The sequence below is a fragment of the Prionailurus bengalensis genome, chromosome B1 (assembly GCF_016509475.1).
Source record: "Prionailurus bengalensis isolate Pbe53 chromosome B1, Fcat_Pben_1.1_paternal_pri, whole genome shotgun sequence".
In the NCBI taxonomy this organism is placed as follows: Eukaryota; Metazoa; Chordata; class Mammalia; order Carnivora; family Felidae; genus Prionailurus; species Prionailurus bengalensis.
In genome coordinates this window covers 5591400-5735578 of record NC_057344.1, presented here as the reverse complement: position 1 = coordinate 5735578, position 144179 = coordinate 5591400, and positions in this window count along the sequence as shown.

The following is a 144179-nucleotide window of genomic DNA, read 5'->3' as shown; positions in this document are numbered from 1 at the left end:
TTCCTTAATAATTGGTAAATCAAACAGATAACACTTATAAGTATAAAGAATATTTGAATGATTAAAACCACTTGATTTCGTGGATTTGTCTTATAACATGTAACACTTGTATAACAGCGATTATATGCTAGGCATTGAACTGATGTGCTGATTGAGGCACAGGGAGATTAAGTGACTCATCCAAGATCCCACAGCTCATAAATGGGAGTTAGAGTTCAGGGTGTGTGTCTTAACTAGTTTGCTGTATTAGTCTTGAAACCCTAGATCTCTGCACCCGGATATTACCGTATGAACAATTACTTCCCAATGCAAGGCACATTTACAATGATTGATTATCTACAAAGCCAAAATGAGGACCCCCCCACCCCAATAAACTCTAAGAATCAATATTAAAAGACCATGTTCTGGAACCAAAATGAATTATAGAAACAATTTACAAATAGCCACAGAATCTCTTACAACTTTGGGAGCACACGTAAATAAAATGTCCGTATTTCTCGTTTCCTTATGGGGAAAAACGGTTCCCTATGTGAAACTGGAAAATGTTCATGACCGAATGATATTGAAAGCTGTCCTCATGAAACTTTGTAAGGTGCTGCTAAATTGGCATTGGCTTAGACATGGACATTTTTAAATATTCATCATAGGAAAGGTGTCTGAGAAAGCCGAGGAGGATTCTGTGTTGCAGTTTTTATAAACAGAACTAGTAACACTCAGAATGAAGCACTAGAAAGGAAGGCATACCTCGGAGGATGCAGAGGACATCCATGCTGGCCGCCATGTGTAAAACTATACATACTGAAAGAAGAGGGGAGAACGTTCCCTTGACTAGATAGCTCTTATCATTGGGTTCATCAGGAGCACTCAGAGGACAGAAAAGCATCCAGTGTCAGGAGAAACACAGGCCCCGGACTATGTGTCAAAGCCAGTTTTGAATGAGTGGAAAGAAGTGTAGGGGAGAGCATGGGATTTCCCCTAAGGCTGTGGATCCCGTGCTGTGGAGACCTGGTTGACCCCCTGATGGTTGGCTTGGCCTCTGCACAAGGAACCTGACAGTGAACATGGCAAAGACCATCAGCTAATTTCTGATTGCCCTGATACAGGTAATATTTCCAGAATAAGTCAAACAAAAATCTGAAGGACATCGGGGAGCAGGTAGTATTTTCTTGTAGATTTCCAAAGGCAGGTTGGGACTTCGGAGGAAGAACAGGGCATTAGAATTGATTTTTATATATTTAATATGGCCAGAGTTAATGGCTTATAGATTTTTGTAACATTAGGTTCAGTTAGAGGTGTTGGCTTTGAGCCACAGTTTCAAAAGACTTGGGAAGAAAGCTGTTTTGTTTTGTTTTGTTTTGTTTTCAAGTCAGACTGACAAATCTCTTTGTAGGTTATTTTGGTTTTACATGTATACCTCTGAAATCTCCAAGAACATGAATTTCCGATAGTTGTCATAAATCTATTGTATTTTTAGACAAGTTACAATGGTGTGCTTGGGCTATTGGTGGTAGAGATATCAGAGAAATATTCCATGCTTGCCCTGGAAAAGTTCCTGTTCTCTAATGCATCAGATGCAGTATCTATTTAATGGGGTATATTTCCACGTAAGAGGTTGATTTGTGTTTACGTCAGTCTTTTTAATTCCAGGTCATTTGTGTAACCATGTGGAGTTTTTCATGTTTTGGGATTTGGTTACTTCCGTCTGGTGCCTCAAAGTACAGATCCTCGTGTTCTGACTCCTTCCCATCTAAACTCTAGGAAATGATGAAAATCAAGATTTTATTTTCTGAGGCAGGGTGTAGGTGGGATCTTGGAATACTCAGTGTAAGCTTTGGAGAACTGTAAAGAGTATGTATGAGGAGAGATGCATGTCTAATCCTAAAGCTTTAAAACTGAAAATAGAGGGTGAATGACATATGACTCAAACCGTGAGCCAAATGGTATGGAAAACACTGAGTAGGATACTGAAAAAGAATACCTCAAACAAAAGAAATGCTAACAATGAAAGTCATACCGCATTCATTCACAGGAACTGTTAGTTTAGACAGGAATTGTGTTTGGTACCTAAGACTTTTGAAGGGTTCAAGCTTGAGTCTAGAGTGTGAAATAGACAAATAGAACTGAATGTTCTAGAAGTATGTTAATGGAGGTGGTACTTTGTTTCTTAACATTATATATTAATGTTTCATGAAACATATGGAAATATTAGGGGTGTAGCTCTGTGAATTTACACACGCACACACATGCGCTCACGTAAGCACCATCCAGATCAAGAGAGGGAGCATGTTCATCACTCTAGAAGGCTCCTGATGTCTCCTCTCATTCATTATTTAGACTTCTCACTCTGTTAATCGCTGTCCTGATTTCTGTCACCACAGAATAGCTTTCCCTGTTCTGAACTTGCAGAACACATAAATGAATTCTAGAGATGTGTTGCTGCATGACCTTGTACCTGTAGTTAACAATCGTGTATCATGCACTTACAACTGGTTAACAGGGTAGATCTTATGTTACGTGTTCTTACCACAATATAAACAAGGAAATAGAAAATATCCTGAGTGAATGAGTTTGGTACAGTTTAACACACGAAGATTGATCCAAATATCTGTCTTACCCTTTATTGCCAAGAACACTTACTTTAAGATCATTGTAATGCTTTGAACTCAGAATGTTCTAAGGAAACTGAAATTTACGGGACACATAAACTAAGTACCTACAAGTTTTCTCCAAGAAAAAATGTACCTAGTCAATAGGATTTAAGCACTCTGAAATCTATCAAGATAAACTGGCAAAATTATATTGAGCGTCCAAATAATTAAAATATATATAAGTATTTTTGAAACTAGGCAGCACTGTGTCCTCGTAAGATGTTTCCATAAAGAGTTATTAGATGACCATCACCTATGAGAAATTTGTGAAAGATGATTTCTTTCTTTCAGAAGAAAAGATTGAGTTTAAATCCTTGTTATATTTTTGGTCAGAAGACATGTCCACCCAGGGGGATATCAAATTTTATTTTATTTTTTGATTGAATGAATTGAGCCCTACTGACGTATAGGACACTCTCTGATACGGATTATAGTGTTTGCCACTACATAAAGCTGTTCTTTGAAAACACAGTGAGACAGGTATTTTTGGGAGCTTGAACTGCGTGGCCTTTTCTCTTGAAAACAAACAGAAACGTGTCATTAACAAATAGAAAACTATCTCACGATATACATATGAGAGCTTGAAAGCCTTGATCATGACAAATTAGATCTATAAAAACTAAAATTTATATCCACTACCAGAAAGAATATTAAGTGACTGCACAGTGGAATCTTTGAAAGTTGATGGCTTCTTACTGAATTACTTCATGACTATTACCAAATCCTTAAAATTTACTGAGTAATATGCATCAATATTACCCTCTATAACATATAGTACAGAATGGACGTACAAGGAAACTCAATTCCTACACTCACGTAGTTCGTAGTTTTGGAGAGGCAGATACAAAACTTTATCCAATAAAATAAAATGGAAAATGGTCAGTGTGAGGTGAAGGCTTCAAATTCAATTCAAATTGAAAAGGGCAAAAGGTAACTTATTTTATCAAGCATGTTTTTTTTTTAATCCCTCATCTTATTCTTCCCTTAAAAAAAAACAACAACACTTCGCAGTTGTGAGGATGGCTATGATTCAAATGAATAAATAAAAGACAACAAATGTTGGCGGGGACATGGAAAAATGAGAAGCCTTGATCGCTGTTGGTGAGAACGTTACATGGTCCTGGGTCTGTGGTAACTAGTGTGGAGATTCCTCAAAGAGTTAAATACAGAACTGCCATATGATCTCCGTTTTGCATATTTACCCAAAAGGGTTTAAATCAGGATCAGAAAGACGTTAACACTTCCCTGTTCATTGCAGCACTATTCATAATACCCAAGGTGTAGAAACGACATAGATGTACATTGATGAATGAGTAGATTTGGGAAAGAAAAAAAAGGTGGTGCATACATACAATGGAAAATTATTCAGCCTTTACAAAGGAGGGGCGCCTGGGTGGCTCAGTTGGTTAAGCGTCCGACTTCGGTTCAGGTCATGATCTCACTACTTGTGAGTTCGAGCCCCACGTCGGGCTCTGTGCTGACAGCTCAGAGCCTGGAGCCTGCTTTGGATTCTGTGTCTCCCTCTCTCTTTGCCCCTCTCCCTCTCCTCTCTCTCTCTCTGTCTCTCAAAAATAAACATTAAAACATTTTTAAAAATGAATAGGGTAATAATAAAAATTAAATAAGTATTGAAAGTTAAAAAAAAAAATCTCATGGGAGGGGCGCCTGGGTGGCTCAGTCGGTTAAGTGTCTGACTTCGGCTCAGGTCGTGATCTCGTGGTTTGTGGGTTCAAGTCCTGTGTCGGGATCTGTGCTGACAGCTCGGAGCCTGGAGCCTGCTTCGGATTCTATGTCTTCCCCTGTCTCTGCTCCTTGCCCGCTCACACTCTGTCTCTTTCTTTTAGAAATGAATAAACATTAAAAAATTAATAAACAAACAAAAATTGAAATACATCTCCCGGGAAAGATTATCACTACTATTTTGGAGCTTAAAACCATGTCAGGTAAGTTAACCAAATCACACAGCTATTAAAGGACCAAACCAGGTTTAATTTAACTCCCAAACCAGTATTTTCCCTCTATACAAAGTTGTATAAGCAAGAAATTTTCTGTGGCTCAGAAAAGAAAACCAGTGACCTGGCTGGTGGACAGGATTCATACACACAGACGAGGGTAAGGAGGATATTTTAGGTGTGTGTGTGTGGGGGGGGTGGGCATTACACTATTATATCAGAATTGCATTATTATATAAGAAATTACAGAAGAATAGACACACTACCTTGACCCGAGCAGAGCAGACATTTTGCATAGAGGAATGCAGCTAAGCAACACTAGACTGACAATGGAAAGCAAATCACAGTACGCCTGAACCAACATGAGAGGTTCTCTCTTTTCTGCAGACGAGGACGAAGCATGTAATGCTTTGGGAAGTGGAAATATGGAAAAGGCAGTGTACGCTGTCTGGAAGGTCATGCGTTTTCCGACAGAATAGGAAGGAGTGGAAGTGTAGAAAGTTATGTGTGCCAGGAACGAGACAATAAAGGAATGTGAATAGGGACTGAAAAAACGAAGAGATTGTACAATAGAAAAATCACAACGCCTTTGTGACCTTTCAGAATCAAGTTGATACTAAGATTTGAAAAAGCCAGAGTTTGTTTCTGTTATAACCGTACAAAAAAAGAACTCAGACGGCCTTGCAAAAAGAAGTGAAAAATCGAATTAACCCATTAAGAATATCAATAATATTGCTCTGGGACCGCACGGTTTTCCAATGGACCCTTTTGTGTTAACCCAGTCCACACCTGGGAAATAATCCACTGCTTCTACCCCTGTCAAGCGGCACAACCGGATTTGCTGAAACACAGAGAAAATGAGGCCAGTCCAAATCATGCGGGATTGTCTATTGGTTCGACCAGAGAACAAAAATATAAGGAATTCATAAAAATCAATATTGATAGAAGAAAACTTCGTGAGAAGCACATGCTTTCAAAATAAGATGTCAAGAGTCTATGATGAATTTAAGAGTTAGTAAATTATTTGTAATACCCTTGATATTCATTTTGAAATATTTCTTCCGGCACTGAATTATCTGTCTGGAAGAAATAAGCAAGTCTATCCAAAACAAAGAGTCTAGCTCTTAAATTGTTGCCACGGAACTGAGCGTGATAATCCCTCCCTTTTAAGATCCCGTCACCTCAGGAAAATAATTCTGCTCTGATGGGCAGAGAGGCCTGTCAGCTAGTGTTAAAAACTTAAACAGCAGATAATTGGTGTCTGAATGACGCCGAGTGAAGTGTCCTGAGATGGCGAGTCATGGGACAGTTTAACCCTTGACAATTCAGGGGAAGAAGTTGTTGAAAGACAAATTGGTTGCACAACTTTGTTAATGCCACAGACCTATCCACCTGAAAATGGTCAAAATGATAAATTTTACATTACGTGTGTTACACCACAATAAAAAATACTAAAAAAGAACATTATAAGCAACTATAACAGATTGCTCTCTTAAGCTAGTAGTCTTTCCATTTATTAGAAGTAATGTTTAAAAAGTGCAATACTGATTTGGATAAAAACATTTTCATTTCTCAATTTACCCTCCTTTCTCCTTCTTAATTATACCTTGAAAATCTGTTAAGGGAAGAAACTAAGGAGAAATATTTTTAAATGTCTATCTTGAACGTATATATATTTTTGAAAGAAGCGCTCTACATTAATATAATATATAATCATATAATTACTTATAAAAATAATATAGATTATATATAATTATATAATATAATATAATTCATGATATATAGGGTATTTTATACAAATTATGCACCATGTACATTTTATATATAGTATAATATATATTTGTATGTAAATATATTAAGTAAATAAGCTCCAAATATTTTTGAAACAAAACTAGAGGCAAGAAAACAAAGCAGAAAATGTGACTTAAACATTTTCCAAAATTCAGCTTTGGCACTTAATTAGTTTTTGACAAAATAGGGGATGCTGAGCAGGTGCTATAGTTCAAGCTGACCACCTAGTATAGTAGGTCAAATGGTAGGTCACTTGTTACTTAGCAGATCCCAGACAGTACTAATCATTTCTTTGAGCTAGTTTATACAAAAGAAAAAAAAAGGAAAAAAAAAGAGGAAGAGGAAGGAGGAGGAGGAGGAGGGGGGGGGGAGAAGGGTCAGGGGGAGGAGGGGGAGGTGGGTCAGGGGGAGGAGGGGGAGGAGAAAAAGAGAGATTCCATTGAGAATCTCCATTGAGAGAAAAAGACAGATTCCATTGAGAATAGTGGAGTAGTAAGAATCTCCAAAAATCACCTTCTTCCTAAAAGCAATGCAAACACCAGCAAAATTATTGGGGACACCTGGATGGCTCAGTTGGTTGAGCATCCAACTTTGGCTTAGGGCATGATCTCACGGTTTGTAAGATCGAGCCCTGCGTCAGGCTCTGCACTAAGCATCGAGTCTGCTTGGGATTCTCTCTCTCTCTGTCTCTCAAAGATAAATAAATAAACTTTTAAAAAAGAAAAATAAATAAAAGAAACATGATTACTCTTCTATTGTAGCATATATTCTAGTCTACTCTAATCTTATGTTTTAATAGAAAACACACAATGAGAAAACACCAGTTATCAAACACTGCATCTGAAAGTTATTGCTTTATTCTGACTTGTGAGTTTTATGAAAAAAATTAGTATATAATACACACACACACACATACACACACACACACACATAGCTCTACAAATTTTAACATGTTATTCTCTCACCTGAAAAAAATTTCCCTTTTAATATGGTATTTTCTTAATATTCTTACCTCCCCACATCCCTTCATGCCTCATTTTAACAAAAGAAAATTCCCCCAACTAAGAAATTTTCTGCTACTTTTTTTAAAGTGGTCATTGCCTTTTGAAATAACCACGCTGGCCTCAAACGTTGTCTCCTTGAGAGTTATAACCATCAATCACTTTTACTGCTTAAGGCAAAGCGGTGTTTATCAAGTGCTTTCAGCACGAAGAAGAGTCTTTATCCCCATCACTGTAGACTTAGGGAGAAAATGAACACCCATTTAGCAATGATTCACGACTAACACTGGCCTTCCTTAGGGTGAAGTTCAGGACAGCAGTTCGCACTATTTTGTGAATCGAAGTACAGAGAGAGAACACAAGAGTGAGTACAGATTCCTTTATTACAGGTGGGCTTATACGATGAACTGATTTTCCTTGCTCTCTTTCCCACTTCCAAGCCCAGTTGAGCTGACTTCCCAGAAGCCCCACCTCCACGCCCCACAGTGGCCCTTGCTGCATTTGATGAACACACTCCGTCACCCTTTGGACATCTTCCCACCTCTGTCAATACCCAGGTCCCCCTCATTCTGTTGGGGAGGCAAGTTTTATTCTCAATCCAGGTATGGAACTGCATTTATTGCTGTAAGATGTCATCTTGTTAAATCTGACTCACTGTTCTTGCTTGTATATACAGCTGGGATTCTAAATCTATCAATATCTCTCCCTCATGGTTTCATGTCTCCAAGGAAACCCAATAGGTATAGCTTCTTATAACTATAGCATCTACTAGGCACAGGAATCCTTGAGGACGGAAATTATTATTTATGTGGCTCTGATCACCAAAGATGTGAGATCTGGGCTCCCACTGTTTCAGTCAGCTGTCATTGCGATATTATTTTATTAGCTGCAAGTTGTATGCACGACCTTTCCTCATGGTTGTTCCTGTTCCAGGGACAGATGTCTACATCTAGTAGATGAGGCACAGCTACATTTTAAAATAATTTGTAATTATTAAATACTTAAAATATACCTAAAATATACAGTAATAAAACTCATATACTCCTACCCTACCTTTAACAAAATGTCCTATTTGCTTAGAAGGTTTTAAAGTAATAAAATATAATAAATAGCATGGATATCCTCTTTCTTGGATTTCCCTGATCCCATTCTCTTGGAAAAGTCGGAGTAACCTGCAGTTAGCATTTATTACATACATGAATTTCCTTATAGTTTTATGGCATGTTATGTGCCTAGCACATAGACACGTATCTATATCCCTAATGATTTATAGAATCACATATACCCTTATAGGACACAGCCCTTTGCAACTAATGCTTTCCACATAACTTTCTATTTGCTAGAAAGTACTCCTTTTTATACATGTAGCTCCAGACTGAAATAATACCCAGATATTATTAGTTCATATCCAATAAGAATATGCAATCTATGTAGAATCTTTCATTAGAATCTTTCAGCTCTAATAGGGGAGAGAGCAAAACCCACCATGATCCTTTCTCTGCAACATTTCTGGTCTTTACCCCTGTTCTTCTGTGGATAACAATTGTAGGGAAAATATCACACCAAGATAAGAAAAAGCTACATAGCACACAAGCACAATCGAGTGTGAAATCATAACTAAAAACAAAGTCATTCTGGCTTCCAGTTTCACTCATGACAGTTTAGCTGGTATCAGACATCCTCCTACCATAAACACCCGTGAAGCATATAAGACAGATGACAATTATTTCCAGGAATTGGACAACAGTCAAGGAGGGCTGTTGCAACCCTCGAAGAGTAGGGGGCACTTGAGGCATGCCCACATTCACCCAAACTTTCCCTGTGAACAACTTTTCTAGGCCTCTTGAGCTATATAAGTTTGGGATAACACAACAGAAAAACTATCAATGAACGGTTTTTCAGGAGGCCAGTAAATGAACAGGGACCAAGGAATCTGAACAAAGCTGGAGAGATACTGAAGTCTGGGTCAGGTGAAATCATGATGATATGGTATGCTGGTCAATACAATAATTTAAGGAAAATTTAAGAATTTCTTGAAACACACAACACAGAATACAAAATAGAAAATTTCAATAGTTCCATACCTGTTAAATACATGGAATAGACATTTGAAAATTCTAATCGCAAAGAAAATTCAAAGACCCAAAAGCTTTAGTGGGGAATTTTAGAAAACACTCCATAAAGAAATAACAGAGATGCACAAATAATAAAGACACACAAAATTTCAGGAAATAGACAAAAAATGAGACTATTTTTACAATCATTTCATGGTCAAGAATAACTGTCATATAAAAATCAGCCACTCTGGAAAACAGTATGGAGGTTCCTCAAAAAACTAAAACTAGAACTACCCTACGACCCAGCAATTGCACTACGAGGCATTAATCCATGGGATATAGGTGTGCTGTTTCGAAGGGACACATGCACCCCCATGTTTATAGCAGCGCTATCAACAATAGCCAAAGTATGGAAAGAGCCTGAACGTCCATCGATGGATGAATGGATAAGGAAGATGTGGTAGATACATACAATGGAGTATTACTCAGCAATCAAAAAGAATGAAATCTTGCCATTTGCAACTATGTGGATGGAATTGGAGGGTATTATGCTAAGTGAAATTAGTCAGAGAAAGACAAAAATCATATTACTTCACTCATATGAGGACTTTAAGAGACAAAACAGATGAACATAAGGGAAGGGAAACAAAAATAATATAAAAACAGGGAGGGGGACAAAACAGAAGAGACTCCTAAATATAGAGAACAAACTGAGGGTTCCTGGAGGGGTTGTGGGAGGGGGGATGGGCCAAGTGGGTAAGGGGAACTAAGGAATCTACTCCTGAAATCATTGTTGCACTAAATGCTAACTAATTTGGATGTAAATTTTAAAAAATAAAAAATAAAATTAAAAAAAATCTGACAAGACCACTACAAGAAAGAAAAATTATGTGAATACTCATTTCAAAAATATAGCAAAAACAATCTAGCAACACACACACACACACACACACACACACACACAATCCCACATATAGCCAAGTGAGATTTATCCCAAGGCAAGTTCTGTATTACCTTTCAAAATCAAATCAATGTAATTGACCACATTAACAGAATATAGGAAAAAAATGATGCCATTACCTCAACAGAAGCAGACAACAATTATTTGAAAAAATTCAACATTTATTTATAATAAACACATCAGCAAAGAGATGTAGAAGGAACTCCCCTAATCTGATAAAATTATCTTCAAAAAGAAAAACTAATGATAATACCTTAATGATGTAATAATGAACTGTTTTCCTCTCTGATTGGGCACAAAACCAGAATGCTGTGTTTACCATCCCTACATAACATAGTAATAGTAATCTCAACCAGTGTAATAAGGTAAGAAAAAAAATAAAAGCACAAAAATTAGAAATAAATAGGGGTAAAATTGTCTTTTCACAAATAGCACGATTGTGTACATATATTATATGCCAATATCTTAATGGGTATAAACTCAACAAAACCTAAAAAAAAATAGTAAATATAATCTAGCAATAGATTTAATGAGACAGCACATCATGACCACATGAAATTTCTTCAAAATGGCAAAATAAAAAAGAATCCACAAAAGTTATTGGAATTTACAAGCAAATTTAGGAAAATCTCTAGATACAAAGTCCATACAGAAATATCAAATGGATTTTTCTGCATTAGATAGCAACAGACACTACACAATGAAATTTTAAAAGTGATACCTCCTATAATAACATCTCAAATGTCTAATAGCTAGGAGGAAAAAAAAAAGGCAAGACGTAAAAGACTCTATACAAAAAGTATGGTACATTGCTGAGAATAAAGAACATTTAACAAATAGAGAGTAGAGTCCTCGTTCATGGATTAAAACCATAATGGTATTAAGATGTAAAATCTTCCTAAATTGCCCAATAAACACAATTCCTATCAGATTTCATAAGGGTTTTCATAGTCATTAACCAAGTGATTCTGCAAAACTATATGAAAATGCAAACGATCCAGAAGAACCATGAACATCTTGAAGTATCAGGAAATATACACCCTAGTTTTCATGATTTACTAGAAAACTATCTTAGAAACAGTGTGGGGGTGCCCGGGGGTGGGGGTGCTCAGGGAGTTGAGCATCCAACTTTTGATTTCAGCTCAGGTCATGATTCCAGGGTCATGGGATTGAGCCCTGTGTCAGGTGCTGTGCTAAGAGTGGTGCCTGCTTAAGATTCTCTCTCTCTCTCTCTCTCTCTCTCTCTCTCTCTTTCTCTCTCCATTTCCTTTGTCCCTCCTCTGCTCATGCTTGCTCTCTCTCTCTCTCTCTCAAATCAAAACCAAAACAAAACAAAAAACAACAGCAGTGTGACATTGGTACAAAGGGTAAATAGACCAATGGAACACAACAGTGTATAGAAAAAAACATATTTATACACTGATTTATAACAAAGGCACAATGTAACTCAGTGGGAACAGGATGGCCTATTTAATACACTGTGCTTAAGAAATTGGATAATCTTTGAAAAAATGAGAACAAACCTCTATCCCTACTTCACACATATGCAAAAATTAATTTGCAGTGAATCATTAATTCAAACGTTAGGTTAAAATGTTCAGGCTTCTAGAAGAAAGCTTTGGAGGATATCTTCATGAACTTGAGGTAGCTTAACTTAAAGGATAAATAAATGTATTACTATAGAGGAAAAAATGATAAACCAGAGTTCAATAAAATAAAGAATTTCTGGTCATCTAAAGGTACCATGATGATCACTGATATGCAAAGTATTGGAGAAATTCACAATTCTTATATTTGAGAAAGAACACATCCAGAATACATAAATACCACCTTCCCATCAATAAGAAAAAGAAAATCCAATTTTCAAAATTGCCAAAAGACTTGAATAGGTGCTACACTAAAGAATATATCCAAATAACGAATTCTGAGTTCAAAGCATTACAATGATCTTAAAGTGAGTGTTTTCGGCAATAAAGGGTAAGACAGGTATTTGGATCAATCTTTGTGTGTTAAACTGTACCAAACTCCTTCACTCAGGATATTTTCTATTTCTTTGTTTATATTGTGGTTTATCTACCCTGTTAACCAGTTGTAAGTGCATGATACACGATTGTTAACTACAGGTACAATGTCATGCAGCACAGCACATCTCTAGAATTCATTTATGTTGTATAACTGAAACTTTCTGTCCCTTCAACAGCTGCTCTCCATAGCTCGCCTCCCCCAGCCACTGGTAGCTTCTGTTCTATTCTATTCTCTATGAGTTTAACCATTTCAGGTAACTCACATGAATCGAATGAGCAGTATTTGTCTTTCTGTGATTGGCTAATTGCACTTAGCATGATGTCCTCAAGGTTCATCCGTGTTGTATCTGAAAGAATTGGAATTAGGGTCTTAGGGCACCTGGGTGGCTCATCCGGTTAAGCGTCCGACTTCAGCTCACGTCACGATCTTATAGCTCGTGGGTTTGAGCCCCACGTCGGGCTCTGTGCTGACAGCTCGGAGCCTGGAGCCTGCTTCCGATTCTGTGCCTCCCTCTCTCTCTGCCTTAACCCACTAGCATTCTATCTCTGTCTCTCTCAAAAATAAATAAACATTAAAAAAAAGAATTGGAATTAGGGTCTTGAAGAGATATTAGCATTCCCATGTACATTGCAATATTATTCACAATAGCCAAGATATGCAAGTAACATAAACATCCATCAACAGATGAATATGTATGAAAAGGTGGTATAAACATCCAAGAGAATATTGTTTAGTCTTAAAAAAACATGAAACACTCAGGGTATCTTCTAAAATTCATGGATTTACTTTGTCAGTCTTTTCTGACTTGTGTTGTACCATATGTATTATATAAACTATCCGAAAATATTTTTTTGGAATGAGGCTGTATCTGTCTGTATCTATCTATCTATCTATCTATCTGTCTGTCTATTTGTAACTGTATATAGTGAGTCTCCAAAGTTGATGTTAGATTGAGAGTGGTTGTTTTTTTTAAAAGGACAAAACTTCTAAACAGTAGAAGGTAACGTACAAAGAGTAAAGAAAAGAGCTCAGGACAAGAAAAAAGTACTTATGTGTGCATGATATTGACATCCTATTTCTCAATGGTGCCTTTGCTCTAATAATATGATAATGCTAACAGTATCAACAATTACCTACTTCAAAATTTTCTCCCTGGAAAATTATTGTCACCAATCGGACTTACCTTCTGCTACCTGAAACACTTGTAGTTAAAAATATATATACATATATACATATATATAATTGGTAAGTTACAATGAAGGTGCAAAAATGAATACAAAGTACTTTTCTACCTACTTCTATTCCTAGTGCAACTGACATTGTAAGTTATCCGTTTCTTCTTATCTTGTTATCCTTGCTGTTTACCTTTAGAGATAGCCTGTGCAAATAAAGGCATATAGGTATTCTTCCCCCTCTTTCCCTTTTTCTGTTATCAATGTAGCTTTAAGATCATTCTAGAATTGCTTTTAGAGGCTGCACGGCATTCCATTTTTTTAAAAGATATACATCTCTATTTATTTGTTTTATTTTTTTACACCTATTTTTTCCAGGTTTAGAAAAAATTTTTTAAGATTATTTATTTACTTTGAGAGAGACAGAGAGAGCGTAAGCAGGGAAGGAACAGAGAAAGGAAGACAGACAGAATCCCGAGCATGCTCTTTGCCGGCAGGACCCAAACTCACGAAACTGTGAGCTCGTGATCTGAGCCAAAACCAACAGTCAGATACTCCACTGACTGAGCCCCCCAGGTGCCCCTTTCCTCAGTTTTAGTAAGATTTAATTGACATGGATTATACCTATTTTTAAAATTTTAATTCCAATACAGTTAACACAGTGTTAAATTAGCTTCGGGTACACGATATAGTAATTCAACAATTCTGTACATTACTCGGCGCTCATCACGATAAGGGTACTCTTAATCCCCTCATGCTTCACCCACCGTCCCACCTACTCCTTTCTGGCAGCTCTCTGTTTGTTCTCTATACTTAAGAGTCTGTTTTTTTGGTTTGTCTATCTTTTTTTCTTCGTTCATTTGCTTTGTTTCTTAAATTCCACATGTGAGCGAAATCATAGGGTATTTCTCTCTCTCTGGCTGACTTACCTCACTTAGCATTCTGCTCTTAAGATCCACCCATGTTGTGGCAAATGGCAAGATTTCATTCTTTAGATGGCTGAGTAATATTCCGTTGTGTATATATAGCACATCTTCTTTATGCATTCATCCATAGGTGGACCCTCGGCTGCTTCCATAATGTGGCTATTGGAAATAATGCTGCAATAAACATAAGGGTGCATGTATCCTTTCAATTTCATATTTTCATATTTTGGGGGGTAAATACCTCGTCGTGCGATTGCTGGATCATGTGGTAGTACTATTTGTTTTGTTTTGTTCTACGGAACCTCCGTGCTGTTTTCCACAGTGGCTGCATCGGTATGTATTCTCACCAACAGGTTTATGGAAAACCCACAACTTTTCGAGTTCACTCCCTAACTGAACTACACCGAAATACTTTCTAATCTCTTCATATGACAAGCAACGCCGTAACAAAGCCATTTACACGCCGCATTCCACGTGCTGCGAAATTGTCAAATTGGAGATGACATGGGTCACTCCTGCTGACAATTATCCGACTGCCTGTTTCTATCCACCTCTGCTACACATTCCCCCCACCCAGTTTTATTGAGATACCACGGACAGATAAAAATAGCACATATTTCGGGCATACCTTGGGATGTTTTGAAATACACGTATGTTGTGAAATGATTGCCACAGTCAAGCGAATGACTGCATCCGTCCCCTCACAAATCAACAGATTTGTATTTTAAGCAACTAGATGGGTGATGCTGCTATTTATTGAGATGGGCAGAGACGGGCAGGCAACCGTTTGTGAGGACCAGCAAGCATTTTGCTTACTCTCTCCCAAATGTTAGGGCTTGAACTCAACCGTAAGCCTTTGTGGCTCTGATGGAAAATAGGGCTTTAAGCACGCTGGGGCATGCCTGCACCCAGCCCTGGATGCAAGAGTGATGTGTTCCCCCTGCCAGAGTCTGCCAGACCCCTGGAATTTTGGGCGGCCCTGCTTTCCATCGTGCACGAAGCGAGACGTTGCTGCTGGCTTCCACTGTGGCGCTAGTTTACTTCAGCTATTTCCAGGAAAGCAATTTTTCCTATAGTCTTCTCTCCCTGTGAAATCGAAGTCTTCTCCCGAGAGCTATTTCAGGCAAGTTCTTTGACCCCAGCCGGAGGAGACCAGCTGGAAAAGCAGGGAATCAAAAGGCACTCTGGAAGTCTGAGCCACGTGGTGGAGCGTGGGAGACTTCGGCAAGAACACACGGGAAAGGGGAGCGCCTTAATGAGGTTGCCGGTTGGCCGGCCCTGCTCTAAACCCTTATCCCCGAACCTGCGAGTAAGAAACAAATCTGTTTTCCTACCAGTCCACAGCACAGAGTTATTATAGCTCCAGATTGTATCTTTGTCTCTTTGCAGCTGGAATCTTAATTGGCCGAGCTATTTCTGTAACAGCTGCTGGAAATTCTGCCCCTTTCTCAAGCTGCTCTGCTATTTTCACCTCGCAGCGCATCAGGTGCATTGTGTCCCTGGCACAAATCTGTTGATGGGTGTGTGGCTCATCGAGGATGAAACCTGCCTACAGGGGGCACTCAGGGGACCAGGGGAAAAGGAACTGTCAGAGACCAGGCGGCTCTCAATCCAGGTTGCACCAAAGGGCGCTGAGCCTGGGAGGGTCCTGATAGGGAGTGTTGGAGGCTGGGCTCTGCCTCGTGGGGTACAGGCTTTACAGGAGCTAGTTATTAGGAGAGAGTGAGGAGGCTCAATACAGGTGATCTGTGAGATCAGGTGAGCTACCTCTGCAGTTGCCTGGGAGGGGAAGACCAATGAGGAAGCCAAGTGGCTTTAATTGCCTCCTTAAGTGGCTTCTCCTGGGTCTGGGCGTGGGGCTCATTTTCTGACATCAAACCTACTTAAAGCCCTAGCTGGTGCGGCTCTGGTAGGGTTAGCATGGGGTTGCGGCTCTAGAGTGCTGGCTGAGATCTCTTAGTCTGCTCCGCTCTCGTTTTTGTGAAGTGGCTGGAAATTCTTCGAATCCAGAGTTAGAAGCTGTGTGTTTGTGTTCTGAGTTTGTCCCCAAGCTGGCCTTTGGTAGGTCGTTACCCCCACTCGGGGCCCCGGTGGTCTCTGATGGGATGGTGTGGGGTGAGATTTTCTTCAAGGGTCCTTCCAGCCATCACGTTCTCAGCTCCCTTGACTTCCCGGAATGTTCCCCCACCAACACCGAGAGTCTGTACACCTTCAGAGTTCCCTTTGGAGGAGACCTCTGTGTGCAGGTGAGTGGGCCAACCCATTTCTCTGTTTCTGGTTTCGAAGGTGAGAGTTGTGTGTTTCCCTCTCCTGTGTGACTAGTGCAGAGGACCTACTGTGTCTTAGGTGCCGGGAAAGCTTGAGAATTGTGGTGTTTTGTAGCCAGCGTGTTTTCAACAACCCTTGTCCATTCAATCCGTGCTCTTCAAGTTGACTCTAAAAAAAATGACCCTTTCACTGAGTTCTCCCTTAAAGGTCAATCGAATGCTTACTAACACTTGAGCGTGTCCTAAAAGTTTAAATGATTGTCAGGTCCTTGGTAGTTTATTTACCTTTATCGAAATGTTCTTACTTTTCTTTTTTATTCCCTGTGACTTGGGTTTTCCCTGGTATATTTTAAGACAGACTTTCTCCATCTTTAAAAAAGATCATCTATAATATTTAATCTATAACTGAATCACCAAAAAATCTAGGGCTTATTAAAAAATGCAGACTAACTTTGGTATTTTTAGGAACCGTTTTATTCGTAAGGAGCCGTCCAGCCATTTTTGTATCTGACTGTGTACAATACTCGCAGGGTCTAAGACATGAAATATGGAGAAAAGAGGACTAAGCCATGAGCTTGGTGGAGAATTTGATGGGATGATTCTAGTAAAGTGCTTAGGATGCACCCTGTGCTGATGACCAGGCAACAGATTCTGGTGTGTACGGACTTTTCAGATCTGGCTTATTTTACTTTATTTAAAGCAAACTCAAAAACTATTAGTGTCCCAGTGCGTGAAAGGAAGTGTTGGCTGAAATGTTGGAGAAAAGTAATAACCAAAAGTCCTGAGCGACAGAAAGGGGGAGGGGAAACTCCGTAGTGCGGCAAAGAGCCCTCTCCCCTCAGTACAAACCCCAGCTTGCCTCACCAGTGGCTGTGCTGTTAGGGGAGAGTTCTTTGCCCTCTCTGTGCCGTGGTGTTCTCGTCTGTAAAGGGGGGAAATAATCATGGTGCTTTTATTGTGGGCCTGTTGTGAAGGTTAAATCTGTTCTTAGCAAAAGTACCCGAAACAGTGCCTGGTGTATAAGGAACATCCAGTGGGCTGTGGCTAAGTTTGGGCAGAATGGATGGTACATACTTTCTAGGTTAACAAAACCTTAGATGCTAAGACGGAATTTTAGGCCAGTGAGTTCATTTTTCTACCTGATTAGCAACAACCCTTAAGAAATCCTGGCAGTTGGGGCACCTGGGTGGCTCTGTTGGTTGAGCCTCTGACTGTGGAGCTCGGCTCAGGTCGTGATCCCAGGGTCATGGGATGGGGCCCCATTGCTGGTCTCCACGCTGAGTGTGGAGTCCGTTTGGGATTCTCTGTCTCTCTCCCTGCCCCCCTCCCCTGCTAGCGTGTGTGTTCACTCTCTCTCTAAAAAAATATTAAAAAAGCATTCCTGGTAACATGTCAATTACTCAGAAGTTAGACTTCCATCCATTTTGTATTTATAAAATATGGTCCGGATGCCCATGACAAAGTCTCTGAGGTCCTGGAAAGTACCGCTCCACAGTCCACACACTCCTCTCCTGGGGGAGTCCTGGGGCAATGCAGTGAGCCACTCCCCTGCCGTGTGTCTGTCTCTGGCTGGGCATCTACTTGGAGCGGAGAGGTGGGTGTTCAGACGTGAAGATCTGGTCTCTATCCTCAGGAAACTTACAGTCTAATGCGAGTGGGAGCAGGACAGAAGGGAAACCATCTCCTAGGACATGTTCATTTCATAAGATGGCTGCACAGGGGATACCCTAGGACTATCCACCTAGGAGGTGCGCCCAGCCTTGTTGGAGGCGGCCAGGAGGCATCCCGAGTAGAGAGGGCGCTGTGGGCTGAGGGAGGATCCAGAGAGGGCAGGCGGAGCCCTGGCCAGATCAGATCAGGTGGCCAGAGGTGGCTCATGTTCCCCTGAACTGGGCTGAGGGCACGAGCCACGATGGGCAGCGGTGAAGGGGCATAGAGCAGCCTGCCCCTGATGTCCCTGTAAATCATTTTAAAAAAGCCTGAACCTCAGCACTGGTATAACGAAGAGTCACGGACAGGCTTTAACCTGGAAAATGCCACTGTGAAACTAAAGTTTTGGGAAGATTCTTCTGCCAGTGGCGAGTAGGGGGGAAGGGAATGGACTCCCAGGGAGACAGGATTCGGTGATGAATTGAGGGGTGGAGCTCTTAAGGGATGTAGGTAGGATGCGTTTCTAGTTTGGGCAACTGCCATCCCCAAGAAAGAGGGAGCAAGTTTTGGTGGGAAGAAAAATGTGTGTAGTCTTAAAAAAATAATTTGTGAGCGAGTGTGAGTAGGGGAGAGGCAGAGAGAGATGGGGACAGAGGATCCCAAGTGGGCTCTGTGCTGACAGCAGAGAGCCCCATGTGGGGCTCGAACTCCACAACTGTGAGATCATGACTTGAGCTAAAGTTGGACGCTCAACCGACTGAGCCACCCAGATGTCCCTGTGTTTAGTCTTCATATGAGTTTGAGATGCATTCCCCAAGTGTAAGTGGGAAAGCTTATCATGGCAGGGACGCATGAATGAGAGCGTGGGGCAGAGACTGGGGCTGGACGGGAGTTGGCACAAGTGGTGTTGGATGGCACAGGAGGGATGAAGTGGCTCCGAGAGCCCTCCCTGAAGCCAGCATGGCCCGAGACCTAATTTGGGTGGGGAGGAAAAGAATCTCATTCAAAGCAACCGGAGGGGGCAAAACTGAGTCGAACCTAGAGAAAGGGGAATGTGGAAAGAAAGCGTTAGCTCACATATTGAGGGAGTGTTGGCCAGAGAGAGATGTGTTTGCTGCAGGTTAGAAAGATCTGTAACCCAAAATGGATGAACAGTACTCCCACTGGGAAGAGCAAGGTGTAGGCCCAGGAGAAGACTCCATATGTGAAAGACTTTGCTTCAGTGTTCCTTAGCTACGCCTTAATTAAGGATGAAAGAAGGAGAATGAGGAACATGTTTATTATTACTATAGCAAATGAATCACATCTAACAAGTTCAGTTGGGTTCTTACACCTTCCATGCTGGGAACTCCATGGGATGGTTTCCGTAAAGAAAAACATAAGGTACGCCTACCTTCTGTTTCCCTAAATAAAACACAAGCGTCAGCCTAATGCAGCTACTCACTGTTGCCCAGGTTTCGCACCATTTCCCGAGGCTGAAAAGTAACCTCTCTTCCAGGCAGCCTTTTAAGATTGCCTTAAAGTGGGTGTTTGGTCTTTTGTTCTCAGAGTTTTGGAGCGTTCTCATGTGTTTCTCTGGGATACTCACGTGTTCTTTGTGTTGGTGGTTTGTGAACCTGCCATCACGTTTACGAGATGACCATCCCTTAATGGTCAGGGATTTTGGTTTTCTGAGATGTGGATGACAGCCTAGTCTCAGAATATCTCCTTGGAAGAAAGGAACCATTTCTTCAGTATGTGTCACACTAAACTGATGTGTATGTCCAGCATGAAATCAAGGACAGGATTAAGATTAGACATATGGGAAGAAAAATCATTGGTGATTTGGATTTAAAAAGCTGATGTATGAGTTCCTGGGTGGCTCAGTCTGACTCTTGATTTTGGCTTGGGTCATGATCTCACAGCCTATGAGTTCGAGTCCCACGTCGAGCTCTGAGCTGGTATCACAGAGTCTGCTTGGGATTCTGTCTCCCCTTATCTGCCCCTCTCCTGCTTGTTTTCTGCCCCTCTCAAGATAAACATAAATAGTTATATAAAAAATTGTATACATAAAAACTAATGCACTCAAGAAAAAATAGAAAGTGGAAGAACAGACCGTCTCTGCATAATCCAGCAACATCAGGTAATCCATTATTTCGGAATTTGGCTGTGCCCAGTATAGCAATCTTCTGAACTGCCAGGGGGTACCTGCACAGTGGAGCAGGGAGGCGGGGCCTTTGGCCTCTGTCCCCTGAGCCACTTTGGGTACCGCTTCCGTACTGAGCCACGAAGATGCCTCAGGAGGTCCTTGGCAAAGACAGAAAAGGAATTCTACTAAAACTTGAAGGTCTCCAACCATCCGGTCTGGTGAGAGCCAACAAATGTAGATACAAAGGAAAGAAAAATGATAACTTGTAAACCGCTGAGTTTGGGGCAAGCATTTTCGCGAAGGCTGGTAGAAGTGAATGAAGAATCTTGAGTTCTTGCAAATGAAACAGGGCTGGGCATTCTAAAATAGGAGCTGATTCAGAGAAGTCTGGTATACAAAAAAGGGCTTTGAACTTGTCCTGTTTTTGCGAGGGTTTTGAATTCCATTGCTCTGCCTCTTATTTTCCTTCTTGGCTAGAAGTCCTGGATCACTTTGAGAATCTGCTGAAAGAGATGGGATTCTCCCTAGGAAAATGCATGTACATGCGTGTGCGTGCACACACACGCACTCACAACTATAGTCAGAAAAATAACGTATATATTGTCCAACCTCTGTGTGCATACACCTTTGCATATATGTATATATACTTCTGACTTGCACAATTCAAGGTTTCCTCTTCAGGCACCCTTTCGTGGACCTTCAAGGCCCCCCGGTCCCCTGAACAACAGCTCCTGGCTCTCCCGTGGCTGCTAAGCTGTCCCTCTGTACAAGCTGGCCCCTTGGATGCCATTCTGGGCACCATTCCAAGAGTCTGTGGTGTTCCCTGGCCTCTGGCCAGAGGCATTCACACTGCTCTGCACATTTTCTTATCTAAAAAGGCAGCAAACAAATGCTGAAAGGCTTAAGCAGAACTAAGTTCCTCTTTATTTTCTTTTCACACAATTTTTCAGTGTCATCAGTAAGCAAAGCTCCATCTCTGTGAATTGTTTGAGAGCCTTGGCTGGGGATTATATGGGAACCAATCAGGACTTTGGCATTTTGCGCCTCTGACTTGCCATCTTGAGTCCATTTGGACAGAGAGCAAAGGGTTCTCTTGCTAGCCAAGCTGTGGATTAGTTTATTTATTAATGAGGCAGCACCGACAATTTATTTCCAAGAGCCAGCATGCTGGGCAAAGCAATTTAATACTAAGGCATTCCATGAGATTCTGAGGAAGAAGGCCACATCAGGATCCCCACAATATAATGAGAAGGAGGGCCGGAAAATCAGACACTAGGGAGGTGTGAAAATGAACACTAACTAGGCACCAACTGCATTTTGTTCCTGTAAACGGGTTGATGGCAGGTCCCTTGGCAGCTTCATGAAGTAGAAATGGCCATCCCCATTTTCAGAATGAGAATGTAGTTGAATAGGAGGTAAGCAGCCTTAGAAGGCACTAGGTTGCCATTTATGTTGCTTGGTAGGGTTGGAATTGAGTCTGGGATGTGATTTGGGAATGGGGACGGGGTGGTTGGGAAATCCACTCCTGTGGCTCTGGCCAGACTCCTGTTACTGTGTAGATATTCTACAGTTGCTTTGTTGCACCACAGCTGTAACACAGACCACATTTTAGGGCTTCTTGTACCTTATTGCTTATGAGGACCTGTCCTGTAGCTAGTAATGCGTAAATACTCCATCCAGTGATTGTGTAAAAACTGGTCTGTTAGAGCAAATGGAGTCTTACTAACCATAGTTATTCATATTTCATTCCTGCATGTCTTGGGTTCATTTGGGCCATCCGCCTCTGTGTGTTGTAGTCCTCGAGGATTTCCAAGAGGACCTGGGGCTGTATATGTGGTGTTAGTTTCTTTGAGCTTCCCTTTCTCTCTAGCATTGTAGCAGAAGCCATTCTAGATGATGAAATTAATGATCTCTGTTGATGTGGGCTCTATTAGAAGGAAGAATTGGCATGGAGCGTCCCGGCTCCTGGCTCCTGCTCTCCATCAACCCAGGATGAACATGTAACTGGATTGAGAAACTTTGTTGTTGAAGTGACTGACATTCAGGGGTGCTTGTTAGTGCGTCATAACCAAGCTGGTACTGACTGTGACATCCTCCAACGCTGGTTTTCAGTGAATACTCAGTTTGCAATTTACTTGTCATTTGCATTGATGCTATTTTCTGTGTCATCCCATTTTGATAAATCCCTGCCTCCTTCCTGACGCCCCTTCCCATCCTGCCATTTGAATTGATTTTCTTCTGCTATTGTTCCACGGTGCGAGGGGTTCGCTTCTTGGAGGTATACAAGCACAGATCCCCTTTGGCTCTTAATTTCTAGAGGATCAAGGTTGCTAGTGTAGGAGGTAAAACAGAGTTTGTTTTACTTGTATAGCCTTTCTTCCCAAACACGTGGACTCTACTGGGCGCTCATGGATGGGTTGAGGTAACGCAGCTGTGCTACCTGAGGGTTGCCTATTTTCCTCAGGTCGGTTGCTCAGTGGATTTATCACCGTTCCTTACCTTAGGAGGAATTTGCTTTCAGAAGCCTGGCTGCTGCCCTTTGATACTTGCCCTCTGATACCTCCCATAACTACTACAGGATGTTTGCCTCCTAGACACATGGAGGCTTAAAATTATTTTCTCGGGGGACTCCTCTACTCCTATATAAATTGGATGAGGCAAAGAGTAGGATGTCACCGAGGTGTGGCTCACTATCATGTGCCAGCTTCTGATGGCTCTGAAAATGCCACTTGACTTTCGGAAACTCATTAGCATGAGCATGAGCAGTTGGCGCCAAACAATGGGTTAATGTGCATTGGCATCCAAGGCTAATGGCCATTAATAATCAGGAAATGAACACATTCTGCCCTCTCGAGGGAAAGATGGGCTTTACATGTATGCAGAGTGTGTCTCTGCAAGTCCGGAGGACTGCAAATTGCTATTTTCATACTTACTTGGGTTATCTTATTTGGGGCAGAGTACACATCTGGATCAACAGCTTGAGGCTCTAAGGATCGAAAAGGAAAAATGTGGATTTTAGGGAACCCTGGTCGTTAACATGGGCTCCGCTGAGCTCTCATTGGTTTCTCCCCATCTCCTTCAGCATCACTAGCCCTCCAGTCAAAGGCTTCATCTTGAATGGCCTCTTGGCAAGGTGAGGAGTAAAATCAAGCTATTAATTGCTGTAAATAAAACATAATTTAAAAAATAGGGGAGATAAATAAAAATAATGCAGCAGCTACTCCTTGGTAAACCTGTAAATTATGCCAGACATTTCTGACATATGTAATCCTTAATAATTGAAACCGTGGAATAGAAGTGATTAGAAACCTCACTTTGTAAATAAGGTAATAGCAGGTCAAAGTTTAACTTGGCAAAGACCACACACAGTGGGTGTCTGAATTTACCCAGGTAAATTCTCTTGTGTCTGATTTTTCTCTCCTCAAAATATTGATGCACACTTTTCTCCAAATAATAATTTCATGATTTTTTTTGTTCAATAGATGCCAAAATTTTATTTTGGTTTGCTGCAGTTACATTGGTTACTCTTAATACTGAATTATCTGGAACTCCTTACACTCGTTTGCAAGGTTCTTGTATGATAGGATCTCACCCTTACTAAAAATAATTTTATTGCATTAAGTTCCTCAACAAATAGAGCTGCAGTTTACCGGGGTTTATATCAGCCAGGAACCAGAAGCAGTGGCCTGGTCCTCATTAAACCTTTTCTTCCTTTCTCACTTTTACCACCCAGAAACCTTCTGCACCCAACCCTCCATTTCCATAGAGGTCATGGTTTGCAGGAGGTAACCACAGCCTTCCAACCCAATTGTGTTGCTCTTTTGTAAAGAGACTGTGTGGATTTGTTTGAACAACCAAGGGCTCTAACTTCGTGAACTTTAAGCTTGGAGGTAAATTAAGTCTCTGCGGTGACAATGTCATGGGTTCTCATTCTTGCCTTTTACTTCTGGGCTCCTCGCACATTCTCCCCATCTTTGTATTTCCTTCTGATTCCTACCTGCTGCTCTCACCATGATCTAGGCCTTGCAACTTGTCCAATCCCCTGCTCTTTGTAAATCCTCCCCACCCCCACCCCCCACCTGATGAGCAGCATGGCCACACTTGGCACCTGTTTAGTGTGTGGCTTGCCAAGCTTTTCAGGTGATCTGGATGCATGTTAAAGCTTGAACACCACAATTCTAGAGCGTTCACCATTACTGAATAGGCATTCCTTCTCGAAAAAGCTCTTTTGTTGATACTTTAAAATGTACATGTCTTGATAGCTATCAAGGAATCCATTTGTATTCTCTAATAATTTTCATGTGTTTATGTTAGGGTTTTCTCCTGCCTCTCTGACATCCTTCCCCCCGACCCCCTGTCTTTTAGAAGGGCCTCAGTCTTCTTTTGGTCTCTGTGAATTTCCCCTTCTGAGCTTCTGCCCTTGTTCTTATTCTTGTGCTATTATCTCTTACTCTCAAATATTTTTAATAACCTCATCCATGCTGTGATTCACACTTCAGCATCATGGATTTGAACCTCTCAGAGTTAGTTACATCTTTCCAAAGGTCTAAAAGTTGTTTCTCCCTGTATTTTCTTAACCTGTATTTCAAAGAATAAAACCTTACTCTGTAGTAGGAAGGGTTGTCAACTTCAGAACAAAATTAAGAGGAGTTTCTGGAAAATAGATACATGTTTTATATTAAAAAGGTGGGATTGATAGGTTCAACAATAAATATGGCTCAAAACACAAGTTTAACAGTTACTATAACCCAGGAGTAAATCTAGAGAAATACTTAGGGAGAAAACAAGAACAGGAGGTTGTTCCAAAATGATGATTAGGGTAATTGATTAAATACATGAATATGGGACAGTGGGGCCAAAGTTCAGCCTTTTGTCGCTCCCTGTCAACACATGTGGATGCCACACATCTAGTCCTGGCATTTGTGCACAGACCAAGCAAAGTAAACCACCTGCTTCATGTTGAGTATACTGGCTTCAGCGAACTGAGATCAGACGTGGAGATAACTCTAGAGCTTTGCAGAATATTCTGTAAAGGTAAAAAAGAATGTTCTGTGTGTCATTTCTACCAAGAAGAAAAATTGATTGCAATTCCCAAATTCTAGAGTAAAGATTGTGTTGTGGTGGCCATTTGTAGTCCCAAATGGGACTGAATTCCCACCTTTGTCCAGTGGTCTATCCATTGGCAGCCAGCATTCCAATTCCAGGAAGATCTCAGCTAGAGAAACAGGTGTTTACAACCCTGGAAAGAACCCATAAAACTGCCTGCATAAGTGATTTTAGGCCATTATATTTAAAGGGGGAATACAGAGCAAGGATTACCAAATTAGTGAGGAAAATCAAGCGTCTTTTTTTTTCTCAATTGAGCGATTAACTACATTGAGGTATACAACATAATAAATTGACATTTGTATACATTGTGAAATGATTACCCCAATAAGTTAACAATCATCCCCATATATAGTTAAAACAATTTTTATTTCTTGTGATGAGGTCTTTTAAGTTTTACTTTCTTAGCAAATTCAAAATATGCAATAGTGTTACTATCCATAGTCACCATGATGTACATTACATGTGCACTATGCTTTACACGAGTCTTAGTAGGATCAAAGTGCAGCAAAAGAAATCAAAGGCTGATTCTAGAAACAACAGAATTCAGGGTACAGGAGAGAAGTAAAAAGTATTTCAAAGAGAACTTTTAAAGATACTTGAGAGGATTGTGCTTTTATAAAATAAAAATAACATTAAAAAGAAGTAATCAGGGGGACCTGGGTGGCTCAGTCAATTAAGCATCTGACTTTGGGTCAGGTCATGATCTCATGGTTTGTGGGTTCAAGTCCCACATTGGGTTTTGTGCTGATAGCTCAGAACCTGGATCCTGCTTCCGATTTTGTATCTCCCTCTCTCCCTGCCCTTCCTGTACTAGTGTTCTGTCTCTCAAAAATGAAGAAAAACGTTACAAAGCAAAGTAATCAGAACAAGAATTAGTCTTGCAAATTATGCTACTTATTTAAAAAAATAGCAAAATAGCTATAACTGAAGACAAAAATAGTAATCTGGAAAATACTGACAAGTGGCCTCAGGCTATGGGACAAAAAGAAACAAAAATGAGTTAAAAAAAAAAAAAAAGGATTAAAGATCTTACTGATGAGTGTACAAGGCTGACCATATATTTTCTACTAGAGATTTTAGGTGGAGAGAAAAGAGGTTGAAGAACCCAGTTCATAATGACAGCCAAATAAATGTAAATGAGTTAAATTCCATAGTAAAAGAGATGGGTTTACAAACTTAGATGGAGTGTAAGAAATAAAGTTATAATAAATGTTGGAGAGCCTCTGCAAATAAAGAAATGAGACTGAAAAAGAATACCAATGCAAACAAAAGGGAAAAGTATGACAGTATAAAAAAAATTAGGAAGCCTCAAACCCTGTAACTGGGTAAAAGATATTTCATGATGGTAAAATATTTACTCCAAAAATTGTAACTAAGCCTTTATTAAACTCTCAATATAGCTTTAAAATACACAGGAGTGGGGCGCCTGGGTGGCGCAGTCGGTTAAGCGTCCGACTTCAGCCATGTCACGATCTCGCGGTCTGTGAGTTCGAGCCCCGCGTCAGGCTCTGGGCTGATGGCTCAGAGCCTGGAGCCTGTTTCCGATTCTGTGTCTCCCTCTCTCTCTGCCCCTCCCCCGTTCATGCTCTGTCTCTCTCTGTCCCAAAAAAATAAATAAACGTTGAAAAAAAAAATTTTTTTAAATACACAGGAGTAATTAACACACAAATAAAAATGACAGAATGGAAGGCAAATCTTCACTCACAACAACAGGGCAAGCAATACAGCAAGTAATGATGTGAATACTTCAACAGAACAATTAGTGTGATGTGTTTGTACCCCACACATAATATGTAGTCATTTTAAACACAATTCAATATCTACCAAAAATGATATGGTATTATTCAAGAAAGGGAAGCTCAGGTTTTTAAAAGGGAAAATTCCTATATAGAATATTTACTTAAAACAACACCACACACTTGGCAATTATAGCAAAGACCGGCAAGAACAAACACCAAATGCTATTATTATGCCCAAACTCTTTATGGAGTTAACAAACAACAACAAACCAAAACCCTTAAAAAGAAATGTGAAAGAAGAAGAAAATTTTTTTCAAGTTCGTAACAAAGATGGAATTTCCCCTAAAAATCGGGGGGGGGGGGTCCAGCAATAAGATCACATTGAGGCAGAGGCAGAATGTTGAACTGGCGAAGCACACAGACTCCGAAACCAAACCACCTGCTTCTTATTCCTGCCTGTCATGTACTTGGCGTTTATTTCCTGGGCTGACGTTGGACTAGCTCTGTAACCTCTCAGTGTTCTCCTTTCTAAAATTAGGCTAGTAGTATATACAACATCTTTAAAAATGTGTGCGTGTGCACACACATGCACACACCGACCCTTGAACAACCTAGGGACTGGGAACAACTGGAGAGTTGAAAATACATGTGTAGATTTTAAGTTCCTCAAAACATAACTCCTACTAGCCTACTGTTGACTGGAAGCCTTACCAATAACCTATCTTGTATGTAATCTGTATAATACTCTGTGTTCTTACAATAAAGTAAGGTAGAGAAAAGAAAATGTTAAACTCATAAGGAAAACACACTTGTAGCCCTGTATTCTTTTTGTTGAAAAATCTGCAGGTACATGGACACCCCCGCAGTTCAAATCTGAGTTGTTCAAGCGTCAGCTGTACGTGCAAATAGCTGGAAATCGGTCCCGTAGAATAAGCAGCTCTGTGTTAGAACTGAGTGTTTACCTCAAAAAGATAGAGTAGTAAAACAAATCTAAAGAAAATGAAGGTAAGGAAGTATCAAAGCTAAAAGCAAAAGTTACTAAAAATAGAAGACAATGAGTACTCTTGATCAATGAAACAAAAAACCTGGTAGTTTGAAAGAACCAATAATATGAATGTCTTTGTTAAATTTGTTAAGGAAAAAATCTATTTACATAAATAACATTAGAAACGAGTGGGAGTATAGACCTTGTTTTTAAAAGTCAACAGTTCTAAGGAACACATTTATTTTGGTAGCTAGTGTTCTCCCAATGTAATAGATGGAAAAAATGAAGCACATGTAAGGATATGTAAATTCTCTAAGGTCACACAGCATTATGTGGGATAACTGTATCTTCACAAACATTCATATACTGAGATAAACCTAATACATTATTTGAAGAAACATGAAAAATTAGAAAATATGTTCCCAAATATTTTTAAGATTTTTAATTTCATAACTTTTTTTTTTCAGCCTGTAAGGTCAACATGATGCCAATAAAAACTCAAAAGATTTTTTTTTAACATGAAACTTATTGTCAAATTGGTTTCCATACAACACTCAGTGCTCATGCCAACAGGTGCCCTCCTCAATGCCCACTCACCCTCCCACCCCCCCATCAACCCTCAGTTTGTTCTCAGTTTTTAAGAGTTTTTTATGGTTTGCCTCCCTCCCTCTCTCTTTTTTTTTTTACCCCTTCCCTTACCCCATGGTCTTCTGTCAAGTTTCTCAGGATCCACATAAGAGTGAAAACATAGGGTATCTGTCTTTCCCTGTATGACTTATTTCACTTAGCATAACACACTCCAGTTCCATCCAAGTTGCTACAAAAGGCCATATTTCATTCTTTCTCATTGCTAAGTAGTATTCCATTGTATAATAAACCACAACTTTCAAAAGAATTTTTCAATGAAGCCTCACAATCAACTTAAAAAATTGATCTAGAAAAGTAAATAACTAAGAAAGCAGGACAGAAACTTTGATAAAGAGAAACAGTCCCAACTTAAATCTGTTATTTAAGCAATAGGGTTTTAGCCCAGGGACAGATCTGTTGAAAGATGCTTAGAAGAGGGTAAGGTGAAAGTGGGATGATATTGTTATTCTGAAATGACCTATGAATATTCACTGTATCCTATTTCAACAGAAAAAAAAACAGTATTGATATAGGTGTATTGATATTGTTTATATAAATTGGCTCAATCTTAAGAGCAGCTGGCAATCTTCATATCAAAACACATGGGCAATTCCGTTTTTAGTTTTCTATTTTGGAAAAATGTTCACACACTGACAGTGTGGAGCCTGCTTAGGATTCTCTCTCCCTCTCTCTCTCTGGTCCTCCCCTGTTTGCTCACGTGAACTCTCTCTCTCTCAAATAAACTTAAAAAAAAAAAAAGGAATGATTAAATAATGTTAAGGACTTCAAAAAAAAAGGCACATCTATACTATGAAGTACTTTCCATGGGTAGAAGGACTGGTACATTCGCGTGCTTGTGCACACATAAGTACATACGTGAGCACATCATCCCAAACATTAAAATGTTATTTTTTGTTATTTTTTTTAACGTTTATTTATTTTTGAGACAGAGACAGAGACAGAGCATAAACGGGGGAGGGGCAGAGAGAGGGGAGACACGGAATTGGAAGCAGGCTTCAGGCTCCCAGCCATCAGCCCAGAGCCCGATGCGGGGCTCGAACTCACGACCTGTGAGATGGTGACCTGAGTCGAAGTCGGACGCTCAACCAACTGAGCCACCCAGGTGCCCCTAAAATGTTACTTTTAAGGACCACAAAAAAATATTCCAACAAGTGTGTTGCATGTAATCCCATTTATGTAAAAGATAAAAAAAAGATTTGCATATGTACAGATATGCATGGAAACACATAGCAGGTGTTCCAGAAACACAACAAAATAGTGAGCGAATTTGGCTCTAGAAAGGGCAGTGCAGGGAATGGTGAATGGAGATTTTTACTTTTTCATTGGTATATTTCTGTAAGAAATACTTGAGACTGTATTAGTATATTAGAACACCATCTTAACATCCTAGGGACTATGGTCATCTAAGAGGTAGAATTAAAACTCTCCCCGTTCATCTATATAGCTGATACAATTATGAATCTCAATGGGCACATTGGAAGCCCGGGCAGAGCAAACGTGCATGTGTCTGTGGGTGCACAGTTCATATCTATTGCTGTCCACTGAAGGTACGTGTGCACATGGGCAGGCTTGGATGCCTGCATTCTGGGGAGCTGGGTGTGAACTCTGTAGAAACTGAATTTCATTCGGAATTAATGAGCTAAACTAAATCAAAAACGCTAAATTTATACTTCAATTGTAGGAATGAACACATCTGCGTCGTCCTGGTGAGGGACGTGAATAGCAGACCTCATTGTCCCCTGAACACTGCAGAGCTCGGCTTTATAATGCCACAAAGGTACCAATGAACTAAGAACCCCCTTGTTGGTACAAAATGAAGACCATATGACGTCCAGTGACATAGTTGATGACAGGAGGTGATCTTCTGTAAGACGCCCACAGACACACTATTCAAGCCCTTTCCTGATGGTTGACCTAAGCTGGTTGACCTTATATGGTCCCTTGTTGAGGATCTGTTCTAATATCGGGACAAATCCATCTTCGCCTGAGGCTCAAACAGTCCTTGCCTTCCCATCAGGAGAAAGGGACAAGCCAGTGCCTGGAACTCTCTCTTTGCAGTCACTTTTCAAGTTATGAATATAGAACACGATGGAAGGAGAGGGGGATATTAACTTAGACTCAGCTAAAAAACAAAACTGTGTGCACAGCAATATGCCAGACTGTCTGACGTGGTTAGTGGAGAGAAATAGAGGCAGTGTGAGCTTCGAGGTTCAGGTTTTAATAAGTCCTCTGCCGCCTCCCCCCCACCCCCCACCTTCCTATTCCAGCATTCCTCCACACAAGCTCTCACTCCCTGAGCCCAAAATCAGGCCCATTCTCACATGCTTTTTGTGTTGTTGTAGATGAACGTGGATGTTTTGGGGGCACTCTACCTCCTAATGGCCCTCAGAATACCAGGGAACATCTTTTATGATTTTAATCACATATGTTGTGAGATCCGAGCATAAATTTGCAAATGATTTGTTCGGAAAGGTTTTGGTTTTGTTTTAAACTTATGGCGGCTAACCAGAAGTCCTACACAATGCTAACAAAAACTTGCTCTCCAGTCAATTCTCAGGCCGCATGAAATGGCAAATTTGACCACATGCTGTAGCAGTGGTTCTCAGAGTCTGGTCCCTGGCCCAGTGGTATTGAGGTCACCTACTCAACATGCCATTACTTGGACCTACTCCAGACCCACTGAATCAGCCTCTCTTGCAGGTGTCTCAGTCTGAGGGCCATGTTGGCATGTCCCAGACACCAACATGCATGTCGAAAGGTTGATTGCTCATCCAGAATCTGTTAAGAACTATCTAGATTAGCACTGTCCAAAAGAAATGGAATCTGAGCCACACAAGTAACTTCTAATTTGCTAGTAGTCCTAGTAAAAAGAAAAAGGAAAAAAACCAGGTGGCATTAATTTTATTAATATATTTTATTAAACATGATATACTCAAAATTATTTCAATAAGGAACTGATATAAACATGGATGTTCTACATTTTTTGATACCAGATCCCAGAAATCTAGTGTATTTTACGCTTACACCTTCAGCTGCCGTGAGAGCCCTTGCTGGAAGAGCACCCAGGTCTCAATTACATACTGTATTTGTGAACCACAGTATTGGGTTGAACGAAGAATTGTCAAATCGGCTGAGGCCCAGATCCTCGGCCTGTTGGTGCAGCAGCCCCTGAGAGTAGACAGAGCCTTAAGAGCTCATACTGTACGGGGATCTTCAGTATCCAGATTCCACGTGTGCCCTGCCATGGACGGAATGTTTGTGTCCGCCCCCTCCCCCAACCACATTCGTAGGTTGAATCCGAATGCTCCGTGCGACAGTATTAGGCTGTTGGGAGGTGGGGACTTTGGGAGGTGATGAGGCAATTAGTGGCACCTTCCTGAATGGGATCAGTGCTTCTAGAAAATGTTCCCTTCCCCCCTTCCATCATGTGAGGACACGGTGAGAAAATGGAGTCCGTCAACCAGGAAGTGGGTTCTCAACCAGACCCCGAATCTTGCCAGTGTCTTGATCTTGGACTTCCAGCCTCCAGGACTGTGAACAACAAATGTCTGTGGTTTATAAGCCTCCCCATGTTCTGTCAGTCCAAACAGACTGAGGCTCGCCGCATCCTTTTAGCGTGTGTATGTGGGTGTGTGGCAGGAGGTGCGTTTGGCCCTGTGGTAAATGACGGTAGCTGATACTTACCGCTGCCTACTAGAAAATGGAATCTTTTCTCTGGCTCATGGAACGACCAGGGTAAATACTGGTCCTTCCAGGAAAGGAAGAGGAGAGCAGGGTCAAGTTTCTGGCACTTGGTACCAGAGGCCAGCAACTACCTGCTTACTTGCTGAGTCACCCTTTGATTTGGCCATGGGGGGGGGTGGTTGGTGACGGCCTCCCTGGGTTGTTGGAAATCAAGTACCTGCTATAGCTTCACAAAAGCGACAGTACATCCGGTGGTGTCCAGAACTTGCACAAGTGTAGCTTTTCCCCAAATCTGTATGAGGCCCTGTTCCTTACACCTCAACTTGTAACACACGGTCTTTGGAACCCTCAAATCTGGGCATCTCAGCACGAGGCTTCCAGTGACCCCAGGGCTGATGGGCTAAGCAAGTTCACTCTGAGGTGCAGGCCATGCTGAACACTGGCCTGAGAGAAAGCTCCTTCCTGCTGTTTACCAGGACTATTGCCTATAGCTCCATTTCCGTCTTTCTGTTTAATCTCCATTCATGTGGTTTGTCTGTTTTTAAAAAAAAAATTTTTTTAATGTTTATTTTTGAGACAGAGACAGAGCATGAACAGGGGAGGGGCAGAGAGAGAGGGACACACAGAATTGGAAGGAGGCTCCAGGCTCTGAGCCATCAGCCCAGAGCCTGATGCAGGGCTCAAACTTACCGACCGCAAGATCGTGACTTGAGCTGAAGTCGGATGCTTAACTGACTGAGCCCCTGGTTTGTCTGTTTTTCCTTAGGCAAGAATGCAGACTTTTGAGCTTTCTAGTTACCCTATTTCCCCTTCCCATCCCTTGACTCCTACTATTCGTCATTAGTTTAAGTTTGTGGATTTGCGGTGACACTTGGATCCGTCCTTTAAAAAAAAAAATCCCATATTTCATTGATTAATATGGTATATAATGCTAATTAGCCATATTCTCCTGTTTAGTTTTATTTGCTTTTGGTGTCTGTCAGGAAAAGACCACCCACATGCATGATAATTTGGTTTCTCCAAATCTCCATCATCGCTGTCAAGTGAGGTTCGGTGCCAGCCTTTCCAGGCAAGGTCACGTCTGCTCACTCCCCTGGTCCACCTTCCACTCACATTCTGTGTGTTTCTCTCTGCTGATCCTTACAGAGCTGCACTGTGGAAATGAAGCTCTCAGGTCCCTGCATGCACATTATGTGCCTTTGCACAGAAGTGACAGCTTGAATTTGTTCAATCCCTACCATTCCTGGATCACAAAGTTAGGATTCTTAGACTACCCTACCCTAATATTCTCACGTTAAAGATTGGTAGTAAAGAAGTCCAAAGCAACGCTGCTTTGAAAAACAACAAACAACAACTCCCTTTCCTCCCCTCCCCACTCACTCCTTCATTCTCTTTCCCCTCCTCTTCTCTCTTTGGTATTTCAAAGGGCAGAACATTTGTTTTGAAGTCTATATGCCATACGATGTCCTGTTAGTTTCAAGTGTGTATAATAATCATTTGGTATTTTAATACATTACAAAATGATCCTCGTGATAAATCTAGTTACCGACTGTCCCCTAAGTTAGTACAATATTATTGATGGTATTCCCTATGCTGTGCGTTACACCCCCATGACTTTTTAACTGGAAGTTTGTATCTCTTAACCCCTTTCCTCTAGTTTACCCACACCCCAACCCTTATCCCCCTTCTGGTAACCAACAGTTTTTTCTTGTATTAATGATTCTGTTCCATTTGTTTGTTTGATTCCACGTTTTACTGAAACCATTAAGGTATTTGTGTTTGCCTTTCACTTATCCCAATACCTTCTGTATAATTCATGTTGCACGTGGCAAGATTTTATTCTTCTTATGGCTGAGTAATATTTTATTATATACGTATATATGTCTACACCCACAGACACACCACATCCTCTTTATCCATTCAACCATAGATAGATGTTTAATTTCTTCCCATATTTTGGCTATTGTAAATAATGCTACGTTGAACATTTTTCAAACGGTGTTTTTATTGTTAAATACCCAGAAGCAGAAGTGCTAGGTTGGAGGGTAGTTCTATTTTTAATTTTCTTGAGTATTTCCACACTGTTTTCTACAGTGACTGTACCAGTTTGCATTCCCACCAACAACACAAGAGGGTTTTCTTTTGTCCACACTCTTGCCAGCACTTGTTATTTTTGTCTGTCCAATGATAGTCAACTGGACAGATAGGAGGCAATATTTCAATGTGATTTTGATTTGAACTTCCCTGATGATTAGTGATATTGAGTACCATTTATATGCCTTGCGGCCATCTGTAGGTCTTGAAAAAATATCTACATCCTCTGTAAAATTTTTAACCATTTTTTTTGATAATAAGTTGTGTAAGTTCTTCATATATTGTGGATATTGATCCCTTATCACATGTAGGATTTGCAAATGTCTTCTCCCATTCTGAGGTTGCCTTTTTATTTTGTTGATGGATTCCTTTGCTGTGGAAAAACTTGTCAGTTTGATGTAGTCCTGTTTATTTTAGCTTTTGTTGCCCTTGCCTGAAGAGACTGGTCCCCAGAAATACTGCTAAGACTGCTGCCTATGTTTTATGGCTTTAATTCTCACATTTAAGACTTTAATCCATTTTGAGTTTATTTTTGTGTATGGTGTAAGAAAGTGGTCCGGTTGAATTGTTTTGCATGTAGTTTCCCATTGAAGCTTTGCTTTGGCCTAACTTGGGTTTGGATAGATCCTGGGGAATGGTCCATATGCAGTTCAGAAGGTGTATTTTCTTGTCTTTGGATGGAATATTTCCTATATATCTATTAAGTCCACCTGGTCTAATATGTTGTTAAAGTCTGATGTTTCTTTATTGGTTTTTATGTCAGGATGATCCACCCGCTGATACAAGTGGGGGATCAAAATCCTTTACGGTTACTATATTTCTATCATTTTCTTTCTTTAGGTCTGATAATACTTGCTTTATACATTTAGGGGCTTCTATATTGGGTGCATAAATATTTACAAATATTGTATCTTCTTGTTTGACCCCTTTATCATGATTAATGCCCATCCTTGTCTTTTATTACAATCTTTGCTTTAAAGTCTATTTTGTCTGAGTATAGCTACTTTAGGTTTAGTTTGGTTTCCATTTGCATGGAATATCTTCATTTCACTTTCAGTCTGGATGTGTCCATATATTTGAAGAGAGTCTCTTACAAGCAGAACATAGATGAGTTAAAAAAAAAAAAACATTCTGCTAGAAAATTTAGTTCATTGACATTTAAAGTAGTTATTGACAGGTGTGTGTTTATAGTCATTTTGTTAATTGTTTTCTGGCTATTTTGTAGTTCCTCTCTGCTCCTTTCTTCTTCTCTTAATCTCTTCCCTTATGTTTTGATGACTTTCGTTAGTGTTGTGTTTAGGGTGCTTTGTCATTTTCTGCTGTTTTTGCTTTGTGGTTTTATGAGTCTTACTTGTGTTACCCTTTATGAGTCATACTTGTGTAGTATGTATATCAGTCTACTTTAAGTTGATGGCAAATTAAGTTTGAATGCATTCTAAAACTCTGCATTATTGCGCCCCCTCCATTTTTGTTTCTGATGTCATATTTCACATCTTTATATTTTGTGTATCCCTTAACTAATGATTGCAGTTTTCATTAATTTACTACTTTTGTCTTCACCTTCATACTACATTTATAAGTAATTAATTTACTGCCTTTACTATATATTTAATTTTACCAGTGATTTTTTTTTTTACTTTTAAATGTTTTCTTGTAACTAGCTAATGCCCTTTATTTTAAGCTTAAAGAAGTCTTTTACCATTTCTTAGAACACTGGTTAAGTGGTGATGAACTCCTTTAGCTTTTGCTTGTCTGGAAAATTCTTTAGCGCTCCTTCCATTCTGAATGACAACCTTGAGAGAGTATTCTTGGTTGGAAGTTTTTTCCCTTTGAACATTTTGGATATATAATGACACTTCCTTCTGGCCTGCAAAGTTTCTGCTGAAAAATCTACTCATAGCCCTATGGGGGCTTGTTTGTGGATGACAAGTTGTTTTTCTCTTGCTCCTTTTAAGATGTTCTATCTTTAACTTTTGATAATTTTATTGTAATGTGTCTTGGTGTGGATTTTTTTGGTTCATCTTTTTTGGAACTCCCTGGGCTTCCTGGACTTGGATGTCTGTTTCCTTCTCTAGGTTAGGGAAGTTTTCAGTTAATATTTGTTAAAAATTTTCTTCCCCTTTTTCTCTCTCTCTTCTCCTGCTGGGGTCCTGTAATGTGAATGTTATTCCACCTAATGTTGTCCTTTAAGGCTTTTAAGCTGTCTTTATTTTCATTCTTTGGGGTTTTTTTATTAATTTTTTTCCCCTGCTCTGTTTGGGTGAGTTCCACTGCTATGTCTTTAAGCTCTCTGATTTGTTCTGCTATTTAATGTTGTCTGCTATTGAGCCCTTCTAATGTATTTTTATTTTTTATTTTATTTATTTTATTTTTTTTTTAACGTTTTATTTATTTTTGGGACAGAGAGAGACAGAGCATGAACGGGGGAGGGGCAGAGAGAGAGGGAGACACAGAATCGGAAACAGGCTCCAGGCTCCGAGCCATCAGCCCAGAGCCTGACGCGGGGCTCGAACTCACGGACCGCGAGATCGTGACCTGGCTGAAGTCGGACGCTCAACCGACTGCGCCACCCAGGCGCCCCAAGTGTATTTTTAAATTCAGGTGTTGTATTCTTTAGCTCTTGGACTTTTGTAGGTACTTGGTTATCTTTTCTATCTGTTGACGTGATCACTATATTCATTCATTATTCTCCCAATTTTGGTGAGCATCTTTATGACCATTACTTTGAACTCTTTATCAGATAGGTCACTTCTATTTCATTAAAGCCTTTTCTGAGGTTTTGTCTTGTTCTTTGGTTTCCAATATATTTTACTACTTCATTTTGTTTGTCTCTCTCTGTTTCTGTGTTTCAGGAAAAACAGCTGCCTCTCCCAGTTTTGAAGGGGTGTCCTCCTGTGTCTTGAAAGGATGTACTTACATAGGAGATTAACCTTATCATTGAACCTTGTACTTGTTCTTGGTTATCTGTGGAACCTTTGCAATTATCCAAACTGTGTGATTTATTCTTGGTAAGTTCCAATTGAGTTTGTCAAGACCTATCTGTGTTCCAAAGGGAAGGCTCTCAATAGCACTGATTTTAAACCAGACCAATAGGCAGAAGCTTTTAAAATAGACAAATATGTACACTCCTGTGGGACCACCTTTGAGAACCCTGCTGGCCTTTAGACCAGGCAATCTGGAGGTATCTCCTAGGTTACAGTTGCAAAAATCAGGGCTCCAGCATATAAGCTTCTTTCCGGGTGGTATCCATAAGCTGTGGCAAGGTGAAAGGAGGATGCAAAGAGGGTATATCTGGCCTACCATTCCCTGAGATCCCCTCCATAGCTTCTGAAGCCTGCCTCTCATGCTAACACTGTAGGATGAGTAAATAAGCCTTTTTTTTTTTTACAGGAACACTGGTACTATGTTTCAGTTTGCTGTCTGTGTTGTGCCCTGTGAGATTAGCCTGCTAAGAACGGTCTCCTTTATTTTTTCAGTCCCATGGGACACAGAAATACAAGCTCTGTGGTCACCAGAGCCAAGCCCTAAGTGTTATCTCTATGTGGATTGCATGTATCAGCTAGTTTTAGCAAGGCATAAGGATAATACAGGGCCAGGGCACCCCTGCTGGCTTTAGTGAGGCTGCAGGGGAGTGGGAGGGTGGGGTATGCCAGTGCTGGTGCTAGTAAGGTAGAGGGAGAGCGCAAAAATGGTGCCTGCTAACACCTCTGTTCCTGGAGAGCATTCCAACAAGCCACTGACTGTCCAGAAGATGCTTTGTTTATCAAATGAATCTCTTTTGCGTGTGGTGCTTTTCCAACCTCTTTTTCTTTTTTCTCTTTTTTTAAAAAAAAAGTTTTATTTAATTTTGAGAGAGAGAGAGTGAGAACAAGCGGGCATGAGTGGGGGAGGGGAGCAGAGAGAGAGAGAGAGGGGGGGACACAGAATCCAAAGCAGGCTCCAGGCTCTGAGCTGTCAGCACAGAGATGGTCGTGGGGCTTGAACCCATAAACAATGAGATCATAACCTGAGCTGAAGTCAGATACTTATGTGACTGAGTCTCCCAGGTGCCCCTTCCAACCTTTTTTTCTGTGTTGGGTCAGGTCCTGTGGTTAGTGAGTCTGTATGTGAGTCCTTTAAGGGTGGAATCTCAGTTCCCTACACTCGTGCTTGTAAGCTCTGTTGGTTTTCAAAGCCACATGTTTTTGGGGCTTGTCTCTCTTGTGTAGGTCCCAAGGCTTGGGGTACTTGATGTGAGGCACAATACCCTAACTTCTCAGGGAAAACCTCCAGATTATGAAAACCCTCCCTAGCAAGGGTTGCCATATTGGGATGGGGCATTTGTTTTTCCTATCTCTTGATGTGGCCCTGTTATCCTTACTTGGAGAGGAGCTGTTCAGCTGGTTTTAAGGTCTTTGTCAGAGGGAATTGCTCCATATGTAATTGTAAAGTTGTTGTATCCATGGGAGTAGGTGAGCTCAGGATCATTATATGCTGCCATCTTGAACTGCCTCTTCCACCCTTGGTTATTGGGCTCATTCATTCTAGATTTGGGGAACACAGGTGGAATCTTATCTGAGCCTTTATCAGAAACTTAGGCTGGAGCATAGAATAGGTTATAGTTTTGCTTCCATTGTTTTACCATGTAATGAGTTCTTTGATCCAAGATAATATTATTTAGGATATAATGCTAATAGATCAAACATCATGAGAGTCCTCAGACAGTGAGTGGCGCTAGTTAGGGCATGATAGGCATTGAAGCCAGATACACATTGATTCCAGTAAGAATAAATTTCCTACCTCCTCCAAGGTGAATAACGTGCAGTGTAATCTTCCTGATAGCATCCTGTATCAGGCGGGTTACTCAGAGGATGGTATGTTTTTGAGGACTTATTGTTTGCCTTTGCTGATACCAGATTAGAAATTGTCCCTATATTAGTTGTTATCAAAGGGAGCTTGTGCTCTTGGGATCATAAATAGCTTCTTTACCACTTAATTGGTGACTAAGTTATGGGCTTACTGACCCAGTTCTATGGAGGGTAGGAAGAGAGACCAATACCTGTGACAGAAGTCATTCTTGGCACGTGGTTGTTAAGAGTATCGTTATTGTGAAAGCTCAGTTGTGGTCATGACCATGAGTTTTGGAGATCTGTCTATTCTACCCCTATCCCATGGATCCATTAATATCTTTCCCATACTTTCTTGATTTCTGTCTTTGTATTTTTTTTCTCTGTTTTTCTCCTGACCAAAAAGCTAAGGGAGTAACCTCTGCCTTGGAGTAAGTACCTCAGCCAGTCCTGTCTCCATTTAAACTAGATCTTTCCACTGAAGGGATTCTTCTCAGTACTGCCCTTTCAGGTCGCTTCTGGAAGTGGTTGTAATGTGACAGCTTCTCATTTTTCCAGTAGTAACTACATGATGCACTGACCCATGTATGAGTTAGGTACCCCTTCTTTGCTCTTTCATCAGTTGGTCATAAAGAACCCTTACGTTATGTGAGACGAAGGGAAGAGGTCATTGTGATGTGGATTTAATGGACTCCTATGTTCTGAACCTGCATAGACTCTGTCCAAAATATGCTGCTTTTATCTCAAGGTGGATTGTTGACGGACCAATGAAAATCAGTGCCTCAGTGGCACTGGTAATATCCTCCTTCTCATGGACAGCTGCAGATACCTCGTCACCTGTGTCCTGTAGTCAGGCCATCAGGGTCTATGATTGCCAGAGATGGCACATAGTATTTTCACCACTGCTGATCTACAGGGATCGATGGCCATGTGGCTTGCCCTGAGTCTGAACCTGCTGAAACTCTCTTTCTGGCTCTGGCTGAAATTAAACATGAAGCTTTCTAAGTTAGCCAATAAACGGGGCCGACTGGTATTCCCAGGTGTCACGTATGCTCTCTGCAAAATCCAAAGATGCAGTTGTGCTTTGAGTATTTACCCAAATTAGTTGAAAACTTGCATCCCCACAAAACCTGCACACAGATGTTTATAGCATTTTTATTCGTAATTTCCCCAAATTGGAAGCAATCAAAATGTTGTTCAATTTTTCCTGAGTTGATATAGGGATGAAAATTCATAAAATTATTTGAGTACTTTTTCATGGAAATTAACAACACAATGATAAAATTTAGATAGAATAAACATGGTCAAGAATGTCTAGGACACCTCAGTACACCCAGACAATGGAATGTTACTCAACAATAAAAATAAATGAGTTGTCAAGCTGAGGATACTAAGATAAACTGTGGTCCATCCAAACAATGAAATGCTATTCGGTGCTAAAATGAAATGAGCCATCAAGCTATGAAAAGACATGAAGGAACTTTAAATGCATATGACTAAGTAAAAGAAGTCAATATGAAAAGGCTACATACTGTATGATTCCGACTTTGAGACAAAAAGCAAAGCTGGAAAAGGCAAAACTATGTACAGAGTAAAAACAAAAAATCAGGATTTTCCAGGGGTGGGATAAAGGTCTGAATAGGTGGGCACAGGGGATCTTTCGGGAAGTGACACTATTCCTTCTGCTACTGTAATGGCAGATACAAGTTACTGTGTAATTGTCACAATACCTAGAATGTACAACATCAAGAGTGAACCCCATTTTAACTATGGACTTTAGTTATTAATAATACATAAATATTGGTTTATCAGTTGTAACAAATGGACTACACCAATGCAACGTATTAATAATAGATGAAATTGTGGGTGAAAGGGAATACATGGGAACTCTCCTTAACCTCTATGTAATTTTTTTTGTAACCCTAAAACTGCCCTAAAAAATAAAGTTGATTTAAGAAAAAAATCCAGAGAGTCCTGCCAAATGCCATTCTTCTTGAGTAATATGCTTTGGGAGATTGAGCAACTTGCCCTGTATCTTGGAGTACTACGGTATGTCCTAGAGGACTGGACCCTTAAAACTTTATCAATAAATGAAGTCCCTGAATCTTAATGGCACCCTCTGGCACTCAGGTACTCACTCCTTGTTGTTCTCCAAGTTCAGACCTAATGATTTAATCAATATATTGGATCAAAGTGATGTTCAAAAGCATGTTAAGATAAATGAGGTCCCCGTGAACTATATTATAAGAGAGAATAAGAGTTGGCATAGATTGAGTGCAAAACAGTGAATTTGCCCTCCTCATTATGTGAAGATAAACTCTTGGTTTTTTTCCTACTGAGAAGAATGTTTTCACTAAATCATCAGTTGTCACATCAAGTGACAGAGCCTGTGTCCATCTCTGTGATTATCCCACGTCTGGTACAGGAGCTGCTATTGGGCTTTACTTGGTCACATTTATAGCTGTCAACTGTCATCCATCACAAGCCACCTGAGTTTTGCAGGAGCTAGACAGGCACCTCGAAAGGGGGGCCTTCTAGGGAAGTGTATCCCTGGGTGTGTCTTCAGTGGTTCAGTCTCTGAAATTGCTCACGGGATGCAGCATTGCTGATGTAGTATCTTGGCACAGTGGGGAATAGTGTCAGAATCTAGTGGACACTAAGCAAACCACCCAGATACCCCAAGCCTCCACCTACTTTAGCAGTTTAGGTCCATATGTCTCCAGGAGCCAGCTGCTGGAAGTGTTGCCTGCTGACAGCTAGCATCGGAGTCCCTCCCCTAGAATTTCTTTTTCTTTCTCTGATGGAGCTTCCTCTCCCCCAGATTTGGCCCCACTCCACGGGTTCCCACTGCCAATTCTTTACCTAAAAAATCCCAGAAAACCTATGGAAAAATGATTAGAAATAGAAGTACAGTAAACATCTAATTACACAATTACGGAGATAGGCCAATTGATAATAGCATCTGACAAATATCCTCTATGTAGGACTAAAACTAGACAGTAGTTGTATACGAAGTTCTATATAAAAGTCATAAAATTTTATAAAGAGATCTAAAGTAATATGCACACGAATCTATTTGTAGTAATTCCTGATATTTTGTGATCCTAATTCTTTGTCGTGTGAATGCATAATAAGACTTACTACTGGGAAAATTTTAATTCTTCCCAAATGGATGTATAGATGCAATGCAAATCCAATCAAGATGTTACGGACTCTTTTTTTTTTTTTTTTTTTTTTTTACCTCGTGGAACTCAAGGTGATTCTACATTTATATGGAACAAAAAAATGGCAAGGAATGGTAGAATACTTGTGAAAGAAAAATGCAGAAAGAAGAGACTTACCCTAATAGACCTTATTATAAAATTTATTTATATGGCTCGGGATCAATTGGCCAGTGGACTAGAGTTGATGAGTAAAACACCCACACATGTGGTTGATCAGTCAGGAGAGGTGGTGGGATTCCTAGAACTGGAGAAGAGCTATCTTTCTGAAGACAGTGACTTCCCATCTCATGCGTTATTAATGATCTCACTGAAGAAGGATGAAGTAATTAAAGAAAAAACATCCATTTTAAAATGTAGGTGAATGTCTTTGGACCTCTGAGCGAAAAAGTTGGGATACAAAATACTTTGATTGCAAAACCAAAAAAATGGCAAATATAACTACTAAAATGAAGCTCTTTTTCATCGACGGGTACTTAAAGTAAAAAGATACAGTTGGTTGCGGCAAGATGGCGGCTTAGGAGGACGCTGGGCTCACCGCACGTCCTGCTGATCACTTAGATTCCATCTACACCTGCCTAAATAACCCAGAAAACCGCCAGAGGATTAGCAGAACGGAGTCGCCGGAGCCAAACGCAGACGAGAGGCCCACGGAAGAGGGTAGGAAGGGCGGCGAGGCGGTGCGCGCTCCACGGACTGGCGGGAGGGAGCCAGGGTGGAGGGGCGGCTCGCCGGCCAAGCAGAGCCCCCGAGTCGGGCTTGCAAAAGCGGAGGGGCCGGGCGGACTGTGTTCCGACAGCAAGCGCGACTTAGCGTCTGGGAGGTCAGAAATTAACAGCTCTGCTCGGAAAGCGGGAAGGCTGGAGGACAAAGGGAGGGAGAGCTGCTGAGCCCCCTGACAACAGAGCTCAGTTTGGTGGGGAACAAAGGCGCTCGCCAGCGCCATTTCCCCCGCCCATCCCCCAGCTGAAATCCCAAAGGGAACCGGTTCCTGCCAGGGAACTTGCTTGCTCCGCGCAAACACCCAACTCTGCGCTTCTGCGGAGCCAAACCTCCGGCAGCGGAGCTGACTCCCTCCCGCTGCCACAGGGCCCCTCCTGAAGTGGATCACCTAAGGAGAAGTGATCTAAGCCTGCCCCTCCTGCCCCCGAGCACCTTGCCTACCCACCCCAGCTAATACGCCAGATCCCCAGCATCACAAGCCTGGCAGGGTGCAAGTAGCCCAGACGAGCCACACCACCCCACAGTGAATCCCGCCCCTAGGAGAGGGGAAGAGAAGGCACACACCAGTCTGACTGTGGCCCCAGCGGTGGGCTGGGGGCAGACATCAGGTCTGACTGCGGCCCCGCCCACCAACTCCAGGTATACACCACAGCACAGGGGAAGTGCCCTGCAGGTCCTCACCACGCCAGGGACTATCCAAAATGACCAAGCGGAAGAACTCCCCTCAGAAGAATCTCCAGGAAATAACAACAGCTAATGAGCTGATCAAAAAGGATTTAAATAATATAACAGAAAGTGAATTTAGAATAATAGTCATAAAATTAATCGCTGGGCTTGAAAACAGTATACAGGACAGCAGAGAATCTCTTGCTACAGAGATCAAGGGACTAAGGAACAGTCACGAGGAGCTGAAAAACGCTTTAAACGAAATGCATAACAAAATGGAAACCACCACAGCTCGGCTTGAAGAGGCAGAGGAGAGAATAGGTGAACTAGAAGATAAAGTTATGGAAAAAGAGGAAGCTGAGAAAAAGAGAGATAAAAAAATCCAGGAGTATGAGGGGAAAATTAGAGAATTAAGTGATACACTAAAAAGAAATAATCTACGCATAATTGGTATCCCAGAGGAGGAAGAGAGAGGGAAAGGTGCTGAAGGGGTACTTGAAGAAATCATAGCTGAGAACTTCCCTGAACTGGGGAAGGAAAAAGGCATTGAAATCCAAGAGGCACAGAGAACTCCCTTCAGACGTAACTTGAATCGATCTTCTGCACGACATATCATAGTGAAACTGGCAAAATACAAGGATAAAGAGAAAATTCTGAAAGCAGCAAGGGGTAAACGTGCCCTCACATATAAAGGGAGACCTATAAGACTCGTGACTGATCTCTCTTTTGAAACTTGGCAGGCCAGAAAGAATTGGCAAGAGATTTTCAGGGTGCTAGACAGAAAAAATATGCAGCCAAGAATCCTTTATCCAGCAAGTCTGTCATTTAGAATAGAAGGAGAGATAAAGGTCTTCCCAAACAAACAAAAACTGAAGGAATTTGTCACCACTAAACCAGCCCTACAAGAGATCCTAAGGGGGACCCTGTGAGACAAAGTCCCAGAGACATCACTATAAGCATAAAACATACAGACATCACAATGACTCTAAACCCGTATCTTTCTATAATAACACTGAATGTAAATGGATTAAATGCGCCAACCAAAAGACATAGGGTATCAGAATGGATAAAAAAACAAGACCCATCTATTTGCTGTCTACAAGAGACTCATTTTAGACCTGAGGACACCTTTAGATTGAGAGTGAGGGGATGGAGAACTATTTATCATGCGACTGGAAGCCAAAAGAAAGCTGGAGTAGCCATACTTATATCAGACAAACTAGACTTTAAATTAAAGGCTGTAACAAGAGATGAAGAAGGACATTATATAATAGTTACAGGGTCTATCCATCAGGAAGAGCTAACAATTATCAATGTCTATGCACCGAATACCGGAGCCCCCAAATATATAAAACAATTACTCATAAACATAAGCAACCTTATTGATAAGAATGTGGTAATTGCAGGGGACTTTAATACACCACTTACAGAAATGGATAGATCATCTAGACACACGGTCAATAAAGAAACAAGGGCCCTGAATGAGACATTGGATGAGATGGACTTGACAGATATATTTAGAACTCTGCATCCCAAAGCAACAGAATATACTTTCTTCTCGAGTGCACATGGAACATTCTCCAAGATAGATCATATACTGGGTCACAAAACAGCCCTTCATAAGTTTACAAGAATTGAAATTATACCATGCTTACTTTCAGACCACAATGCCATGAAGCTTGAAATCAACCACAGAAAAAAGTCTGGAAAACCTCCAAAAGCATGGAGGTTAAAGAACACCCTACTAACGAATGAGTGGGTCAACCAGGCAATTAGAGAAGAAATTAAAAAATATATGGAAACAAACGAAAATGAAAATACAACAATCCAAACGCTTTGGGACGCAGCAAAGGCAGTCCTGAGAGGAAAATACATTGCAATCCAGGCCTATCTCAAGAAACAAGAAAAATCCCAAATACAAAATCTAACAGCACACCTAAAGGAACTAGAAGCAGAACAGCAAAGGCAGCCTAAGCCCAGCAGAAGAAGAGAAATAATAAAGATCAGAGCAGAAATAAACAATATAGAAACTAAAAAAACTGTAGAGCAGATCAACGAAACCAAGAGTTGGTTTTTTGAAAAAATAAACAAAATTGACAAACCTCTAGCCAGGCTTCTCAAAAAGAAAAGGGAGATGACCCAAATAGATAAAATCATGAATGAAAATGGAATTATTACAACCAATCCCTCAGAGATACAAACAATTATCAGGGAATACTATGAAAACTTATATGCCAACAAATTGGACAACCTGGAAGAAATGGACAAATTCCTGAACACCCACACTCTTCCAAAACTCAATCAGGAGGAAATAGAAAGCTTGAACAGACCCATAACCAGCGAAGAAATTGAATCGGTTATCAAAAATCTCCCAACAAATAAGAGTCCAGGACCAGATGGCTTCCCAGGGGAGTTCTACCAGACGTTTAAAGCAGAGATAATACCTATCCTTCTCAAGCTATTCCAAGAAATAGAAAGGGAAGGAAAACTTCCAGACTCATTCTATGAAGCCAGTATTACTTTGATTCCTAAACCAGACAGAGACCCAGTAAAAAAAGAGAACTACAGGCCAATATCCCTGATGAATATGGATGCAAAAATTCTCAATAAGATACTAGCAAATCGAATTCAACGGCATATAAAAAGAATTATTCACCATGATCAAGTGGGATTCATTCCTGGGATGCAGGGCTGGTTCAACATTCGCAAATCAATCAACGTGATACATCACATTAACAAAAAAAGAGAGAAGAACCATATGATCCTGTCAATCGATGCAGAAAAGGCCTTCGACAAAATCCAGCACCCTTTCTTAATAAAAACCCTTGAGAAAGTCGGGATAGAAGGAACATACTTAAAGATCATAAAAGCCATTTATGAAAAGCCCACAGCTAACATCATCCTCAACGGGGAAAAACTGAAAGCTTTTTCCCTGAGATCAGGAACACGACAAGGATGCCCACTCTCACCGCTGCTGTTTAACATAGTGCTGGAAGTTCTAGCATCAGCAATCAGACAACAAAAGGAAATCAAAGGCATCAAAATTGGCAAAGATGAAGTCAAGCTTTCGCTTTTTGCAGATGACATGATATTATACATGGAAAATCCGATAGACTCCACCAAAAGTCTGCTAGAACTGATACAGGAATTCAGCAAAGTTGCAGGATACAAAATCAATGTACAGAAATCAGTTGCATTCTTATACACTAACAATGAAGCAACAGAAAGACAAATAAAGAAACTGATCCCATTCACAATTGCACCAAGAAGCATAAAATACCTAGGAATAAATCTAACCAAAGATGTAAAGGATCTGTATGCTGAAAACTATAGAAAGCTTCTGAAGGAAATTGAAGAAGATTTAAAGAAATGGAAAGACATTCCCTGCTCATGGATTGGAAAAATAAATATTGTCAAAATGTCAATACTACCCAAAGCTATCTACACATTCAATGCAATCCCAATCAAAATTGCACCAGCATTCTTCTCGAAACTAGAACAAGCAATCCTAAAATTCATATGGAACCACAAAAGGCCCCGAATAGCCAAAGGAATTTTGAAGAAGAAGACCAAAGCAGGAGGCATCACAATCCCAGACTTTAGCCTCTACTACAAAGCTGTCATCATCAAGACAGCATGGTATTGGCACCAAAACAGACACATAGACCAATGGAATAGAATAGAAACCCCAGAACTAGACCCACAAACGTATGGCCAACTCATCTTTGACAAAGCAGGAAAGAACATCCAATGGAAAAAAGACAGCCTCTTTAACAAATGGTGCTGGGAGAACTGGACAGCAACATGCAGAAGGTTGAAACTAGACCACTTTCTCACACCATTCACAAAAATAAACTCAAAATGGATAAAGGACCTAAATGTGAGACAGGAAACCATCAAAACCTTAGAGGAGAAAGCAGGAAAAGACCTCTCTGACCTCAGCCGTAGCAATCTCTTACTCGACACATCCCCAAAGGCAAGGGAATTAAAAGCAAAAGTGAATTACTGGGACCTTATGAAGATAAAAAGCTTCTGCACAGCAAAGGAAACAACCAACAAAACTAAAAGGCAACCAACGGAATGGGAAAAGATATTCGCAAATGACATATCGGACAAAGGGCTAGTATCCAAAATCTATAAAGAGCTCACCAAACTCCACACCCGAAAAACAAATAACCCAGTGAAGAAATGGGCAGAAAACATGAATAGACACTTCTCTAAAGAAGACATCCGGATGGCCAACAGGCACATGAAAAGATGTTCAGCGTCGCTCCTTATCAGGGAAATACAAATCAAAACCACACTCAGGTATCACCTCACGCCAGTCAGAGTGGCCAAAATGAACAAATCAGGAGACTATAGATGCTGGAGAGGATGTGGAGAAACGGGAACCCTCTTGCACTGTTGGTGGGAATGCAAATTGGTGCAGCCGCTCTGGAAAGCAGTGTGGAGGTTCCTCAGAAAATTAAAAATAGACCTACCCTATGACCCAGCAATAGCACTGCTAGGAATTTATCCAAGGGATACAGGAGCACTGATGCATAGGGCCACTTGTACCCCAATGTTCATAGCAGCACTCTCAACAATAGCCAAATTATGGAAAGAGCCTAAATGTCCATCAACTGATGAATGGATAAAGAAATTGTGGTTTATATACACAATGGAATATTACATGGCAATGAGAAAAAATGAAATATGGCCTTTTGTAGCAACGTGGATGGAACTGGAGAGTGTGATGCTAAGTGAAATAAGCCATACAGAGAAAGACAGATACCATATGGTCTCACTCTTATGTGGATCCTGAGAAACTTAACAGGAACCCATGGGGGAGGGGAAGGAAAAAAAAAAAAGAGGTTAGAATGGGAGAGAGCCAAAGCATAAGAGACTGTTAAAAACTGAGAAAAAACTGAGGGTTGATGGGGGGTGGGAGGGAGGAGAGGGTGGGTGATGGGTATTGAGGAGGGCACCTTTTGGGATGAGCACTGGGTGTTGTATGGAAACCAATTTGTCAATAAATTTCAGAAAAAAAAAATAAAAATAAAATAAAAAAAAAAGATACAAATGGGTATAAGACAAGATTTCCAATTGACAAAGACCTAGCAAGAACTTACGTAAAATTTTGACTGAACAATAAGAAATACGACCTAATAAGAAAAAAAAATTGGCAAATAAACAGATAATTGATAGAACATAAGACATTTGGCTACTAAAACATAAAATGATTTTTAATATCATTGGTGATCAGGAAAATACAATTAAAGACCTCAGTGAGTTACTATTTTATGTCTGTTTGAGTCTCAAAAAATTAAAAGCCTGAGACTATCAAGTTTTGTAGCAGATATGAATCCATGGGACCTTATAGACATGACTGGGGATAGTCTCAATTGCCCTATTTTGCTTAAAAAACACATTAGTGTTTACTCCTAAAGTTGAATATTTACTGACCTTATGACCCAGCGATCCCACCCAAGTGAAACTTAGCACATGTTCATTAAGAGACATGAACAATAATATTAGCAACACTGTTCAGAAAAATAAACACCTAGCAACCACCCGGTTGCCCATCCGTAGGTGAATGAATAAGTTGTATGTTTTATAATGAGTTATTATCAGATCAGACCTCAAACAACTGAACCTATAGTGTCAGAGAACTCTGTGGATGATTTTTAGTAAGCAATATAAGGTGGAAAAATGAATCTCCCAGTATTACATAAATATTTTTTAAGTCTAAACCACTTACCAACATAAAATACACGATATGTATGAAAATATGATACATTTAAGTATGTGTTCTATATACATTGGAATTTTCAGGAATACCTATTAGAGATACAGTTAGTCATATGAATATGGTTTCAGGACAATGGTTAATTTGGGTGTGGGAAGGGCAAGAAGATGAGAAGTAGGTGGCATGTTATCTTCAAGGTCATAGCTTTTATGTTAGAAGGAATATTTGTAACATGTCTAACATCATGGAGAAGAACAATATTTAAAGGATCAATTATGGACCGATGATGAAAGCATGTCATAAATGAGTATTAGGGATAATCCTGTGCCTTGAGGTATAAATGGAGAAAAATACGGTACCTCTTTTCGTTACATACATTATTTCATATCTATGCAAATCTATTCACCATTGCTAAAAGTAGACTTCTTAGTCAAAGAATATTTGAATGTTAAATGTTGACAGACACTGCCCAATATTCTAGGTTGAATTTACGTTCACCTCCTTCAGCAATACATGAGTATACCTATTAACTCCTGTTCCTATCGACACCGAATGCTATCATTTGTGTGAAATTCCTAGTGAGGCAGGTGAAGCGTATCTCACTGAAATTGTGTATTTATGATGTTGAGAATTACTGCCTTTTATGAAATATATCTTTGCATTTCCTTCTCTGGAAAATGACTTCTCAGCTTTATTTTTTTTTGTCCAATTTCTTTCACGTTGCTTGCTATTGATGTTGAGATCCTTATAAACTAAGGAGACTAACTTTTCCTTTATGGCAATGTTGGAGATACTTTTCTTTGCTTGTTTCTTGGCTTCTTACCTCGGGCTGTTTTTGGCCTTGTGGAAATTATTTATTTTTATAGTCAGATTTGTCTACAAAAAACTACATAACTTTTTACATTTATGACATCTGAATTGTACGCCTTACTCAGAAATTATTTCTCTCAAAGAATATTAAAAAAAATTTCCTTTTTTTAGCACTTTTTCTCTTCTCAAGTTGAAAAATCTGTCTCACCTGCTGTTTCTTGGATGCCCGTAGGAGATGGACATTACTTTTTCCACAAATGGCTTTGTTAATTTCACATGATGATTGATATTTTTTGCCCACTGATTTGAAACCTCATTTTTATTGACTAAAATTCTGTATGTGTGTCTAATTTTGGAGTTTTCAATCTTGTTTCGTTGACCAGCTTAATCAGCAGGGCTATGTTTTATTCTAGAAACTTATTTTACTGCCTAATAAGTAATAGTGTTAGTGTCTGTGCTTTATAGATTTTATAGACAATTTGTGTGATGGGCTTTATTATTATTTTCACTTTATCTCACAACCCCTTTCCCTTGAAGGGCCATGTAGTTCTTATTCCCAATGCGCTTCCTGTAGACTTTGGAACTGCCTTGCTTTGGCCAAAGTATGAGCGGTCATGAGATGTACCACATCCAATCAACATTGTATTTGTTTACTAAAAAAATTTTTGTAATACTCATTTTTAAGAGACAGAGGGAGACAGAACATGAGCAGAAGAGGGGCAGAGAGAGAGAGAGACCCAGAATCTGAAGCAGGTTCCAGACTCTGAGCTGTCAGCACAGAGCCCAATGCGGGGCTCGAACCCACAAACCTTGAGATCACGACCTGAGCCGAAATCAGATGCTTAACCGACTGAGCCACCCTGGCGCCCCCCACCCAACATTTGAGAGGCATTCCAGTCTGCTGCTATGTTCCTGCCAGAAATGAGAGAGGCACTCCTGTGTTAGGGACTGAGATTTTGAAGGGTTCTCTTTGCAACATCACCATAAAGAACGCACAGCAGTATACCAAAGACCTAGTTCAGTCATTTATTTTCTCTAAGTGAAATTCATGTTTTCTTGTCCACAGTAGGTAAGTAATGTCCTCAAACAGTAAGAGAGCTATCCCACTGTTTTTCAGCTCTGCCCCCAGGGAGGTCCACCCAAGCCCCAATCCGTTCTGGGTTTGCTAGTACTTCCCATGAGCTTGCAGAAGCCATCCTCTTGATCACTGAAGATTTTCTGGAACACCATGGCTTCCTTCTCCTGCTCTGGCTCCCGTTATTGGTTTCTGCTGGCACTGTTGACTCTCTGATACATACCTGTGCTGTTTTCCTGTCACAGGTGTCATCTGACGCAGCTCGCTGCTCAAGACACCTAATCTGTTTCATGTCCCTGTAGTCCTTGCAGGGAGGACTGGCTTCGCTCCAGTCCCGTTCTGTCACTTAGTTTTGGATGCTCCACAGTTACTACACTTCTAACTCATTCCTGAGGATAGAAGACCACTGTTTTGACTGTTTTCTTAATTGCTCTTTGTTTCAGATTTTTCTGCATTAGGTTTCTGGCACAGAGTGACATTCCCATTGTCCCGAACAAACCCCTCCACTCTGGCGGCAAGTGATCTTCCGCATCAAGCCACGTTTCTCTACCCCCACTTGTCTTCCAGCCCTGCCAGGCCCTTATGGTGCATAGAGCTTTATCTTGACTTTGCTATAGTAATTTTTTTTTCAACATGATGGAGATAACCTAAAACAAGACAGGACTGCTGTGTCTTAATAGAAACACGTTTCAGTGCTAGCGAGAATTTCAGAATACTTTTTGTTAGTATGAATGATTTGAGTCCATTGGCTGTTCTTATGGATTTCAGGCATTTTGTTTCCATATTAGATGATGAATTCATAAAAGAAAACAAAGGCATACGCCTTCGCCCCGCCAATGCCAAAGCCCTGTCAAAATAATCTGCAATTTACATCTATGCGGTAATTTCAGGAGCATATTACTCATCTTTAAGATACTGAGTGTTGGAATGACATCTTGCAAATATTTTCTGGCTGCAGGTTTCAAATATGTGTGACGTTTAGAGCTATACAAACAGCCAAGGCTGCTACTGGTTAAAACATACTCCAGGTGTGACATGTTTGGAAAAGAAACACTGAAGATATCTGAAGTTAAACGAAGGGGATTAAAACATGATGCTATTCAGAATACAGTCGCCTCGTGTGCATAGTTACGCGCATGGGCATAGTACATAATTTCTATTATAGTTTTATTAAAGCAATTGTAAAATATCACCTGTGCTAAGAAAAAATCTTTTTTTTAATGCCTATCTTTTGGCCTGTTCTTGGCCTACCGTGCTGTTCTTGCCTCACGCCAATTTGTTTTGGACGGGTTCTTGCTTTGTGTAAGGATTTTCGTGACTTCTTCCAAAAATTTCCCAGTTTTTGCCTACGCCTGTGTTCGAGGGCTAAATTTTAACCTTCATCAATACTAATTAAAGGAGGTGCTTTTCATCAATAAGCGCTGTAAACTTGCTTTTGGAAAGTGGCACCATAGCTTGGCTAGGAGGCTGCGTGTCTGCTCGGAGGTCTCTGTGTCCTTGGATGTCTACCTTTAAAAGGACTGAAAAAAGTTTTCAAGTCCCTAGCTTTTCAGTGGGAGGATAATTTTAGATTGAATTAAAGCAGAAGTTGGCAGAATAATGGGCTCCACCATATGTCCATTGTAACACTACTGAGCATCTCTAACTGCAGTGGCCTGGAGTTTTGCAAGGTGGTGATTTTTTGTATCTGGTCACGATATCCTCGTCAATAGATGCTTATATTTAAGGACATGTGGCTGCGGCTGCATCTCAGGCACTAATTTATTTTGATATCCCTTTACACTTTGGATCTTATTTAAAGGCTTTTCTGTATAGGTAGGGCATAGGTAGTACTCTTTCAGTTCATCCCTGGGGATTTTCTAAAATCTCTCCTACCCCTGTGCCTTCAGAGGGGCCGTATTTTTCTGTGATCATGTGGTAATCAGGTAAAGCAGGTTGCATTAGTGTGTTCAGGTTGCTATGACAAAAGTCCCTTAGATGGGGTGGCTTAAACAATAGACATTTATTTCTCAGGGTTCTGAGAACTGGGGCATCCAAGACCAAGGACACTAGATTCTGTGTTGGGCAGGCACCTCTTTTTTATTGCACAGAAGGCCAGCTTCTTGCTGTGTCTTCACATGGCAGAAGGGACAAGGGAGCTCTCTCTGGGGTTTCTTCTGGTTTTTTGTTGTTGTTGTTGTTGTTGTTTGTTTTTGTGGTTTTTTTTTTTTTTTTGCTTGCTTGTTTTGTTCATTTATTAGAGAGAGAGAGAAGAGGGGAGGGGCAGAGAGGTGGGGGGTGGACAGAGTATCCAAAGCAGTCTCTGTGCTGACAACAGGAAACCTGATACGGGGCTTGAACTCCCAAACTGTGAGATTATAACCGGAGCCAAAGTTGGACACTCAACTGGCTGAACCACCCAGGTGCCCCTGGGGTCTCTTCTATAAGGGCACTAACCCCATTCAAGAGGGTTGTACTCAATGATCTAATCTCCCAAAGGCCTCAACTCCTGATAACATCACTTTGGGGGTTAGGTTTTAACCTATGAATTTGGGGTGATGCAGTCTGTAAGGTCAGTTTTTCACGAGTAACTGAAGTTTATAGGGTTTCATATTTTAACTACTGTTAGACTAACACTCCTCTTCAGTGCAATATTTAAATACTTAATGGGAGATATAATGAATAATTATAAAGTGTTTTAAAGTTTTCCAATGAGGATAATGTTCCAGTGTCAACTCCTAACCCCATCAGAGAGGACTCTGGTTATGTGCTTGCATAAGGGACAGGGGAAGCAGAGAAAATGGGATTGGTCACAAATCATTAAGTCCCTGCCATGTGCTTGTAATGGGCTGAAAACATTCCCCCCAAATTCATGAGCTGAAGCTCTAGCCTCAGTAACTCACAGTGTGAATGTATTTGAAGATGGGACCTTTTAAAGAGGTAATTAAGGTTAAGTGAGATCATTACGGTGGTCCTGATCCAATATGGCTGGTGTCCTCATGAGAAGAAGAGCTAAAGACTCAGATGGGCTCAGAGAAGGGACCGTGTGAGGACACAGGGAAAATGCAGCCACCTGCAAGCCAAGGAGAGAGACCTCAGGCAAAACCACACCTGCCATCACCTTGATTTTGGATGTTCATCCTCTAAAAGTGTGAGAAAATAGATTCCTGCTCTGGGGACCACCCGGTCTATGGTATCTTATTTTAATAACCCTATCAAACTAGAATTCGGTAAGAGCAGTAACTTAAAATTTATGGAATAATTGTGAAAGAAGTAACAGATGTATCCTCTTGATTTCTTGCCATTTATTTAAACCATCTTCTAGGACCTTGTCTGTGGTTCTGTAGTCTTCTTATATAGTCAAGTATATGTTAAAGTTGATTTGCTTGGCAATATTTATTTCTTGTGAACAGGATGGTTTTCAATAGGTTTTCCTGATTATTATTTCCGGTATAAAGGGAAGCTATTGATTTTTTAAAAATAATATTTTGCAACCCGTATATCCCACTGAGATCTTATTAGTTCAAATTCATTTCCATTTGTCTGTCTTAACGCTGCAAGTAGACAATCGTTCTATTTCTGTGGTAGATAATCTGATATAATGCAAATGAATTTAGTACAGATTTTCTAGATTTTGCTTGCTTAAAATGTAGTAGAGTGAAACAAGACTCAATATTTTCTTTTATGCCTGTCGATTTCTCCTTTTGTGAAAAACCTAGCGTTTGCATTCTTTATTTCTATGGTATGTATTCTTGGGGCATGCATATCTCTGTTACATCATCATGGTGGATTATGTCCACACCAACGAAATCTCGCTTTTTAACTTTATTTTGACTCTGAACTTTTGTCTTGTTCTTAATACAGTGTGATCCTCTAATTTGGGTTACCATGGCGTGGCCTAATTTATGGCTATTTTATGTTAACTTTTGTAAGATGTTTTGTTCAGGTGACGGGGTTCACTTATTTGGGGAAGTAAATAATTTGATCTGAAAGTCTTCCCCTTGAAAGAGAAATTTGCTCCATTTTGTCTACAGTCTTAACCCGATAGTCTATTTTACTTTTGCCATCATTCTGTGCTTTGTTACTCTCTCATTTCCTTTTATCCCATCCCATCCCTACATGTGCCCTGTCTATAATACAGAGACTACATGTGCTCTTTGTTATGAGCTGAATTTTGTGTTTCTGCCCCTCTCTCCAATTCACATGCTGAAGCCTTAACCCCTCATTGTGGCTGCATTGGAGTAAGGAAATAAGTAAGGTTAAAATAGGTCATAAAGGTGTGGGGCCATAATATGAAAAGATGAGCATCCTGCTAAGAAGACACACCTAAAGAGCTCATACTTTCTGAGTTCTCACTGAGGACAGGCCCTGTGAGGACATAGAGGAATGGCAGCCCATCTGTAAACGAAGAGGAGTGTCCTCACCAGAAACTGAGTTGGTGGAACTTTGATGTTGGACTTCCTAGACTACAGAGCTATGAATAGGTAAACTTCCATTGGTTAAGCCATTCAGTCTAGGGTATTTTGTTATGGCAGCCTGAGCAGACTAATACACTATTTTTATATAAACTTGAGTTATTCTCCCCAAATTCAAAAACATGTTTTAAACTGTATTTTCTAATGTCAATGTCGGAAATAAACTCTATTGACACCCTCATGAAATAAAAAGCAATTATTACCCTTATTTCTTTTAAACTAGTTTTTATTGGTTATTCTGAAATCTTAGAATGAGGGTTCTTATTTTGAATAATATATCGTACCTGTCAATAAACAAATTCAGGAGGTCACAGGTTATAAAATCCAGGCACAGAAATCTGTTGCATTTCTACACACCAACAATGAAGCAGCAGAAAGAGAAATTAAGGAATCAATCCCTTTACAATTGCGCCAAAAACAATAAGATACCTAGGAATAAACCTAACCAAAGAGGTAAAAGACTTACACTATAAAAGCTATAAAACACTGGTGAAAGAAATTGAAGAAACTTAAAGAAATGAAAAGACATTCCATGTTCCTGGATCAGAAAACAAATATTTTTAAAATGTCTATACTACCCAAAGCAATCTACACATTTAATGCAATTCCTATCAAAATACCAACAGCATTTTTCACAGAACTAGAACAAACAATCCTAACATTTGTATGGAACCACAAAAGACCATGAACAGCCAAAGCAATCTTGAAACTGAAAAGCAAAGCTGGAGGCATCAGAATTCTGGACTTGATGATATATTACAAAGCTATAGTGATCAACACAGTATGGTACTGGCATAAAAATAGATACCTAGCTCATGGAACATTATAGAAAACCCAGAAATGAGCCCACAATTATATGGTCAAACAATCTTTGAGAAATGAGGAAAGAATATCCAATATAAAAAAGACAGTCTCTTCAACAAATGGTGTGGAGAAAACTGGGCAGCAACATGCAAAAGAATGAAAGTGGATCACTTTCTTACACCACCCACAAAAATAATTCAAAGTGGGTTAAAGACCTAAATGTGAGACCTGAAATCATAAAAGTCCATAAAAGAAAGAACAGGCAGTAATGTCTCTGACATTGGCCAAAACGACTTTTTTTTCTAGATAAATCTCCTGAGGCAAGGGAAGCAAAAAGCAAAAATAAACCATTGGGACTACATCAACATAAAAAGTCTGCACAGTGCATGAAGCAATCAGCAAAACTAAAAGGCAACCTATGGAATGGGAGAAGATCTTTGCAAATGGCATATCTAATGAAAGGCTAGTATCCAAAATATATAAAGAACCTACACAACTGAACACCCCAAAACTGAATAATCCAACTAAAAAATGGGCATAAGACACGAGTAGACATTTTTCCAAAGAAGACCTATAGATGGCCTACAGACACATGAAAAATTCTCAGCATGACTACATGACTCATCACAAGGGAAATGCAAATGAAAACCATGATGAGATGTCACTTCGCGTCTCTCACTTGGTTAAAATAAAAAACAAAACGGGTGCTGGTGAGGGGTGGAGAAAGAAGAATCCTCTTGCATTTGTGGTGGAAATGCAAACTGGTACAGCCACTGTGGAAAAGAGTGTGGAGGTTCCTCAAAAAGTTAAAACTTGGGGCATCTGGGTGGCTCAGTTGGTTAAGCCTCCAACTCTCGATCATGGCGCAGGTTGTCATCTCATGGTTGGTGGGATTGAGCCCCAGGTGAGGTTCAGAGCTAACTGTGTGGAGCCTGTGTGGATCCTTTATCTTCCCTTCTTTCTGTCCCCCCCCACCACTTGCTCTCTTTCAAAATATATATTTACATTTTTTTAAACTAAAAATAGAACCACTTTATGGTCCAGCAATCACACTGCTAGATACTTACCCAAAGAATACAAGAACACTAATTCAGACGGATGCATGCAGCCCAGTATTATCAACAATAGTGAAATTATGGAAACAGCCCAAGGGCTGGCCAAGTGATGAATGGACAAAGAAGGGGTGATATATACACGCATACACACACACACACGTATACAATGGGGTAGTATACAGTCATAAAAAATGAAATTTTGCCATTTCCAACAACATGGATGGAGCTAGAAAGTATAGTTCTAAGTGAAATAACTCAGAGAAAGACAAACACCATATGATTTCACTCCTATGTGGAATTTAAGAAACAAAAACAAAGGAAAAAAGAGGCAAACCAAGAAACGGACTCCTGACTACAGAGAACAAACTATTGGTTACCAGAGGGGAGGTAAGTAAGCACATGGGAGAAATAGGTGATGGGGATTAAGGAGCACACTTGCTGAGCACTGGGTGAGGTATGGATGTGTTGAAACACTTTATTGTACACCTGAAACTGGTATTATGCTATTAAATAACTAGAATTTAAAAACGTGTGTGTATGTATGTATCTATCTATATAGGTATATATATATATATCACAAACTTATCTGTAAATATAAAAGAGATTTGCATTCTGTTCTATAACTATTATAAAATTATTCAGAAAAATATAAGTTGAAATGATATGTTTTGCTGCTCATCAATTCTTTCATACTTGAACTCAATGGCAAAACTTAGCCAACACTCTTGATTGTATCTATGATTTTAGGTTATGTGGCTTTGTCTGAAGTTCATAGAGGGCGCTGACCAATGGGCAGTGTGCAAAGCTTCCTCCTAGAGCAAGTCCAAAGGCAGTACGTTCTTTTTTTTTTCTTAATGTTTGTTTACTTTTGAGAGACAGAATGTGAGCATGGGAGGGGTAGAGAGTGAGGGAGACACAGAATCTGAGGCAGGCTCCAGTCTCTGAGCTGTCAGCACAGAGCTGGACTCAGGGCTCCAACTCACAAACCATAAGATCATGACATGAGCCAAAGTTGGATGCTCAACTGACGGAGCCACCCAGGCACCCCAAAAAGCAGAATGGTCTTACTGTAATGCGCCCACTGCATAGATAGATGGAAACTTCATTAACAGTTGAAAAAGGAAGGGATGGGAGGTTGACTCAGGCCACAGCCTCTACCCCGGTGACAAGGAGCAATAGACTGGTTAAATATTTTCTGTTTCTACCATTCGTGTGCCTTCTCTTCTTTGGGGTTCCCTAGTGCCTAGTAGCCTACAGTGCTTCTGAATACCACTTGCAAAGGGACATGAAAGGTTTACTTCTTATACCTTCTTGTTGGCCGTAAACAAGAATGAAGTTACTGGCTATAGCCACCCCTTGTCCCCCTTTGGTACAAGATTGGTCCTTAATAAATCTTTTTTGAATGAATTGCTGAATATAGAATTGTAAGTCATAAACTTCTCTATTCATAGTTCTGGAAGGTTATCTGATGTTGGGGAGAAGTCTTAGTTCAATCTAAATTTTTTTTCTGACTCAATCTCATTGTTTAGATTTCATATCTGTAAGATTCTTTCCTTTGCCTTTAAGAGTTAAATTTTCATAAGATGGAATCTGGATATTTAATTCCTCTTTGTAAGTAATTTTGCTGCAAAAAATATATTTTGTTGCTCTCCTGAATGGTGGATATGCATTTGGTGTCATTTCTACTTCTGGTTCTTTGTGTCCTTATTAAGGAACATGAATCAGAGGCAATGTCATGTCCATTATACCCATAGCTTCTCTCAGATAACGGTTAACTCTTGGTCATTCATGAAAACCCAGCCATTTTTCCAGTTTGTAATTCACTCTCCTAATTCAATTTCTGCAGTGTACCTCTGTTCGTTACTATTCTACCTAAATTTTTTTAAACGTTGACTTACTTTTGAGAGGGAGGGAGGGAGGGAGGGAGAAAGAGAATAAGGAAGGAGCAGAGAGAGAGGGAGACACAGAATTGGAAGCAGGCTCCAGGCTCTGAGCTGTCAGCACAGAGCCCAATCTGGGGCTTCAACGCATGAACTGCAAGATCATGACTTGAGCCAAAGTTGGAGGCTGAACCAAGTGAACCACCCAGATGCCCCATGTTCATTACAATTCTAATGCTGGTTCAATTAGTAGAATGGGACATTTTTTTCTGTTAATTGCAAATTATTTTTTATTTCATATGACTCCCCTTTAATTGTCTCTTAGCCATATGTTTCTGAATCTGTGGTCTAACAGTCTAGTATTTCACATATTGTTTTCCAACAAAAATTTTACTTTCTATTCGAATTTCTAAGTCTATCTGCTTTTGCAGTAACACTATTTTCCTCCCCTTTCCTCAGCTATGTTCTTCTCCCTTTTTGTTTTAGAATCTTCTATTATAAGTATTTTTTCCTGTTGATTTATATTTAAGTCATGTAAATTTTATCCATATCTAGTCCTTCACATATAAAGAGAGAGGATCAATTCTTACAGTATCTCTTTTCTTTATGTTCTTAGTGACTAACTTTTTGACTTCAAACATGTGTTTACAAACCACCAATAGAAGAAACTCAAAAACCCAGGCTTTTAAGGGTCTACTGAGCTCCTAGATGTCTACAGAGGATGAATGGATAAACTGTGGCATTTTCCTTGTGATGAGGGAATTAAGAGATCTTTCCATCGTTAAATTAGAATGTGGTTATGAAAGATACTTGGATCCCTTTATTGAATACCTCATTAGACTAATTAGTCCAAAAAGAGCTACGTGAATTTAGGCTGTACAGAAAGAGAATTTATTTGGAAGCAATTGCCCTGAGATTATTCAGGGTCACGCTTCAGTGTGAATGTTAACACAGTAGAGTGACCTTTATGATAAATAATTAGAATACTGTGACACAGCTTCCCAGAATACAGACTATCCACAAGTCAAGAAAGTATGGTCTTGGCTTAAACTGAGTAATATTTCGCCATCATTATTCTTTTTTATTTATCAAGAAGAAGGGGCATCTGGGAATATTATAATTTTATGGGATAAGAAGGAATTTGCATAGAATTTATGTCTCTCTCTACATCTATATCTGTATTTAAAGACAGGCTGGCATAGTATTAGTTAGGAGTTTTGTGATTTCGTAACTTCCTGTAACTTCATAATTAAAGTAGTATTGCCAGATAAAATAGAGAACCACCATGTAAATTTGAATTGTATATAAACAATGGATTTTTAAATTATAGGTATGCCTCAGGTATTACGTGGGGCATACTTCAACTAAAAAAATCATTGTTTATCTGAAATTAAAATTAAACTCCGTGTCCTGTATTTTTAGTTGCTAAATATGGAAACCCTGTTTTAGAGTTGTTTTAAAAATCACCCATTCAAACTACAGCTTCTGAAATATTGCATTTAAATATTAATGAGATTTTTCCCAAACTCATTTGGAAATAAGGAAATAGGCTTGAACTTTGAATGGAAGCAAGATGTCATGAATGGTCAGTCATCTCCTATGATAGCATTCTCGATGAGGTGTGTTTTACAGGAAAGAGATAAAAATTGCATTCATTAAGATAAATCTCCACCTGTACTTTTCTTTTTTGAAAAACTTAGGTTTCCCTGATGCATATTTTTCTGTCATGTATCTGTATGACTTTAACATACCTAGTCTACGTTTTCTCTGCTAATACTAATGTCGTGAGTTTACTTTAAAAAAAAAAAACAGAAACATGAGTTTGGTGATATTTAAAACCTCTATTAGTGAGTTCAGCAGCATTTAGTGAGCCCCACTGAGTACTTGTTACTGTGTTAGCTGCTTAGGATAAAACTGTTGCCCGTTGCCTTTCCCAAGTCTCGGGACTGGCAGGGAAGAGGGACGTGGACAGAGATACATTCAATATGGTTAGACATTGACAAAGTATGAAGAGAGTGACCAAGCAGGCAGAGGGAGGAGCAGTGGAAATTGTGACGAGAGAACAATGGGGAACATGGATTTGGTGGAGGAGGAGATCGGGAGGATTACAGAAGAGAAAATCAGATGTGAGACGGCATGAAGTGAGTGAATGCCATGGTATGTGTGAGGAATCCTGTGCTTTCTGCCCAGGTTGGAGCAGAGAGTATGAGGTATGAGGCATGGGTGCTGCTGAAAGGGATTGACCTTGGATTCAGATGGAGAAGGACCTTGGATTCAGATGGAGATGATGTTGGAAGATACAGCATCCAGCTGAGGGGTTTGGGATTTCATGCTGTGCGGTTGAAAGGGAGGCATAGGAGTGTTTTGAGCAACCGGTGTGTGTTTCAAACACTTGACTCTGCCTAGTGTGGTGTATGGATGTCCTGATTGGAAGAGGCCATGAATGGAGACCAGTTCTAGTGAAGGCTTCCACTAGAGGCTTAACCAGCTGAGCCACCCAAGAACTCTTGAACTTGATTTTTAATAGATTTTATTTTTGTAGAGCAGTTTTAGGTTCACAACAAGAGAGAAGGGAAGGTACAGAGAGATTTCCCATATACCATCTCCACATACATGGTCAGACTTCCTCATTATTCAACATCCTTCATTATAGTGGTACATTTTTTATAACTGGTGAACATACACAGGCACATCATCATCACCCGGAGTCATGGTTGACATTAGGGTTCACTCTTGGTGTCATATATTCAGTGGCTTTGGACAAATACATGATGACCTCTATCCATAATCCAAGCATCATGCCGAATAGTGTCACTGCCCTAAATGTTCTCTGTGCTTCACCCATTCATCTCCCCGCCACCCCTCACCCCACCCTGGCAACCACTGATCTTTTTACTGCCTTTACTGCCTTTTCAAGAAGATCATCTAGTTGGAATCGTACAGTTGGTAGCCTTCTCAGATTCACTTCTTTTTAAAAAAAAAATTTTTTTAACGTTTATTTATTTTTGGGACAGAGAGAGACAGAGCATGAACGGGGGAGGGTCAGAGAGAGGGAGACACAGAATCTGAAACAGGCTCCAGGCTCTGAGCTGTCAGCCCAGAGCCCGACGTGGGGCTCGAACTCACGGACTGCGAGATCGTGACCTGAGCCGAAGTCGGTCGCCCAACCGACTGAGCCACCCAGGAGCCCCTCAGATTCACTTCTTTAAGCTTGTATATTTTTTATTTATTTATTTATTTATTTATTTATTTATTTATTTATTTATTTATTTATTTGGTGTGATAACATGTAGTCTTCATCCAGTCATTGATGCATTTACCTAGCTAGAATAACAGTCAGCGGGGTCTGGGAATGGGCTAGGGAAGATTGGGAAGCACCACGGAGCAGGATGGGGCGAAGTGCTGACTTGTGGTCTACGGAACACTTTGTCAGTGGGGCTGAGAGCCCAGCTGAGATGTGAGGCCATGAATTTTCAATGACACTAATTCACTTGGATTTGTATTGGATTCTCTAGAAATCTTTCCTAGATACTTTAAGCTAGAACAAAACCCTTCGTATCATCACTTCCCTTTTACTTCTCTTTGGACGGTCTAGAGGGATTAGCTCACTTGACATGTATCAAGTTGTGTGCCTCTTTTGCAATTGGAATCTGCAGTAAGACTGTGAGGTCCCCTGGACTATTGGTCCCCTAGGAGCGTAGAAATTACAGCATGGAAGAAAGATGGGGGGCGGGGGGAGGAGGAATTAACGAAAAAGAAACATAGCAGGGCGGTGGCAGAGAGATCAAGGGGTGTGTTGGACTCCCGGGTCCACTAGTTATGAACTTGGTTGGCTCGGGAAAGGTTATGTGTTCTTCCTGTGCTTCCAAGTTTCTATAAAGCAGGACTTTCGTGTGTCACTCAGAGGGAAGTAGGGCTCAGGGAACTGCCACTAAATGACGGTGTTCTGTCTACTGCTATGACTGTGAGCATGGGCGCGAGCCTCATACGCATCTATGCATATATTTGTAAAGCCCCTCTAAGTAGAAAGGTCTCAATGACCGTTAATTGTTATTTTTATCACACGGGCATAATAAAATTGATGCTACTTGTCAATTAGTTGCATCTGAGCGGTGAGACAGAAAAGAAAGAAAGAATGAACTCTGAGGTTTCAAACCTGGGGGACTTTGAAGTTGTGGTTTGTCAGGAACTGGTAATCGAACCCGCTAGCTCCTCACGTGAATGGGAGACTGGAGACTCCCGGGTCCGCAGTAAGGGATAGCAGTAGACGGAGGACCGTCATTTTTGTGCCAGTGCCCCAAGCCCTGCTTCGTTCCAGGTGGCCCACGGAGTCTGGCTGGCATGATGGCTCTTTCCAGGATGGAACCCCTGAGGTCAGGGAGCAAATCTTCTCCCGTGGCCAGTAGGCAAGCTTGCTCTTTGCTCCAGCGGGAGACAGGGAGTGTGGCGTCTATACGGGCATTCCCGAGACGGTGGCCTGGAGCACAGGAACCTCAGGTCCTCCCTTCACACAACCTCACAGCAGTGTGAGGGACCCGCGAACTGTCTCCACGTGGAGCAAACAGGCTCAGGCTAAGGGAACAGAAGGGGTGAGCCATGACCCAGCTGTGGTTTGTGCTCCCCATGCAAAAATCATGCGTCTCCGGATTGAAAGGCGACTTGAGAACTAGAACGATCATTTGAGACTATTGCTTTCTTGCCCTGCCTCCTGTTTTTAGTTTTAGCTGCAACGTCCTGAAACCTGATAGTTCCATTTTTCCAGGACCACCGTCATGTTGAGTTAAATTTCACCCGAAACACCTTCCTATTGTGTGTCGCTAACTACAAAATCTGAATGTCCTCGGGAAATTTTACTGTATACTGGCTTATTATCACCCATCTTCAAAATCCATGTATTTCTAGGTTCCTTATTTCTTTATATTCTCACAGAAGTTCAACTCCACCAGCTAACTGATTTCAGCAAAATAGAATTTATTGTCCATATTCTGACTGCTTTTGTCAGCATGTTAGGAGTAGTTGTTATTACTCTGACAGTGTGCTCAATATTCTGTGAAGTGAATATTAAGAAATTATTTAAAGCTATGCATTTCTTCTTTTTTTTTTTTTTTTAGTTTTAGAACTTGCAAGGATAACATTTGCATGGCTTCAGGAGTTTAGAAATAATTCGATGACGATCTGATAAGAGAAGACTGTGATAACATCATAAAACATACTTACAACTGACTAGAATTCTACTGAGTTAGTATTGTCTGTAAAGTGCCTTTCTAGGGCAGGGCAGAGGGAGAGAATGGCTGTACAAAGACATTTTCAAATTCTCTGCAACCATGCCTGTAAGATAACACATTGAATCCCTAGTAAGGTGGGGAAAGGAAGGACCTTCCTTGGTCAGGGCGAGTACATTATCCTGATTCTTTGATCCAGCCTAGGTCTGCTCCCTTCTGTCTCTTGAGGACAGAGAAATGTATGATTATATATCTAAGAGAATGGCCAGGCAGGTCTCAACCTTAAAATACATCACAAGATGATCATAATTCTAAATTTTTTTTTATCTGAAAAAAGTCCCATCAACGACCCAAGGTCAGAACTTACTAGAGGGTGAAGGTGATAGTGGGGACCTGCATATTGTTTAGTAACTGACCTAAAGATCTCCTTTAGGTCTTTCACATGCTATCATTATAAGAAAATGCTGACGTCTAGGTAACTCTTTGAGTCACCCTGCCATGTCAGGAGGTACCACTGTTCATGATCTCTACCTTGCACATTCTTGAAAAAGGTCACTCATTCAGTGCCTCATGGACATTAATTATGAAACTGACATATTCTGCCTACTGCTGTTGCTGTCAGCACAAGCCCATCCCTCACTTCTGACCCAGAAGTCAAGTGCCTCACCCCGCGCCTGGAAAACCGTGGGCGGCTAGCTGGTTAGATGGTCAGTTCCTTAGAGTCGCTCACAAACCACAACTTCAAAGTCACCCAGGTTCAAAACCTCAGAGTTAATGTTTGCTTCCTTTTCCACATCAACCATCACAGGCAATTGACAAGTAGCATCAATTTTAATATAATTACTAACATTTATTGGGACCTTTCTAGTTACCAGTGCTTTACGAATCTATGCATATATACATGTATGTGTATATATCTACAATCTTCATAAGCCCTCATTGTTATGTGTATTTTACAGAAAGTTGGAGGCATGGAAAGAACACCGGAACTTGGTGTAATTTATCATCGAGTGTGGCGTGTTCTTTGGGTATTTCTGTGGATCTTCTTTAACAGATTAAATTGTCTTTTATTCTTTGTTTAGTAATTTTATCAACCACACAGGGTGCTTTGAATCTTCTCAAATGCTTTATCTGCAGCTATCAAAGTGATCACCATGAAAAATTTGGGGAAGCACTTTTTTTCTTAAAATAAGTGAGCAATTTTGGTTGGGTTGCCATGATTTTCTCAGTAGAATTTCCTGGTGAAGATACCCGAGCCTGGAGTTTGGTTTTAGAAAATATTTTTACCTACAAATTCCTTTATAAACCTAACCAAATCTTCTATTTTTTAGTGTTTTATTTTCTAAATGGTACTTTTTATGGATTTTAGTTATTTCAAGTGACTTTTCAAAATTGTACATGTAAAGTTGTTTATGATAAAATTATTCTTTTTTTCCCATGTTTCTGTTAACTTGAGTTATACTCTTTTCATTCCTGATAATAAATTTTCTATTTCTCCCCTTTCAAACCATTCCTGCTAGATGTTTGCTAGGTTTTTAAAAAATATTTATTTATTTTTGAGAGAGAGTGAGACTGTGAGTGGGAAGGGGCAGAGAGAATCCCAAGTAGACTCCACGCTGTCAGCACAGAGCCTGTAGCAGGGCTCGAACTCCTGAACCGTGAGATCATGACCTGAGTGACGACAGGTGATCAAAAGACAGATGCTTAACCAACTGAGCCACCCCGGTGCCCCAGATGTTTGCCAGTTTTCTGCTTATTTTCGCTCCAGAGGACCAACTTTTTTGGCTGTCTAATTTTCTTGTGAGACGCTCCATAGTTTCATCTTTTTTCTCCATCACACCTATTCATCATGTATTTTCAGTTCAGTATCAGCATGAAATATGGATCTGCTTCTAGCATCATTTTTGTTGTGTGGTTGGTTTGATGCCCTTATTTCTCTTGGCTTGCTTATTCATTTTTATTGAATGAGAAAGGTTTTATAAATAATGTAGAGGGTGCTGGGAGGACTTGCGCTCTCCTCCGCCAGGAAGATAGAATGGATCGAAATCAGGAACTAGACTCGGGAGAGTGCAAGCTGCCATTTTGGTAAGGGTAGCCTGTCTCTCGCTTTCCTGGCTGTGTCCTCACAGGCACCCACCACCCTTAAGCTGAGAGCGTGGTGTGCTTGCAAGACTGCTCCTGAGCTCTAATTTTTGTGTCTTCCACATTGTAGAAACTGAAAAATCCTGCTTGCTCTTCAGAGGCTAACTCCTTACAGTTTCAGCCTCCTCCCTGTGCAGCTTCACGATATAGTAGATGTCAAGCAGGGATGGGCCCACACTTCTCTGGTCCCTCAGGCTGTATCTTTGATCTTTCGACCCTGGAAGATGGCCAGAACCTCAACTGATTGCTCAGAGCTGCAACAGTGGTTCTAGATTCTTATGTTTATGTTCTGCACCTGAAACTGGGCAAATACCCCAGGATGATGTGACCGCAGAGCATTTGCTAGAATCTGAAGCCCTCTTGTTCTCCTTTTTCAGTGTTTCTCTTATGCCTTTAGGCATGTGTTTTACATGATTTTCTACTGACAATGGATTTGTCATAATCTACTCCAGTCTCTGCAGAAGCAGACATGCATGGTCTTTCAATACATGAAAGTCCTGATCTTACTGCTAGTATTTCCTTGAGGACATTACTCATGTTTATGAGAGAAATCTGGTATTGAATTTTCCTGTGTCATGTCCTCATCAGATTTTAGCAATAAGCTCTTCTGACCTCATAACAAATTAACAGTTGGAATTATTCCATCCTTTTGGGGGGGGGGTCTGTAAATATATGGCTTTATTTCTTCCTTGAAGGTTTGGAAGAATTCACTGATGAAGCTTCTTTAGTAAAGAGTTTCATTTTGAGAAGTTTGTAATTACTTAACACACAGAGGAAATAATTCATTAAACAACTATTAAATAGCAGGTTGGGTTATTTGTGTTTTTCTAAAACCGTGGTTGTCAATTTCCCCTAAATATTTGTTTATCAACAAAAAGTTCTTAAATGTTGTTTATGAAAGGTTATTATATGTGTGGAATCTACAGTGATTTTTTTTTCATTTCTGGTTATTGGTAATTTGTATCTTCTTTTTTTGTCTTAGTAGTCTTAGTAAGAGTTTATCAATTTTATTAGTTTTTCAAAAAACAACCATTGAGCATGGCAGCCTTTCTCTACTATTTCTTGTCTATTTCATTAAACTTAGCCTTTTATTATTTCCTGCCTTCTATTTGTTTTAGTTCTTTCTCACTGATGTTCAGTCTTTTCTAATGTAGGTATCAGGACATACACTTAATCCAATTTACAGATTTCATTGCATCTCACAGTAGGACTAATTTTCATGATCACTTAATATTTTCACATGACCATTTACGCTCTTTGGTAAAACATTTTCTTAAATGTGTATATTTACATACACGTTTATACAGTGTATTTCTATATTTCACAATATTTGGAATGTTTTATCTTTTTAAATATTCTTTTCTAATTTAATTTCACTCCTTTAATGAACATGCCCTACTATATGACAATCCTTTGACATTTTACAGATTTGCTAAGTTCCTGCATACTGGCACTTTTGGGTGATGTTTTTCTATGAATCTAAAACATATATTCTGAAGCTATTAGAGGCAGTGCTTTATATATGTTACTTAAGGCACATTTATTATGTTTTCAAAGTCCTCTGTTTGCTTACTGATCTTGTCTCCTATTCTATAAATACTATGAGAGGCATATAAAAAATGTTTGTGGATTTTAAATTTTACTTTATATATGTCAAATCTACATTACTACGTGCAAATAAATTAATAATTTTTATAATTTCTATTAGTTACCCACTTGTCATTATGAAATACCTCAATCACCAATATGGTTTCTGCCATAATTGACCTCGTCTGATGTCAATATAGATTAAAATCTGCCTTAGTCTGCTTGGACTGTCAAAACAAAATATTGATTGGGTGGTTTAAACAAGAGAAATTTATTTTCTCATAGTTCTGGAAGCCAGAAAGTTCAAGATCAAGGTGCTTGCAGATTTCATTTCTGCTAAGAAACCTCTCTCTGGCTTGCAGTTGGCTACTTTCTCACTGTGTCCTTACATGGCAGAGAGAACTTTCTGGTGTCTCTTCTTATAAGGACACGAATACTGTTGGATCAGGGCTTCATCCTATGACTTCATTTAATCCTCATTGCTTCCTTACTCCAGATGCAACCACACTCCAAATACAACTTACTCCCCATTGTCCTCCACCCCCACCCCATCCACTACACCTCTGGTAACCATCAGTTGGTTTTCTGTAGTTAAGAGTCTGTTTCTTGGTTTGTCTTTGTTTTTTCCCCCCTTTGCTCATTTGTTTTGTTTCTTAAAATCCACATATGAGTGAGGTCATGTGGTATTTGTCTTTAACTGACTTATTTGACTTATTTAGGATTATACTCTCAAGCTCCATCCTTGTCATCGCAAATCTCAAGGTTTCATTCTTTACTATGGTTGCGTAATATTCCATTGTAGGATTATAGCACCTTTTTTATCCATTTGTCTATCGATGGACACTCAGGCTGTTTCCATAGTTTGGCTCTTGCTAATAATGCTGCTAGAAACACCAGGTTGTATGTGTCCCTTTGAATCACTGTTTTTGTATTTTTTTTAGCTAATATCCAGTTGTGTGATTACTGGATCATAGGGTAGTTATATTTTTAATTTTTTGACGGCAATGTCGTCAATTAATCTTCAACACCATCACTATTTTCATTACTATTTTGTGATCTAAACTTCCATTCTGTTTTTAATTTTCTGTATTCTTTATGTTCTGTATTTTTCACATAGTTGGGATTTGATTTTTTAGATTCTCACAATCTTTTCATTGGAGTATTTGGAGGAATTATATTTATCTTGAGTGATATATGTCCGTTTCTAATGCCATTCTATTTTTGTTTGCCCCATGTTTCTCTCTTTGCTTTCCTCACCTTTATCTTAATTCTTTTGCATTACTAAAATATTTTAATCCATTTAGTCTTCTTTAGTTATTGCAGTGAACTGAATAATGTCCCCCCTGAAAATAAATGTTGAAGCCCTAACCCCCCATGACTGTATTTGGAGATAGAGACTTTAAGGAGTTAGTCAAGGTAAACTGGAGGCTTAAAGGAGGAGTTACTCTGATAGTATCAGTGTCCTTTTAAGAAGACGAAGAGACACCAAAGTTTTCTCTTTGTCCATGTGTGCCTGTGAGCAAGAAAACAGCTGCTTGTAAACCAGGAAGACTGCTCTCATCGGCCACCAATGCTGCCAAACCTTTATCTTGAACTTCCAGCCTCTATAACTGTGAGACACTAAGTTTATGTTGTTTAAGCCTCCCAGTCTGTGGTATTGTCTTGTCATGCCAGCCTGAACAGACTGAGAGAGTGAGGAATTGTTCATTTATCGTTTCAGTGGTTACTATATCGATGACAACATTCAGTCTTGCCTGACTTAATAGAAACATGATCTTTATCGTTCCTGGACAAATACAGATGCCTTTAGTGTCTGTTATGTGCTTTGCGGTTATGTATTTAAATTTGACATCTACTTAAAATTCATCAGTATTATTTTCATTTTTGTTTTCTACTATCAATATTCACTTAGCTATATCCGCATACTTCCTTTTGTCATTGCCACTCACTGCTCTGTATTCATTCTCAAACTTCCGTGTTTCCTTTTGTGTTCCTCTTGAAACTGGTTTACAACAATTCGTTTAATATGTGTCTTCTGGTGATGACTATAATTGTGGAATTGTTCTTTCTTTTTAAGTTTTTTCCCCCTGTATTCTGGAGGATGGTTTTCCTTGACATACATTCTTTGGTAGGCACTGATTTTCTTCCAGAAGTTGACTGTGTGACTCCATTGAATTCTTTCCATCGTTTCTGTTAAGAAACCGGCCGTAAACCTAATCGTGGCTCCTTTTGAGGCAATGTGCTTTATTTGCTCTGATTTTTTTTCTTGTTTGAATTTTAGAGTGTGAGTTGCTTGAGCAGGGGGAGGGGGGAGGTGAGAGAGAGAGAAAATTCCAAGCAGGCTCCACCCTCAGCACAGAGCCTGACACGGGGCTCAATCCCACAACCCTGGGATTGTGACCTGAGCCAAAATCAAGAGTTGGATGCTCAACCGCCTGAGCCACCCAGGTGCCATTTACTCTGAATTCTTCAGATTACTTCATCTCCAGGTTGTAGCACTTTTACTATAAGAATTCTTGGTGAGGATTTTTTGTTTGTTTGTTTTTGTCTTTTTGTACTTTGGTTTTTGGGGTTTTTTTTGGTGGTTCCTACTGCTTATTAAACTAAATCTAAGAGAGTCAATGTTTTCCTTCAGTTTTGGGAAATTGTCACTTTTTTATATATGCTTCTGTCCTGTTCCTTTTTAAGATTCTGATTCTTTTTATGATTCTGATAATATATACATGACAGTATTTTTTCATGTCTTGTATGACTCAAAATTTTCTTCTGTATTTCCCATCTGTTTTCCCTCCGTGTTGAAGGATTTGGATATTGGCTACTGACCAATACTTGAGATCACTAATCATCTTTGCATTTAATCTACCATTTAACACAATAATTATTAATGTTCTTTTATTATTTGATTCTATCATTACCACTATTTTCTTTTATAAATTACAGTTCTCTAGAATTTATAAAATTCTAGATCACCAAAATTTATTATTTCACATATCTGTGTTTCTGAAGATCTTAATCACCACTATTTTGAGTAAGACTAAGTATCCCTAATTGCAGACAGTGATTCTAATATGTCATTTCTCCTTGACCCTGCATCTGGTGATAGATTTATTGTTGGACATTGTGCATGAAAAACTTGGGAGACTAGACACTTATTGTAAAGTGGTTCTTCTTTAGCTTTTGTTAAGCAGTTCCAGGGATACTAAATTTTCATCCAGTACTTGAATTTTTTAAAAATTTTTTAACAGTTGTATTTATTTTGAGAGAGCAAGTGAGTGCGGGAGAGGGGGTGGAGGGAGCGAGGGGCAGAGAGAGAGAGAGAGAGAGAGAGAGAGAGAGAGAGAACCACAAGCAGGCTCTGTGCTCCACAGCATAGCGTGGAACTTGAACTCATGAATTGTGAGATCATGACCTGAGCAAAAATGAAGAGTTGGATGCTCAACCAACTGAGTCATCCAAGTACCCCTACTAATTAGATTTATTTATTTGTTGGTTGGTTTGTTTTTACTGTCAAATATTTATTGAGATCTTACATTGTGCCAATCCAATGCTGGGTTCAGGAGATGCCAGACTCATTTGGCAAGAAATTCGAAGGGTAGTTGGGAGGCAGACTGGTAAAGAAAAACGGGACAAGACAAAGTATATTAAGTGTCATCATAGACAGTTGTATAAAGTGTTCCTGGAACCTGAGGGAGCCAGGAAGGGCTTCACAGAGGCAATGCTCTTTGAACTTGATCCTGAAAAATGAGTGGCCTGGGGAGTTCAGACTTACAAATTTCAGGTAACAAAAAGAGCTTGCAAAACAGGGTACAAACAGTGAGATGGCCACAATTCATAATGCTGTGTTGTCCATTAGGGGCACCTGGTGGCTCAGCCATGAAGTGTCTGACTTCAGCTCAGGTTATGATCTCACAGTTCGTGAGTTCAAGCCCCACATCGTGCTCTCTGCTCTCAGCACAGAGCCTCCTTCAGATCCTCTGTCCCCCCTCTCTCTCTGCCCCCCCCTGCCCCTCCCCCATCACTTGTGCTCATGCTCTCTCTTAAAAATAAACAAACATTAAAATAAATATTTAAATGTTGCTGAGAGAGTAGATGTTAAAAGTTCAAAACACAACGAAACCAAAAAGAAGCGGGAATGAAGTTGTGAAAACAGAAAGGGCTGGGAGCCGCAAGGACTTGAGTGTGGGTGGCGTCCCGCCATCTGCCTGGCACCTTGCCCTGGATTCAGTCTCGAATTTATTTTGGAGAATGATTTCTGTGTTGTAGGATTTACCCTCCCATTGTCTTCAGGGCCTCCTGCCCCACACCACACAAGCAGCCCTTGTAAACTCTACTTATAACCCCAGATGGCCAAATCCCAAAGTCATCTGACTTGATTACTTCCTTTTTTTTTTTTTAACAATTTGATTGAAGTATTACCTGCATACAGTAAACCACAACCACTTTCAGAGTACAATTCAGTGATTGTTAGTAAACTGAGCTGCGTAGCCATCAGCACGGTGTAAGGGGAGAACATGGCCGCCAGGCAGATGAGCCTCTTGTGCCCGTTAGCGTTTACTCTCCATTCCCATCTCTGGTCCCCGGCAGCCATTAAACTCTGTGTACATGCTTTTGCCTTTTTTTTTTTTGGCATTTTATATAGATTATAGGTTATATGGTTTTATATAGATTATAGGTTATACGGTCTCTTTTTATTCTCTTCCCTTTCAGTTAGTAGCATTCGCTTACTATAGGTTAAGGACTCATCTATGCTGTAGTATGTATTGCTTTTCTTTTTCCCTTTTTACTGCCATGTAGTATTCCATGGTCGCATGTACCACATTTTGTTCATTTTGTTAGTTGGTAGGCACAGTGATTGTTCCCTCTGTGAGCTATTAGGCATAATGATGTGGTGAACCCTTGTGCCCATGTCCTTGTGTGAACACAGATTTTAATTTCTTGGGTAGATGGTCAGGAATGGAATTGTAGGATTGTAATTTTTCTAAAATATTTTTGAAAGTGCCCACCTGGGGACGCCTGGATGGCTCAGTTGGTTGAGCTTCCAACTCTTGATTTTGGCTCAGGTCATGAACCCAGGGTAGCAGGACTCAGCCCCGTGTCAGGCTCTGTGCTGAGTGTGGAGCCTGATGAAGATTCCCTCTCTCTCCCTCTACTCCCCTCCCCCACTCGTGCACATGCTTGCTCTCTCTATAAAAAAAAAAAAGTACCAAACTGTTTTCAAAGTAGCTGAACCACCTGTACATTCTCGCCAGTTGTCCCTCTTTCATGGATTATGTTTTTGGTTTTTTGTTTTGTTTTGTTTTTGACTTCTTGGAAGTCCTTTTCTTAGTTTGTGACAACATCAGCCATATCTCTTAGTCTCCTCTGATGGGTCTTACTAAGTTTCCTGACCTGTAAAATTGGAGGGCCACAGCACTTAATTTTTAAAGCCTAGGGCTGGGTGAACTATTTGATTATGTAACTGTAGACTGAAAAGAAGATATGTGGTATGGACACATCATTTGCCTTAATGACTTCTATATTTGTGTCCTTAGTGTTCATTTAGGAGAAAGGTCTGACCTCACATTTAACTATCTACTGGATATCTTCCCTTGGATTTATAGTAGGCCTTTCTAAATCAGCGGGTCCACAACTGCGTTCCTGATTCCTGCTCACACTTGGCTTTTGAATGTCCTCCTTACACATTCTTCTATTTTCTAAGAAGTGGAAACTCCATTAATGCCTTGGATCAAGCTAGACACTTTCCCTGATGGCCCACATTGAATTCATTGCTAATTGTGTTAATGCTACCCCCCCCAAATACATTCAGTAGACTATCCCTTATTTCTTCTGTTCTATTCCAAGGCAAAACTCTATCTAACCAGGATTGTAAGAGCAACAGCATGGGGTTCCGTGCTCCTGTTTTGGCCCACGTAGTCTGTCATGCACACTAAAATCAGGGGGACCATTTTAAAATATAAATTAGATGTGGTTCACATGCCTCCGAACAAATTCCATCTCATTCAGAATAAAATCAGTGTATTTACCAAGATCATCAAGAATATTTGACAAAGTTATAATTACATATATTAATTATAGTATATTAAATATCGCATGCTTATAATACTTAAATTTATAATGTTCGTAATAATTATAAATGTATATAATGTGGCCTTGCTGTTACCCCTATGGTCTTTTTCCTACAACTTTTCCTCACCCCATTCCAGGGACAATGACCTCCTTGCTGTTACTTTAAATTTCCAATAATATCCCCCCCTCTGCCTAAAATGTCCCTGCTGCCATCCGCAGGTGTTGCCATGGCTTATCATCTCTTCTGGGAGGTTCTTGCTCACATGTCACCTTATCAGAGAAGGCTTTCTTCTCTAAACGTGCTTTATGAAATAGCAACCACATCCATCCTTTAGCAACAGCGGTATTTTTTTTTTCTGATCCATTTTTCTCCATTTCACTAATTGCCTCATGGCATATTGCATATTAGTTTATTTCCGTCTCCTTTTATTAAATGTAAGATGCCTGAGAGGAGGAGATGTCAGATTTATTCACTGCTGCCTCCTTACTGCTTGAGTGATTCCTGGCACAGCAGATTCCTAATGTGTATTCGTCGAATGAGAGAATAAGCAATAAAATTCTATCAGAACAAAGATAAAGATAGAGGACACAAGTCAAAGCTGGCTAGGACCAGTGAGCACATGATTAGCGTAGAGGACATCTAATTTGTTTCTTGTCCAATATCTATTTTGCTGCCTTTTTAGAAAGGTAGACTAATTTTCGTTTCAATGCAAATCCTTTCCCAATCATAAAAATGCAGGTGACACAGCCACGAAAGTTGACTGACTCTCCCATGTAGCCAGCTGGTATCTGACTCAAATTAGACCAAGATCAGGTATTCTCCTGGAACTGCCATTTTGAATGGAATGACAAGGTCTGAAAACTAAGGGAGCTTATGTATCCTGACAGTGGCATCCAGCATATACCCCAGTAGCCCTTGGACTTGGTTTGGCGTTTGCTGAATCCCAGAACTTCTTAACCTTCCTTTGGTTCTCTTGGCTATAAATCTACTTGTAGTTACTATGCTTTGTCTTATTAGCACTTGTTTCCATTGTTTTCAGTGAAAGTATCCCGACAGATATTGGCAGATTAAAAGGAAACTTGGTTATGGTCTCTCAACTGATTTCAAATAACTCGGGAAGATCTTTGGGGGACTGGATGAGCTGGTGCATCGTTTGAATGTCATGACTTACTGATTCATTGATCCATTCAACCCATATTTATTGAGTGTAAATCCTGTGTTCAAACGATGCTCTGCTTTGTGTCTATAAGGATGGTTCTTTTCCTTAAAATCTCAGAATCTGGTGGAGTATTCTCAAATTCTAATCACGGTCTGTGTGGGGTGTAGTGTGAGTACGTTGGTATAGGTAAGTTTACCTGGACACTGATGGGGTCAGGAGGGGCCCATAGAGTTTTCTAAGTCTTGAGTTGAGCCTGGAAAAGCTGACTAGGCATTTGCAGCTTAACAAAGTGGTGGAACAAGAAAGAGCTTTGAGTTCAGCGTGGGCATATAGGCTTTGGAGGATGGGGGAATTGTAGGAAGCTTGCTGGCAGTGTGATAAGCCTTTTGATCTTGGTTTATATACATATATAACTAAAGAGAGTCCCCAAGATAGTTGCATCTCTTGGCTATCTTTTTCCACAGATGATGGGAATGATACTTGAAACTATCTCGAGGGGCGCCTGGGTGGCGCAGTCGGTTAAGCGTCCGACTTCAGCCAGGTCACGATCTCACGGTCCGTGAGTTCAAGCCCCGCGTCAGGCTCTGGGCTGATGGCTCAGAGCCTGGAGCCTGTTTCCGATTCTGTGTCTCCCTCTCTCTCTGTCCCTCCCCCGTTCATGCTTTGTCTCTCTCTGTCCCAAAAATAAAATAAACGTTGAAAAAAAAATTTTAAAAAGAAACTATCTCGAAAGTCAACTTGAAATCACCCCCTTTCTCACATCTTGAGGCCCACTGGCTGATACAGTAAAATGTGGAGAAAAGCCTCTAAAGCCATAGGAAGGAGAATTTAACTCTCATTGGTCTACTATTTGGATGGTTCGAAGAAGAAAATTGTGTGAAATTCTCTCTCAAATGTGTTGTTGGGGAGGATGTTTAGAATGAAGCATGGGTCCTCTAAGTAGCTTTGAGTTTGAGTAAAAAGACCCAAAACTCTGAACATCAGAGGGCTACTTACTTGCCTTAGTTTGGTTCAGAAAAAGCAACTGCATATGCAGTGATATGGTTAAAACAAAGATCTAATATTATTGAATCTACTTTATTGTATAAATTCATGTGACTAAGCATAGAAATCAAACGAAGAAACCATGTAGAAGAAATTACAGAAGGCTTTTCCTGGTACGAATGATACTGAATCTAAGTCCAGGAGACTGGAATAAATACTTTTGTTTTTTAACTTGTCTTTGTGTTTAAGGACCACACAGATCTATGCAAAAGAGAGATACGCAGAAATACATGGAATCAACTTTATCATTTTTCCTTCTTCAGGCATTTGGCTGAACTACAGTCAGTTATTGGATGTAATCATTTTTAGTGAATCATCTTGTTCCTTTTGGTGCCCACATGCCAAGTCATTCCTAGAAAAATAAGGAAAGAGTTCCACCAATGTCACATTAATTTGGGGCTATTTATCTTTTCTGGGTTAAGTGTGACAGATCAATGAAGTGCATAAATTTTCTGTTAAATATCTGATAGCCCCAATCAAATAAAAATAATACAGGGGATGAATCCTCTCTGATGAGATGAAGAGGTGTATATCTATTTGTGAACACTTAAATGTGAATGTTTGCACTTTCCTTTGAGTTCTCCACCATAAACATTCACGACAACAGAACTATTCTTTTCCCCTTGACACTAAATTTGTCATTATTTTGCGTGTGAGAACAGTTCATTTATACTCTTGGCCGGTTTCAGTTATGTAATAGAGTGTTACACACTTAGAGTCACCATGTTTTACATTAGACCTTAAGATGTTTTTCATCTGACAGGTGGAAGTGTGTACCCTTCTACCGACTTGTCCCGATTGCCTCTCGCCCCTGGCAACCATTTTTTTTCCTGTTTTGGGGAGTTTGGCCTTTTTCTGGTTTGTTTTCTAAAATTCCACTTATAAATTAGACCGTACAATATTGGTCTTTATTTGTGTGGGTTATTTCACTTAGCCTAAAGTCCTGGAGGTCTTTATTTAGAGACACAACAATTTTCTGTGCACCTGCTATGTGTTAGGACTTATTCTAGGTCCCAGAGATGCATGAATGAATGACTCTTATCACCACAACAAAGTCTTTCCCTGGTATAGCTTCATTTTAGTGAGAGGAGTTGGAAAATAACATCCCTGGAGGGCAAGTGTCCTAAGAGTCTCCCAAATCTCAAGCTCTATTTAGTAAATACTAAATTTACTGAGAGACACACTCTGTTAAATATGCACTACTCATTTTGATGAAGAGTTGATGCCCTAAACAGGTAAATTATGTGCTTGTTTACATGGAAACATGACCTATGGATTGGAATCTTTTGTGTGTATGTGATAAGTAAAACTGGTCTTTCAACTGCTAAGTGAGAGGAAATCTATCTCTCCTTGTTCTTAAGTATTGTGTTTGTTCTGTGACTAAAGAAGGTAGCCAAGAATTTTTGGTCTCCCTGTAGGCTTCATACTCCTTCATACTTATGATCCTATAATAATGATCCCATAATAATATTTTCCCTTCTGTTAGTCACTGTATTGTCAGGTTCTCATGACACTCAGAAAATGTGATTTCTGAGCGGAGTCCCTTTCATCTTGGCCAATCAACAAGTACATATCATATCACAAAGAAATTGTTGGCTAAAATATTCTGTCCACAAAATATGGCGTGGGGTTCTTGGCATCTGTGTCTTTGTCTCAACTGTATGCCAGTTCTTTGGATTATCTTGTAGAGAGTGGGTGGGGGATATGTGTGTTTGTGTGAGAAACAGAGTGGGAAAGAGGCTTGTGGAATAGGAAGAAGGAACGTTGCATTCTGAGTGAATGACTGACCGCGCACATGGTGCGGAGCATGCATGTGACCAAGAGGACACGGAGGATGGATAATGCAGAAAGTATTTGGAGGGAAAGCAAACAGCACTTGCCCCTGCTAAAAGCCAAATGACTTTTCCCTACGAGTTATCATTTTGAGCAATGAAATAGCATACATCAATTTTAACATGAGTACACTTGTAATTTTACATAGTGTTGAATGTTAATACTAGATTACGATCGTGCTATTTTCCTTCTGAATTCTCAAAATTATGGTTCCACGTGATAAAGCCGTATCTTCTTTTTGTGTCTCCGTCGCATACGGAAAATATCTCATGCATGAATCCTTTTGACCTCTTTAGAAGGAACTGGTTCTGTTCAAGATGTCATTTCAACTTGGATCGCCAAGGGTCTTTAGTTAACAAAAAAACAAAACAAAACTGGGTGTTAGGAGAGGATATAAAGAATGAACAAGACAGAAGAAACTCCAATGGGCATCTGCTGCATCTGGTGGGGTCCCTTGGGACTGAGCGAGAGCAACGATGAAAAATACTGGACCACTTTCAAAGAGTTCCAAATTGCATGGCACTATCCTCTAGGGGCCTTCAACTACGAGACATCTGTCGGGTTACAAATACAGCTATCAAATGGTTCCTAAATTATGTTGAGGACAGCTTTGTGATTCAGCAAGTGGGAATCCCACCTGAGTGGAAGTCATTCTGACTTGAGAAGAAGAGAGAGAGTTTGCATCGAGGTATGTGGGAACAAAGGTGTTTTTTGAGCAAATAAATGTGCAGGAAAAAATGTCTGGGATTCTAAAGAGAAATTTACATCTGTGGGAAGTCTTGATGAGCGGCACCAAGTGCAGACTTTTTCCTCAGAAGAGTGTGAATGTTAAGAAAGAAGTCAGTTTTTCAAGTAAATGTGAAGACTGAAGGAAGGAGTTGTCGAACAATTTAAAAGTGAGACACTTAGAATATATTCCGTGCTGTGTTCGTACGCGGGTCCTGCCATATTCATGGGCAACTTTGGCGAAAGCAGTAGGAAACCTTATCAGTGACAGAGTTGTTGAGTGATCTCCCTGTTCTTATTGTACATTTTAAGTGTCAGTGACAGTAGCTGTTGACCAGACTGGGTTTCTTTCGAGTCCTAGTTAGTCCACCTGCCTCAGCCTCCCTTGCAGGTGGTTACCCTGGAGCTGATTTCTAGCCCGTGAAGGGGGTGGACGTGATCAGCATACTCTTTCCAGCCAGTGACTCAACGCAAAGGCTCTGAACCTTGCAAAGGGCAGGTCCTTGACACCTCAGAGCCTGGCCCTTCCTTGGCCACATGGGAGGCTACCAAACAACCCAAACACACCTCTGTGTGTCTTCTCCATGACATGAGAAGAAGAAAGGAGTTGTGTAAATGTGCCATCAAGTTGCATGGTCACAGTCCTTGGAAAATACTGGTTTTCCATGCGGTGTTTATTTATATGCTCTAAGTATGCGCTTTGAGCGGCTATTTGTTGCTTTCTGAATAAAGGATTATAGTTTTTCCCCCAAACTTCTAAAACCCATAGACAATTCAACTCCACTGTCTTGAACCGAACAGACAACAGGAATCTCAGAGAACGTGTAATACTCGGGAAACCATGACAATATGGCACCTACTACCATAGTATGAGAAGATGCTGTAAAAGGGGACCATTGGTGATAGACTAAACCTTCATTAGGAGCTGAATGAGCTGACCTGGAGGTGCAATAACAAGTGTTGACATTTGGACTTTGAATATTTTAAGAAACTATCAGAGTCATTTGTTAGCTTGCATAAACCAACAAGCATGTGGTTGCCATGTAATGCGTGGTGTTAGGCATTAAGGGAATACAAAATGGATCAGGAAGAACGACTTCCCTTAAGTTACCAGCTAATGACAATACGTCTTGAATACAGGATGATACTTATCATAAGTACTTAACAAAGACCCCATTCTCTCAGTATTTAAAAGAAAGCAAGTTTAACTCCACCGCTGATACAAGATGCCCTGCTGGAGAAGCTATTTGCACTGCTGAGTGGTGACATGCAGCCCACTTTGACCCAGTGTCATTAGGTTTCCTGTCGCACAGCCTTGTTGTCAGAGATTTAGATTTACTTTTTAAAATGGAAAGCTTCCCAAGCAGATGTCCCTCCTGAATCATTTGAGGGGCTCCATCTGACCTGCCTGGCAGGTCTCAATCTTGCCAAACCAGGCGCCGGGTCCTTGTGAGACTTTTCTCTTTTATCTAGGACTTGCTCTCCTACTGCGGTCAGGACCTGCCGGATGGTCTCTGTAAGAACACAGTACTGCCTTCGGTTCCATGTTTTAGGCCTTCTCTGGGTGGCTCAGCATCAGTCTTCAGCACGATCATGCGCTTCGACGTTGTTGGACAAGAGGCACCACCTGAAACCAGGGCCTCTTTGGACCCTGTACCTAGTTGGCTTTGTTGAAGTTGGGAAGCCATCTTCTGAGATCAGTTTCATGTACTATGAAAATGAAATGATCTTCTGTAAGAACTTCGTCACAGATTGACTACCAACCGATCTGGGGCACCTTGGAGCTCAGGAAGCACAGGGAACATTCTGTGCTAGCAATGTTTGATCAGTGGTGGTAGGGATAAGAAAGCCAATAGGATGTTCTTCAAAAGTGAAAACGTTTGTTTGGGATATCTTCATGTATTACCAGACCGATGTTGCCTCGCAAACGAGAAATTCCCCTGTGGTAAAACACTCTGTGCCCACCTTTCACTGAACTCCCATTGGGAGGCATGGTGCTTATGTCTTGCTAAAAAGGAGTGATTTATTCTAGAAGCAATAGATGAATGGATGAAGACAGCTTCAAAAAACAGGGTTTGTGGATTTCAATTGAGTTATTATATGTAATATTCTTAATAACAAGTTTAAGGATTAAAATTTTCTTTGAATACTTTGGCCACACCTTTAGCATCGATTTATTTTATCTGTTTTTCCACTGCTTCATCTACTACTCATAATTTTTTTTATCTTTGCATGAGTGTAGTTATAAGTCGTATCATAATAGAAATTAAAGGTGGATTACTATGATAATTTATGCACCATTAGTATGCTTTTATGTGTATTTCAAGTAAGGTTTGACAAAAATTATCTACATGAGGTAATCACCCTTTTCAAAAGTATGCCCTTTTGCATCTTTTGTTATCCGTTAATGTGCTTGTAAAAATTCATGTTTGTTATTTAAATTTATCATATTAGCTGTCAACATATTGCTTAATGAAGCAAGTGGTTTTTGTTCAGAGAACATGAATGTCTACCCTTGGATTAGCTGTTATTTAAAAAATGTGCTGATAAAAGCAAGTTAGTTATTTTTCAATGGGCTGATCTGCACGTTACTAACTTTTGAAAGAAAATTAAACTATGTGTACGTATTTACAATGTGACCATGACTCAGTAACTTCTAATTTGAGGCACCATGTAAAAGTCAACTGGATGAAGTTTTTTAGATTGATAACATTACTGAAATTCAAATCCCTTAAGAAAATTGAAGGGCATTAGTACTATGAGGTTGTAAAAATCTTGTTTTTAAGCACTGACAATTCTCTAGGCTGGAACATCTTTTAGTTTTGATAAATAAGGTTAATTTCGTCTTCTCCTTCTGAGATTACATGTACATTTCAGCCCTTAAATAGAACTGAATTGCAGCTTGGGGCATAATCTTTTTGTGGCTGTTGGCTGTTAGCATTACCAGTAAGAATGGTACTTTTAATTTTGATCTCATGGCCTGTGATTTTGTTTTTTCGTCCTTGGCAAATGCAAAAGTTTATTTTGATTGAAACCACTTTATTTTTTATTCTTGATTCCAACCGATGTCATGTTGAAGTGCCAACTGACCCCAGTAAGAACGAAAAGCATTAATAAGTACCATTCTGAGTTTGCGTGGTGTTCTTAGGATGAGACAGAAATGAGCTGCACCATTTCATGAAAGCCATAGGGGTCATGTGTGACGATTCTGAAAGTCGATCTGTCAACAGAGGGCACAAGAGACACCAGAGTAGAAACCGCAACTCGGTGAAGAAAATGAGCACAAAAAAGGGAGCAGTCACGGTTCTCGAGGGGAGTATGGAGAGGCCTGCCAGAAAGCCAGTTGTGGAATTCGAGAGAGCAGACTGATGACAGACGGACTCTGTGGCCCTGTCACACCCTGAATGCCATGCCATTACACTGACTCTGGTTCCTCACGTGGTCTCAGCCGGGTCAGGCACACACAACTGTGAAATTGCCTTGCTGTGGACTAAGGTTTAGCAGTGTGGTCAAGGCAGAGGGTACAGCTTTGGATATGGGGGTGGGTGTTGTGGCCAGTGTGTCAGGCTGGCGGAGTGGGGGTGGGTGGGGGGGTACGATTCTCTCGAGAAATAGGACCGATGGCGTGAAGGAGAGCATGCCAGTGTCTTATCACATTTGATACAATATGTGAAAGGGAAATTGCTTATGTGATGATGATGGAGGCTGAGAAGTCCCCGAGATCGTCACTCAGGAAGCCAAAGATTGATGAGAACTGATGTTGGGCAGAGCTGATGCTTCTGTCCCAGGAGCAAGGCAGGGAAAAAATCAATGTCCCTGTTTGGAGGCAATTAGGTGGGAATTTACTCCATAGGAAGTTCAGTCTTTTTTTTTTTTTTTTAATTTTTTTTGAAAGAGAGAGAGCACAAACGTGAATACAGCAGTGAGCAAGGGGCAGAGAGAGAGAGAGACAGACAGACAGAGAATTCCAAGCAGGGTCTCTGCTCTCAGCACAGTCAGATCAAAACCTGAGCTGAAACCAAGAGCCAGATGCTTAACCGATGGAGCCAGCCAGGTGTCCCTTGGTCTTTTTGTTCTATTCTGGACTTCAACTGATTGGATGAGGCCCACCTACATCAGGGGCCCAATATGCTCTATTCAGTATATGGGTTCAAACGCTAATCTCATCCAAAATAATAGTAATTGACCAACTTCCTGGGCACCCTGGGGTCTAATCAAGTTGACACACAAGATTAATCATCACAGACGCTAAGTAAGAAATGCAATACTGGAGACCCAGTCTGGGAAAAGGTGCTTTGAAGGCACGAGAGCCAGAGATTTGGAGCGTACCAGAGCAGGGAAGAACAAAGGACGTTGTAGTAGGAGTCAGGAGACCTTGGTTTTAGTTACACATCTGTCACTAGCTAGCTGGGTGACCTGAAATCAAATAATGAAATCTTTCTTAGCCTGTTTTGTTGTCTCTCACACAAAGGGTGTGTTTGTTTTGTGGTTCTTGTTACAAAAATACCACAAACTTGCTTTGCCCCAGGGTGGCCAGAGTGTGTTTCTCTTCCGCAACCGTCAGGAGGAAAGTCTGTGCTTCTAAAGGACTCAGGTGATTAGGTCAGGACTACCCAGATACTCTCCTATTTTGGGGTCAGCTGATTTGGGACCTTAATTATACCTGCAATATTCGAGACTAGTGTTTGAACAATTGGAGAAGGTGTGTGCACACTAGAAGCCAGGAATCTTAGGGGGTGGGCAGATCTTAAAATTCTTCCTTCTCTCAACGAGTTTTCCTTCTGAAATTCACGCTGATTCTAAATTCTCGAAGTTTGCTAGTCAAACAACTGCAGTGGCTTTTGCGAAGAGCATGGTGATCTTTGACCTAAGCGTCACGCCTCTTAGAGTTTTAGGGTCTTGAGAGAGACACCAGTAGAGTGTCAAAATGAAATGACCTTACAGAACTTAAATGTGCCGCCTCACATGCTCCATTTCAGGGACCATGGCACTGAGTGTGGCCAACCCTGAATCTACTGTGGCTCCCTCCTTTTAACCTCCCATCTGTACTCCTCTGCGTTGACTCCTGTCCTTTTCTCGTTAAAGCAGAATTACGTGTTGTAAGTAGAACAAATGTAAAAGCAGGAAGTTTTCCTGAATTGGCACCTCTGTTCCAAAAACTTTACTTTTTTATCTACTGTTACTTCCGAAGTCCCCGATTTCCTTCCTCGCTTACTGACATTTAATTTGTATAGCTGTTGACATCGCATGAGATTTTCGTTTCACAATCCTGGATTCTGGTCTTTGTTCTCCCAATTACGATGTGTGTGAAAAGTTTCAGGACTGAAAATGTATTTTTCATTGATTAACAGGGATATTGGTGCTTCGTGAGGCAATTTCTAAGCTACAATCAGAGAGGAAACACAAAACTTTTTAGCTAGGAAGCACTCTGTGAGGATAGGGTGTTAATAGTCACAAAGAGTCTTCTGGTAATGCTGTATCATCCCACAAATCTTTATGAATTAGGCACATCAGTGATGTGGACATCACTGGAATTCATTCCACATCTAGAGAAACACCCTCTGCTTCCAAGATCTTCCTAGAACACAGCACTCATGGTTATTTCTTTGCTTAAAAATCTTCCATACCTACCATTAAAGTCTCAACGAATTACTTTGGCATTTCCTTCCTTCTGGTCTAACTCCTTTCCCTTTCTCCCTGGGAGTAAGGTTATTGGTATACAAGTTATTGATATACGGTCCCTTTTTCCCTGGGAGTAAGGTTGTTGGTATACATTCTCTGTTCCTCCCTCTGCACGATACCCTCCTCACTGTAAGTTTATAAGAACAAACTTTTCATAAATCGATTTTAAAGATCTTGAGAAAGTTCACAAAATCTGGTCAAATCCTCTCTTTTCCGTTGAGGTCAAATTTATTTTTCAAACCTATGTAGTAAGCCCACGGAGTTTATTGTACACTGAAGCATCGGGACGTGGAGCTGGATGAAGTGGCGAAGGAATATTCTATGCTTCTCAGAGCAAGCGGGGCCTACAGACTAAAGCAAAAGATAAGAAGTGTGAATCTTCTCACGTGGTACATTCTTGAAAGCCCTGACATCTCAGAAAGATAAAACAGAAAGTTTAAAAATTAATACAAAGAAAGTGAGACCCTTGATATTTTTTTTTCTTAGATCGGGAACAGTTGCTTTAGAACTGAAATATTCTAAGACAGCACGTGGGATAGTACAGTAATACATTTTCTGCAGAAGATAACTTTTGTTTTTTTTTTGCAAACTCAGTGTGGGTGCAGATAGTGAAAGCCAGAAGAGTAAGTAAACATGAAATACCCACAGTGTAATATTTAAAAGTGAAAGACAGCAAAGGGGGGAGGGAAGAGGGCTCTTAGTGGAAGGACAATCCTTGTATCGCCATGTGTGTTCCGTAACTTTCTATTAGCGCCAATGCTAATTGTTTTCTTTCTCCCGGCAGCCTTAAAAATGAGAGAATGACGTGTCCTCTCCTTTTCCATATTGCTTACTGATGGTTCTGGTGTCCTTATATGGATTGGCTTGCGTTCTTTTTCCCAATTTGATGTGGACTTCTTTGCTCCCATTTTTTCCGTGGCTGGGGATTCATTTATATTGTGATTAGCCTCATATTTAACATGATTCATAGAAACAGCCTCAACAGCTCTTCTTGAACGGTTAAGAAGAGGAAAGCAAAGGGACAATTCTGAGTTTGGTGGCTTTGCCAACCATGTCCTGGGGTCTTCCGGGCAAACTCTTGGTTTGAGGGGGAAATAGCTGCGTTGATGTGCTGTCACGAGGGCCCCTGTATTATAATTGCACAATAAAGAGGAACCGGTAGCCAGCTTTCCAAATACTCCAGACACTCAGGCAGCAGAGGGGGACAGAAAGCTATGTAGACAGAGACAGGTGTGAGAAATGGATGTATGTGTGAATGAATGCACAAATGAATGAATGGTTGGATATAGGAATGAATGGATGGACAAGTGAATGACAGCTAGACAAAGAAGGACTTGTAAAGCCAAGTGACTAACGTTGTTTAAAAGACATGGGCCTATGGATGGACAGAAAATGGCCCAAGTTTTAATGGCTTTAAAACTATGAAGGAGACAGGGGCGGCTGGCTGGCTCAGTCAGAAGAGATTTCGGGGTTTTGAGTTTGAGCCCCGCGTTAGGTGGAGAGATTACCTTAAAATACTTAAGGGGCGCCTGGGTAGCTCAGTTGGTTGAGCATCCAACTTCGGCTCAGGTCATGATCTCTCAGTCCATGAGTTCGAGCCCTGCATCGGGCTCTGTGCTGACAGCTCAGAGCCTGGAGCCTGCTTCCGATTCTGTGTCTCCCTCTCTCTCTGCCCCTCCCCCACTCACACTCTGTCTCTCGCTCAAAAATAAATATCAAAATCAAAAAATATATATTTAAAGAAAACGGCAAAACTCTGAAGCAGACCAAAGTATTAGATTAACGTAGCTATTAATTCTTTACGGACGATAGCGATGATAGCATTTATTTTTCAGTATTTCTCCAGATTGTGCATCATTTTTTTTTTTTTCAGTTTTAAGTCATTCGTCTTTATTCATGTAATCTCATTAAGCCTCAGCTCTGGGCTGGCTGCATGAAAACCAGAGCTAATGCAATGTGTTCACCTCAAGATGGTGTGACTCAAATGTATTATTTAATAATTATTGTGTAATCACCATAAACTCCATTCCTTTGGACATGTCCCACTCAGGAAGAAGCCAAAACCAACTGAGTCATGAGCCTTTAACTTTTAGCTGCGAATACCTTATCTGTTTGTGCTAACCAATGCTCTTTGGCTACCTGTGGAGTTTTCTAAGCCACATGCCTAGCAGGTGATGGATCACCTTGGGAATCAGTGCTGTTCTCTCTCTTAATCCAACTCTTAACCCCTTCATGGTCTCCGATCTCTGTGCTGCCGGTGTAAGTCATTTCTCTTGTGTACAGACTCTTCATATATTTTAGGGGCAGCCAAATAGATTTTTACCAGTTACCTCCAAGAAACCGGGATGTGTATGTGAGCCTCTGAAGGAGATGTGTTAATGAGTAAGAATGGTCAAGGCTGCCCTTGTAGGTCAAAGTAAATATCAACTCTAAAATATGCAGCTTAGGTACCAAATAATTCCAGCCATGTCTCAGCTGCTTTCCTTCTCCAATTCATCACTTTCAATGAGAAAGTCTAAAACAGGTCAGAGACACGATCATTTATCAGGACTTTCACTTATAGATGCATGTGAATGAGATGCGCACGTGTTTTGCCCATTTTTCTTGTGGCATTTCCCTGGGATGTTTTCAGGTGAATTTGGCAAGGTGCAGTCTACTCTAACTTGACTGCAAGGTTTTGGATGGCCTGGTAGACTCTAAGGTCTACAGGGTGTATGGGTTTCATTTACTTAGTACTTTTTTGGTTCCTTCCCAGACTCCTTTCTCTGCCCAGAAGGTGATTGTGTGATACACTGAAGTTACACTTTCTACTTCTTGCTTGCCTTTCAGACATTGTGGCTGAATATATTTGCTCTTCGTGTTCTTCTCATCACATCTTGTCATTCAAAAGAGAGTCATTCGGCAATTACAAAATACCAAAGACTACTCTGGGATGCAAATGCATCATCGAGCAAAACAAACATGATGCCTGGCCTTTGGAGACTTCTGTGTTTGGGGGAACTGCTTTGTTTTCAGTTATAAGACTAAAGGCTAAATGTGTGAACTCATGGGGAAAAGAAACATTGCAGTATCATCAACTTTACTCTGAGCAATATCCCATCAAGCTTTGTGGAGAAACATTTAACCATGCCTTCTTTATGATGCACTTGTACAGGGGCTGTATCCTGAAGCCTGTCCTCTGCCAACTCTGTCCTCTGTCTACACCACAGCTTGTTATTTGTGCCAGGGCTTTCCATGTAGCAGCACGGCTCTGGCCCGTTTCCTGAGTGCCTCAAGTATTGCCTCAGCAAGGGGATGGAGACTATGTGGGGTTCCAGGATTCCCACCCTGGGAAATCATAAGAAACATGTATTGGTTTCTGTTCTCCATAACTGCTACTCTTTGCTCTTTGGCCCTGGTTCCTGACACAGAAATTGTGTAATTTTCTGAGGAATGGGGGTGATAGGAGTGTCTTCCATAGAGCTCCTAAATTCTTTGTAATTTTCTGGCTGATAGGAGCATCTTTTGATGGGCTTCCAGACCTGGGCTGGTCACAATAATGATCAAGTGTGATTAGAAGCTTAGAATATTCAGCCCCATTCCTGTCCTTTGGGGAGGGGAAGGAGCTAGGGATTGTTCACAATCCATCATGCCTGTGAAGAAGCCTCCATAAAAAATTCCTAAAGTAAAAGGTTCTGAGAGCTTTTTGGGTTAGTGACACATCCACGTTTGGGAAGAAGTCACCCCCCAACTCCATGGGGTCAGAAGCTCCTGCTCTGGTTGCTTCTAGAACTTTCCATATGCATCTCTTCATATGGATGTTCATCTATATTCTTTAGCATATCCCTTTTATGTAATAAAGTGGGAAATGTCTAAGTAGCCTGAGTTCTTTGAGCCATCCTTGCAGATTATTGAGCCTGAGGAGGGGGTCATGTGACCCCTGATTTAAAACCAGTCAGGCAGGTGACAACCTGGGACTGGTGGTTGGCATGTGAAGTGACGGCTGTCTTGTGGGATCCGCAGGTAGGTAGGTTGATAGTGTCAGAATGGAACTAACTGACTTGCGGGACACCCAGCTTGTGTCAGGATAGTTGGGGAATTGTTTGGCGTGGGGGGAAGGCCCACACTTCTGGTCACCGAAGTGTTGTGGGTGAATAGGTGAGGGGCGTGAGAGCTTCTTCTTTTTGCTTCTGAGCAATCCCTCTGTTAGCTCTTTATTCCTGTTCTGTGTAGGAAGCATCTGACCAAAAGAAAAAAATCCATAAGGAAAACAAAAATCGAGGTTCAGGAAACTACTCCCTAGGTACACATGATCACCTTTGCAAATGTTGGAACATTGCCCCAAAGTGTAAAGGAACTTCATGGTGGTCAAGCCAGTGCTGGCAGATGTACCCGGAACTCTCTTAACTACTCTTTTCTTACTCCCACGTGACCTCTCCTTAGCCCAAAGGTTGACTTCTGTTCTACCTGATACTGTGTGAATGGGAATCCGCATCCTTAAGTGGCCTCAGGTAATTCTGATTGATCACCCCAGTGATTTTATGTGCACTGAAGTTTGGAGACCATGGGAGACATTGGGCCTGGAGACAGAAAGGGTTTTGTGAATTGACTCCCCACAGTCACTGCCCTTTATCACTTCTCATGGTGACAGGCCATGTGTTTCTCATTGAAAGCTTGCAGCTTTCTTATACTTGGGATGCTCCTTGGCCAGAGGTACCCTTCCGGTCCCGTCTACTGGTCCCACTTCTCTGGGGAATGCCCGCCTGGCTTCCCAGGTCAGCTCCAGGTGACCTGGTTCATTGAATCTTGCGTAAGCCATCTGGCAGTGCGGGACACAAGGCCTGTGTGATTCCCTTATACCTTGTACATTTCTTCCACAGCACGTGCTTTTTTGACCTCTGTCACCCTCTGCTAGGACATGAGCTCCCTGCAAGCAGAGACAGGGACTTCTTGATCTCTTCAAAGCAAGCAAAGGTCCTTGGCCCATGGTAAGCTCTCAAATGCATGAATGAATGGATGCATAAACTAAATTCTCTTTCCAACGTTAGCTCTCTTATGCTGAACAAGGCATTGAACTACTTTGATCCTGCTTCCTTATGATAAAAATGAATGTTTTCTTTAAAGCTTGCTACAATGACAGATGAGAAAATATTATGTGATCATGCTTTGTAGAGCACAAAAACATGATCACAGTATTTTTCATTTGGTCATTATATGTATATATGTATATACACACATATCACATGTATTACAGGTATATGTGAATATTATAGGTATATATTATATATGTATACATATTATGTACACATGTATATATTCATTCCTTCTTCACGTTCATTTCTATACAATAATACATTCAAAGAAGAAAAAGAAAAAAATATAAAACAACAAATCTGTCAACCAAAAAAAGGAAGAAAAGGAAAAAAAGCAGTCATGGCAGCAGTCTGTCAAATTTCTCCTCCTTCAGTGGTCTCCTCAACTCTTGGATGAATTATATACCTTTCTCCGCAAACTCTGCTTTTGCCAAGTAAATCAACCTGGCCTTTTAGTGTCTTTGGTCTTGTCTCCGTATTTGTTGTGCCAATTTTTCACAGGAGGCAGCAAAGACGATCTCTCCATGGTGGGCAGGGGAGGGGGCTGAGACGATGTAAGTTCTGGTTTTCTGACTTACGACATGAACAGACTCATACGAGCCTACACACCTCACACAAACAGCAGGAAATGTTTGCTCTATTTTTTTGTTCCTTCTTTCCTGTTCTCTGAACCTTGCAAGATCAGTGGCCTTAAAACGTAAATACCACCTTTTATCCATGATTTATGCTGAATTGTGAAGAATGGGTCACATACAAAGCAGATGAGCAAATGCCCTAATCAAGGACATACACCAGTCAAGGGGGAACCCCTGTGTGTGCGCGTGCGCATGGCTGTGTGTGTGTGTGTGTGTGTGTGTGTGTGTGTGTGTGTTGAGTAGACTGTGTACTTACGTGCTTAAAAATCAGGGTGTAATGTCTCTTCCCCTTTTATAAAAGCGAGACACTACTGTGTGCACAATAACTGCCTCTTTTTTGTATCCTTATCAGTGTACAAAGACTTCCTTCATTCCTTTTGCAGTCCGTAGTATTTTTTCTCTCTTGTGTTAGTTGATTTTGTTAGTTCCTATTGATGATGACATTCATTCTTTTGCTGACATAATTAAATCATAGCCCTAAAACACCCTCTTTGTGCTTTCTTAGAGCATGTAACAAAATCCTGATTTGTGCTTCTTCTTGCTCACAGTGGGTGTCTGTCCTTCTCTCTGACTCCCTCCCACACACCTCCCTCTGCCCCTATCTACTTCTCTTAAACTCTTGTATTGAACGAATCCTTACAACTCCAACCTCTACCCAGGCTAAGAGGAATTACAGGATTCTTAGGCCTTTGGATACTCTTTGGATCATCGTCCTAGATAACCTTCTTGATCTTCTTAAATTCATCAGGAAAATGGACATTTAATCATGAAGTATTGCACTGAAATTTTCTGCATTGCATTGACCATTACCTGCCCATAAAAAGAGACCACAACTCTGAATAGTTTTAGTGAGTTGTCTCTCTGTCTGTTCATCGATGACGTTTTACCATAAAGCATTCGGCTGGGTACCCCATGGGGAGAGGTGTGGAGAGATCAAAGCAAATACAGGACCATTTCTTGCCATCATCAGCTCACCATCTGGAAAGGAGACTTTGTTTCCCCATGTTCTATGTAATCATCAATAGGGAATTTACAAGTAAATTCCTTATTAATTCAAACTTCTCTTTGAATGGGTGGAATTAATTAGATGGAATTAATGCTGTACAGATCCAACAACACTGGCCAATGAAATGTTTCACTCCACATAGCTTTACACATTGTTGCACTTGACCCTGAACGTGTCCAACCTTTCCATGGTGCTGAATTATTTTGGATAGAAATTTTCCTAAAATATATTACAAGTGTTTCTACCTTTAAAAAAGAACGTGTGGTAATGTGACCTTTCTTTCCTTGCTAAAATTGGGAGAGGCTATGTAAGACCCTCTCCAAAGCCCTTCTGCTTTTGACCTCACACAGTTACATGATGACTAACCCATCCATCATTGCAGCGGGATAATGCCATGCTCTCTGGGCCTGCTGAGAGTCCAGCAATTTTTGTTCCTATGATAAACGGTCCCAGATGAGTCTATTTAAAAAAAAAAAATTAGTGGGGCGCCTGGGTGACTTAGTCGGTTAAGGGTCCAACTTCGGCTCAGGTCATGATCTTGTGGTTCACGAGTGCAAGCCCTACATTGGGCTCTGTGCTGACAGCTCAGAGCCTGGAGCCTGCTTTGGATTCTGTCTCCCTCTCTCGCTCTTCCCCTCCTCTGCTTGTACTCTGTTTATCTCTCTCTCTCTAGAAAATAATAAACATTAAAAATTAAAAAAAAATACTACGATAAAGACACTTCAGAGAAAGTTTGGGAAATGCTAGGAAGAAAGAAAATCGTAACATCCAACATTCTCATCATTTCTTTGTTGGGCTTTCCTTTTGCATATTAGACCATCTGCAGTTACTTTGTTCCTTCTCATGTACATTTTTTACTTTCGTTGAGTATAATTGTCTCAATTTTCTTTTCTTTTGAACTTTTTTTTTTCCACTTGCTCTTGGTTACTCTCTCTCACTCCTTCTTCCCCTTCCTTTCTCGCCCAAAGATGTCCTTATTTGCCTTCATTATTTGAAGATTATTAGGGTATGGAATTTTCCCGGGTGATTGTCGTGATGGCTAATTTTATGAGTCAACCTGACTGGGTGAAGAGATGTCCAGAGAGCTGACGGCACACCACATCTGGAGGTGTCTGTGAGGATGTTTCTGGAAGCCATCAACATTTGAATCTGTAGACTGAGTAAATGAGATCACCTTCTGCAGTGTGGGTAGGTATCCACCAGTCCACTGAGGGCCTGAATAGAACAAGAGTACAGGGAAGGGGCCAGTTAGCTCTCTCTGCTTGAGCTAAGACCTCTATTCTCTGCCTTCTGACATCTGGGCTCTTTGTTCTCAGAACTTCAGATGTGGACTGAGTGACACCACTGTTTTTACTGCTTCTCTAGCTTGAAGAGATCAGAGCATGGGGTATCTCCAGTTCCACAATTACGTGAGCACAACTTATGATAAATCTCCCCTTATCTATCTGTCAGTTTATCTGTGAATCTTTTTTTTATAATTTTTTTAATGTTTATTTATTCTTGAGAGAAAGAGAGGCAGAGCTAGAGCAGGGAAGGGACAGAGAGAGAGAGGGAGGGAGGGAGACACAGAACCCCAAGTAGGCTCCAGGCTCTGAGCAAAGGACAGAGCCTGATGATGTGGGGCTCAAACTCCCTAAATGCGAGATCATGACCTGAGCTGAAGTCGGAAGCTTAAGCAACTGAGTCACCCAGGCACCCCCCTCCTATGTGTGTATATGTTACTGGTTTCATTTTTCCGGAGAACCTTCACTAATAGAAGAGTTAAATTCCTTTGGTACTTTCATTGATAGCATTTTATTTTTTGATATAGTCTTGAAAAGCCTGCCATTTGGTAATATTCTGCCTTTATAGGTCTTTTAAAAAATCTTTAGCATTTCACTTTGTGTTTGGTGTTCTACAACTTAGCACAATTTGTCTGAGACTGTATTTCCATTTGTTCATTTATTCTCACCTATTACTTTCTTGAATATTGCTTCTTCCCCATTCTATTGTCTCCTTCATAGCTGATTTAACATTGGTTCAGACTCTTCACTGACTCCTTTTCTCTTTACCTCCTTTGTTTTTTAATGTTTTTAATCTCCTTTTCTCTCTGCTGGATCCTATGTTACTTCCTTAGCTATGTCTTCACTAATTCTCCTGTCACCTTACTTGGTCTACTGTTTAAACCGGCCATTGAGATTCTAACTGAATTTTTACTTGTTTCTTCTGTGGATCTTAGGATAAATTTGATTGTCTTCTACTGGCGAATTACACTTCCAAAGCCCTCTTATTTATTAATACACATTAAACATTTTTTTAAACAATTGAAAGTGTGTAATTCTAATACAATCTCTACTTAATTGTCCATGTTGTGAATTTGTAGTCTTTGCTCCTGTTGAAATGGACATTGCCAGTTTTGAGCTTGTGTTCTACAAAAATCTTTCATTCTTTGAGATCTGCGTTTTTTCTTAAAGTTTATTTTTATTTCTTTTGAGAGGTAAGAGAATGAGGGAGAGAGCACAAGCCAGGGAGGGGCAGAGAGAGAGAGGGAGACAGAATCCCAAGCAGGCTCCATGCTGTCAGCACAGAGCCCAATGTGGGCCTCGAACTCCCAGAATCATGAGATCATGATCTGAGCTGAAACCAAGAGTGGGATGCTTAACTATCTGAGCCACCCAGGCACCCCTACATTTTTTTCTAAATTTTACTGAACTATAATTTACATCCCCAAAACATATCCAATTTTGGGTTTTGAGATTTGTATAATCCAAGACACTATCATCACTATCAAGATACGGTTCTGTCACACCTCAAAGATTGCTGTGTTCCTTTTCAGACCATCCCATCCTCTGTCTTTGGCTTCAAGCAACCACTGATGTCTTTTCTTTTTCTTTTTTTTTTTTTTTTGACAAAATAGATTAATTTGGATTTTATATAAATGGAATCATACCTCATAGATGTTTTTATGTCTCACTTCTTTTGCTCAGTGTAAATTTTCTTACATTTATCCTTATTGTTATGTGTGTCAATAATTCATTCCTTTTTATTGTTTTATAGCATTCTTTGTATGGATGTATCCATATCACCTGCCAGTAGGTATTTGGATTAGTTCTCGTTCCTGGTTATTGTCAGAAACCTGTAGTTCCCTCAGATCCATATGCTGGTTGGAACTCTATTGAATGTCAAAGGTACTGCATGGAGATTGCTAGATACCTCTCTGTGCAGATTGCTCCTCTCTGGTGTTCTTACCTGAACACTCTAAGTGCCACACCTTCCCTGAACTCCTAGGAGACCACCCGGTTTTACCTGGTGGTTCCCCTCTCTGCTGCATCGTCTAGTCTAACTTCTAGTAGTCAGCTGAGCAGTCATTGGGTTTTCCTGGTCCTTTCCAATCTCTTAAGGGATCATTGTCCTCTGTTACCCAGTTCCTAATATCTTGCAAATCATTGTTTCACATATTTTGTCCTTTATTAGTTGGTTTAGATTGGAATGTAAATCCATTGCCTTCTTACTTCATCTTGGCCAGAAGAGGGTGTCTCACTTTCATTTGATGGCTAGTCTTGCTGGAAGTGAATTCCTTGGTTGACAGTTGATTTCTTTCAGTACTTTATGTCATTGCACTGTATTCTTACCTACACTATTTGTAATGAGCACTTCGGTCATTAATCATCGTCATTTTGTTCCTATATGTGATGAGTAGCTTTTCTCTTCCTGCTTCAAGGTTTTTTTCTTCCTCTGAGTTTGAGCAGTTTGGCTATGCTGTGTCTGGATGCGCATCTCTTTGTGTTCTGCTACTTGGGGTTTGTTGAGTTTCTTGGATTTGTGAGTCGATATGTAATCACCTGTTCTGGGAACTTCTCAGCCATCTTTCAAGGGTTGTTTCTATTTCTTTCCTTCATTCGTCTCCAGTGGGATTCTCATTATGTGTACGCTTGATGCTTGCTGTTTGTTTAACTATGGGGCTGAGTCCATATCTGCTTGAATTCCTCCCCCCACCCCATTTTGTTCACACTGAAGTTTCTACTATTATATCCAGTTTTTCGATTCTTTTTCCCTCACTTCAAATTTACTAGATGGACTCATTAGTATATATTTTTTAACTTTTTAAAATTAGCTTTAGTATTTCCCTGTATTTACTCTGGGTGCTTTCTTATTTCTTCACTGAGATTCTCTATTTGTTGAATCGTTATTACATATTTTTCTATAATTCTTTAAACATACTTCTTGTTCATTATTTGAATACATTTTTAATATCTTCATTTTTTTCCCCTCAAGTATATAACACACCATTACATTAGTTTTAGGTGTATAGTATGATGATTCAACAATTCTATACATTTCTCAGCAACATGTGTACTTTTAATCCCCTTTATTTCACCCATTCCCCCACTCACCTCTGACTGGTAACCACCAGTTTTTTCTCTATATTTATAGTCTCTTGGGGCGCTTGGGTGGCTCAGTTGCTTAAGCCTCTGACTCTTGATTTTGGTTCAGGTCATGATCTCACATTTTGTGAGATTGAGACCCACATCAGGCTCTTCACTGAGAGCACAGAGCCTGCTTGGGATTCTCTGTCCCTCTCCCCTCCTGCCCTCAGGCACACGTGTGCATGCTCGCTCGCTCGCTCTCTCTCTCTCTCTCTCAAAATTAAATTTACCAAAAAAGTCTGGTTTTGTCTGTTTCCCCCCTGTATGTCCATTTGTTTTGTTTCTGAAATTTCACATATGTGTTCAACCGTATGGTATTTGTCTTTCTCTGACTTCTTTCACTTAGAAGTATATCCTGTAGGTCCATCTATGTTGTGGCAAGTGGAAAAATTTCATTCTTTTTTTATGGCTAATATTCGAGGGTGCATGTGTGTGTGTGCACATGCGTGCATGTGTTTCTGTCACTTCTTTTTACATTCAGCTATCAATGGACCCTTGGTTTGCTTCTGTATCTTGGCTATTGTAAATAATGCTGCAGCAAACATAGGGATGCATATATCTTTTCAAATTAGTGTTTTCATTTTCTTTGGGTAAATACCCAGGAGTGGAATTACTGGATCATATAGTAATTCTATTATTAAATTTTGAGGAAACTCTATACTGTTTTCTAAAGAGGCTGTACCAATATGCATTTCTATCAACAGTGCACAAAGGTTCCTTTTTTTTTCCCTACATCCTTACCAACACTTTATATTTTTTGTGTTTTCAATTTTAGTCATTCTGGCACGTTTAAGGTCACATCTCATTGTAGTTTTGATCTGCATTTCTTTGATTAGTGATGATGAGCATCTTTTCCTGTGCCTGTTGTCCATCTGTATGTCCTCTTAGGAAAAATGTCTCTTCAGGGCCTTGGTCCATTTTAATTTGATTTTAAGTGGTTGGTTTTGTTTGTTTGTTTGTTTGTTTGTTTGTTTTGGGTATTGAGTTGTATCAATTGTTTATATTTTGGATATTAACCTCTTATTGGATACATCCTTTGGAAATATCTCCCGCCCCCCCCCCATGTTTAGTGGGTTGTAGTTTTGTTGTGCTGATAATTTCCTTCACTCTGCAAAAGCTTTTTATTTTGGTGTAGCCCCAATAGTTTAATTTTGCTTTTATGTCTCTTGCCAGAGGAAGCATATCTGGAAAAACATTGCAAGGCTTATGTCAGAGAAATCACTGCCTATGATTTCTTCTAGGACTTTTATGGTTTCAAGTCACACATTTAGGTCTTTAATCCATTTTGAGGTTTTTTTTTTATTTATGGTGTAAGACCATGGTCCAGTTTAATTCTCTTGCATGTTGCCATTCAGTTTTCCCAACAGGATATTACTGAATAAAAGTGCAACATGTTTCTGTATATTGATTTTGTATCCTGTGACTTTACTGAATTATCAGCTCTATTAGTTTTTGGGTAGAGTTTTTGGGTCTTCTGTATATAGTATGTCATCTACAAATAGTGAAAGTTTTACTTCTTCCTTACCAATTTGGATACATTTTATTGATTTTTCTTGTCTATGTGCTGTGGCTAGGGCTTCCAGTACTGTGTTGAATAAAACTGGTTGAGAGTGGACATCGTTGTCTGCTTCCTTATACTGGGGGGAAAGCTTTCAGTCTTCCATCATTGGGTATGATCTTAGTTGTGGGTTTTGCACATCGGCCTTTATTATGTTGAGATCTGTTGCATCTAAGCCTACTGTGTTGAGGGTTTTTTTAAATCATGAATGGATGTTGTATTTTGTCAAATGCCTTTTCTGCATCTATGCGGTGATCATTTGGCTTTCATCCGTTCTCTTATTGATGTGATGCATCATGTTGATTGATTTGCAAATATTTAACCACTCTTGTATCCCTGGGTAAATCCTACTTGATCATGTTGAAGTTGTTTTTAATGTATTTTGAGTTTGATTCGTTAATATTTTGTTGAAAATTTTTGCACCTATGTTCATCAGAGATACTGGCCTATACTATTTTTTTTTTTTATTTGTAACATCTTGTGTGGTTTTGGTATCAGGATAATGCTGGCCTCATAGAGTGAATTTGGAAGCTTTCCTTTCTCTCTCTCTCTCTCTCTCTCTCTCTCTCTCTCTCGTTTTTTGGATTAGTTTGAGAAAAATAGGTATTAACTCTTCTTTAAATGTTTGTAGAATTCTCCTGTGAAGCTGTCTCGTCCTGGACTTGTGTTTCTTGGGAGTTTTTTGAGTACTAATAATCAGTGTTCAAATTTTCTATTTCTTCCTGATTCACTTTTGGGAGATTTTATGTTTCTGGAGACTTATCCATGTGTTCTGGGTTGTCCAATTTATTGGCATACACTTTTCCATAACACTTTCTTATAATTTTTTGTATTTCTGTGGTATTAGTTGTTATTTCTCCTTTTTCATTTCTGTTTTTACTTATTTGAGTCCCCTCCCTTTTGATTAGTCTGGCTAAAGGTTTATTAATTTTTGTTTATCTCTTCAAAGGTCCAGCTCCCAGTTTAACTGATATTTTCTGTTGTCTTTTTCATCTTCACTTTATTTCTACTCTAATCTTTGTTATGCCTTTCCTTCTACTAGATTTGGGCTTTGCTTTTTTCTTTTTCTATCTCCTTTTGGTGTAAGGTTATTTTTCTTGGGTCTTGATGTAGGCCTGTATTGCTATAAAATTCTGTCTTATAATAGCTTTTGTTAGATCCCAATGATTTTGGACTATTACATCATCATTTTTATTTGTCTCCATGTATCTTTTGATTTCCTTTTTGATTTCTTGGTTGACCATTCATTGTTTAATAGCATGTGATTTAACCTACATGTATTTGTGTTCCTTTCAGATCTTTTCTTGTGATATCTAGTTTCAAACTGTTGTGGTAAAAAAAAATGCATGATAGGATATCAATCTTTTGAATTCACTGAGATTTATTTTGTGGCCTAGCATGTCATTTATTTCGGAGAATGTTCCATGAGCACTTGAAAAGAATGTTTATTCTTCTCGTTTTGAATGGAGTGTTCTGAATACATCTGCCAAGTCCATCTGGTCCAATGTGTGTTCAAAGCCACTGTTTCCTTGTTGATTTTGTGTTTCAACAGTATATCCATTGATATATGTGGGGTGTTAAAGTGCCCTAATATTATTATATTACTGTTAATTTCTTCCTTTATGTCTGTTAATGGTTGATTTATGTATTTATGTGCCTTCATGTTTGGTGCGTAAGTATTTATAATTGTTATATCTTCTCGTTAGATTATTCCTTTGATCATTATGTAGTGTCCTTTGTTTCTTGTTACAATTTTTTTAAGTCTATTTTGTCTACATAAGTATGCTACCACAGCTTTCTTTTTGCTTCGATTTTCATTGTAAGTATTTTCCCATCACTTTTATCTGTATGTGTCTTTAGATGTGAAGAGAGTGTCTTGTAGGTGGGATACAGTGGGTGTTGTTTTTGATCCATTCAGTCACCCTACTTATTTTAATTGGAGGATTGAATCTATATACATTCAAGCTAGTTATTGGTAGATATGTACTTACTGCCTTTCTGTTACTTGTTTTATGGTTGTTTTTTGTAGTTTTTTTCTCTGTCCCTTTCTTCTTTTTTGCTCTTTTCCCTTTTGCTTTGATAGCTTTCTTTAGTGATATACTTGGATTCCTTTATTTTTATTTTTTTGTGTGTATCTATTACAGGCTTTTGATTAGGTTCATATATAACATCTAATGCATATCATAGTCTATATTGAGTTGATCGTTGCTTAAGTTTGAACCCATTCTAAAAGCACTCAATTTTTACTACCCTCAGCCATGTTTTATGTATATGATGTCATCCTTTACATCCTTTTGTGAACTCCATGTCTGATTTTTATAGATCTAATTGATTTTAATGTCTTTTGTGCTTTAACCTATGTACTAATTTTTTTTAAATGTTTATTTTTGAGAGAGAGAGAGAGAGAGAGAGAGAGAGAGAGAGAGAGAATGAACAAACGAGTGAATGAACCGGGGTGGGGGGGCAGAGACAGAGGGAGACAGAGGATCCAAAGTAGGCTCTACACTGTCAGCACAGAGCCCATTGCAGGGCTCAAACTCATGAACCATGAGACCATGACCTAAGCCAGAGTTGCATGCTTAACTAACTGAGCCACCCAAATGTCCCTATGTACTAATCAGTGATTAATCTATAATTTTATATGTTTTACATAAAGCATATAATTTTATGTTTTAAACGTGATTAGTCTATAATTAGTTTGTATTTACCTGTTAATGTTTTTTGTTTCCTTATGCCCTTACTCCTGATTATGAGCTTTTATTTCCATTCACAGAATTCCCTTTAACATTTCTTGTAAGGCTGGTTTAGTAGTTCTGAATTCTTTTAGTTTTGTTTTAGTTTATTTCTCTTTCTAGTCTAAATGATAGCTTTGCTGGATAGAGTATTCTTGGCTATCTTTATATATATATATATATATATACACACACACACACACACACACACACACACACACACTCTTTTTTTCCTTTCAGCCTTTTGAATATATCATGCCACTCCCTCCTGGCCTGCAAAATCTCTGCTGAAAAACCAGCTGATGGCCGTATGGGGTTTCCCTTGTATGTAACGGGTTTCTTTTCTATTTTGCTTTTAAAATTCCCTCTTTTTCACTACTCTTTGCCATTTTAATTATTATGTGTCTTGATATGGACCCCGTTGGTTTGGTTTTGTTGGGGTATCTCTGTGCCCCCTTGATCTGTATGTTTCCTTCTTTTCCCAGGAAGAAATGGAAGTTTTTAACTATTACTTCTTTAAATAAATTTTCTGCTCCTTTTTGTCTCTTCATTCTGGGATCCTTATAATGTGAATGTTACTATGCTTGATGATGTTAAGTTCCCTTAACCTCTTCTTATTTTTTTAAATTATTTTTTCGTATTGTTGTTTAACCTGTTTGCTTTCCATTACTCTGTTTTCTGGCTTGCTGATATATTCCTCTACTTCATCTAGTCTACTATGTATTGATTTTAGTGCATGGTTAATTTGTTATTGAGTATTTCCATCTCTGGTTCATGTTTTATATTTTCTAACTGTGTCAAGTGTTTCACTGATGTCCTCCACACTTTTCTCAAGTCCAGTAAGTAACTTGACCATTACTTTGAATTCTTTATCAGACCTATTGCTTATCTCCATTTCATTTAGCTCTTTTTCTGTGGTTTTGTTCTGTTCTTTCATTTGGGACATATTCCTCCATTTCCTCATTTTGTTTAACTCTATGTGTTTGTTTCTGTGTATTAAAAGTGAATTATGTCTCTTGATCTTGAAAGTAGTGGCCTTATGAGGAAGAGATCCTGTGGTGCCCTGTGCTGCAGTGTGCCCTATTCACCAGAACAAGAGACTTCAGGAGTGTCTCCTATGTGTTTGTGTGCATCTTAGTGTTGTGGAAGAGTTGCACTTGCCTTCAGTGCATTTGCAGTAGTCCCTTTTGTCCATGGTGAGCAGGGTTTTGTCCTTGTGCTGTTAAGGGTCTTGTAGTTAGGAGGGGTATCAGCAGTCAGACCAGATGCTTTAGCTCATTTGTGGAGGCATCAGTGACACTGAACTATGCTGGCCATGCATTGTTCCCTGAGAGGCTTTCATTGGTGGGGAGACCTGCAGACAAACCATATGTCTGTCTACAGATCTCTGTTGGGGTTGGAGACACAGTGATAGGCAGGGCATTCTCTCTACACTGTCAGTTACATATTTCAGCTGTTGTCACTGCAGTGGAACTGATGCATGTGGTTATTTTGCCCTCTCTCCAGGGGAGAGGTCGCTTTGGAGTGATGCTGGTGTCTGATGGAGCTGCTTACAGCCATACTGGCGGGACTCCTGCTGAGTGGGGTGGGTTGGATTGGGGGGGTCTGCAGGAGAACTTGGGGGCAAGGCACAGAGTGTTAGCAAGCTAGGTAGTGAGTGTTCACGCTGGTACCTGCAGGTGTTGGGATATCTAAGTTGGGGGCTGAAGGACAGAGAAATGGTGCTTGCCAGCTCTGTAGACTTCTTGCAGAAGTCTCCTAAAGACCACCTCCCCAGCCCCAGCCCCGCCCAGGTTCTGAGATTAGTAAATAAATCTCCTTCCTGTATGTCCCAGGCATTTTTTAAACTGCTACTTTTATGCTACATCTGGTTAGTGTTGTTTGTTATGCTAAGTGTGGGGACTCTGTTTCCTCTCTCTCTCCAGATCTCCCTTTTAAAGTACTTAAGAGGTAAGCCCCGCTGGTTGTAAAAACTGGCGAACTTAAGCCCCCACCCTTGTTTCAAAGCCAAATGTTATCAGGACTTTTCTTCTTAGTGCAGGTTCCCCATGTCTTGGGTGCCTGGTGTGGGGTCTGTTCCTCTCCTTTCTCCATGCTTGTGGTGTCCTTCCAGTTGTGGTCAGTCTCACTGGGAATGTGGTTCCTGACTGGGTCTCCACCCCTCCCATCCTTTGTAATGTGGCCTCCTCTCTATGATTAACTGGAAAGTCTTTTCTGCCAGTCTCTGGGTAGTTTTCTGGATTATTTGCATTGATGTGTTGTTATGTAGGTGAGTCTATGGGAGGAGGTAACCTTAGGATCCTCTTATTCTGCCTTTTTTTTTTTTTTCCTGAAGTGTCCTATAATAGCTGCTTTGAATCATTGTTGGCTAAATCCAATGTCTGGGCCGGTTTAGAATCCTTTGTTTTATTGAGTATTTTTCCCCTCAGTCATACAGCATAGGTTCCTGTCTTTGGCTGTCTTCTAAATTTGTGTTATTGAAAACAGATCATTTCACATACTTTTTTTTATAGCATCTTGAATTTTTATATTTTTTCCTTGACTTACTTTTTTGGCCTGGGCTTAAAGTATGTGTCTTCCAGAGGAGTGTTCTGCTGAAGATATCTATGCTTCATCTTACTCTTAATTTTTAGTCTAGCTTTCCATGGGTGAAGCCTATGACTTTGCAGTTTAATGGTTTTGGCAGAGATTGTGGTTAATAATGTGGAGCCTGGGGGGTTTTAGTCTCTACAGGGAAGGTGGGAAAGGACACTACAAGTTTTTTTTTAATTTCAGGTTAGTTAATATACAGTGTAGTCTTGGCTTCAGGTATCCAACCCAGTGATCCATCTGTTATGTTTGACACCCAGTGCTCATCCCAACAAGCACCCTCCTTACTGCCTATCGCCTATTTAGCCCATACCCCCACCCACCACACATCTAGCAGCCCTCAGTTTGTTCTCTGTATTTACTAGTCTCTTATAGTTTGCCTCCTTCTCTGTTTTTACTTTATTTTTCCTTCCCTTCCCCTGTGTTCATTTGTTGTGTTTTTCACATTCCACATATGAGTGAAATCATATGTTGTTCTCTGACTTATTTTGCTTAGCATAATACACTCTGGTTCCATCCATGTTGCTGCAAATGGCAAGATTTTATTCTTTTTCATTGGAGTGGTAGTCCATTGTATACACACACCACATCTTAATCCATTCATCAGTCCATGGACATTTGGGCTCTTTCCATAATTTGGCAGTTGCCGATAGTGCTGCTGGAAACATTGGGGCACATGAGGACATGAGGACACTCTCCCACTCTTCCTTTCCACTAGTCCCCATCAGTGCTTCATGCACATGTAAAGTGTTTCCCTGATAGCCAAGAGTGTGTAGTGGGCTTTTATGGCTCTCTCATTTCCAGGCTCTCTCTATTACATTTCTGGCATCACTTCACTCTTGCAACTGGACTGGATTGCAGGGCAGCAGAGAGGCAAGATTTCCTATTCATCTCTCACAGTTTAATAACTTTACTGATGTTGTCACCATGGGTTTTTGCTGCCCACCTGAAGACAGGTTGGGCCCTCTGCGGTAAGGCTGCTGGTTTCAGCTGCCAACTCTGCCCCATCAGATAACATCTTTGTTGACTGAGTTTGCTAGATGACATGCTATAGACCTCCACCTTTCTTACCCAAACTCTGCCAAGTTGGCATGAATCAGCATTTCTCCATTTGTTGTTTGCCCTTTTTTTTTCAGAGCCTGGAATGGGTTGTTGTTTTTGTAGATGTGATAATCCATGTGTGTGTGCGTCTGTGTGTATGTGCATGCATCTGTGCACATGCATGTAGACGATTCATCAGCCACTTCTTGCAGGAATAGCTGGAAGTCTTACCTTGTAGAGACATAAACATGAGCAGAATGTTGTAGGGACCTCTGTGTGTTCCAGAGTCACAACCACCATGTCTCCTGCTCTTCATTGCTTGGTATCTATTCAAACTTCCAACTGCTGTAATTTTCCTCTTGTGTGATGAACTTCATTTAACATTGATTTCAGCGCAGATACACAGTTAATTAATCTCATGTTTTTTGGGCTGAAAATATTGTTATTTGGCTTTTATTTTGAAAGATGATTCACCAGACAAAGAACTCTAGATTGCTCATTTCTTTTTTCTTTCAGTGTGTTAAAAGTGTTTCACCCTTGACTGTTGGCTGTGGTCTTTGATGAATCATCTGTCGCTGTAAAGAGAAATCTTTGTCTTTGCTGTGCGATGTGTAATGCATTCACCATCCCCAGCCCCTATTAGATGTTTATAAAGTTTTTCTTTTTATCCTTGGTGTTTAACAACATGATTAGGCTTGCCTTTGAGTGGTTTTCTTATGTTTATTCTGCTTGGAATTTGCTGAATTTTTGAATCTTTGAATGTTTGAATTTATAATTTACCTAAGAATTTGGAAAGAGTTGGCATTATCTTAAAATATTTTTGTTTCCTCTTCCTCAATTATATGTATATTGGACTACATACTATTGCCCACCAAGTTACTAATGATCTGTTGTACCATTTTTTTTAATCTTTTTTCTTTATGTGCTTTATTTTGAATAGTTTTTATTGCTATGTCCTCAAGATTACCAGTCATTTCTTCTAGAATGTCTGATCTGTTCATCCAGGCAGTATGTTTTCTGGTACTGTAGTTCTCGTATTTAAAACTTTGCTCAGTTCTTTTTATATCTTTATTTGTCTGTTCACTGCATTCATCTTTTTCTCAACCTTCTCAAACATACGGAGCCAATTTTTTATTACTAGGTTTTATTTTCTGCTAGATCCATCATCTTTGTCATTTATGGGTATCTTTCTATAGACTGACTTTGTTAGTGTTCATGAGTTATATTATTCTTCAGCTTTGCATGCCTCATAAATTTCATTGGATGCCAGACCTGGAAGATTTTATGTTGTTTGTTACTGGATTTTGTTTCATTAATACACTGTTAGATTGTGTTCCAGGATACACTTAGTTATTGGGATCTTTCAAGACTTCCTGTTAAGCATTTTGAGTGTGGGTCCAGAGAAGCTTTCACTCTAGCATAAATTTATTCCTATAGTAAGACAACATCCTTCTGAGGATTCTACCCTACCTATCACAAACCTCTTCCTCCATGGTTGGGACCCTGTGTGAACTCTAGGAACTGTCAGCATAATCTTTGGTATGGTTCTTTCCACACTATATATATTTTATTTTCAAACGTGTGCATTAGAACTTAGCCAGAGACTCAGGACCCCCTCTGCGCGTATCCCGAGTTGTCTCTGACAACCACGGTCTGCCTTTCTGTGCTTTGCTCTGCAAAGTCTCCATCTGACTCTGTTTTCCCACTCCTTACTATAACCTGGAAATCGCCTCCCAAACCATAAACTCATGTAAATGTTGGACTTGTTTTTCTTCTGTCCCTCAGAGATTATGGTTCTGCTCTATCTTTTCTGAGTATCTGCAATATTTTGTGTAGTTTCCTCCCTGACAGTGGCTTTTAGGTAAATATAATCCTTATCACTTTATCTTGGCTGAATATGGAAGTCCCGTTGACTAATGTTTTAAAGTGTTTCTTTTAAGTTTATTTATTAGAGAGTTCAAGGGAGGTAGGGTCAGAGAAAGGATAGAGAATTGCTAGCAGGCTCCATGCTGTCAGTGCAGAGCCTGATGAGAGGCTCAAACTCAAGATCATGAGATCATGACCTGAACCACAATCAAGAGTCCGATGCTTAACTGACTTAGCCACCCAGGTGGCCCCCCATTGACTAATGTTTTAATGTCGAACAACCTCACATCCCTAAGAGAAGTCTTATTTTTTATATTTTCCTCCTTATAATTTGTTGTATTCTAGTTTACTTGTGAAAGATTGTTACTTCTATAAACCTGAGAGACAATACTCTAAGTTTATTTCTCCCTCCCTCTCTCTCTCTGTCTTTGTGTTTTTGATATCAGAGCCCTGGCAGCCTTATAACACAAGTTGGAGAGTGTTCAAACTTTTTTATTTCATGAAAAAATATATACAAAAATGGTATTTACTCTTAAAATTTTTTTTAATATTTGTTTATTTTTGAGGGAGAGAGAGAGTGAGCGTATGAGCAGGGGAGAGGCAGAGAGAGGGAGACACAGAAGTGGAAGTTGGCCCCAGGCTCCATGCTCCTAGCACAGAGCCCGACGCAGGGCTCAAACTCACAAACGGTGAGATCATGACCTGAGCCAAAGTTGGTTGCTTAACCGACTGAGCCACGCAGGCGCCCCATATGGTATTTACTCTTGAATGTTCAACAGAATTCACCAATAAAGGTGTGTACTAATACATGGGAAAAGTTTTTATATAATGCAGTTTCTTTCATAGATTTCTTTTGTGCCAATTTGGCTGGGTTGTACATTTCAGCTAATTTATCCATTTCACCTAAGATGTTGAGTTTGTTGGCATCAACTTGTAATAATAGCTTCTTGCAATACTTTTAATTCGATACTTTTAATGCTCTGTAGTGAGAACTTAACCTTTTTTCTTGAATTTCATTTTTCTTCCTCAGTTTAGTCAAGTATATACCAATTTTGTTAATTTTTCCCCCCATAACCACATATTGGCATTGTTTCTTTTCTCTTTTGGCTTCTGTTTCATTGATGTCTGCTCATTGTATTCTTTTCTTCTTTCACTGTATTTACTTTAATGTTCTAATCTTCTTGAGGTAGTAACTTAGGGGAAGTCTTAGATCAATATCCTATTTTCTGATGAAATCATTTAAAAGTATAACTTCCCCTCTAAGCACTACTCTAGTCGTCATACAGAAATGTTGATGTAAATGTTAATGTTTTTATTACCAGTTAGGGTAAAATATTTTCCAATTTCTTTAGTAATTTTTCATCTGACCCATGGATGATTTAGAAATAGATTGTTTAGTTTCCAAAGGTTTGAGGTTTTCCTATGTATCTTACTGGTATTGATTTTTATTTTAATTCTCTTCCTACCCGAGAACATACTTTGTATGATTTCAGTTCATTAAAATGTACTGAGACTTATTTTGTGCCCCATTTCATGGGTCTTTCTTCATGAGTGTGGCTTGTGCACTTGAAAATAATGTTTATTTTTTAGTTCTTAGGTGTAGATTTTCATACATGTTAGTTTAAGGCAAGGTACATGTGCTTTTCATATATTGTCTGCCTTCACTGATTTACTTCATGTTTCTATAAATTGCTGACAGGATGTTAAAATCTCTGATTATAATGACAGAATCCTGTATCTCTTGTCTGTCAGTTTATCCTTTGCATATTTTGAAGCTCTTCTTTTGTGCGGACACGTCTATGGTGGTTCTGTCTTCCTGATGAATCGGCAAATTTGTCATCATGAACCGTTCTGTTTCTACTTGGTAATACTCTAACTTCTGTTGTAGTCTACCTTATCGAATATTAATAAAAGCACTCAGCTTCCTTATTCTTACTGTTTGCGTGGTATATCTTTTTTTTATTGGTTTACTTTCAGCCAATACATGTCATTATATTTAAAGTGCATTTTTATAGGCACTTTAAATATACATTTTTCATTGGCAAGTGTAATTTGCTCTTGCTTTTTCTATCCAGTGTGATCACCCTATAATAGTATGTACGCACACACATTTATATACTATTTTAGAGTTAATAAAGTTTTTTCTACGTGTTCATTTAGATGCTGCTTTGTATGGTTTGTTTTCTATTTGTTTTATCTTTTTGTATACTGTCTCATTCAACACCTTCACCCATCATTCATTATATTATACGCATCATGTCTCTTGCATTTATAGACATTAAAGCCTCAAGACAAGATTATAAAATAATCTTTATAATTTTATATTATATAATGCATTAGTAATATATATAAACAAGGTAAGTTAATAAAAATAATATGCATATTGCATGTTTAGAATTGATGTTTACTGTATGTTTTTAGTTTCTGTATTTTATATTTTTATCCATGAACTTTTCAGTGGTATTCCATTCCTTTCTGAAGACTTGACTCTCCCTGTGTAATCCCTTATCTTTGACTCAGAGAACTGCCTTTAATATTTCTTGTAGGGCAGATCTGGTGGGCTGATGTTTGGTCTTGGGACCCAGAGTTTGAGGAAAAATCCCATCATCCATGACACGTGCCCTGTGTGGGCTGTGTCTTTTCTTCTGCTTCCACGCTTCTCCCCTTGTCTTATTTGGCCTTTGCTGACATGATCAAATCTGGAAATCTAGGTCACCAGTTGGGAAGTTTGAAGTCATTATTTTTCCATTTTTTTTCTGCCCCTTTCTCCGTCTTCTCTTCTGACACACTAATTGCACTTACGTTGGAACTTCTGTTGTCACAAATTTTTAAGGCTCTTTTATTATTTTCTTGTGATTTTTCCCCTTCTTTAGATTGCACATTTACATATATATGTACAATTACATATATATAAGTATATATTACATTATAATTAAAATCATAATTATATATAATATACATAATATGTATACATAATATATAATATGTATATATAATTATAATTATTACACACATATATATTATATATGGTAATATATAATATATATATTATATGGAGGTATATAATATATATGGTATATATATGAGGTATATAATATATATGGTGTATATATATATCATATATATGTAATATATATGTAAGTCCTATAGTTTACCCTATAGAATAGGGAGAAACCTTATTCTTGTGATTTCACCTTCTGTTCAGGAGTTCATCCCCCAGGGTATTGTGTCTTCACTTCTCTTACTACTGTGGCCTCAGATTTGTCTTCTATTCCTGGATCATATATCACATTTAAATCCAGACTTCAGGGTTCTAGAAATCACCATTTAAGGACACTCTGAATCATTCAGGGCAAACCCTGGCTCTGGTATGTTCTTGTCCCTATGGATTCATGCTTTTTTGTTTCTGCCCCTGCTGAGGAAATCACAGTCTACCTCCAGATCGGACCGGCATAATGAGAGATTTTGGAAAGATTTTATCTAACTAAAAGAGTTAAGTTGTAGCCAAAGACGGTAACTGGACAGGTAGCCAACTTTTTGCTGAATGTGACGGTCTCCACTGTCAGAATTTTCCTTTCTTTTGGTTGCGTCTCTCTGTGGTAAAGATGCCGGAATACATCGTAAGCAACCTTCAGGAGTGCAGTTCAGAAGACCAGTGTAGGGGTTTCAGAGATAACCGGAGAACAACAGTGATCATATACTGTTTTTTATGATGTCACTAGTTATATAGAAAAGGGCTAGCATGTTTGATAAGTGCCAGACCCTTTTTGAAGTGACTTTTTGTAATCCTCACCAAAATCCTGTACATTACTTATTATTCCCACTTTACAGATGACAAAACCGAGGCACAGACGAGTTAACTTGTCCAGCATCACACAGGTAGTTAGCTCGCCATCTTCCTCGTGAATGCTGGAGACCGTTTGTGCTGGGTTGCTGTGTAGGTTAGCTACCCGAGTTTCCTTAGGAGAGGAGTGACTTCTCTGCTCCAGTAAATACTGCCATTTTCAGGGCCTAGGGGCCTCCTATGTGCTTAGCTTATATATGTGTATTATGGTTTAGTCTAGGAAAGAGTGGGGCAAGTGGCCCTAGGGAAAATTCCATGAGACCAACTACCTCCAAAATTAATGTGACAGAGTTACAGAATTGGGCCTTATCTTTTGAATATTCTACCTGTTGGGATAACAGAGCAGGCGTCTACAAATGAAGACTCTCTCCATTAGCAAAGTATTTGAATTTTACTGCATATATTTTTTGTGGTACCAGTTATAGTTATTAGAAAGGTTTGCTTTCCTGGGGCACCTGAGTGGCTCAGTGGGTTAAGCGTCCGACTCTTGATTTCAGCTCAGGTCATGCTTCTTCAGTTTGAGTCCTGCATCAGGCTCTCTGCTGGCAGGGCATAGCTTGCTTGGGATTCCCACTCCCTCTCTCTCTCTGTCTCTCTACACCTCTTTCCCACTTCCCCTACCCCTGCTCTGTCTCTCTCAAAAATAAATAAGCAAAAAAAAAAATTAAAGTTTTCCTTTCCTAAAATTATTTAATGTTGTTTTCTTTCCCCCATGATCCGGATAGAGATATTGGAGATTTAACTGAAGGGCTTTTACTGTATATTACATACATGTACGCATTGAACACACATGTATGTAGTCTGTATACATGTTACTATTTTATTTCAATGACATTTAGAAATTCTGCCACAGCAACTACATGAATGACGTGGAATTTTCTAGATTCAAGATGGCCGTAAGTGTTTTCGGGCTCAGTGATGATGCTGAACTATAAGATTCAACACATTCAAGTTTCAGTATAAAATAGGGAGCTTTAAATTACCGTCCTATTTTCTAATTATTCTGCAACATGCATTTGCATTTTCACAGCAAACAGAGGCTCGCAAAACATATTTGTAACTTTGTTTTCTGAGAGACAAACTAAGGTTGTTTTTCACAGGACTTACCCACGTGGAATCACCTATTTTCAGGGAAGTGTCCATTTGCAAATCGACAAAACAGTTGCAGCAGGGGGGATGTTGGGCTCTGGAGTGAGGGGTTAGGTGGTACCAGCTGCATCGCCATGAGTTGATTAACTATCTTCAGGTTAATAAGTTTGTTTTTGCCCGAACTTTCTGGGTTCTACAAGAAAATTCCCAGCACCGTTGCTTTCACCTTGAATCTAGAATGCTCCATGGATTGAGTCAACCATAAAATAGTTGCTCTGCCTTCTGGTTCCCTTTATCCTCTTCTAACAACTGGTCAATTTCTTTGAAATTTAAAATAGAAAGCCGTTCCAAATTGGTTTCCACAAGCCACTCAAAGTCAACTCTATCCATATAATAGAAAGGGGAATGTTAAGTATAAAATTCATGGAGGTCAATTAAAATTTTGGAACTTTTGCCAAGAGTTTCAGCAAAGAATGCAACCAATATGCCGTGGTGATGACACAGTCACCCTACGAGGGGAGAGCTTTGTGAGGGGCAAGGTGAAACGTTAGCCACACTACCTCTAGAAGTGGGCCAAAAGGCAAGGGGAAGTAATTAACGAACACAGAATGCTCTTGAACAGTTCAGGACATTTCAAAATCTATGTCGAAGATGCTGGGGAACATTAAACTCTGAGAAACTTCTCTGCATTCATTAGAAGGTAGTGTTTGGTGCTGATACAAATGAAAGCCATCAATATCCAGTTCTGCCTGAATAAAGAGGGACTTCCTACCTCAAGGTACATTTACCTTAATTGCAACTCTCAGAGCCTAGAAGTCGTTTCCCATTGAAATTATATGGGCTTTTATCAGAAACGGGGTCAGCATATTCGTGACATTCGTTATGATGGTCTTTTCTTACACTGACTTTCAGCCGCTTTAATATAGAAACAGCATTGAGCGATGTGTGTTTTCTTTCCCTTAGACTGAACTTTGATCTAATTTGTGGTGATACCTGTAGTGGCTCCCAGGGATTAAATTAAAACACCATGTAATGTATACTAATGCAGCGAAGAAAGTAATGATCCATTCTTTACACGGAACCAGTTAATTCAGATCCAGATAGCGTGGAGGAAGTTCTGTCACCAGCCACCATGCTAAGAAGATGAGATTTGGAGGGATGTGATCGGGCCCAAATGGCAAGCTGACACTTCAGGCATTGTGTTGCCTTGTGTTTTTTCTTTAATCCTGGCTTAAAGTGATTGCCAGAATTCTCAGGTGATCAGAGCTAGAGTCCCAGAACTGGAAGGTCTGAGTAGCGACCAAATCCGTTCTTTCACACCTTGTTTCGCGTAACCCAGACTCTGGTAAGAATGATCTTTCCCAGGTAACCGCCAACCCACAACATGGACCTGATTTACTAAGAGATAACAGGAGATTGGAGAAACCTGCAGGTAAATTCCCTCTCCTTCCCCATCCCCCATGGGTTATCCCAAGGCCTACTGTTTCTGTAGAATCATCTGGACATACCCTCAAGGCCAGGTGGGGAGCACTGTTTCTTCAAAAGCCCTGGGCAGCTTGGTTGTGTATTATGGGGGTTTTCCCCCCTCCCCAGGGCCTCATCCCCTCAAAGAGCATTAGTTTGTAAGCTTTGCTCTGGGCTCTCTTTTCTGGGGAGTCCTGCCTGACCAGTTTAGGAAAGTGGGCCCTCACAGTGGCACCTTGCAGTTGTATTGCCCTACAATACAGTCCTTGTCCTGCCCTGCAGTTGTATTGTCTGAGAGTAGTGCTGGTGGAAAGTGGTGAGGGAGTAACTCTTGGCATGTGGGGAACACCATTTCTCATGGTCCACCTGCAGTCAGTGAGGTTGATGGGTCAGTGCTGGGAGAACATGTGGCTGCAACATGTAACTATGTGAGAAATGATCATTCTATGATTTGTGGGGTGGGGTCATTTATTTTGGCTTTACAGACAAGTTTTATCAAAACAATTCCAATCTTAAATTATTCTGGAGTGTGTGTGTGTGTGTGTGTATGTGTGTGTGTGTGTGTGTGTGTGTGTATGGAGACAATATTCCTGACTTATGATACTAGTGTAAGTTTGACAAAGGTAGTACAAGAAAGGAAAATTAGTCTCCCTCATTAACATATATGCAAAAACACTAAAGAAAAGATTAGCTATCAAAATGTAACTATGTACAAAAATTTAATATATCCTTTTGAATTGGGTTTATTCCTTTTGTGAAAAGTTGATATTAACATAAGAAAACTGGCCAACATAGTTCTTCATACTATCAACTAAACAAGAGAAATTACTTAATGATTTTAATAAATTATGTCCAATGGATGTCAATTTTTGTCAAATAAACAGTCCATGAGCAGTCTAGGAGATAGAAAAATGACTAAAACCCTGAGAATGTTTCCTGTAAGGATGAATAAACTACTAGGGTGCCTGCCGTCACTACCTGAGTTCAACATTGAACTAGAGATCTTAGCCAGTATGATAACATAAGAAGAAATAAAAGGAATAAGGTTTGGAAAGGAATTATTGTAACTATGAAGGAAACCTAAAGTAATTTCCAAATTGTTACAACTAAAAAAGGTAACATATATTCATAGGTAAAAATTACTTGACATAAAAAATATTTACAGTCATAACACCAAGAAACAACCAGAAGTAACATGCTGGTATATTTTCCTGTGATTTTTTTCTATTGAAAAATTTTTTTTATAGCATGAACTTTTACTTGTCAAGATGAGAACACATAATGACTGATTCACAAGGTGTTTTTAAACAAATGGTAATGACATGAAATTATGGTTAGAACAATCAGTTTAATACTAAGAAACACTAGTTTTAGACTATAACTTAATAGGAAACAAAACGATAATATTCAGTTCATAGGATAATCTCTTTAACCGTTTAGAAAACATAGTCTTTAAGAGGATTCAAACTTTTTTTCTTCTAACCACTAAGGAGAGCTTTTGTACTCATGAGTTGCTGAAATAAACTTCCTGATCTTGCTTTTCTTCTTTTTTCTTTTTTCTTTAAATTATAGTTAACAGACAGTGTTATATTAGTTTCAGGTGTAGGATATAATGTTTCAACAATTCTCTACAACAGTTAACACAGTGTTATATTAGTTTCAGGTGTAGGATATAATGTTTCAACAATTCTCTACAACACTCCGTGTTCATCAGGACAAGGACCCTCCTTAATCCTCATCACCTATTTAACCCATCCCCCACCCACCTCCCCTCTGGTAACCATCAGTTTGTTCTCTGTAGTTAAGAGTCTGTTCCTTGGTTTGACTCTCCCCCCCCCTTGCTCGTTTATTTTGTTTCTTAAATTCTGAGTGAAGTCACTTTTAAAAATGGTATTAGAGCCATCGCAGAAAGAAAATAATGGAATCATGACAATTAGTTGTCATCTTAGGACATGATCCGAAGGTCAGAACACCTTAACACTACTTTTGGAGGACGCTTAAATCCTGCAGCCACAGGACACACTGTGCCAAAAATCAGACCCAGGATCTGATCACCATGGTAAAGGATCTGGAAAGGAAACTAAGCACACAGATATTCCTGTGTCAATGTCAGGTCTGTCAAAAGAGACTTGAAGCCATCCACGGGTTGAGACTGAGAATTTTGAACCCTTGGATTCCCCTGAACCTTCCAGTTAACAGAAGCACATTTTTTAGTTACTAGAAAGAAATGGCCTCAACTTTCCTGGAAAACAAGTGATGGTATCACCTAGAGAAGGGGGCTCACAAGATGAATTTTGATCCCCCTTTGATCGATAGCCCCAAGGAGGTACAATCACTGCTTCAGAAGGAAATAGGTTAAATGCCAAAGGTATTCAGGACCTGTATGATACGTGCTGGCAGTTGCTGGGATGTCACAGGTGGGACTTGACCTTGAGGATGTTCATCTAGGGTAGAATGTGGGCTTGCATATGGGGGAGTTTAGAGGGCATGCACTTTTGACTGAGGATTTAAAATTTTGTCAGACACCTGGAGCTTGTCCTAAGAGTTCCCTGGTATGGTTCCCTAAACGTCAAAATGGCCCTAAGAGAAGAAGATCAACATGTCAGAACTCCTCTAGTGTTTTCGTGGGAAAATGTCAGAATGCCTGGGGAGGTAGGAAGGTTAGAAAGGATTTATTATGTGAACCTGAGAACCTAATACTGACATTGTTCCCCCACCCCCAGGAGACCCTAGAGGACATTTCTTTTACTAAGGCAATAAGATGTGCACTGGTGAGGGGATCAAGAGCATCCTTGAAAAAGCTCTGTTGTGCATGTCCTCCATAGATCCAGTTTGGTGGTGAATGGGGGTTTAGAGAAATCGAGTAAAAAGTAGGGATTTTCATATTATGGTGGATCCAGTGATTCTGTGGATAAAGAAATACACCACTTAACTTGTTCTCCAATATCAGTGGCAGTTATGGGGTTATGAAATGACAGAACATGAACAGCACTTATCCATTAGAGGCAGTGCCCTGCCATCACGGTCTGCAAGGCTGGAGTGGCAATCAAGATGCCAATCTAGATGCTCAGGATCTAGAGCAATGCCTAAAAGATCGTGGTGATTCTAGGTACTGAGTGGATGGACTGATGAAGGTATTCTTTCATATTCTTTTATATTCAGAATAAAAGCAAGGGCTCCCAGGCAGGAGATAGGCATTAGGCACTGTAGTGGATAAGTGTGGACTCGAACTCATATTACTGTTCTTTGTCAATTCACTGGCTTGAACCCTTTGTAGGGGAGGTCAGGTCCCATTGAGGAAAACTCCTGCAGTATCTCTTCAAGGTGATTTTTCATATCCTTCCACAAAGGTAATTACAGTCATCTGCCAGGAAGTCTGTACTTTACGGGGGTGATGATCAGATTTTGAGGATTATTTGATATGGTGCCTGAGCTGTCACTGAAGTCAGGAGATCCAAACACCATAATTGATCCCCATACAGAATGGAGTGCTTCTAGAAGCCGAGTAAAATATTTTCCTTTCTCACAGTGGATGCAGTGAGTGATTCTGTGGGTCTGTTCTGTGGTGATTTCTCTCCCCAAAGTATAAAATTTGATATAATTAGCAGCTGGAAGAAACTTTACCATGGTTCTCTAACTTGTGGAAGAAGGGACATCAAGACAGGAAGAGCGAAGTGTGAGCCCCCTCTCTGCACATACAAATGCAAATCAGAAGTAATGACACAGTCTCGGAGGAAAAGAAGAGTCCAGAGATAGGATCACACATGAAGGACCGGGCATTGTTGGTCCCATCTGTCTTCCCTCAGTTGACCTTTCTGGTGTCCACAAAAATAATCTGTACGGTGGCTGAAGATCATGGACAACCCTAAACTAAAACGGGTAGTAAAATGAATTGTAACTGTTGTGCTGAACGCCAGATGTGATATGTTGAGTAAATAGACAGACGTAGCCTGCACTCTTGGTGTGCAGCTATTGAACTGAAGAATGTTACCTTCCTGATACCATTCAATAGGGATAATGAAGTGTAAGTTGTCTTTGCATGGAGAGGAGAGCAGTAGAACTTGTGGCCAATTCCACAGAGAACCAATGACCTTGACATTCTGGAGACCATCTTGTTCGCCCACGATATGGGTGACAGCTTCTTTGAATTTGGCAGGCAGGATAGCTATTGCATTTGGGAGCACTGTTCTGGTGCACTTACCAGATGACGCCAAAGCCCCCCAGATTCTAGGACACAGAGCAAGTGAGGACTCTGTAGCTGCATCTGGCTGTGATTTATGCCATTTATCCCATAAGCCATGGTTTCAGCACGCATCCTAGTGCTAGAGTTCACTGTGGTAGATGAGGCTGTTGAATGAGCCCTATCAATCCCTAGTAGATGTACAGTAACATCGACCCCTGGGCTTCAGGAACAAGGTTAATCCCTTCCCAGGCTAAAATATTCTCAGCTTGAGAAATAGCTTGTTTTATTATTCTGGCCTTAGTATAGACTGAGATGGGGGACACAAAGTAATTACGTCATCTAAGCTAATCATAATAAGGTATGTGTTGTTGAATCCATTGAGCCAGAATTGGGGAGAGCAGGGCAGCTCTCCATTGTGTGATTTAAATGGTACATTCAGGATCAGATTTTTTTTTTAATTTTTTTTTCAACGTTTATTTATTTTTGGGACAGAGAGAGACAGAGCATGAACGGGGGAGGGGCAGAGAGAGAGGGAGACACAGAATCGGAAAGAGGCTCCAGGCTCTGAGCCATCAGCCCAGAGTCTGACACGGGGCTCGAACTCACGGACCGCAATATCGTGACCTAAAGCCGGACGCTTAACCGACTGCGCCACCCAGGCGCCCCTCAGGATCAGATTTGAGCAGGTTCAGGAGGCAGGATTTTGGGGCACCAATCTCTTTTGAAGTTATTCCTCTCCCTAAAACCATGACCAATTGGGAGGAGAAGAACTTGAGTCTGGATCATAGGAGGTTGACATCCTATGTGTCTTTCTTTCTTAGAGTTTCGGTAACTGTGTGCCCCAACTGGGTGTCTTTAAGAAGTAGAACTTGATTCTCTCGCAGTTCTTGAGTGCAAAAGTCTAAATCAGGGGGTCCGCAGGGTCATGTTCTCTCTGAAAGATCCAGGAGACAACCCTTCCTTGCCATTTTTGGCATTTTTCAGCAGTCCTCGTGTTCCTTGGCTTATAGATGCTGCCAGTCTCCGCCTCTCTCATTGTAGGCTATCTTTTCTCTCTGTGTCTTTGCATCATCATCTCTGTGTGTGTGTGGTCTCTTTCCAAATTTTCCTTTCTTTTAAAGGACATCAGTCAGATTAGGGCCCACTTTCATAACCTCATCTTCACTTGATTACATCTGCCAGGGCCTTAGTTCTAAATAAGGTGACCTTAACAGTTACTGGAAGTTACAGTTTTAACACGTGTTCTTGAGGGACACAGTTGAACTTGTAGATTTAGCTAGTTTTTAATGTACTCCTGGCACATTCTATCCCCAGTTTCAGGAGGATCTGGAAATGGAATGGTCAAGGGACATTTTCCCAGTAAGAAGAGCTTTGAGTTGTTTATGCCTGTAGAAGGAAATAAGATCTTCTGTACAGATATTAACTAACTCCTGGGCAGTGAGTGGCAAAGGATCGGTTAGTCAGCCAGGAGCCTGGATTGAACATGACTGGTATGTTGAGAATCCAAATATCTGGGGAAGAGGTACGTGGCTGAACTCTTGATAGTGGGGCTAACACGTATGGACTTTTGATGTCACTCGGCCGTCCTTCTCAGCTGCCTGGAGGTTTACACATTGCATTCATGGATAGAGTGGCCTTAGTGGCAGGGATAGAGACTATAGGTGCAAGAGCATGGCTGTCTCTTAACAAGGCTGATCCTACCAGAAGCAGAAACCAATGCTGAGCCTTAGAGAAGGCTTCATTTTGCAGGGAGACCTTCTAGCCTCTTAGTGACAGGTCAGTTTCACAGTCAGCTCATTCCATCTTAGGTGGGGCAGCAATTTGTTTTTATCAGAATTGTTATATATTTGGGATAGTGAATCGCCTACACTGCCAGCAGTATATCTGGAAGTGTCAAAACCCAAAGGTTTATAGAGAGCCTTCTCCATCATCGCCTGACATGTCATTGCCTTAGACCAAGAGATCAATTTTTAGGCAAGGAAGTTACCACATTGGAGCTTATGGCTGTAGTTTTCCCTAGTCCTACGTGTTGCTGATGAGATAGAGTGCTCAACTAAAGACTAGCTTGAGGACAACAGTTTGTGGGGATGAAGCATTGTGCTCTGGGATATGCCCTCAGTGTAGGCATCATTGCGTATGGCACTGTGTCATTTTACAATGCACAGTTTCAGGAAGTAGGTCTTTCTACTATCACAGTGGCCGACTCTTGGATTTGTGTTTCCTGTTTCTCTTCCAGGTTAACATAGGCTCTTCCTGGCTATAACTGTTGGTTGTCAAAGGAGAAATTTCCTTCATGGGGAAGAGTAGACCATGACAAACGGCTGACAAGTTTGGTTTTCTCGTTCTGTTGGAAGAACAGGCAAAGACGGGAGTTGCTTTTCTGGCTGGAATCTCTGGTTCTGTGACCATTCCCTTGAGGAAGCACCACAGTGGAGGGTGTACTATCTGCCTTCCCTGGGGCAGCTGCAGTTAGCAGGTGACACACGATGCAAGTGAGGAAGATTTAACTTTAATTGTGTATTGTAGATACACTGGATTTTCTGTATATTACCGTGTCTTGGCGTTGTAAAAACCCTTTCTGGCTGGAGATAGACTGCCCCTCCCTGGGATAGCCAATCCCTAGAAATAACAAGGACTCAGTTGGGAACATACCTTTGGGAAAGTAACCAATGTAGAGCCATTCCTTCTCTCTCTGGCCCGTGCATCCCAGGAAGCAATATTACCCTGCCTTAATCATCCAACAGCAGCCAGGCACCAGGCAATTCGGGTCTACCTCTAGAGCTGAAAGCCTGCCAAAATTATTCAAGCGAGACATTCCTAAACTCCTTACCCTGCCCTGCCTTGCCTTTTCCATGGAAACCCCAATAAGATTATGGCCTGGTTCCCCTTGCTCCTGTCTTTTGCCTCCTGACATCCTGGTGCTACCCCATGTGGCCCTGAGTGCTGTACTGTGCCTCCCATCTCTAGGACCTATGAGTGTAATAAACTTTGTTTTTCTGAGCTTCTCCTCTGTCTCCTCTTGTGGCTGCACCTGACTGGACATGTCACGGAAGAATTTAAAACAAATAGGGACACATCTTGACCAGTAGGGGATTAGAGATAGGAGAGAGCTGGCAGATACATTTTCTCCCCATTTCTCCCTTCAATGGACAATCTGGCAACATGCTATTTCATGAAAGGACATCCAAAGATGCACTGTGGGACTCAACACTAGCCAGTTTTTGTTTTGTTTTGTTTTTTTCTCTTAATCTTCATGAAACTATTCAATTAATGCACATGCATCTCCTTTCCATTCTTTCCTGCCTCCCTATCATTCTCCCATGCATTTGCTGCTCTGGGATTGCACCTCCTGATAAAATATTAGCATTTAGATTTTTCTGGAGCTTTATTTTCCAGGGACCTCACTGACCAACTATCTTCCCCAAATCCTCCTGCCTCTCCATAGGTGGTACTATTTCTCTCTTTCCCAAGACTGTGCTCTTCCCTTCTGGAGCTACAAAAAAATTGCAGAATTCCTGCTCATGTCTTTGTCATTGAGCGGTTCAGCTTTATTTCCCCCTCAGGAGAATCCTATTAAGACTGTGCCCCAAAGATTTCATCTTGTTTATCATGCCCACGCTTAGTTTTTGTCTGAAAGAAAAACATTGTTGAACTCTACAGTCAGATATTTTTCCCTTCAGACTGAATGTGTAAATATTTGAGATGCATCAAAAGGACTGTCTACCAAAATACTCTTCTCTGCTTTGTGCTCAATTTCTCAGCTCATTGCTAACCTAACTCCTTGCTTTGGGTTCAACACATAGGGGGATGAGGAAGCCGTTTGTTATGTCTGAATAAGGAATTGCCTGTGATGACCTCTTCACAGTGTTGCCTGCTTTTTGCCAAGACCACGGAGATTGCCATTGGGGTACACAGAATTAGATAGATGGCATCTAGATAAAGAGCAGCTGTCTGTCTTGACAGAATGTTCAAAGCTCAGAAGTCCTGAGATTTAAGTTTGGATAAGTTTTCCACTGTATTGTCATGACTTCTTAGCACTCTGGAGTTACTTCTTCAAATCTTGGAGATTCTTTCTTTTAGGCTAGTGTATCCTGAAGATTTATTGGCCTTTGCAGCCCTGATGCCACTCTCAAGCTCCAAGTTGATACGTTTAAGAAAGAATGTGCTATAAAATGGTCGCTGTGTTAGATATCAGGGACAGGGGTTAACACAGCTGTCATGGTCTCTGCTCTAAGAAAGGTGGGCACTGACACATTACTAGAAGTAGTTATATGACTACTAGGGTGAAGAATGCTGTGTGGGAGGAAGCATGTATGGTAATATAAAGCAGCCCTTGAACTGGTACAAAATATATGATGATGCCACTCAGAAAGCATGGCCTATTGGGATAAGAATATTCTCTGCGTGGCTTTGTCCAAGGTGGTAATGTTGGGAGGGAGGGGTGTGTGCATGTGTGTGCGTGTGTATACCTTACACATCGGAATTGATGAGTGAGAGCAACATATAAATTCCTGCATGTTCTCCCATCTTAAAAAAATCCTATCTCCTCCAGGTATCACCCCATTTCTCTGTGGCTATATAGGAATCTTCTCTGCATCTCTTTATTGGACCCTGTAAATCCCCTTCTCCTGTGAGCTGACTATGGGCATCGCTGACCCCACTGTTCCACTGAGGCAGCTCTCTTGACAAGACCACCCCTGATCTCCCTAGTACTACATCTGACACTCCCGTCTCAGAACTCCTCTTCCACTTTGACTCCCAAGCAACATCTGACCGACCGAGTACTTCCTCTGCGTAACACATGTAATGCCCTTGTGTGTAGTGTGATCCTAGCGAATATGAACACAAGCATGTGACTTCCCCCCATTTCTCAGAGTAAAAGGAAAAGGCCCAACAGTGGCTTATAAGGTCCTTAATAACGTGGTCCCATCACTGGTGGGACTTCATTGCCTTTGACTCTCCCTCCAGCTCATGTGGTTCCAGCCACAGTGGCCTCCTTGCTGTTCTTGAACACCCCAAGCGTGCCCTTGTCTTGGGGCCTCTTGACCTGTGTTTTTGTGGTCCCCGGTGTTCACATAACACCCTCCTTCGTCCCCTCCCCCATATAGCTCCCTGGTCAGTTGTTCACCCTTCAGCATGGCCTTCCTTGACCACTGATTGAGAGTAGAAAAACTTTCCTCACTCCTGCCCTTCCCACCTTCCCCGATGCTCTTGTCCCCACTACACTTGTCCTCACTGGCACCACACATCTCCCTTTGGTTTTCTTCTTCCTTGGCTCTGAAGAACATACACTTCTTGAAGGCAGGGTAGTTGAAATGATTTGCTCACTCTTCTCTCTTAGTGCCCAACACATCCTAGCAATTCCATAAATACTTGTTGAACAAATGAGTGAACGTAATGATAATTTTCATAATGTTTGTGCTGTTTGTCTCCCATCTTGGTTTGGATATTGACTGGAATTTAAGATTTGTACCCTTCAATAACTGAGCGTTTCTACTTTTCCTGTTTCCATTTATGTATTCATCAGGCAGGTGCTGGGGCCATGTAGCATTCATGGATACCATGAAGACCAGGAAGGGGCTAACTGCTTACATGGTGCATGGGAATGCTTGTTGAGATGCCCTAGTTGAAAGGAGAATCAGCGGGCTGCATAGAACCTGGTTAACAGGTTAACCTGTTGCTCCAGAGCTTGGAGAAAAGGAATTACTTCTAAAGGTGAGTGAGCTGATGTATTTAGTAAGTTTCATCTGTCATCAGTGGTGTAGATTCAGTCTGGGCCTGCCCGGTCCCTTCACTGGTGCTGAGAGACAGCCTGGAAGGAAGGGAAAGATAAATCAAAGACAGATCTTCTTGGGGCGCCTGGGTGGCGCAGTCGGTTAAGCGTCCGACTTCAGCCAGGTCACGATCTCGCGGTCCGGGAGTTCGAGCCCCGCGTCGGGCTCTGGGCTGATGGCTCAGAGCCTGGAGCCTGTTTCCGATTCTGTGTCTCCCTCTCTCTCTGCCCCTCCCCGATCATGCTCTGTCTCTCTCTGTCCCAAAAATAAATAAATGTTAAAAAAAAAAAAAGAAAAAAAAAAAAAGACAGATCTTCTTTCCTCAAGGAACTTCAAATGCAAGAAATTTCTTGACCACATTGGCAGTGGATGATGCAAATAGAGGAAAAGAAGAAAAACATCCTCAAAATTTTACTTTGTCTCCACGTAGGCCAAGCTCATTCATATCTCTGTGTTGATACACCTATGGTTCCCTTTGCCTGGCAATAGCATGCTTAACTGTCAAGACCAAGTTCACTGTCTGCATCTGAGAAGCATTCCCCAGGCCTGCTAGGATTCATTACTCCCTCCTTTATACCCTCAACACACTTCGTGATAGCCTTTGGTGTATCATTGATCGTTGTGTGTGCACACAGGTGTGTGTGTGTGTGTGTAGGCACACTCAACTATAAACTTCTCACAGACACACACTGTATCTTCCTTTTCTTTTGAAATCTGTTGGAGCTCTTCTCCCGCTACCAGCTTCTACACCCAGAGATCTGCTTCTAAGGTAGTATCCAGGCATCAGTAGATTTTTCGACTCCCCAGGTGATTGCAAAGAAGAAAAATACTAGCAAGAAGGAGACTGATGTCAGCCACCCAAATGGAAAGTCATGGCTGCCAATCCATTTCAGGGTCTAGGTCAGCTCACAGAAAAGGAGCCTATTGGTAGAAGGGAGAGGCAGATGTGGTTATTCAATAAGAAATCTGAAATACTTTTGCAGGCTTATCTGTTAAATGTTCTTGATCCCACCCCCCCCCCCAACCGCCACCCCAGCCCTGATAAACTCAAAGGCATTGCCAGAGAAACTGTGAAGTTCCTTAGACTCCACTTTGTGGGAAGCTCATCCCATAGTATGGGTACTTAGCGGTGGCAGTTATCATGGCAATATCACAGTGGGGCACAGTGGTGCTGGCACAACCCGGAATCTGTAGCACCACAGTGAGATCAGACCCAGAAAGCTTAGAGTCCACTCACGGATATCAGACACAGTAGGAAGATTGATATTCTTTGGGGAAATTCCAGTGATGGGGTGAAAACGCTGACAGGTTTGTGGCCAGAGATGCTGGGTTCTCTGGGGAGACCAGGCTAAATTCTCCGGGGAGAGCAAGACAAAAACAATACTGAGAAACAGGGCATGATAGAGGAGAGCATCTGTGAAAATACAGAAAATACCCCCTAGGACCTCCTCTCAAATATGATCCTGTAACTTGGAAGAGTGCTGGGCACTTAGCAGCTGTGGACAGAGATAAGAATCAGAGAAATGCAGTTTAAAATTGTTACCATCACTCTTACTTTATGACACCTGGAGAAACATAGGTGACAAGAGCAAGACAGAAGTTACTTCTCTGTGAGGTGAACCTGAAACTACATACTTTTCACTCTGTAGACTCTTAATCATGTTCCCTTGCTTAAACAGATCCTGCATTTGGAAAGAAACTATCGTACCCTCGGCAGAACAAAGCTTATGCTTTCTCATGTCGCTCTTCCTTCCCTCAATGCTGCTGCAATAATGTTCTTCCATAACGAAATAGTGCTTTAAAGTGGTGCGTAAGGCTTTTGCAAACGTCTTTCAGCTCATATTTCCCCCACAGCTTCCTATGAACCGGCAGTGGTATTCAGATGCTACAGATAAGGCTGAAGCTCAGAGACAATGAGTGAACCTCTCAAGATCCCACATCTAACGAGGATGGGCTTGCGATAAGAACTCCGATCTTCTATTACTCAGCTCGCTGTTGTCCCCTCAACGTTACTCGATTCTTTGAACAGAATGAGACATAAATGTCATCCAAACAGCCCTGAGGGATAACAGTAAAGGGATTATGATGGAAGTCAGCTCTATTATTAAATAGGCTCTGTGTGTTGTAGATGAGGGAAAGGTTCCTGGGAGGGTGGGGTGCCACGTGGTCATGTGGAGGTACGTGGCCAACAGGTGTCATTGAAAGAAGATGAAGTATGTCAGGGATGCGGTTGAAGATTGGAAGGGAAGGTGCCCGGGAGGTAGGAAGGCAGTGGTGATCTTTGAAAGCCACTGAGGTTCAGGAAGAGTAGTCACAGAGAGTCCAGAGAAACGATGCAATAGTGAACAAGTGGCAGGCGTTGCATCTGTAGACAGGCGTGTCGTGTCCGTGTAGCCAGACACCAGATGGATTTGCTGGAGATAGTGTAAGCTCTGCTCTCCAGAATTTTACTTCATTTTTTCCTGAAGAATAAAGAATATTCTGTTAGGGATATTCTAAATTTAAAAAATGGCCATAAATTGTAACAGGAATAGTGAAGAAAACTAGTGCTACAAGAGAATATATCAGGAAAACCAAATGAGCGTAGAAGCAGAAAGATGCCATTTGTTGAGGATGTGCCATTGGGTCAAAACCCTGAAAATACGTCGCCTAAATCTTGAATTGTCCGGGCGCTTGGGGCAAATGTAAAGCTGCCACGGATGTGTAATTTAGTACCTATTTTCTAACACAGGAATTTCTTTATTAAATCTGGCCTCATGGAATGAATTTGGAAGCTTTGCTTTCTCCTGTGTTTTCTAGAATAGTTTGAGAATAGGTATTAGTTCTCTGTTAAATGTTCAGTAAACGTCACCACTAAAGCCATCTGGTCCTAGATTTGGTTTGTCGGGAGTGTTTTGATTGCTGATTTAATTTTACTGCTAGTAATTGGTCTGTTGAAATTTTCTATTTCTTCCTGATTCATTTTTGGAACATTCTATGTTTCTAGGGATTTATCCATTTCTTCCAGGTTGTCCGATTTGTTGGCATATATGTTTTCATAACGTTCTCCTGTAATCCTCTGTATTTCTGTGGTTATTTTCTCTATTTCTGGTCTTGCTTATTTGAGTCCTTTTTCTCTCTTCTTTTTTTCTTGGGGGAGGAGGGGGGGAGAGGCGAATCTGACTAAAGATTTATCAATTTTCTTGGATCTTTTCAAAGAAGCAGCTCTTGTTTCATTGGTCTGTTCTGTGGGAGTTTTTTAAGTCTCTGTTTATTTCTGCTCTAATCTTTATTATTTTCTTTCTCCTACTGGCCTTGGGCTTTGTTGTTGTTCTTGTAGCTCCTTTAGGTGTAAGGTTAGGTTACTTATTAGAGGTTTTTCTTGCTTATTGAGGTAGACCTCAATTGCTGTAATTGTTTCCTCTTAGAAACAATTGTTGCTATAATCTTTCCTCTTAGGTTTTCTGCATCCCGAAGATTTTTGAGCTTTGTGTTTTCATTTGTCTCCATGTATTTCTTGATCGACCCATTTATTGTTTAGTAGCATGTTATCTAGCTCCCTTGTATTTGTGTTCTTTCCAGATCTTTGTTATGATTTATTTCTAGTTGTATTCTGTTGTGGTCAGACAACATGCATGATATGATTTCAATCTTTTTGGATTTACTGAGACTGTTTTGTGGCCTAACATGTAATCTGTTCTGGAGAATGTTCCACAGGCATTTGAAAATAATGTGTATTTCACTGTTTTTTGGATGGGACGCTCTGATGACATATCTATTAGTTCCGACTGGTCCAGTGCATCATCCAAAGCCACTATTTCCACTCCAAAATGAAGTATTAACGCCTAAATATTTTTGAACACTTTAAGCCATCCAGGAAAAAGGATGAGTGTCTTCTAAAATTTTACCAGCATATTTACAAGCTTATTTATCAGTTTACTTGGTGTTCTGAGTTAATTTATGCCTCTACTGTATCTCTTGGATTCTGGTATCTTTCAAAATGTGTGTGGGTAACTAACCACCTGGTTTAAGATAGGCTAGGTTGGTTCCGGTAGCGGTCAGTGCTAGTATTTAACATCAGCAGGTTTGTCCCAAGCCTTAATGCATACTGATTTTTAATTATTTTTTAATTTTAATTCCTGTACCATGAACACATGGTGTTATATTCGTTTCATGTGTACAGTATAGTGATTCCACAATTCTATGTGTTACTTGGTGCTCATCATGATTAATGTCCACTTCGTCCCCTAAGGTACACTTATTACATCACCACTTCCCTCCTCCAAACCCTGGCTCTTTCATCTTCCCTTTGTGTTTCCTGTTTCTCATCCTATATCTCAAGATTTGGGATTTGCGACCTGGTCAACTAATGGCCACTCCTAGTGTCCCCCTCCCGCGTTTCTGGCTCTGTTGTGGACTGGCTTTGTGTTTGCCCACTGGGTTCTTTCAGTGTTCTTGGTTACCAACTTGCTGCTCTCTCTCAAGTCGGAAGCTGGAGCTTTTCTTCTAGAAAGGGGGAAAAAAACAGTCTACACCATGTCACTAGAGGAACTTCCGGATGGTCCCTGTTAGTAATCAAATGGCAAAAGTATTTACCTTAAAACCAGCAAGGTTGGAGGGTAGGATCGAAGTACCCACTGTTAGGGTTAATTGGGCATTTCAAAGAGTTTTCTGACATCCTTTTGATAAATACTTGGTCCCCTTTGGAGACAAGGCTGTGGGCTTCCTGATGACAGGAACTACATATTATCGTTCCCTTTGACAGCCCCAGAGCTTTCCAAGGTGGACACATTTGAACGAATGAATGAATGAGTGAATGAATGAGCAGAGTGGGAAATTGTCAGTTCTTGTTTCTTACTGCAGTGTCCATGGCATTTCTAATGTGGGAGATTTAATTCTGTGTGTTTCTTGGCCAATCAGGAGAACTTCTGTTCTCTCCAAGTGAAGGCACATTGCTCTCGGCGTTTGGGTGTGAGTGGCAGGGAAGCAAAAGCAGATTGCAGAGTGAAAGGGGGTTTTGCCAGGAAGCCTCTGGAAAAAGTAAGAAGGCCCCGGAAAGCAAATTGTTGCCTTGCACTGTGCTTGTGGCTCCATAGAGGGAACGGGACCGAGAAGTCCAGAGCGTTCACCTTAGGATGTGACAGCAGGCATACGCTAAATATTTTAATGTATGAGGCACAGAAGACATTGTACCTTAAAATATATGCTGAAAATTGTACCTTAAAATGTTACCTTAAAATATATGCTAATAAATGGGTGAACTATAGAGGAAGAACAAGGTAAAAAAGTGTTTTACTAAGCAGGGAAGAGATAAGAAATTAAATTTTAGTGTTGATTTGTGCCAGTAGGCAGTGTATAAACTGCAATTTAATTCATTCCTGCCAAAAAAAGCATTGAGAACCACGATGAGCTGGGCATAGTGGATACAGTTGAGGGAACAAGAGAAGACAGTATCTTAACCCTGTTTGTAAGGAGGAAGAAGCAGACAGAGGTATCTGATAGACAGGGTGTGTCAGATGCCCACGAGTGTTGGCAGAGAAGCAGGTGCCTGAGTCTGGAAAGTGGAGATGTTTGGGGGAGAAGCCTTGAGGTGATGCTGTGTTTGTGTTGAGTCCCGGAGACCTGAGTGCGGGACGGGCCGGCACCTGGGAAAGACCGTTCCAGAGGGAAGAGTGAGTGCACAGGTTCTAAGATCATGTGACCTTGGTGTGCAAGGACACCCAAGCAGACACTGAATCAACATAGGTTATGGGCGAACCCAGTGCCTGAAGGGCCCCCCATCCACCACCACCTGTTGTAGAACCCTGCACTTCCTGCCGGATGTGCCCCTCCTCCCTGCTAGACAGGTCAGCCTGACCGATAACCAAGTGAGGGCACCACGAACGACCTTCTGTGAAAATAATTATATTTAGGAAAAGATATAGAAAATTCTCATCTTCTCTTCATCTGATGGATGTTTCTGTTCAGTACATTTTAGGGATCAGTCTTCACACTCCCTACTTCCATTGTGTGTTAGGGTCACTAATAAACTTCAAGTACGTCTTACTGGATCGGGCTTACCATTATTTTCAAACTCAGTCTCAGGCTGAATTGCTTCCATCATCCCTCTCCCCAGTATGTGTTGTGCACATTTGAACATTAGGATAATTTAAGGGGCAGCTATATGGTGACTTCCCTAGTGCAAATAAACCAGCCACAAAGAAGCCAACGGAATAAATTAAAGAGGAGAGTGAGTGAATGTGCGTGTGTTTGCACACACAAGCCTTTGTGCCGATGCATTCAAATGGGAGAGCTGAGGGGCGCCTGGGTGGCTGTCGGTTGGCTCAGAGCATGATCTCACAGGCTGTGGGTTCGAGCCCCAAGGCGGGCTCTGTGCTGACAGCTCAGAGCCTGGACCTTGCTTCGGATTCTGTGTCTCCCTTTCTCTCTGCCCCTTCCCCGGTCGTGCTCTGTCTCTCTTTCAAAAATAAATATTAAAAAAAAAAACAACTAAAAAAGGGGAGAGCTGAGATGGACACTGGATGGTATTTAGTTAAATGAACGAATGGAAAACTCAAATTGAGACATTAACACAAAACCTACACATAGGTCTGTCCTTGGGAAAGAGTGTTCCGTACAGTGTATCTTGAGAATTTTATCATTTTAGGATGGAACAGTAATTGATTCCATGCAGTGAAGGGTAAAGATGTAGGACTGGACCTGTGGGAAGTGCCAGCACCTTCTGTTTCCACAGCCATCTGACCTCCAAGAACTGTGGTGCTCTCCCACAGGAAAACCCAAATGGAATATTTCATTTGAGCCAGGGAAGAAAAGACTGTTTATGTTTCAATTTTGTATTCATTCATTCATCCATCCATTCATTCCTTAATTATCTATATTTTAGTTTTTTTCTTAGAAGAGGAGAAGCTAGGGGCGCCTGGGTGGCGCAGTCAGTTAAGCGTCCGACTTCAGCCAGGTCACCATCTCGCGGTCCGTGAGTTCGAGCCCCGCGTCGGGCTCTGGGCTGATGGCTCAGAGCCTGGAGCCTGTTTCCGATTCTGTGTCTCCCTCTCTCTCTGCCCCTCCCCCGTTCATGCTCTGTCTCTCTCTGTCCCAAAAATAAATAAACGTTGAAAAAAAAATTAAAAAAAAAAAAGAAGACGAGAAGCTACATTTTCTGCTCCCCTGTGAAAATGTCAGGTACAGCTCTATGGATTAGTCTCCCTGACAGAAATAGAAAGCGATCACCGCATAGTTAGGTAGAGTTTAATTGTAGAGAAACAATGGAAAGCTCGTGGAATTCACAGGGAATTACCTCCTAAAGGAAGGAAAGAATAAATCAGTGAGAACTTAATGTGAGTCTGAGGTCTTAAAAGTCATTGTTTTCTCCTTTCTCTTGGTAAATATGTTCTTTTCCCCTGAAGAGGCATACCCTTGTGCCTGTTTGTGACAATGGTACGTAGTGATACTAATGGGTCATTTATATATTACACGGGACGGGGAACGTGAAGTTTAAAAGATTCTTCTCGTCTATATAAAGTAAAGGAGCCTGGCTTCCTATTGATCGCTCTGTTACAGTAAGTCTTTTTTTATAAGCTGGTTTTTCTCAGGGAAATATCCATGGTGGTATGGGAGATGAAACTTAATTTCGCCCAAAGCAGGAAAAAAGTGAATTACCTGTGCTACTATTTTTGAGACGTGTTGACAGTGTGTTTGAGGTATTGGCCTTGATTAGAGCTGTTACCGCAGGGCTCCCCTGTGAGAAAAGCTGGGCTTTGCCATGTAAACATAAAGGTGGAAATGCAAACACATTTTCATTTACTAATTGCTGTAATCAAGGCAAGGCTCCTCCATCTTGAGCTTTGAGAAAAGTATAAACAGAAATAATAAATTGATTAATCATCTACAAAGAATCCAAACTGCGCTCACCGTTGAAGCATTTTAGCGCTACATGGTGACCTTAAGTAAGTCAAGGGCTGTTTTTCGACTTTATTTAGTTGTTTGTTTATAAAGAAGCAGTGGACGGTAGAGACTGACAAAGCATTTAGGGGAAGAAACATCAACGCTAACTCCTGGAATGGAAAACGTGAATTGCATTAATGGGCTAGACACAGAAGTCCTTGAGCTTGCCTCCTGCATCTGCAACTCAATCACTGAACAAATGAAGACAGACACACACACACACACACACACACACACCCAAGCGTTTTTGAGAGCTCTGTAGGGAACAGTGGAGTGTCCAGCCTGATGAAAGGGTAGATGTTAAAATTCCCATGGAGACGGTAGAATTCTACGAGTGATTTAACAGAAGAGAAAGATGAATTTTGAGTATTAACTGAAACGGTAAAGACGAATCCCCCTGCCAACTGAGAACTAGTCATTGAGGGAGGAAGACCGTTTCACACTCAGGTCACCATCACGTGAGGCAATCCCGGAGGCATGTGTAAACCTTGCGCCTGGCGAGTCACGGACTTGGAGAGCTTGACTGTCCTTGAGGGAACCTGGTGCTGTGAGATGCAGCGGAGTCTGGTGGTGTCATAGGTGAGGGGTATGGGGGAATTAGGATCCTTTTGATAGTTGTCTATTGTGGCATGTTCCTTCAAAGTCTTTCCTTTGGTTTCTACTTGTTATTCTTAGTTGCAAGTGTTGTAAAGATGGCAAGACAGATACAAAATGTAAGTAGACACAGATTAAAAATGTGTCCAATGCTGTGAGAAATGTTTCTATTTTATTATTATTGTTGTTATTATTATTATTAGAGAAAGGGGGTATGGGAGGGGCAGAGAAAAAGAGAATGAGAATCTCCACCTCAGCATGGAGCCCATGGTAGGGCTTGATATTAAGACCATGAGATCATCATCTGAGCCAAAATCAAGAACTGGATGCTTAACTGACCAAGCCACCCAGGCCCCTAAGAATGTTGATATTCTTTAGGGATAGGGTAACTGAGGGAACTGGATAAAAACCAATAATTGAAATCATGTAAATATTTCTAAATCGTGCCCATGTGTATTCAAATCACTGAACAATATAAATGCTAACTTAATAAATTATAACTTACAAAGTGTTTTTATGCATTATCCTATAATTATAAATAAATAAACTCAGAAAAAAAAAAAGCGAGATGCCTGGATGGCTCAGTCTGTTAAGCATCCGACTTGGTTTCTGCTCAGGTCATGATCTCACGGGTTGGTGAGTTCAAGCCCCACATGGGGCTCTGCACTAACTTTTTGGGATTCTCTCTCTCCACCTGCAAAATGAATAAATAAACTATAATTACTAGTAATCATGTATAGCTATTTATTGAGTGCTTACTGCATTCCAAATATATTGCCAGGCATTTTATTTATTTATTTATTTAGAAGGTGTGCATGTGAGTGGAGGGTGTGGGGCGCAGAGGGAAAGAGAATCCCAGGCAGGTTCCACACTCAGCACAGAGCTGACACGAAGCTTGATCCCATGACACTGGGATCGTGACTTGATTGAAATCAAGAGTTGGATGCTCCACCAACTGAGCCACCCAGGTGCCCCAATTGTCAGGCACACGATATGCATTAGTTTATTTAATTATAAAATCCCATGAGGTAGGAATTTTTTTTTTTAACCGTAACAACTTTTCACCTAAGGATCCTAGGTCAGAGACATAAGTGAACTTGTAGAAGGTGACAGTCTGGGCCACGGAGTGTAGGGCTACCTGACTCCAAACCACATCCTTGAGTCTATACCACTGTTTTCCACATATTGTAATCCTTTCCTTTCTCTTTTATTCTGTTTTATTTTTGTTTACATGCTGAATGAGACCCACTGCACTAATATCGTGACCCACTGATTTGACTCACTGTTGGAAAAATCCTGCCCTAAGCAATGTGTTTCGTTACAGAGATGGTGGGGGGAGGGATTCAGGGAATGCTTTTGGGTATGGATCTCTCATTTTATCCTCATAGCCCTGCCCTAAAGGAGATCAAGCAGACAGGAAAACTGAATTTCAATGCCACCACCAGAGTCTTCCAGCTAGTAAATAGTTAGGACTTAAGCCTACAACCCTGGCTCAAAAGTCTCACATTCTGCTCAGCCCCACTGATCCAAGCCATGGTCACCACTTACGGGGCCATGACGGGAGTCTCCAGCTGGCAGTTTGCCGTGTCTCCTTCCCTCCAAGAGCCCATTCTGCACAGAATAGCCTCGAGGATCCTTGCAACACCTGAATCTAGTCATGCCACGCCTCTGCTCAAACCCCTTCAGCTGGTGTAGGTAGAGCATGTGTGGGAAGGCTCTCATGTCCCGCTTTGCAGCCACAGACACACACACATCCACAGTGCATATGCACACAGAAGCGTCCATATGCCTGTGTGCCCAAACACATCCAATCACATCACGTACACCTGTTCACATACATGCAAACACACATACACACACACCCCCCCTGCGTACAGTTATGTTTTCAATTATCCGGATGTCCAAATGTGCTTAAGGCATAGTGGGAGGAGGGCTGATGGGAAGAGTTCGGTGATCATGCCAAGCCTGGTCTAAGAAGGAAGTGTTTGATTTGTATGAGTCACCATCGCAGACAGCGCAGGTGAGGGCTGTGGAGACCGATTCCTAGAATGAACTTCCCAGGAATATCTATTGGATGCAAAAAGGAAATATGAGAACTGATTTTCCATATTATTTTTTTTCTAAGTGTATTTGTACTAGTTTTCTTGGTCACGGATGCCCTCACTTGGTTACACATCTGGCTGACTTGTGTCTAGGGGTGAGGACTGAGCCATCCTCTGGGAGAGTGGGCTCCCCAGCGAGGGGGGGCGGCGGATGAGAGCATCTCAGGCATTGGGTGGACTTTTACTTGCATGTACGTCACTTGACCTTCGTCTGGTAAAGTGGATTTGTAAATTCTCCGACTTCAACCAAACCAGCCCTCAGCACAAAGACCTCAGCAATGAAGCAAGCACAGATGAACAGCAAGAAAATAACAGGGGTTCATCATAAACCATAGACATCATCGAAACTTCAAGACAGGTACTCCTTTAACATCCAAACATCAGAACATACGTGGTGTTTTGGGGAGGTGAAATTCACACTACGGAGAGAGTGTTTGGAAAGAGGTTTCCCTTTTTTCTTTTTTCTTAATTGTGTCTGTTTTTTCATGGTTTTTATTTCAGAAAATGATAGGCATATCCCCACTCTGAAATCTTTTCATATTTGCACACTGGATAAAGTAACCTTGGGAATAAATTTCAAAAATCTTTGAAATGATGAGGTATATTAAATATATATTTTTTAAATTTCAGAACAACTTTAGATTGACAGAAACATTGCCAAGTTGGTACAGAAGGTTTCTATATATCCTGCATAGAGTTTCCCCTTTCAGTAACATCTTAGGTTAGTATGGTACATTGGCGACAATTAATGATTCAGTATGGATGCGTTATTATTAATTAAAGGCCACACTTTTTTCATATATCCCTGGTTTTCCTTGATGTTCTTCTGTCTTCTCCAGGTAGCCATCCAAAACACCACACTGCATTTAGTTCTCACGTCTCCTTAGGAGTTTTTTGGCCGTGATGATGTCTTAGACTTTCTTTGGTTTTGATGACCTTGAGAGTTTTGAGACCTTCAATTGGGATTTGTCTGATATATATTTTTTCATGATTAGATTGGGGTTATGGATTTTGGAGAGGAAGATACAGGTAAAGTGCCGTTCCACCACATCATATTAAGGCTCTGTAGTATCAAAGGACTTACCTTTGCTTATGTTAACACAGTAGGTTTTACACACAGTTGCAAACATGAAATACAACATTTTCCAACTAATTTATTAGGAAAGCCCAGATATGTGAGGGAAGATGATAATGTAATAGCCATACTCATAAACTTTTCTGTATTTGGTGGATTGGGATAGTAAGTGTAGCCAGTAATCCTCTCCTTTACTTTTGGAGTAACAGTGTTTTTTTCAGTTACGATAGCCAGGAAGTAAATATTGAAACAGTCTGAACTTAGATCCAGATTTCCAAATTGCCATCTTATAAAGGGTAAAAAAACGAAGAATTTTAAAGAATTACACATATTCAATCGTTCAAAACAGTCAAATGATTTTGTGTAATTAATAAACAAGTGAAATAAATACCTGAGTAAAATTAAGAATACTTCAGTTAACAAAATAACAACATAAAACATTCTATTTCCTCTTAAAAGATCTGTTGTGCATTGCCTGTGAAGTTAGGCATTAACAGGCTCTTCTCTGAATACTAGATAGGATTGGTAAAAGCTCATTTATTTATTTAACAAGCATGTATCCTACCTCCAGTGGTCATCCAGAGTCCTTCTTAGAAACTGGAAAACCAGTGCTGAGAAGGGGTCATAACTTTTGGGAACAGAATTAGGATTAAATGCCAGTCTTTGCGTGCAGATAGATCGGGGTTCGTGCTTCGGTTAGGAGATTTTAGCGACCTTGGGAAAGTTGTTTAACTTGGTTGAGCCACGTTGCTAAATGAGTGAAATGGGTTTGACGTATATTTTCTGTGTCAAATGCAGTCCTAATTCCCAGTACAGTGGCTCATGATTGATGTTCCTTCCCTCCTCTGCGCTCTCCAATAACACCTTTATTTATTTATCTTTTCTGTGAGGCTGTAAGGACACAACACACAATCTACATCTTAGCAAATTCCAAGTATACCATACGGTATTATTAGCTATGGGCACTGTGGCTTGTGTGGCTCTCCAGAACTTACTTACCTGTATAACTGAAAGTCTGTGCTATTTCACTTTCACCTTCCCATTTCCCCTCCCCCGAGCCCCTGGCAGCTGCTGTTCAAGTCTCCACTCCTGTGCATTTGACTGTTTTAGATGATACGTATTGATCAGACCATGCAGTATTTGTCTTTTTGTGTCGGGCTTATTTCACTTAACGTCCTCTAGATCCATCCATGTTGTTGCAAATGGCATGATTTCTGTCATTTTTTTAAGGCTGAATATTCTCGTATATGTGCCACATTTTCTTTACCTGTTGATCCATCGATGGACACGTAGGTTGTTTGCATATGTAGGGCTGTATGAATCATGTTTCAATGGATGTGTGAGTGTAGGGATCTCTTTGGGATCCTGATTCTAAGTCCTTTGGATAGAATTGCTGGTCAGTGTGGTTAATGCCAGTGGGTGCAGCTTCCTGATGTCACTGTTGTCTGCATAACATTCCTTAGCTTCTCAGTTTGTCCACAATTATTCAGCAGTTTTCTACCTCAAATATGTTTGGTTTAAAATGCCCGTAGTTGCTTTTTGTTTGTTTTCTGTTTTTATCTTTTTGATTTTGATGTTTTGATTTTGATTTTATTTTTTTTGCGAGCCAGCTATTGTTGAGTATAATTATATAAAAAAAAAACTGTATCGCATTAAGTTTTGAGCAATCTCCTAAAGTTGTAATTTTGCTTTGGATATTCTATCAAGGGATTAAAAGGTAACCCTTCTCAGTTTTGTTTTATTGTCGGAGATCACCTGCAGCACAGCGTTAATTTTTCAAACATGAGTGGGAAAGACTAAAACCAACAGGAAAAAAAAAATCGTGGGATGTAGAGAAAATGGAAAATACAAGTTACAATTAGAAATAACCAGCGGTTTTCCTTTTGTTTCTGAAAGGAATGACTTGATTGAGTAAAACAAATAAGGGCTGCGTGTATGCACTGTCACATGTCTGTGTCTATAGTCCATAAATAAAGCTGATCTGGTAATAATATTTCCATCATTGGAAATTCTAGCAAGATACAGGCTTACGTATAATATTATAGGAGTTTGAAAACATTAATAACAGATGATTTAAAATGTACTGCCTTGGATAATTTTATTATTAAAAAGCCCTGACTTGGAATATTTGGGCCACTGTGTGCTTCCGGTAGATACTTGGGAGTTTAAACGAATGGCAAAAATTCTTCCTTCAATCAGAAATGAAAATCCATTTTTTTTTTATCTCATCCCAAAGTGAACCAAATGGATTTTCTGTTACAGTATGTGAGCCCAGAGAGTAGAGTGCATCAACCTAACTATTCCTGCAGAGGCTGAAATTGTAGCATTCTGAGCCCCTCTTTAAATATGAAAAATCATTTCAACCTCCTTCATGTTTCTTGAGCCTTAGCCACAGGCAGCTGAAATGAGTCCTTCGTGCTGTTTTCTTACGCCTACAGCAAGACAAATGCTCCCTCACCCCACGTGATAAAGTAGCACCTGCTCTGAATATGTACAAATTGGCTAGTCTAAGGGTCCCTGGTCATTATTTCCTGTGATTTGTGTGAGACATTTAGGATGGGCACCAAAATTTTTCCAAGTGGGCTATATTATTTGAGTAGAATGACAATGATCTTTCCCAATTTGGGGAATACCATGATTATCCTACACTTACTGGTGGTCCGTTCTTATTTTTAAATGATTCTATTTGGCAAATCTTGTCATTAAGGCAGAGATAAACATGCCAAAGGGACCCGTATGTTTGCATTTATACACGCATTTTTTTCTCCGATATTTATGTCATTGTAATATCTTAAATCCGAATTATTTTTGATTTTGTGTGAAATGGACTTAAAAAAATTTAAAGATGTTGTCTCTATGCGCTAATAATAATTTTCTCTGCCATTTCTTTGAAATGGCTTCCAAATTCATAGATTCTATTGTTCCATTTACAGATATTTAGAGGTTTTCAATTACTGTCAGTATGCTTATACTATTTGGTAGTTAGTAGTTTTAAAATCTGAAAATATGGGTGACCACCATAAAGAGAAGAAGAAGGCACAATCCTATGGTTCTCAAGTCAAGGAAAATGAATAAATAGTGTCAACCTCAGTCTGTTCCAATGACATAAATATGACTACATGCCAGTTGTTAGAGTGGATTCCATCCACTGAGAAATATAAGATTGAATGTGCCTACTATAAAATATCCCTGTAATTATTTGATATCAAAACCAGCAAGTATAATGTAGACATTATAATATGTGTCTATAATACACATTGTATATACATATGTATATAATACAATACATATTGGATATAATACAATATACATAAATGTAAACATTTAAATATGTAAGAAAACTAAATAGTATTGTAGGTTATTGTATATTTTTGCAACAGCATCATAAACATAAGGGGGAAATGAAAGGATTCTATGTCAGCACCCACACTTATACTGTATACGTACATGCATGTATATTAGATAGGTAATATGGTGACAAGAATGACCACAAGACAGAAGAGTGTGCTCTTTCTGACGCTTCATTGTGGCAATTGATTGCAGCCCCAGCTTTGTTTCTCTAAGGCTATTCTGTGATGCTCACTGAGCCCTGTTGCTGTGGTGACGTACTCACGAGGCAGTGCTCGTGTCTTTTCGACGTTCTGACGGCGTGGGGTGATGACCAGTCTCCTCATTTGGTCTTTATCCCGAGGTGACATTTCCATGATCACAGTTTTGGTATGGGAACAAACAATTTCCTTTTCCAGCCTTGAAAGTTTGGGAATGTATGGGTTTTCCACTTGCTTTCTAAATTTGCCAGCAAGATGATTTGTTCTTTTCTGAGATGGTCATACTCCGGTGGTAACTTCTCCAAGGTAACTAACAACAGCTGGCTCTCACATAAAACATGCTCCCGTGGAACTTCCTCCAGTGCCACAGATTCGTGAACTCTGTCTTTCATTTTGCACTTGGCAACATTGGCAGTTTTCCCAATTTTTTTCTCCACCACCTGACGCGAAGTTAGCATTGTCCAGTTCTTGAGGACAGTGCCTTCACTCCCATTGCCCACTCAGGCCCAAAGGCAGTGCTACGTATTTCAGGTTTTGGTTGCAGCAATGCCCCCCACTTCTGGTACCAGTTTCTCCGCCAGTCACGTCGATGTGTCCCATATACTCACAAAGCCTCAGCGACATAAGACAGTAAGCAGGTGTTCATATCACCTGGGGCGACTCCACCTGAGACCGAGTTTCTCTGGAGGTGACTAGAGGGTCTGTGACAGCAGTCCCAGGTGTGACTCCTGCTCTGGCCCAGACCTGTCCTTCTCAGGGTCTTGTTCGTCAGCCTGGATTAAGGAGGCAGCAACGTCCTCGACGTCATTCTTCTCGGGACAGCGGCAGGAGTGCAAGAGGGCCAGCCCAACCTCGCAAACAGTCAAAATCTCGGTTCCTACCAGATGGGTGGTATCTCATCAGCCACTGCCCATGACACGGCAAGACCCAAAGCCACAGGCTGGGGTGTAAATCCTCCTTGCCCCGAGGGAAAGATGTGAATGAAAAATCATTTTAGAGGAGTGAAGTTAGGACTGATAATTCAACCTGGCAATTACTTGTTCTTTTGGAACAAAAGGCCCTGATAGTGCCTATATTGGGTTGTCGTTATCGGCTTACTTGTTTTGCTACCCCTAAATGCTGAGCTACTAAAATCTTCAATAAAGAAACTCTTGATGGTTTTGTCTGCATGCCCTACACCTGCTGTGGGTTGATGTCACCTAGTTGGCATTCTATAAAGATGCCTAACGTCTGTTCATTGATAGCAGCAAAATGGAAGCAATTATCTTCCGTGATGCATTTTCATTTTCTGGAAGCATTGACACAAGTGAGGGAGAAAGGGGAGAAGGAGTTAGTTGGGTCATAGGTGTATTGTTGGCAGTGCTCTCTCTTGCTTCTCTGTGTGACCCATAAATGAGATCTCAGACTCGCTGGTGGGTAACAACGCTTTTCTCAGAAGAAAGAGTGGACGCTCTGTTCCCTTGTGTTTCTCCTGCGTAAATCATTTATGTCACGATCCTTCAACACACTTAAGGACTCCCCTCCTGTATTCTGTTTCTTCCTTCCCATGTGCAAATGGAGAACTACTAAATTTCCATCTCTTGTTCTACTCGTATTATGACCAGTACCTGTTCTGGACATTTTAATGTCATTGGAGGACTGCAGCAGGCTGTGTAAATGATTTGACATTTATTGATGTCAAACACATGGTAAGAGAATCACGAGACTTTAACATCCGCATAGCGTTCTTATTTTGTGTATGTTAAACTTTTTTTCTTGGCTACTTCTTGTGTTTACAGAAAGATGTCTCTTTCATTTGGGTGATGTTTACCCCTACTCTAAATAAAAGACGTGGGAAATACAGAAACGGAAGAAAATTTAGCAACATGAACCAAAACATATTAAGAATGGGAAAACCATTGAGTGTAATGGAAGTTTGCACTCCTAATTTGTACTTAAAATTTGCATTTGGAGTCTTAGGTTCATGAATGTACAGTAGATCCAAGCATAAGATGATTGGATTAAGAGCAAAATAAAATCAACCTGGAGACGACTAACACCTCTATGTTAGGAATTTCCCTCAAAACTAAGGTAGCTGGAAGCTGTATCTTGCTGGGGCATTTTAGTGAGCAGACGACTCGATTATTCAGTTTCAGAGGATGAAATTCACTAGTTCTGCCCTGAGAGTACCATGGAAAGGCTTCAGAGATTTCTTCCTTTCCTTCTTGGGCGGGTCATAGCATCCTTATTCCCTCGGGATAGGTTTTTAGTCTTCCATTATTTTTCCTCTTGAGTTCCATTTGAGTTTGACAAGGCCAAATCTTCTCTGATCCCAAATTTATATACAAAGTACCATCCATCAAGAACAGTGATGACAAACCTTTCCCATGCAAGCCACTGTATGGCTAAATCGGGAAGGTGAGCAGTAAAATAATCATTTGTTTGAAGGGTTTTTTTTTGTTTTTTTTTTTTGTTTTTTGTTTTTTTGCAAAATACTTCACTTGTCTCCTCTGAGCACATTTGCTGATTCACGAGGCTGGCAGAGGTTGTAGTGGGTAGTGTTTGTCAGTCCCAGCTCCCATTCTAAGCCAATAGTCTGTGTCTTTGATCATTTGCAGGAAGTTTTGGAATATCATCGAAGATGGCCTGGAGGTATTCTCTTTGGATTATGGTGCCAGCATGAAAAAAATTATCTTGGTCTGCTTGTCGATGGGTAGGCTTCTCCCCACCCCCACCCCCGCCTCCGTAATAAGCTGAGACGATGACAAATGCTTACCGCGAATCAACCATGAAGATCTTTGCCTCCTTTGTAAGCGAAACCCATACTTTGTGGTCTGATGTGGAATGACTACAAGCTGTGCTGTGCCCCGAGGCCACCAGGCAGAGGAGCATGGAGCATGGACGTTAGCTTTATTTGTAGTGAAGAAATTGGCAGAGAGCAAACCTGTTCTCTTGCCAAATGGCTTCCGTGTTCTTGAAGGTTGTACGATTGTCTCTGGGGTCAGAGAAGAAAGCTGATAAATCAACCAAAGAGACTATGGCACAATCCCTGCTTCCTTGGTGGGTCCCTGAATGTCCTCTGCCCTGGGAGTCCTGGTGATCGTATGTACTAAGTGGTACATATAACAGGATATGTATAAAGGTGCTCATTAAAGAGTAGTGCAGATGGCATTTTCTGGCTTCTTGAGCTTGAGATGCCTTTGTTAATGATGTGGCCTTATAGGCTCTAGACTGGTTGTTTGAATATACTGCACCTACCATATACCTTTCCTGGCTCTTGGGGACATTCCCCAGGGTTAACCTCTTCTCCTCCTGACCTATTTGCTAAGTCCCTCCTGGCTGGCTAGACTTGGAGCCCTTGCTTTTTTCCTGGACGCCTACTGCTACGTGTTACAGGTTGAATGTTTGGGTCTCTCAAAATTCCTATGTTGAAGTCCTAACTCCCAATAGGATGGTGTTTGGAGATGGGGCCTTTGGGATGTGGTTAGGTTTAGATGAGGTCATGAGAGTGCAGTTCCATGAGGGAATTAGTACCCTTATTAAAAGAGACATCAGAGAGCTTATGCTCTCACACACTCTCTCTCTCCCCCTCTTTCTGCTGTGTGAGGACACAGCAAGAAGGCTGCCATGTGCAAGCCTGCAAAGAGGGCCCTTACCAGTATCTGGTAATGCTGGAGCCTGGATCTCAGACTTGCAGGTGCTAGACTGGGAGAAATCCATTTCTGTTGTTTGTTACCCAGTTAATGGTATTGCGTTATGGTGGTCCAAGCTGACTAAGACAGCATACCACCCGGTCATGATGATGATGATAAGAACAGCAGTAGTAGAGTGATAGCCCTCTTCTACTGAGCGTCTTTTCCATCCCAGACTCCGTTCTAAGTGCCAACGGTATTTAGCCATGAATTCTTATTCCTCTTCCAAAATCTGTGTGGTTACTATTTCCACTGTCCCAAGGACAAAACAAAGTACAAATTAGGCTGGGTTATTTGGCCAAGGTTGAATGGGTAGTAGGAGATGAAGTTGGGACAGGACCCCACCTGTCCTGGTTCTGGAGCTCGGGCCTTTAGTCACCATATTGAAATCTTACTTCATTCCCTTGTTAAAATTTCATTTTATTCACTCACTTACTGAATACTGTTGAGCATTTTCTATCTGCTGGCAACATACAAACATAAATGACCTCTACTTTCAAAGACTTCGTATTCTACTTTGAGAAAAAAAAAAACTTGCTGTTGCAGAAATTTTAATAGCTGGACAAGGCAACAGAAAGTTTGATTCTCAATTTTTTTTTAATTGGGACACTTGTGCTTTGGCTGAGACATTTAACTTCTCTAAACCTCATTTCCTCATTTGTAAAATGGACATCTTGCATACTTTGGCATGAGATGAAACCATGTAAGTGAAAAACGCTTTGCAGACTGAAAAGCCATACGTATACCAGCTGGTACATATTGATAATATGAGTGTTTGTGCTTAGACCCAAAACACTGGTGGGTTTCCTCTTCAATATATGACTATATTTTTATATGCAATCATTCCAGAAACACTTTCTGACTCCCACACATTGCATCCATGTCGTGTAATTTAATCTTTATAAAGCAAGACTTCCATTATTATTCCATTTTAAGATTTGAATGCTGAGTACCAGAGAGGTCAATTCATACAAGATTATACTACCAGAAGAGGAGAGAGCCAGTCAGTGAATCCAATTTTTCTGATCCTGGAGGCTGTGCTTTTTCCACCATGTAAGTCTCTTGGTAGGCTTATTAGTATTATATATTTTCATTCTTCAAGCATCTCACATTTTCCTAAAATTGAAGGGATAATGTTATGAGTGGAATACATATAATACATTAAGGAATAGTGAAAAAGAAGTGACTACTGCTCTTGGTGGAGGCTTTAGAGGAGAGGGAAGAGTGGACCTAGCATTTCTTTGTGGTCAGGGTTCTTGTTGCAAGAAACAGAAGCAAGCCTGAACCAGAACTGGGGCAAAGGGAAGACACCAAGAGTGTTTTCTGGAGACAAGTGCATGAAGCATCTTGCAGCCTGAAGCACCTTCCTGGAGAGTTCCCATCAGTGCAGCTGGTGGTAAAGTTCTGCTGAGAAATGGCCCTTGACCGTTTCCACTTTGCATTTCCCCTGAAGATCCTAAGTATCCAGAAACCAGGTCTGTTGTGTGCCCTGTTCTGCTGTGCCAGCACTCAGAGGAGGCCTGGCCCTCTTGGCTTCCACATCTGGGACAGGCCTTACTCTGTGTTGCCAACAGGACCAGATGGAGGGAGGGGACAATTCTTTCATGGGGGTCAGTGCTTTGGGATAACGTGGATGCCAGACAGCAGCAAAACACATGCCACCATTTTGAAGAAAATGGACAAGTGCTTTCCAGGTAGAGAAGAAATCGTGTGCCCTTCCAAGGGGGTAAGGGTCAGTGTGGAAAAGCAGAGAGGCACAAAAGAGCATGGTCTATCTATTGAAGAAAAAAAAGTGAGTATGGCTACAGCAAACTTGGCTGAATGGGTTGGTTTGGAGTCAGGGAAAGTAAATTGGATTTGGGAAATAGAAACCTTGTCCCCTAATGTATTTCAGGGACTGTTATGAGAGGCGAGTGAGAGAAATTTAGGACTAGGACAGGACTGTGGACTGATAGTTATGCTATGTGTGCCCCCAAAGCCATATGTTGAAATCCTAATGCCTTATGTGATGGTGTTAGGGGTGAGTGGTTTTAGAAGAGGACCATGTCATTAAAGGTGGAGCCCTCCTCATTAGTGCCCTTCGGAAAGACACCCCAGAGAGCCCCCTTCTACCATGTGAGGATACAGTGAGAAGGTACCATTTATGAGCCAGAAAACTCTCACCAGACCCTGACTCTGGGAACACTATGGTCCTAGACTTCCCAGACTCCAGAACCATGAGAAATTAATAAATTTCCGTTGTTAATAAAGTCACCAAGACTGTGACATTTTATCCCAGCAGCCCAAATGGACCGAGTGAGATGTATAGTTGCAATTCTTTGCTTGTAATTTGTGGTTAAATGTGTGTCTCTTTTAGCGGTGTCAGAGAGCAGACTATAAGGGGACCAGTCTTAAATGTACAAGATGGGGCTTCTTTACTCTCTTTTCCAGTGATTTATCCCTAACAGTAGAGAACTCATCAAGTGTCTC